This window comes from Oncorhynchus kisutch, linkage group LG23 (assembly GCF_002021735.2).
Source record: "Oncorhynchus kisutch isolate 150728-3 linkage group LG23, Okis_V2, whole genome shotgun sequence".
Lineage (NCBI taxonomy): Eukaryota > Metazoa > Chordata > Actinopteri > Salmoniformes > Salmonidae > Oncorhynchus > Oncorhynchus kisutch.
In genome coordinates, this window is record NC_034196.2 from 10270816 (window position 1) to 10414994 (window position 144179).

The 144179-nt window shown below is 41.5% G+C and overlaps 4 protein-coding genes across 8 annotated transcripts in view; 2 read left to right on the forward strand and 2 right to left on the reverse strand.

The window, feature by feature from the left end:
• The first annotated feature begins 26028 nt into the window (after window positions 1–26028).
• On the forward strand, window positions 26029–91632 carry LOC109868554 (5-hydroxytryptamine receptor 4-like). Its single transcript, XM_020458190.2, has 7 exons — window positions 26029–26181; window positions 44767–44878; window positions 45142–45288; window positions 46401–46601; window positions 55532–55685; window positions 57136–57719; window positions 91344–91632. Exons 2-7 carry the CDS (start codon window positions 44826–44828, stop codon window positions 91399–91401), a joined length of 1197 nt encoding a protein of 398 aa, XP_020313779.1. The 5' UTR covers window positions 26029–26181; window positions 44767–44825; the 3' UTR covers window positions 91402–91632.
• Window positions 91633–92610: 978 nt separating this feature from the next.
• Window positions 92611–105184, reverse strand: LOC109868453 (protein regulator of cytokinesis 1). 5 transcript variants are annotated; one of them, XM_020458032.2, is made up of 15 exons: window positions 105002–105184; window positions 104260–104392; window positions 104042–104164; window positions 103691–103924; window positions 103343–103513; window positions 103074–103223; window positions 102620–102770; window positions 102401–102537; window positions 97359–97454; window positions 96568–96720; window positions 96006–96107; window positions 95564–95668; window positions 95099–95203; window positions 93342–93410; window positions 92611–92861 (listed from the first exon to the last, which is right to left on the reverse strand). In XM_020458032.2, exons 1-14 carry the CDS (start codon window positions 105016–105018, stop codon window positions 93345–93347), a joined length of 1743 nt encoding a protein of 580 aa, XP_020313621.1. In that variant the 5' UTR covers window positions 105019–105184; the 3' UTR covers window positions 92611–92861; window positions 93342–93344. The 5 variants fall into 5 exon arrangements, with proteins under 5 accessions (XP_020313621.1, XP_020313623.1, XP_020313619.1 ...); XM_020458034.2 differs by having other exon boundaries at window positions 92611–93410; window positions 95564–95653; XM_020458030.2 differs by having other exon boundaries at window positions 92611–93410.
• A 2340-nt stretch (window positions 105185–107524) lies between these two features.
• Window positions 107525–112998, reverse strand: LOC109868434 (sulfate transporter). Its single transcript, XM_020458000.2, has 3 exons — window positions 112735–112998; window positions 110570–111217; window positions 107525–110351 (listed from the first exon to the last, which is right to left on the reverse strand). Exons 2-3 carry the CDS (start codon window positions 111161–111163, stop codon window positions 108828–108830), a joined length of 2118 nt encoding a protein of 705 aa, XP_020313589.1. The 5' UTR covers window positions 111164–111217; window positions 112735–112998; the 3' UTR covers window positions 107525–108827.
• Window positions 112999–134479: 21481 nt separating this feature from the next.
• The window catches only part of LOC109868187 (rod cGMP-specific 3',5'-cyclic phosphodiesterase subunit beta-like), a 15191-nt gene continuing 5491 nt past the window's right edge, over window positions 134480–144179 (forward strand). Inside the window, exons 1-14 of the mRNA XM_031803330.1 lie at window positions 134480–135181; window positions 135919–136071; window positions 136458–136547; window positions 136723–136863; window positions 141192–141266; window positions 141391–141455; window positions 141980–142046; window positions 142187–142234; window positions 142347–142496; window positions 142941–143084; window positions 143182–143247; window positions 143609–143755; window positions 143909–144016; window positions 144144–144179. The exon at window positions 144144–144179 is cut by the window's right edge and continues 74 nt beyond it. Of these exons, the coding sequence (XP_031659190.1) occupies window positions 134711–135181; window positions 135919–136071; window positions 136458–136547; window positions 136723–136863; window positions 141192–141266; window positions 141391–141455; window positions 141980–142046; window positions 142187–142234; window positions 142347–142496; window positions 142941–143084; window positions 143182–143247; window positions 143609–143755; window positions 143909–144016; window positions 144144–144179 (1761 nt within the window). The 5' untranslated portion in view covers window positions 134480–134710. The remainder of the gene's footprint in view (window positions 135182–135918; window positions 136072–136457; window positions 136548–136722; window positions 136864–141191; window positions 141267–141390; window positions 141456–141979; window positions 142047–142186; window positions 142235–142346; window positions 142497–142940; window positions 143085–143181; window positions 143248–143608; window positions 143756–143908; window positions 144017–144143) is intronic.

Consider the following 144179-nt stretch of genomic DNA (forward strand, 5'->3'; position numbering starts at 1 on the left):
TGTCTCAGTCCCTGGAGCAAAAACGTTGTGCTATCCAGGCGCATGAGTACAGGACATCAATAAGTTGCTCCCAAGCATTTTAAACCAGCATCGAGGATTTGAGTCTATCATAGTTCATGTGGGATTCAATGACATTATGAAATGCAGCTCAGAACAGCTGAAGATGGATTTTAAAGAACATATTGGGTCACTACTTGACACCAACAAACGCCCCATAATATCTGGCCCTCTGCCCTCCCTAAATCGTGGCATTGAACGGTTCAGCAGACTTTTATTCCTCCATAACTGGCTAGGAGACTTTGGCAGCTCTGTGGGTGTAACATTTATTGACCATTTTGATACCATCTGGAAACAAAGCTCGTATTTTAAGAAGGATGGGATCCACCCAAACCATTTGGGTTCCTGAATCCTTTCACAGCATTATAAAGCTGCGTTGAGACAATGACTTATCAATGACCCAAGCCCAGCTCATTTAATCCGTACCATTGTGTCGCTGAGTTGTCATAATGCTTCAGCAAATGTACATTATCCCAGAGGCATTGGAAGACACAATGTAAGTAACCTAATTTATATTTATTTTACTGCCCTGAATGCCTCTGCTGATCCCACAGCTGTTGTATGCAGTAATCATGTGCCTATGAACCAGAGTGATACTGTTAGCACTGAGGCGGTGTGTCCTAGTAGGAAGTCCACTGTGTGCAGCTCACCCTGCACTAACATAAATAACATGAGCATGTCTACCTCTGCTAATTTCCCCAGTAAAGCAATAAAAACAATCAATCATCACAGAAAAGTGCTAAAAATAGCGCATATTAACATATGTAGTTTAAGAAACAAGGTTCATAAAATCAATAATTTGCTCGTAACAGATGACATTCATATTCTGACAATCACTGAAACTCACTTAGATAGTACCTTTGATGATACAGTGGTAGCAATACATGGTTATAAGATCCACAGAAAATACAGAAATACAAAAGATGGTGTTGTTGCCGTTTATATTCAGAACCACATTCCGGTCAAGTTTAGAGAGGATCTCATGTTAAATACTGTTGAAGTAATATGGCTACAGGTTCAACTGCCTCCCCTAAAACTGCTATAGACCACCAAGTGCTAACAGTCAGTGTCTGAATAACGTGTGAAACGCTTGATAGTGTATGTGATATCTACAGAGAGTTATATTTTCTGGGCGATTTAAATATTGACTGGCTTTCATCAGGCTGCCCACTCAAGAGAAAGCTTCAAACTGTAACTAGTTCCTGCAACCTGGCTCAGGTTATCAGCCAACTTACCAGGGTAGTTACAAACAGCACTGGAATGAAATCATCGTCATGAATTGATCACACTAACGCTGTAGAAATTTGCTTTAAAGCATTATCCAAATCCATTGGGTTGTTGTTGATGTAAAGAATATGTGTTGGTCCGTGGTGTGTAACGAGAAGCAACCAGACGCTGCACTTGACACATATATGGAATTGCTTATCCCAGTTACTAATAAACATGCACCGATTAACACAATTACCGTAAAAACTGTTAAATCCCACTGGATTGATGAGGAATTTAAAAAATGTATGGTTGAGAGAGATGGACAACAATAATGTCTTCACTGACATTTTCAACCTTTCCCTGACCAAGTCTGTAATACCTACATGTTTCAAGCAGACCACCACAGTCCCTGTGCCCAAGAAAGCGAAGGTAACACTCATGTTGGTAGCCATGAAGTGCTTTGAAAGGCTGGTCATGGCTCACATCAACACCATCATCCCGTAAACTCTGCACCCACTCCAATTCACATTCCGCCCCAACAGATCCACAGATGACGCAATCTCAATCACACTCCACACTGCCCTTTCCCACCTGTACAAAAGGAACACCTATGTGAGAATGCTGTTCATTGACTACAGCTCAGCATTCAACACCATAGTGCCCACAAAGCTCATCACTAAGCTAAGGACCCTGGGACTAAACACCTCCCTCTGCAAATGGATCCTGGGCTTCCTGACGGGACGCCCCCAGGTGGTAAGGGTAGGCAACAACACATCTCCCACGCTGATCCTCAACATTGGGCCCCTCAGGGGGCCCCTCCAAACACACCAAGACAGTCGCGAAGAGAGCACGACAACACCTTTGCCCCCTCAGGAGACTGAAAAGATTTGGCATGGGTCCCCAGACTCTCCAAAATGTCTACAGCTGCACCATCGAGAGCATCCTGACCGGTTGCATCACCGCCTGGTATGGCAACTGCTCGGCATCCGACCATAAGGTCCTACAGATGGTAGTGCGTACGGCCCAGTACATCACTGGGGCCAAGATTCCTGCCATCCAGGACTTATATACTAGGCGGTGTCAGAGGAAGGCCCAAAAATGTGTCTAAGATTTCAGTCACCCAAGTCATAGACTGTTCTCTCTGCTACCGCATGGCAAGCAGTACTGGAGAGCCAAGTCTAAGTTCAAAAGGCTCATTAACAGTTTCTACCCCCAAGCCATAAGACTGCTGAACAATAATAAAATGGCCAACCAGACTATTTACAATGACCCCCCCCCCCCCCCCCCCTTTGTTTTTCACTGCTGCTCCTCACTGTTTATTATCTATGCATAGTCACTTTATGCATAGATACCCCTGCATATTGATTCGGTACCGGTACCCCATGTATATAGCCTCATTATTGTTATATTTATTGTGTTACTTTTCATAAAATGTTTTACGTTGATTGGCTGAGATAAATTGATTGACAATGTCAAAAGCCACTCTGAAGTCAAACAAAACAGCCCCCACAATCTTTTTATCATCATAGTCTGCTGCTGGAAAAACGTATGTGTTATGGCTTTACACCCCCTGTTATATTGTGGATAAAGAGCACCTGTCTAACAGAACGCAGAGGGATACGCACCTTTTTTTTCAATTTTCACCTAAAATGACATTTAGCTGCCTGTAGCTCAGGCCCTGAAGCAAGGATATGCATATTCTTGGTACCATTTGAAAGGAAACACTTTAAACTTTGTGGAAATGTGAAAGGAATGTAGCAGAATAGATCTGGTAAAAGGTAATACAAAGAAAAATCCAACTGTTCTTTTGTATTTTTTTTGTCCTGGTAAATTTTCTTGTTACTTACAACCTCAGGCTAATCACATTAGCCTATGTTAGCTCAACCGTCCCATGGAAGGGACAACGATCCCAAAGAAGTTTTAATGGAAGCCTCTCCAACATAATCATGAATTCCCCAGGGCAGATGTCTAGGTCCCTACCTTATGGAACAGCTGGGACTGTGAAGCAACACAAACATAGGCACATGCATCCAACATACACACTATACACATACGTACACATGGACTTTGTGTTGTAGATATGTGGTAGTAGAGTAGGGCCTGAGGGCACACACTTAATGTGTTGTGAAATCTGTTGTGAATGTATTGTGATGTTTTAAAAATGGTTTAACTGCCTTAATTTTGCTGGACCCCAGGCAGCAGCTAATGGGGATCCATAATAAATACTAACACAAACACAGATACACTACATTACCAAAAGTATGATAAGTATGTGGACACATCTCATTCCAAAATGATGGTGCCCCCCCCGGAAATGGTATTGTTACTTACAACGTCATGCTAATCACATTAGCACACGTTAGCTCAACAGTTGATGTGGCCTCCTTCAATAACGGCTATAAGAGATGTGTCCAAATGTCTTCGGGCTGCTATCTGTCTATGGTACAGGGTTTCAGTTACACCAAGGCTGTCTGCTGGAGACAAATAAAGTTCATTGCCCTGCCCCACACAGCTGCACACAACATCTGTTGCACAGCTGCATGGAAACCATAGCAACAGCAGCCCAAAGGAGCGTCCGGCTCATCTGAGAGGAAATAGAAGAGTAGCAGATACAGGTACACTCCATTACCCCAGGTCAACTTCCTGCCTAGATGGAGAAATGGAATCGTTGGGGCTCTGATAATGGTGGATGTCTGGCAAACCAACAAAGAGTCAAAAAGTAAAAGTGAAATGAACACATAAATAGATTGTTTAATAGCTTGCCTCTATTCTGGGAGTGATGATAGAGAGAGCAGTACTAAGCAGTTTATTGTTGATAACCCCATCTCTCCATCACTGTCCTCCCTAAAACGTCACATTCCAGTCTACCAGTCCTGAAGGTGGTGCAGTGCTACAGTGAGAAGTGGAAATGAATGGCTGAATTACTTCCTATTTTTTCTTTGCTGCATGAAAAGCAGACAGCACAACAGACTGTACATCTGTACAAAAACCAACAACATAAACCCTATTAGCTGGTTTATTTTCTGTGCAGCATATGGACTCTCTCCCATTAAACTCAACCTGATTGAAAACCAGCCTGTGTAGTTCTGAACTCATCCACATTACACATAAACATAGTCCTTCCCTCTTGTTTTTGCAATGCTTTAAAAAATAGTAATAGATAATGGACAGTCCATTTATGAAAAATGTATATCATTTCCCCCCTATTGTATATAATTTCCCCCCTATTGTATATAATTTCCCCCCTATTGTATATAATTTCCCTCCTATTGTTTATGAAAATGGGTTCTAATGCACCCCCCCGGAATGTTGTTTTTTTAGCACTTTGGCACAAAAATCTAAACCGATGTTTCAAAACTCTAAGCACATTTTCAATTGACTGAGTAAAACAAACAAATTCACAAGTCACTTGTTCACTGCACCAAATCACACTTTCAATTTGGATACATATTCAATCTATGGATCTGTTTTTCAAAATTCTATTCTAATTTGTTAACAATACAATGAACTTAATCAAACTGCTCAAAACAGATAACTATGTGCCTAGTTAATGTATTTTGTTTGATAACTGCTGAACACTGTACATTTCTATATTTTTACCTCATAAATGCATCAATTTGACATAAATTTATGGTTGAAGGTAAAACCAAATATGGATGTGGCTGTAAAGAATACGTCAATCATTCTCCATCAGCCAGTGTGCATCAATAGGACAAAGTTGTAAGAGTCTATATATATTCTACCATTTGGAATTTATACATGTAGTGTAGTGTACAATGCACTGCTGAAATACCTGGTTTGAATGTGACAATATATGCCAATCATTATCTCAATTGTATTAATAGACTAAGTTGATACATTTCAAGCAGAGGGACAGGTGATAATGTATCAGTTGACAAGTCACGTAAAGAAAAGGTGGTCTTGTACAATGTTACATGGGGCAGAAATGGCATAAAACACAGTACTACGTTTTTACAGCAGTCAACTGCTTTACATTACCCCAATTTCTTGTACGCACGTACTGTATAAGGATAATAAAACAGTAGGACCGACATATTTCTTAACATGCTCACAACCTATCATTGGATACAAATTCTACAAAAATTGTTCATGTCAAGTTATAGTCAACACTGTATGAAAAAAGGATGCCGTTGTTTTTTTTTGACTGTTTGGTGCAATTTCCACAAGTATGTCGTACATTTTCACAATTCTTAGTACAAAATTCAAAACAGATAATCCAAAAGGCAGTTTGTTTGAAAACGCTAAGCACAATTTCAATAGACTAAGAACACACAAAATCGTACAGTTTCACCAAAGTTAGTGTTTCACCTAGAAATCCATGTTTCACATTACAATACACGTTCATGTCAAATAATTGCCTTTCACAATGCAATTCTCACATTACATTTGGTCCCGCTTTAAATTAAGTGCAGCTTATAAAGCCTTCATAAACACTACATTAACGTGTTACAAATCATCTAGAACCGTATGTCATGCTTTATAAAGGGTTCATAAATGTGGCATAACTGTGTGAAATAACCACCAATGTCAAATATGACATAAACCTGTGCTTTATAAAGGGTGGCATAAGCACTGCTTAATAAAGGCCTAATAAATCATATTCAATTAAGGCTTCACAAAGCATTTATAACCCTGTTTCAAGTATTCAGACCCTTCACCATTTGCTACATCTCTGTAATATATGTTCAGGCATTACACGCAAGACAAACATCAAATAAATGTACTTTTTGACCAAAATGAAAAACAGGTTTGCATCAAATCTAACGAAACAAAATAGAGTGACGCCTTCTGTATATTCAAGTTTTGTGGTGGCATCAAGTTATGGGTATGCTTGTTACTGGCAGGGACTGGGGAGTTTCTCCGATTCAAAATAAAATAGGAATGGAGCAAAGCCCAGGTAAAAAGAGGAAAAGATGTCTCAGTATTCTGCGAAACAAACCCTGGGATTTAAAAAAAAAAAATCAGCGGGACCATTACGCAAATTTCAATGCCAAAGACACACCAGAATGGCTTTCCAAGAGGTGTTGAGTGTTCCTGAGAGGGTTAGTCTCAGTCCTGACTTAAATCTGCTTGAAAATCAGAGAGGTTTGAATATGGCTGTCCGTCAATGATTGCCTGCAGAATTTACTGAGCTTGAGCAATTTGGATATACGTTGCCCTAAGATTTGTGAAAAGTTGGTAGAATATTATTCAAAAGGATTTATAGCTGTAATGGATGCCAAAGGTGCATCCACCGAGTATTAACTCTGGGTTGTGAAGACAAACACAATCAACACATCTTTGGTTTTGTATTATTATTAATTAGGAAATTGTTCCATTATTTTTCTTTCCCTTTGACATTGTGGAGTAGGTTGTGTAGATTGGTAAGGAAAAATATATATAATGTCATTCTTTTTTACATGTAACATTAAGGCAGAAAAATGTGAAGACTGTGCAAGGAGTGTGTAGACTTTCACAAGCGTCTGTATATCTAGGGGATTAATCTCGATCTCTATTCTATCATGAGAACAACTGAGTATCAGAGATAATGTTGATAAGGCTGTCAATGCTTGGAGCCCAAGGATCTGGTAAGAGACAACATTCAGTCATACAGTCATGATAGAGTTACAGTGAAATTCTGTGGTAACACTGTGATAATGTCTGATAAGTGCCTGATAATGTGTGAAATTCATACCATGAAATTATACAGCAGCAACACGGTAGGTGCTCTGATGATGATGATGAGGGGGGTCGGTGAGAGAGAGAGAATAATAGAAGGACAGAAAGGTGGAGAGAGTGAATCAAACTGGTCTCATTGTCAGTCGGAAGCCCACGGATGCTTCCCACTGCTGCAGGGTTTGATGCATGATGAGACCTGGCCTGGCTGCCCTGTATGAGGTCACAGTGAGTGGCAGTTCACTTCCTGTTCCCATATCACCAGCTGTGACGGCCTCTGCTGGGGGCAGGGAATTGGACCACTGAGAGGGGATGACAGGTTGGGGGGGGGGGGGGGGGGGTAGCAGAGCTCAGTGAGAGGAGAGAGGCCTGGGGACGGCACGGAGTTGGGGTTGGGATGGGGGTGGGCAGTGGTGGACCCTCCAGGGAAAATTAAGCCTCCATCTGCCGGTGTGGAAAGTGGACAGGAAGAGAGAGTTTTTACACGCTGTTCTGTTGATTAGCCATGGGCATCATGCTCTATAACTGCAGCAGTGTAGAAATGACTAGAGAGACTCACTCACTGCACCCAGGCATTTGAATCTACAATTGACTCATGGCTAATCAACAGATTACCACGGTTGACTCATATTTCCCCTCCCCTGTAGTACTTCTAATTCATCTAAGGAAAATGAAGGACAGCGTTCTGCTATTATTTAAGTCAACATGAGATAATTAGATAAATATGTGGAGGAAAAATATTGGAGAGAATATTGAATGGATAGGATTAGGGATGGCATGATTTTCCTCTTGACAGAACCCATATTTTCTATGTATGAGACTTGTGCAATTGTTAAGGACATACAGTATAAACAGTGCACAATAGGTTGTTGGCACCTTAATTCGGGAGGACGGGCTCATAGTAATGGCTGGAGTGGAACGGGATCAAATACACCAAACACATGGTATCCACACTAAGTGTGGATTCCATTTTGCTCTGTTCCAGACATTATGAGCCGTCCTCCCCTCAGCAGCCTCCACTGATACAGAGGGGTCCAAAATTATTGACACCCTTGATTAAGATTAGCAATAATGAATTTATAAAATGAATAACACTTAGTGTGTCTGCTACCTTGAATACGGATAATCCTGAATCAATCGTGAATACAATTCTGAGGGTCAAAGATCATAACCCCAAGACATACTAAGTTAGCATGTCTTGGAGGTATGATCTTTGACCCTCTGTAACTTTCTCAGTGATCATTATTTATGATTAATTCAGGATTATCCGTAATCATTGTAGAATTAACATGAATGTAGAAGTGTTAAAAAAAAATCTATTCTATTCTCCAAAATGACACTACATTATTTACCATACATTTGTATTGGGCACAAAATGATGTCAAAAACAACAAAAACGAACTGCAAATGTATCCAAGATTGTGGAGTCAAGCTTGATGAAGTCATTGCGTGCTAGGAATATCAAATCAAATGTTATTGGTCGCATACACATACTTAGCAGATGTTATTGCGGGTGTAGAGAAATGCTTGTGTTCCTAGCTCCAACAGTGGAGTATAATATCTAACAATTCACAACTGTCACACTGATATTAAGTATTTGGAATACAGGAATACACAATAGGGGTTTTTAATACACCCAACACAAACACGTATACAAAAACACTGGGCTGTACACAAACAAAAGAGCGAGGGTAAACCTAGTTGAATGACACGATACCCATAATACACAATATATAAAGCACGCAGCATAACAGCTGCACCAATGCATCGGTACTCACACCACCAAAGGACATGGGAACAATAATCGACCCAGCAATGGAAACCAAAGGGAATGTATATTCAAATACTAATCAGTGTTTCTCACATCCCTTGACTTCTTTGGTGGGTGTGTTGTTACCTACCCTTACCACCTGGGGGCGGCCAGTCAGGAAGTCCAGGATCCAGTTGCAGAGGGAAGTGTTTAGTCCCAGGGTCCTTAGCTTATTGATGAGCTATGGAGGGCAGTATGGTGTTGAATGCTGAGCTGTAGTCAATGAACAGCATTCTCACATAGGTGTTCCTTTTGTCCAGGTGGGAAAGGGCAGTTTGGAATGCAGTAGAGCTTGCATCATCTGTGGATCTGTTGGGGCGGTATGCAAATTGGAGTGGGATAGTGGTGTTGATGTGAGTCATGACCAGACTTTCAAAGCACTTCATGGCTACAGACGTGAGTGCTACGGGTCGGTAGTCATTTAGGCAGATGCCTGGCAAAGAAGGGCACCTTGGTAAAAAATATTGAATTTCCATTTGAGCATGGTGAAGGTATTCATAACACTTCAGATGGCGTGTCAATACACCACGTCACTACAGATATACAGGTGTCCTTCCTAACTCAGTTTCCGGAGAGGAAGGAAACCACTCAGGGATTTTACCATGAGGCCAATGGTGACATTTAACAGTTAGAGTTTAATGGCTGTGACAGGAAAAAACTGAAGATCAAACAACATTGTAGTTACTCCACAATATTAAGTGTCAGGAGAGTCGTCTGAAGTCAAGTACCGTCGATGTGCCAACTTCTAATTGTAGCGCCGGAACCATTTGGGGATACAAACTAATGTGACCCCAATATGGGAAGGGGAGATTCTCACAAACAGGATGGGGTTCTTCGTTTTGCTCTAGGACTCACATAAGTGACTCGTCTAAACCCATACAAATGAATGGAAGTATACAGGTAATTTTGTGCCAACAAAAATAAGGGGTTTAATATGTGGAAATATATATATATTTTCTGAGCTGTCTTATGTCGCCAAGATATAGGACAGACACTTCAAAACCTTATTCTTTTTTTGACATTTATGAATGTGTTATTAAGTATTAGTAAAAGGCCAAATTCAATATTCTATCAAATAGCGTTTAAATATATATATTTTGTATCTAAAGGGGTCCTAAAATTCTAAATAAAATAGCAAAATGATCCATGGTATGACCTCAAAACAATTCCATATGTCAGCTTAGAACCAACTGAGCTAAAGAGGACCACCGAAGTTAAATCCTTCAGAAGAGGACAAGATAAGCTCACAATATAGAAGTTCCTCCTGTAAAACTATAATGCCAGATGGCAGCTCGATTGACCCAGGAAAAGTATGTGATCATCAGCATAATGGAAACTTTCATTTCGATCCAATCATGGCAAAAGCATCAAATCCTTACATTACAAGGGCTATATTCTGAAGCTATTAGAGAAGACAGAGAGAGGGAGAGAGAGAAAGGCTATATTCTAAAAGAGAGCGAGAGAGAGAATAATGATTAGCTCCAGCTGCAGTCTGGCTAGCGGCACGGACAGAGGTACACAGACAAGGACAAAAGACACTCAGGCCCAGAGCGTGCCTCCACTGAGAGCTCATTCCCTTTTGATTTGCTACACTGTTTTGATGCACTGTTTTGATGCACTGTTTGAGAGGAAAAGTGAATAATGCTACTGTAAAAGCAATAAGAGAAGAGTTTCTGTGTAAAGTCCTCACCTTCCACCCCAACTCTCTGGCAGGAAGTCCTCTGCAACACTTCCAGGTCACTTTGATGGCGTGGCTGAAGTACATGGCAGCGTAACCCATGGGAATGGGGAAGCCTCCCAGAGTAGTGTCCTTTGGAGGGAATCAAACAGTAAGAGACTGGCATTGCATTGTGAGGTCAATCATTTGACTATAACTCAACATCAGTGGTTGCTTTTCCTAGAAATCCTAGAGACATGAACATGGCAGGAACAAACTGAGGTATTTAATTATAGCAACATACATTTGGTATGCAATCAGTAATCACTCTTAATGACTAGTGTTCGACTGGCACAATACCGAGAGAGAATCCTGAGGAAGAATTCCTTCTTCCTCTCCTCTGTCCCTCTTGCATTAACTCAATTAGAGGCAGTGGGGGGTTTGTTAAGGCATTAAGTCCATCACAGAGAGGCACTGATGTGTCATTATAGAGAATCTGCTTCCTGTTTACCAGTGGGAGATAGAGAGCCTCCTCTCTGAGCAGAGCAGAGAGCCGGTCTACAGGTCACACACGCACTCACTCAAGCATGGACACACACACACACACACACACACACACACACACACGCACTCACTCAAGCATGGACACTCACACACACACACACATAAACACAGGCTTTGAAAAACATTGCTTAATGTGTCACCACTCTGCAGAGTGCTAGACAAAACACTTTTCTGAATACTGATCCTTGTTCTCTGAAATAAATGCTGATCATGGTACAGGGACAGAGAATCTGGGTTAATACGATTCTAATACAACTATTTGAAGACTGGGAAGATACATTTTATTCCAATGAACTATCAAAAACCGAGTGGAAAAAAAATCTCCTCAATAGTTCTATGGTTTAGTGGAAGTCTAAAATGACCTCACATATTTAGGATGTCTGTATTCGTGGTCCCTGGCATTTAAAGATGGCTGATTGAAGCCGAGGAGCTACAGTCTTATATCACAGGTCTACAACCCCTCACCAGGCCTAGTACTTATTCCCAGTGACATCACATCCTGCTACCAGGCAGTGAGGCAGGCAGCAGGCCAGATGTGGATGTTTTATGTATAACCACATTAGCATATGGGCCCACCTGGCCGGGGCTCTGGGCACAAAGTTCTGAGGGAAATAAATAAACACAACATGGGGCAAAGATGGGTCTGGATCTCAACAGTTGCTGTCTCGACTCCATCTCTGATCATAGGCTGGCACAAAGGTGATGCATCAACTGTCCTGGAATATAAAGTCTTCTATGAGTTCCAGAATGAAGTGTGAGAGTCCAAGAGTCCAGGGCTAAGTGAATGAGTGCAGTAGGAAAGAAAGAGTCCAGCAATAGTCTGACAGTGTTAGTGGAAACTAGCTCAGCCACATCATCCCCAGTCAGGTCATTGTAGAGAACAGTAAGACTCACTGACCTCAGAGTTAATATTCCACCAGCAAGCGACAACAGGACAGGCTTAAAATGCCGCTACACACTCCCTCGTTCCATTTGAGAGGATTACTCACGTCTTTCCGACAGCTCGGGAATCTTAATCCGCCACCTTAATGATGCCAGGTGAGGCCTTGCGGCTATGATGCCTGGCTGGCTGCCTGGGTCTTGGTTAAAGTACTCTATCTTTCTCTCACTCTCTCTCTCTCGCTAACCCACTTTTGTCTTCTCTCTGTCTCTCCCTCCCCCTCTCTCTCTCCCACTCTCTCTTTCCTTCTCTCTCACTCTCCTGGTATTGTTATTGTTGTGGCGGAGCTGCTTTTCCTCAGGTGAGGGGAGGGCATGACGAACCTCCCTCCACCCATGACGAACACCCCCCCCCCCCCCCTTTCCTCCACCCAACTCCAGCCCTGCATCATCAGTGTTTATGCCTCAATCAATTACCAATCATAACCTGGGCGTGTAAGTATATGCATTATTCATCCACCTGTCGAGAGGGGGAGGTCTACTGGGAGCTGGGTTCCTCTCCTCTCTCTTCCTCCTCCTCCCCTCTTCTCCCTCTCCCTCTCTCTCTCCAACCTTTCCCTCTCGCCATCCTCTCCCTCTAGATCCTCTCCCTCTTCCATCTCACTCTCTATCCTCCTCTCCCTCTCCCAATTCCCTCTCTCTATCCTCCCACACTCTATCCTACCTCTCCCTCTTCCATCTCTCTATTCCTCTCTCTCCCTCTCCCTTTCCATCCTCCCCTCCGTCTCCCGACTCCCTCTCTCTATTCACCATCACCCTCTCCATCCTCCCCTCCCGACTCCCTTCCTCTATCCTACTCTCCCTCGCAATCCTCCCTCTCTCCATCCTCCCCTCCCCACCCTGACAGTTCACTCTGTACGACAGATTGATATTCATGAGCTATTAGTATTAAATATGCATCTATTATCACCTGTTTGTGTCTGATTAATCTCAACACTTGTAATTGTTTTTTCTTGCTCTTTGTTGTGTCGGCGCCTCACTGGCTGGTTGAAGTCCCAAGCCGCTTCTTATTAACGACATCTCCAGATCAGGACTCACACAGGGAGAGATCTTTACATCAGTCCAATTGACTAAGGGTTTTTCCTAATAAAAAATACAACTTTAATTGAGAAAGATTGTACTAACTATACACACTCACTCAGTGTTAAAAAATATGAAAAAGACACTACACAACATCCTAGCACACAATTTAAGCCATTGCAAATGCAAGCTATTACTTTTTCCACTCACACAGAAAACACAAGAGGGTCAATCAATTTAAGCCCAATCAATTCCCCTCATGGGCTGTAGTTGATGCGTAAAGAGGCATGAGGTCACACTATTCCAAGATGGACGTCATCAACTGGACCATAATGAATTGGTGATGGGAGTAAGACAATAATCTATTGGCTGACAGCCCTATTACTAAAAACATCCATAATACGATATTCAATAACTTATTTTTAGTCACACAATCCATACATTTCAGCAACTGCATCATAAACACTGACTGAGATGTAGGAGGCCTGCTTTGATTAATACCCTTCCTAATATCAGAGATAATATACATTGGGATGGGAAGGAAAATACAAATAGAGTTGATATCTGTATACTCATGCTTGATTTCAGAAAGTGGGGAATATGGGAAAATACTGACGTATCATTGTAAACAACTTAGAAAGAAAGAAAGTAATTGTCACTACGTGCCACAGGGAGATCCCAATTGGCTATAATAAGTCTAGAAAAAGACATGATGTTCCCTTTACATTCAGGCTTCTATAGAGACGTGGGCATGCTACTCCCCCTAGAGCTCAGATCATGAATGGAGAGAGAGAGATGAGATAACAAGCAATGTAGTGGACTCACCTGATTGGCTATTCAGAGAGAGGGGGAGAGAGAGAGAGAGAGAGAGAGAGAGAGAGAGAAAGAGTGGGGAGAGAGACAGGGGAGGAGAGAGAGAGAGAGAGAGAGAGAGAGAGAGAGAGAGAGAGAGAGAGAGAGAGAGAGAGAAAGTGATAGAGCTTTGAGAGCCAGTGACAATGAAAGTGAGGAGAGAAGACCCACTAAATGTGATCAAAAGGTATGTGTCTATGACAACATGTTTATGGACTCACCCCTGTCTCTCACACTCCAGCTTGTTTTTAATGATGTCCATGAGCTTGTCTTTAGCCTCCAGTGTTGTGCAGAAGCCAGAGATGAGATGATCCCTGTAAGGGAAGGACAGCGGGTTGAAAGGTCTACGGTCACATTTTGATCAAATAATATACTGTATGTGCAAAGGGGGCAGGAAGTTCTTTGAAAGAAAGTGAGACTAAAATATGTGTTAAATTGAGGCCCAGTGTGAGCAGCATGTCTAAGAGGGGTAAATCTACAGTATGGGTGGCAGAGGCTGATCTCACCGTGCCATTGTAGGGGACAGGTAGCCTAGCGGTTGGGCCAGTAACCAAATACCTGAGCCAACAAGGTGACAAATCTGTCGATGTTCCCTTGAGCAAGGCACTTAACCCTGCTCCACGGGCGCCGTACTACTATGGGTGACCCTGTAAAACACATTTCACTGCACCTATCTGGTGTATCCGACAATAGAACATATATTAATAATCTCACTGTGCCAGTGTAGGGTACCGAGCCTGTAATCTCACTGTGCCAGTGTAGGGTACCGAGCCTGTAATCTCACTGCGCCAGTGTAGGGTACCGAGCCTGTAATCTCACTGTGCCAGTGTAGGGTACCGAGCCTGTAATCTGACTGTGCCCGCGTAGGGTACCGAGCCTGTAATCTCACTGTGCCAGTGTAGGGTACTGAGCCTGTAATCTCACTGTGCCAGTGTAGGGTACCGTGCCTGTAATCTCACTGTGCCCATGTAGGGTACCGAGCCTGTAATCCCACTGTGCCCGTGTAGGGTCCTGAGCCTGTAATCTCACTGTGCCAGTGTAGGGTACTGAGCCTGTAATCTCACTGTGCCAGTGTAGGGTACCGTACCTGTAATCTCACTGTGCCCATGTAGGGTACCGAGCCTGTAATCTCACTGTGCCCATGTAGGGTCCTGAGCCTGTAATCTCACTGTGCCAGTGTAGGGTACCGAGCCTGTAATCTCACTGTGCCCGTGTAGGGTACCGAGCCTGTAATCTCACTGTGCCAGTGTAGGGTACCGAGCCTGTAATCTCACTGTGCCCGTGTAGGGTACCGAGCCTGGAATCTCACTGTGCCAATGTAGGGTACCGAGCCTGTAATCTCACTGTGCCCGTGTAGGGTCCTGAGCCTGTAATCTCACTGTGCCAGTGTAGGGTACCGAGCCTGTAATCTGACTGTGCCCGCGTAGGGTACCGAGCCTGTAATCTCACTGTGCCAGTGTAGGGTACCGAGCCTGTAATCTCACTGCGCCAGTGTAGGGTACCGAGCCTGTAATCTCACTGTGCCCGTGTAGGGTACCGAGCCTGTAATCTCACTCTGGGTTCACGTTCAGGAACAGCCCTAACACCAGCTCTGTCCCCAGCTGTTTAAACAAGGGGTACACTCCACAAGAAGTGGTAGTCAGAGAAGTGAACAAAACATACATTTCTGGTATGGTCCTGCCGGTGTATTTTGAGTAAGACTGCATGAAGGCATGTGACTGGGGGTTTTAAAGGGTTCTTACGTTGCAGAAAGACCCTATAATCACTTTTCACAAACACTGTGCCGGAAAGAAACACTGCGAAACAAGCACTGTTAGCATAAAGGTATGCCTATTTGTAATTACATTTTCACCCTGTCTTACCCAAGTCTTTACCTGCTGATGAGGTCAGACCCTGAGTCGAGACAATTTCCTGTGAAGAGGTTGGTGATAGACAGAAGCAGCAAGCAGGCCTCCTCGCATGAATTAAAAAACACAGAATACAATGGACAACATTATGGAGCTCCTCATAGTATATGAGAAATAAAGAAACACAGTACAATGACTCCATCTATTGGTCTAAATAAGGAATAGTGTGGCGGCCTGAAGCAGCTTTACCCTATGTGTTGTGATAATCAAATTGTTTTCTCTATAACCTGTTCATTTATATGCCTTGTGACCGTGATGTATGCAGCGGGTTCAGAAAATATTCAGACCCCTTGACTTTTTCCACATTTTGTTACGTTACAGCCTTATTCTAAAATGGATACAATTATTTTTGTCCCTCACACAACACATCATAATGACAAAGCGAAAACAGGTTTTAAGAAATTTGTGCAAATGTATTAAAAATAAAAAAACATAAGTATTCAGACCCTTTGCTATGAGACTAGACATTGAGCTCAGGTGCATCCTGTTTCCATTGATCATCCTTGAGACGTTGCTACAACTTGATTGGAGTCCATCTGTGGTAAATTCAATTGATTGGACATGATTCGGAAAGGCACACACCTGTCTATATAAGGTCCCACAGTTGACAGTGCATGTCAGAGCAAAAACCAAGCCATGAGGTTGAAGGAATTGTCCGTAGAGTTCTGAGACAGGATTGTGTCGAGGCACAGATCTGGGGAAGGTTACCAAAACATTTATGCAGCATTGAAGGTCCCCAATAACACAGTGGCCTCCATCATTCTTAAATGAAAGAAGTTTGGAACCACCAAGACTCTCCCTAGAGCTGGCCGCCTGGCCAAACTGAGCAATCGGGGGAGAAGTGTCTTGGTCAGGGAGGTGACCAAGAACCAGATGGTCACTCTGAAAGATCTGATGATGGGAGAAACTTCCAGAAGGACAAGCATCTCTGCAGCACTCCACCAATCATGCCTTTATGGTAGAGTCACCAGACGGAAGCCACTCCTCCGTAAAAGGCACATGACAGCCCGCTTGGAGTTTGCCAAAAGACACCTAAAGGACTCTCAGACAACGAGAAACCAGATTCTCTGGTCTGATGAAACCAAGATTGAACTCATTGGCCTGAATGCCAAGCGTCATGTCTGGAGGAAACCTGGCACCATCCCTTCAGTGAAGCATGGTGGTGGCAGCATCATCCTGTGGGGATGTTTTTCAGTGGCAAGGACTGGGAGACTAGTCAGGATCGGGAGAAAGATGGACGGAGCCAAGTACAGAGAGATCCTTGATGAAATCTCGCTCCAGAGTGCACAGGATCTCAGAATGGGGCAAAGGAGGTTCACCTTCCAACAGGACAACGACCCTAAGGACACAGCCAAGACAACGCAGGAGTGGCTTCAGGACAAGTTTCTGAATGTCCTTGAATGGCCCAGCCAGAGCTCGGACTAAACCCAATCGAACATCTCTGGAAAGACATGAAAATAGCTGTGCAGCGACGCTCCCCAGCCAACCTGACAGAGCTTGAGAGGATCTGCAAGGAAGAATGGGAGAAACTCCCCAAATACAGGTATGCCAAGCTTGTAGCATCATACTCAAGAACACTCAAGGCTGTAATCGCTGCCAAGGGTGCTTCAACAAAGTACTGAGTAAAGGGTCTGAATACTTATGTAAATGTGATATTTCATTACATTTCATGCATTTGCAAAAACAGTTTTTGCTTTGTCATTATGAGGTATTGTGTGTATATTGACGCCAAAAAACACCTATTTAATACATTTTAGAATAAGGCTGTAACGTAACAAAATGTGGAAAAAGTCTCAAGGGGTCTGAATACTTTCCGAATGCAGTGTAGGCCTAAAGGCCAAGACAAAAATAAGACACAGTGGCAGAATAAATTCAACCACACCCTTGTTTTATCCCAGCCTCTGTCTGGTGAAGTCCACAAAGCATATTGCATGTACAGTAACCTGCCCTACAGCATGGTCAAGCAAGTTAATGTTTCCTACATTTTCGAACCACAAAACAACTATTGATTTTAGAACCACAGAGTTACTGCAAGTCGCAAAGAAAACAGGAGCTGCCTCCACTATTCCAGCACCATTAAAACTTCAACATTTCAACATCATCAAATCATGATGTGGCTGTCCATGGTTCTGAGTTCATGTTGACTCACCCTACTTGTAGAGAAACACCAATGCCATCCTCCTCTCTTTCATGTCACGAAACAGTCTATAACTCAGTCATACAGTACACGCTTTTATTTGTTGTTGTCCTAGGCTACCTGGCTAAAATGTTTGCTCGCTAGCCTAACCTGCATTCATGGGCACCGTTAGCTAGTTAACATTAGCCTTCTACATCTAACGTTAGCTACATTTTGATATTCCATCCTCTCAGGCCAGGGGCACAACAATGTATGAATTAATGGTTGGATCAGAATCACCATTATAATCATTGGCCAGTACGGAGAATTAAGTAAAACTACAAGTCAAAATCCCTAGCTACATTCATTTCTAATTTAGGAAAAGGACAATTTTAGCTAGGAGGACAACAACACAATGACATACAACAATTCAAGTTTTTCTGTCAATTACATATGCTTTCAATGGGATTTGATAGGAGTGATGCCAAAATCCAAGCTGGCTTCCCTTCACAGTTGAGCTCGCTGTCACGATCATGTTTCATTTTTATTTAACTAAGCAAGTCAGTTAAGAACAAATTATTATTTTCAATGACGGCCTAGGAACAGTGGGTTCAGGGGCAGAATGACAGATTTGTACCTTGTCAGCTCGGGGATTTGAACTTGCAACCTTTCGGTTAGTCTAACGCTCTAACCACTAGGCTAACCACCCTGTCACCCCGTTTAGAGATGGATTAGACCAAGGTGCAGCGTGGTAGGCGTACATTTTACTTTTATTTAAATGACACCGAAAAGAAAAAGAATTATACAAAAACGAGCGTAAAGCTACATGCAGTGCAGAAAGCAACTACACACAAACAAGATCCCACAAACTAAAAGGTGGAAAAAAGGCTGCCTAAGTATGATCCCCAATCAGACAGCTGCCTCTGATTGGGAACCATACCCAGCCAACAAAGAAATAGAAAAACTAGAACGCCCACCCAAATCACTCTCCGACCTAACCAAATAGAGAAACAAAACGGCTCTAAGGTTAGGGCGTGACACTCGCTCAGTTTAACTCAACGCTTCAATGCTACGGGCAGCATACTTGTTTGGACCAGACAGCAGCAGATAGATGGCCTACAAATAGAGAGCCCGAAGGATGCTGTTTTGCTCGAATGCCTTTTGCTCGAATGCCTTCTCCTGTGAGACACATTCAACCACTTGGGAATTGAAGGAAAATTATGAAACACAGAGAGACGAAAGATAAATAATTGTATGTTTTTTCTTTTTTTTTCTCTGTCAAATTTTTGGGACTTCCCATCAGTTCACCTATCCAAATTGCACCAAAGCATGCAGGTTTAGGGGATCAACTCAGCATTAGCAGTCACTATGTTGTCTCCATACATTTCGCCATTATGGCCTATTTATTGCCTTACCTCCCTTATCCTACCTCATTTGCACACACTGTATATAGATTTTTTTCTATTGTATTATTGACTGTATGTTTGTTTATTCCATGTGTAACTCTGTGTTGTTGTCTGTTCACACTGCTATGCTTTATCTTGGCCAGGTCGCAGTTGTAAATGAGAACTTGTTCTCAACTGGCCTACCTGGTTAAATAAAGGTGAAATAAAAATATAATAAAACATGCTGTGAATTACATCAGCAGAGTCTTTCAGGAACACCGATAATTTCTCTGAAAAACAGTAATATCATGACCACATTTGCCCATCAGTTGTAATTTCCTCTTTCAATGGGGAAGCAAAGGGGTATAGCTGTCATCTTCTAATTTTAATTTTTAAATTTCACCTTTATTTAACCAGGTAGGCTAGTTGAGAACAAGTTCTCATTTACAACTGCGACCTGGCCAAGATAAAGCATAGCAGTGTGAACAGACAACAACACAGAGTTACACATGGAGTAATCAATTAACAAGTCAATAACACAGTAGAAAAAAAAAGAAAAGAGTCTATATACAGTGGGGCAAAAAATATTTAGTCAGCCACCAATTGTGCAAGTTCTCCCACTTAAAAAGATGGCCTGTAATTTTCATCATAGGTACACTTCAACTATGACAGACAAAATTAGAAAAAAAATCCAGAAAATCACATTGTAGGATTTTTAATTTAAAAAATTGCAAATTATTTTTACTTTTTTTTGCTAAACAGGTGTGGCTCAAAACAGCCCCACCTGCCCTGAATGACAGGTCCCCTCTGATCTTGGCACATGTTTGTTATAAGCAGTGTGTATATAACAGTGTGTATATAATCCTCTGTCGCTATGTCTTGAATTAATAGGAGCTTTTGCAACTACACATTTTCTTTGTGTCCCAGGGATAGATTTACACACACACACACACACACACACACACACACACACACACACACACACACACACACACACACACACACACACACACACACACACACACACACACACACACACACACACAAATAACATTTCATTTTTGTCAGCTTTCAAAGCATTTAAGTTTAAGGGACAGATTGGGCGTTCAAACGTTCTTCTTTTTTGGTTTGGTGAGGGTTGTGTTTTTTTTATTGGGCACAGGGGAGGGTAGTGCATTTCTCTCCCTGGTTTACATTAGCTAGTTTCTGGTTTTACTATATAATTTCTTCCAACCTAGACAAATGTCCTTATCTGCTTGCATGCTCTTCCCCTATATCAAGGTGTTTTGGTACTTCCCTTATGCACTATGCTTCTCTGTGTGGTAACTTTTACTATACTACAGATCAGTATAGTCTACCAGTCTAATGGTCCATCCTGCCCTTTATCCACCATTCATAGTGACAATAGTGCTAGGTGGATCATTCATCCAGATGTGCAATAGGCTAATTAGCAATCATACCACACATGAAAGCATTCAAAGCTGCATAAATGTTAAAAAGTATGAATCCACAAGAACAAAAAGAGATAGCTGATTGCCAGTAGAGAGCCCACTGCACATGAAAGAACAGTTAAGCTCCCCTATTGATCTTGTTTAGGGACAATACAATTATCCTACCTAGACTAGCCTTCAACACCACAATGCAATTAATAATTCGCTATTGTTTTCAAGCCAGTACAAAATTCTACTCTAGGCTGCAGTGAAAATGTAATTTGAATAACGGCGCAAAAGCCCTGTGATTTGAATGTTCCATTCAAAAGTTTCTGTCTCTCTGGGGCTAAGCTTCTTTTCCAATTTATAGGCTATATATATTTGTTTTAAATATTAATGTCATGCAGTGGACAACTAAGCCTATAGGCCTAAGCATGCAATGCCCTGATGCAATTAGTGCTCAAATCTCTGACAGCTGAACCTTGAGGTGGACAATTCATATTTTTTTTGCATATGCTACACATCGATTTGTTACAGGCTGTTTTTAAGTAAATGTGGCTCATTTGGCCAATATCCCTCGTTTATTGATGATGCTGGCTGCGCCAGGTCGAATCTTAAGGCATATGGATGTCGGTAAATTCCTCAAATGTCCAGTAAATTAAAATCTTCAAGCTCAGTTGTCTGGCACCAAATTTTCCCAAAGAAACTCTGAAATTATTGTATTGTTTTATGCAGATTTTAGAATACTTTCATGAAAACCTGTCGTCAATTGGATGGAAACCTAGCTATAGACATCCTAAAGACTCTGGCAAGTGCGATAGTCCAGAGTCACTTTGATTTTGATCATGCTTCACAAGCAGCCCAAAACATCTAAAGAATAAGCTACAGACCAGCCAAACAGGCTTGTAAGATTTGTATTCCCCCCTCATATGTATCTGTGAGGGAGCCCGACTGCAATTGATTTGGGCCGAGCTTGATCACCCTGTGTTAAAAGAAAATGACAGCGAGTGCCTCTGTGACTGGTACACATTCTCTCTCTCTTCAGCGACCAGGGACCACAGCAAAGCAACAAATCAAATCAAATTGTATTTGGCACATGTGACAAATACAACAGGTGTAGACCTTACAGTGAAATGCTGAATTACAACCCCTTAACCAACAATGCAGTTTTAAGAAAAATACCCCCAAAAATATATAAATAAAGTAACAAATACTTAAAGAGCAGCAGTAAAATAACAATAGCAAGGCTATTTACAGGGGGTACCGGTACAGAATCAATGTGCGGGGGGCACCGGTTCGTCGAGGTAATATGTACATGTAGGGAGCAGAGAGAACAGTCTATGACTGCTGGAGTCGTTAAATAGTTTTTTAGGGCCTTCCTCTGACACCGCCTGGTATAGAGGGTCTGGATGGCAGGAAGTTTGGCCCCAGTGATGTACTGGGCCGTACACACTACCCTCTGTAGTGCCTTGCGGATGGAGGCCGAGCAGTTGCCATACCAGGCAGTAATGCAACCCGTCAGGATGCTCTCGATGGTGCAGCTGTAAAACCTTTTGAGGATCTGAGGACCCATACCAAATCTTTTCAGTCTCCTGAGGGGGAATAGGTTTTGTCGTGCCCTCTTCACAACTGTCTTGGTGTGCTTGGACTATGATAGTTTGTTGGTGATGTGGACGCCAAGGAACTTGAAGCTCTCAACCTGCTCCACTACAGCCCCGTCGATGAGAATGGGGGCATGTTCGGTCCTCCTTTTCCTGTAGTCCACAATCATCTTCTTTGACTTGATCACATTGAGGGAGAGGGTGTTGTCTTTGCACCACACGGTCAGGTCTCTGACCTCCTCCCTATAGGCTGTCTCGTTGTTGGTGATCAGGCCAACCAATGTTGTGTCTTCAGCAAACTTAATGATGGTGTTGGAGTCGTGCCTAGCCATGCAGTCATGAGTGAACAGGGAGTACAGGACGGGACTGAGCACACACCCCTGAGGGGCCCCTGTGTTGAGGATCAGCGTGTTTTTACCTACCCTTACCACCTGGGAGTGGCCCGTCAGGAGGTCCAGGATCCAGTTGCAGAGGGAGGTGTTTAGTCCCAGGGTCCTTAGCTTAGTGATGAGCATTGAGGGCACTATAGTGTTGAACGCTGAGCTGTAGTCAATGAATAGCATTCTCACATAGGTGTTCTTTTTGTCCAGGTGGGAAATGTCAGTGTGGAGTGCAATAGAGGTTGCATCATCTGTGGATCTGTTGGGGCGGTATGCAAATTGGAGTGGGTCTAGGGTTTCTTGGATAATGGTGTTCTTGGGCACAGGGACTATGGTGGTCTAATTGAAACAAGTTGCTATTACAGACTCGGCCAGGGACATGTTGAAAATGTCAGGGAAGACACTTACCAGTTGGTCAGCGCATGCTCGGAGTACACGCCCTGGTAATCCATCTGACCCTGCGGCCTTGTGAGTGTTGACCTGTTTAAAGGTCTTACATTGGCTATGGCGAGCGTGATCACACATTCGTCCGGAACAGCTTATGCATGTTTCAGTGTTACTTGCCTCGAAGCAAGCATAGAAGTAATTTAGCTCATCTGGTAGGCTTGTGTCACTGGGCAGCTCTCGGCTGTGCTTCCCTTTGTAGTCTGTAATAGTTTGCAAGCCCTGTCACATCCAACGAGCGTTGGAGCCGGTGTAGTACGATTCAATCTTATTCTTGTATTGACACTTTGCCTGTCTGATGGTTCATCTGAGGGCATAGCGCAATTTATTTTTAGCATCGGGGTTAGAGTCCCGCTCATTGAAAGCGGCAGGTGTACCCTTTAGCTCAGTGTGGATGTTCCCTGTATCCATGCCTTCTGGTTGGGGTATGTATTTACGGTCACTGTGGGGACAACGTCATCGATGATGATGAAGCTGGTGGCTGATGTGGTATGCTCCTCAATGCCATCGGATGAGTCCCGGAACATATGTGTGTGTGCTAGCAAAGCAGGCCTGTAGCTTAGCCTCTGTGTCGTCTGACCACTTCCGTATTGAGCGAGTCACTGGTACTTCTTGCTTGAATTTTTGCTTGTAAGCAGCATTTAGGAGGATAGAATTATGGTCAGATTTGCCAAATGGAGGGCGAGGGAGAGCTTTGACGCTTCTCTGTGTGTGAAGTAAAGATGGTCTAGAGTTTTCTTTCCATCTTGTTGCACATATAACATGCTGGTAAAAATGAGGTAAAACAGATTTAAGTTTCCCTGCATTAAAGTCCCCAGGCCACTAAGAGCAGCGCCTCTGGATGAGCATTTTCTTGTTTATAGAGCTCGTTGAGTGCGGTCTTAGTGCCATCGGTTTGTGGTGGTAAATAGACAGCTACATAAAATATAAATGAAAACTCTCTTGGTAAATAGTGTGGTCTACAGCTTATCATGAGATACTCTACCTCAGGCGAGCAAAACCTTGAGACTTCCTTATTATTTGATTTCGTGCACCAACTGTTATTGACAAACAGAAACAGACCGCCACCCCTTGTCTTACCGGAGACAGCGTTTCTGTCAAGCCGATGCTTGGAAACACCAGCCAACTGTATATTATCCATGTCATCGTTCAGCCAGAACTCGGTGAAACATAAGATATTACAGTTTTGAATGTCCCGTTGGTAGGATAGGCTTGAATGTAGCTCATCCAGTTTATTCTCCAATGATTGCACATTGGCCAATAGGAAAGACGGTAGAGGAGGGTTACTCACTCGCCAAAGAATTCTCACAAGGCACCCCGACCTGGTCAGGTATCTGGAGTAAATCCTTAGCTTCGAGGTGAGTAATCACTGTTATGATATCCAGAAGCTCTTTTCAGTCATAAGAGAAACATTATGTACAAAATAAATTACACGATGCAAAAAAAACACAAAAGAGCACAATTGGTTAGAAGTCAGTAAAACAGTAGCCATCTCCTCTGGCGCCAATCTTTACTCATGATAAGTAAAGAGTCATGATGATCTGGATGAGACTGCCAAATCGAGGCAAAGGTAAGAATCTCTGGATTAACTATATAATGTTAGCTAAATGCAGTAATGAATAAATTGGCGACATTTCTTTAAATTGACAACTCTGTGAACTGTCTTGGGCAAGTTTTAAATGGACACAATACCTGTTAGTAAAGGTGTCAGCTAGAGATGATGTGCAGGAAGATTTGTAGTCTGCTTTGATGCTAATTAGCATTTTCCAAGTAGAGCCGAAGATATTGATAAAAGTCACCTTGTCCGAAATAAATTTACATGGTTATCAAATTGTTAGCTTTTCCCCACAGGGTTAGCTTACACAAAATAGACCTTATTTTAAGTATTTCTAAAATCCCATGTGGGAAAAACGATTGGAACCATTTCCTTGTCTGACCACTAGGTTTTATGGGTGTTATGACACATTCACTGTGGGGCTCTATTGTCCTCTATTTGAAAGAATACATCTCATTATGTTGTGGTTGGGATTTATAAAATGATAGCTGATCATATTAACCAAGTAAACCACATGGCCTGGCAGTTAAATCATTATATATTTGCAAATTGTCATAACCAACACTGTCATTACCACCACAAAATGTGTCAGAAATTAGGATTTCAAGGTTACTATCAGAAAAGAACAACTTCTGTATAAAATGGGTATACCCCTGCTCATATACCCCATGCTCAATACAGCTTATCAAAATATATTTTACTGTCTTTATAGCAATCAATGATATTGCAGATATCCATTCCCACCCACTTATTTCTTAACAACTAACACAATTTATTTTTTTAACAACTAACGCAATTTCCCATTACTCTGTTATTTCTTAATGTGGTAGTACCAATCCCTATAGACAGATAAACCCAATAACCCCAAAACCCGTTGTGTTTGTCGTTCAGTTTTAAACTAAAATTAAATGTTTTATGATGAGATGATAATGTCATCTGTGTTTTGTGAAAAATCCATGTATTGTCGAATAAAATGGTCACAGCCAATACCGGTATATGGTTCCTTATAAAATATCTCTGTTGATAAAAGTGTATTTCATTAAACATATTTGTTTAAAATAAGAAATGCCAAAAGTGTCCATAGTTGCAAAATCACTCTAATACTGTTTGAACATGACTTTGTTTTATTTGAAGCTGCAGACCTACGCACATTCTGAGCCAAATAATGTCAGTGCATGGAGGGAAAGAGTTAATCAAAGTCTCCAGCATTTGACACAATTATGTGGCTCACAGGGGGAAAGTTGTGGTCTCCTAGTGTCTCCTTATTGGAACCACATGGGGACGGTCTAGTCAACCTTTTCTCTCATCCGAGAGAAACAGGCGTTAAAAGCGGGTTTCCCATCTACCGCCCAGCTGTAGAAATGAAATGAAATGTAGTTCATTTGCAAACTGTGACCCACTCATCTGTTCTCCTGCACATCGGCTCGCGCACCATGGCATGTAACTTTCCCGCTCCTATGGCACTCAGTGGTCATTGCCTGGTGTGTTTAATTATTCCGTGACACCTATGGAATATGAGAGTCCATAGCAACCCAGGGAGCTGTTCAAACCCGAAAACCGAGCGCCCGACCCCTAAAAGGTGAGGAAAACTTTGACATCAAATTTGGAAAACCTCAGTAGCATTGGGGGTTTATGTAGCTATTTAGACACTGAAAATGAATTGGTTACATCGAAAATAATATAACCTAATTGAAGAGTTTGTAGTAGTACAGCCTGAGGATATTCTGCTTGGGCAATGTCGTTGTACATAACACAATTACGCACGAGACTTTCAGCAAATGTACTCTTATACCCGACTATGATTGAAGTAGGCATTATTATGGTTGTTAACGTACACAAACCGCATACGAACCCTGAATTGTATATGTTGTTTATTCTCATTATCAACTAATTAATGCATGTTATAATCGAGATAATTGTCTAGCCATTATTATTATGTGTCCGTGATTAGGCATAGGCTACCTTTAGTTTGTTATTTGTGACCTGGGTAGCTAATTTGACAGTGAACAGAGCAGTAACATATTTCACTTGCTCTTTTTGTGCATAGCATTGTCATTTAAAGTGCACTCTTTTTCTTAACCCAGTTTTCATACAAACTGGCATAGAACAGTTTAGCCTATTGTCCATAACTTAACATTGCATTTTATTGCTTGTTGGCAATTAAAGGGCAAATCCAAGTGTTTTATTGTTTAGGGGGTAGATCAGCTTTAATATTGAATATAGATTTGTGGCTTTTATCAATGTAATTGTCTGCATCATTTCCAATCCCCCATATATATTTTTTGTATGTATATATATATAGATGTTTAAATATATTTTAATGTTTTATTTTCCCCTAACCCTACCACCCCTCCCCTAATTGGACTAAACTAATGTACATACTATATACATTTTACGGACACAGTATATTTTACAATAGTTATCTTTTGTTTGTTTTTAGTTCCATCCAGCTACCCTCAACCCCTCCCATCTATCTCTAAATTACCATCCAGTTTTGATTTCTATTTGCCATATATTTTTCAACTGTACTATTTCACAAAACTTCTGAACCTACGGTATATGCCATGATCATATGCCATTAATATGCCATGATCATCAGATATTAAAATGAGGCTCACGGTCCCTGTTCCTGCCTCTCAGGACTGTTCATGTCTCCACTTGCTCATAGACTGCAAGCTCATTTCATCAACGCGTTAAATGTAATTTTTTCTTTGATCCTTGTTACTTTATCACCCTTTAGTAAACAGTAGCCTACCACTTACTGGGTTGGTATATATATAACACCTTGTTGGGTTTTATACTGTTACACCTTGTGGATTTCAATAGAGCAGAGATCAGGCTAGCTGGTCCGCAGCTAAACCAACACCCCGGATCTAAATGGAGGTTAAAAGAGACTAGAAAGTACTGAACCGTTAATGGCAAACATTCACATCCATTTCACAGCACAGAGTAAACACACTTTCTCTCTCTCTTCCTTTTGCTTTCTCTCTCTCTCACTCTCTCTCTCACACACACACACACGCTCGCTCGCACACACACACACACACACACACACACACACACACACACACACACACACACACACACACACACACACACACACACACACACACACACACACACACACACACACACACACACACACACACACACACACACACACACACACGTTAGTTGCTACCAGGTCTGCAGTGTTTAGGAGAGCTCCAGTGATGATGTAACGTTAACCCCAAGAAGGAATGCTTATGCTGTGACCAATCCTGTTTCATTTCATTCATATCCAAAGCATCATGTATAGCCTTGCTGAAATACTCTCAAGAGGATGTTTGCATGTATAGGTATAGTAGGATTAGAAACTTTGTCTTTTAAGGCACCAGCAGACATGATTGGGAAGATAGTATCTAGGCTTTGTCTCTACTAGTCTTTGACTCTACTAGTGCTTCAGTGTACCATGCCCATAGGATTCTGCTACTACTTTCCCTTAGTTTCTTTCTGTTTCAGGTTGTTTCCACTTCCAAGCTCCACTTCGGTTCCATTTTAAAAGTATCCACATCCTGATAAGTAGGATGTCGTGTCTATTAGAGGCTATTAGCAGAAGTGTGATCCAACAACGTATCATACTCTCAATAGCTTCAGTTACAGTGCCTAGCCCAAGCATCTAGTTATCATTGATCTTGACAGTGCTGCCATGTGGTGCCATGAGAGAATGGAGATTTAGTCCGTTTCCACCGAATAGAGGGAAAACCACATCCACAGCTGCCTGATGGTAGCGAATAGCTGTTTTATTCCAGGGTGCCTGGTGTGTCTGTATTCATTCTCCGTTAACCCCCCATCACAGGCGTCACAACGACTCCTGAGTGGCCCTGCATAGTCACTTACTCCTTCACAAATCATTACAGTCATCTAAGTAGCTCAATTCATAAAACATGTTTCTTTGCACAGAATGAGAGTTTGGGTTTGCATCCTGTCCCTGTCGTTGGTTTGAATAGCGTGTGAAATTGTCTCCCTAAGCACATGGAAAAGTCTTCTTTATGGTGTTATTTATGGAGAAAATGAGAGGCTTTGAAATGCTTGTCATGTGAATTAGAATAGATGATACGATTGGATTACGGTGGAGAAGCCCAATTTGTCAGCCATTAGAGTAAATGTCAGAGAACACACATAGAACACACTGTCCAAACTACTGGTACAGATGTAAGATCTTCATTTGATCACCCTGTTGCAGGAGAACTTTCCTGCAATACAGGAAATGTTTTAATTGTAGTGTATTAGAGATTTTTAAAAAGCTTCTGAAGTTTGTAATTTCCACTTAAAAATGTCAGACTTGATTTTCCCTTATGAAAAATGTGTCAACCCCTACAAAAACGTCCATAAATTATAGTCAAGTTTGTGGTCATACGCACAACCTTAAAAACATAGGTGCTGGGATAAATTAGAGTACTAGCATAGACAAAGAAGGCCCGCACACTATTAAAGCTCTCAATTCACCGCTTTATTGACAATGTTTCAATCGAAAGGTTGTCAATAAAGTGGTGAATTGGAAGCTTTAACATGAATTATAATCCACATAATAATTTACATATCCTGTTGCTGCACGATTATTTTCCTGCTGTACCAAACATGGCTCAAATGAAGATCCTTTAATATGCACAGTTACTGTCAACCTACTGTTACAGTTACTTACTCTTACTGTATTAAACTACTGTGGCTGAGATTATAGCATGGTTAGATTATATATTCCGTACTCTAAAATTCACTAAATTAAACAAATTGTGGCAAGTGGTCAGTGGAGGTGTATAGAATATTAACCTGTTTGCCTGTTCAACAGCCACACAGTAAAGACAGCCAGTGTGGGAAGGTGTCAGATCGTTGTCGTAACTTTTTTCTTATTCCTCCACTAATGTTATGTATTGTAACACAATGAATCTGTTTTGGTCTTTCTCAACAACTCCGGATTGTGATGGTGGCAGGGGTTTAAACATATCAGGATCTCTGATTTACTTATTTTTATTCTCTCACTTTGTAACAAATGAATGTGGGACAGAAGTTTGACAAGGAGCCCATGTATATTGGTTCTTAAACAAACTTTACAAGTATGCTATTTCTCAAATTCCCTTCAATTTCCCTTCCCGCAAGTCTGTTTGGGTTAAACTCGGCTCCTTGCCTGAATGTGTTGGGACAGAAGTATGCCTGAACACACTGGAAAGTGAAATGCCCAGATTTTACATCATGGGACTATGGATGAAAATGAATGAAGGCGACAAGTGTTATTTTCCTCGATTTTAGGATTTTATTTATCCAGTTCTAGTTTAACTATATGACTATTTTAGAATGCAAAGACATGCAGTTCTAAGATTTTCAATAAAATGTCTATCAGTGTATTCTGAAATCCATAGGTTGTGGATATGATAGCAGGACCATCACTCTTTGAGCAATGAGAGCACTACAGGGGTATCATATTTTAACATGGAGACGTCCAAGCGTTCAGTGGCCAGATTTGACACTCCTCCTCCTCACATGTAAATCCACAGCATGCCAGACCTCTTAAAGCATGATGTGTGAAGTTGTTTTGGAATATTTACTTGTAAATTATTTATATGGAGGCACTGGTAAATGGTTTGGGATTCATTCAAGGCTTTTACAGTAAGTTTAATTTGCGTTCATGGCATGATCATCTGTAACGCTTGTCGTCTGGGGAAGGAGAGGAGGACCAAGGTGCAGCGTGGTAAGTGTTCATATTTTAAATATTTGAATGAACACTGAAAACAAAACAATAAACAACCAACGAACAGTCCTGTAAGGTGCAACACAACACTAAACAGAAAATAACCAGCCACAAAACACAATGGAAAACAGGCTACGTAAATATGGTTCTCAATCAGGGACAACGATTGACAGCTGCCTCTGATTGAGAACCATACCAGGCCAAACACAGGAATAGAAAATCATAGACAAATTAACATAGACAACCCACCCAACTCACGCCCTGACCATACTAAAACAAAGACATAACAAAGGAACTAAGGTCAGAACGTGACATCATCTGCAAGATCAATTCAATTCAGACTTTTTAGGAAATACTAAAGCTATCTTGAGTCTTGTAATTGATAATGACAATGCTCATCTTCATTTGTCTTGGGAATTTGAAACACATGGTAGACATTTGTATGCTTTTTCTTTTCAATTGGATTAGTAATTTCTATTAGAATGTCCAGGGGACAGTTTTACAGATTCAGGGGAGAGAAAATGAGCACCACTTATTCTGTCCCCAGATTCTTGTCACTTTGGCTCCTTCTATGGAGTCTAGAGGTCGACCGATTATGATTTTTCAACACCGATACTGATACCGAATATTGGAGAGCCAAAAAAAAGCAGATGCCGATTAATCGGCCGATATTTATATATACACTGCTCCAAAAAATAAAGGGAACACTAAAATAACACATCCTAGATCTGAATGAATGAAATCTTTTTATTAAATACTTTTTTCTTTACATAGTTGAATGTGCTGACAAAATCACTCAAAAATGATCAATGGAAATCAAATTTATCAACCCATGGAGGTCTGGATTTGGAGTCACACTCAAAATTAAAGTGGAAAACCACACTACAGGCTGATCCAACTTTGATGTAATGTCCTTAAAACAAGTCAAAATGAGGCTCAGTAGTATGTGTGGACTCCACGTGCCTGTATGACCTCCCTACAATGCCTGGGCATGCTCCTGATGAGGTGGCGGATGGTCTCCTTAGGGATCTCCTCCCAGACCTGGACTAAAGCATCCGCCAACTCCTGGACAGTCTGTGCTGCAATGTGGCGTTGGTGGATGGAGTGAGACATGATGTCCCAGATGTGCTCCATTGGATTCAGGTCTGGGGAACGGTCCATAGCATCAATGCCTTCCTCTTGCAGGAACTGCTGACACACTCAAGCAACATGAGGTCTAGCATTGTCTTGGGAGGAACCCAGGGCCAACCGCACCAGCATATGGTTTCACAAGGGTCTGAGGATCTCATCTCGGTACCTAATGGCAGTCAGGCTACCTCTGGCGAGCACATGGAGGGTTGTGCGGCCCCCCAAAGAAATGCCACCCCACACCATGACTGACCCACCTCCAAACCGGTCATGCTGGAGGATGTTGCCAGCAGCAGAACGTTCTCCACGGTGTCTCCAGACTGTCACATGTGCTCAGTGTGAACCTGCTTTCATCTGTGAAGAGCACAGGGCGCCAGTGGCGAATTTGCCAATCTTGGTGTTCTCTGGCAAATGCCAAACGTCCTGCACGGTATTGGGCTGTAAGCACAACCCCCACCTGTGGACGTCGGGCCCTCATACCACCCTCATGGAGTCTGTTTCTGACCGTTTGAGCAGATTTGTGGCCTGCTGGAGGTCATTTTGCAGGGCTCTGGCAGTGCTCCTCCTGCTCCTCCTTGCACAAAGGCGGAGGTAGCGGTCCTGCTGCTGGGTTGTTGCCCTCCACGTCTCCTGATGTACTGGCCTGTCTCCTGGTAGCACCTCCATGCTCTGGACACTACACTGACAGACACAGCAAACCTTCTTGCCACAGCTCGCATTGATGTGTCATCCTGGATGAGCTGCACTACCTGAGCCACTTGTGTGTTGTAGACTCCGTCTCATGCTACCACTAGAGTGAAAGCACCGCCAGCATTCAAAAGTGACCAAAACATCAGCCAGGAAGCATAGGAACTGAGAAGTGGTCTGTAGTCACCACCTGCAGAACCACTCCTTTATTGGGGGTGTCTTGCTAAATTGCCTATAATTTCCACCTGTTGTCTATTTATTTGCACAGCATGTGAAATGTATTGTCAATCAGTGTTGCTTCCTAAGTGGACAGTTTGAGCAGTGTATATATTTGTAATAATGACAATTACAACAATACTGAATGAACAATGAACTCTTATTTTAACTTAAAATAATACATAAATACAATTTATTTCGGCTCAAATAAATAATGAAACATGCTCAATTTGGTTTAAATAATTCAAAAACACAGTGTTGGAGAAGAAAGTAAAAGTGCAATATGTACCATTTAATTTTTTTTTTTTAAGTTCCTTGCTCAGAACATACGAAAGCTGGTTGTTCAATATTCCCAGTTAAGAAATTTTAGGTTGTAGTTATTATAGGAATTATGACGTGTCGACTATTTCTCTCTATACCATTTGTATTTCATTTACCTTTGACTATTGGATGTTCTAATAGGCACTTTAGCATTGCCAGCCTAATCTCAGGAGTTGATAGGCTTGAAGAAGTCATAAACAGCGCTGTGAATCAAGCATTGCTAAGAGCTGCTGGCAAACGCAATAAAGTTTGAATGAATGCTTACGAGCCTGCTGCTGCCTACCACCGCTCAGTCAGACTGCTCTATCAAATATCAAATCATAGACTTAATTATAATTTTATAAACACAGAAATACGAGCCTTTGGTCATTAATATGGTCAAACCTGGAAACTATAATTTCAAAAACAAAACATTTATTCTTTCAGTGACACACGGAACCGTTCCATATTTTATCGAACGGGTGGCAACCCTAAGCCTAAATATTGCTGTTACATTGCACAACCTTCAATGTTATGTCATAATAATGTAAAAATCTGGCAAATTAGTTCGCAACAAGCCAGGCGGCCCAAACTGTTGCATATACCCTGACTCTGCCTGCAATAAACGCACGAGAAGTGACAAAATTTCCCTAGTTAATATTGCCTGTTAACATGAATTTCTTTGAACTAAATATGCAGGTTTCAAGAGGTTTCAGGTTTTTTTAAGAAAGGCATTGATGTTTATGGTTAGGTATATTCATGCAACGATTGTGCTTTTTTCCCCAATGCGCTTTTGTTAAAACATCACCTGTTTGGCGAAGTAGGCTGTGATTCGATGATAAATTAACAGGCACCGCATTGATTAGATGCAACGCAGGACAAGCTAGTTAACCTAGTAATATCATCAACCAAGTGTAGTTAACTAGTGATTAGGTGAATATTGATTGTTTTTTACAAGGTAAGTTTAATGCTAGCTAGCAACTTACCTTGGCTCCTTGCTGCACTCGCGTAACAGGTGGTCAGCCTGCCACGCAGTTTCCCCGAAGGAATGCAATGTAAATCGGCCATATTCGGCGTCCAAAAACGGCAATTACCGATTGTTAGTCTGTAGGCTGGAAGCAACAAAATGGAGTCGTGGGCCGCCTTTCCCTGAAAGGAGGGCGGGGGAGGGCCTTATATGCGTCGCGGAAGTTAGAATAACAATGATCCAGGGTTTTACCAGCCCTGGTTGCGCAATCGATATGCTGATAGAATTTAAGGAGTCTTGTTTTCAGATTAGCCTTGTTAAAATCCCCAGCTAAAATGAATGCAGCCTCAGGATATGTGGTTTCCAGTTTACATAGAGTCAAATAAAGTTTGTTCAGGGCCATCGATGTGTCTGCTTGGGGGGGAATATATGCCGCTGTGATTATAATTGAAGAGAATTCCCTTGGTAGATAATGTTGTCGACATTTGATTGTGAGGAAGTCAGGTGAACAGAAGGACTTGAGTTCCTGTATGTTGTTATGATCACACCACATCTCATTAATCATAAGGCATACCCCCCCGCCCCTCTTCTTACCAGAAAGATGCTTGTTTCTGTCAGCGCGATGCGTGTGTAACGGATGTGAAACGGCTAGCTTAGTTAGCTTTGCGCGCTAAATAGTGTTTCAATCGGTGACGTCACTTGCTCTGAGACCTTGAAGTAGTTGTTCCCCTTGTTCTGCAAGGTGCGATTTGTGGCTTTTGTGGAGTGATGGGTAATGATGCTTTGTGGGTTACTGTTGTTGTTGTGTGCAGAGGGTCCCTGGTTCGCGCCTGGGTATGGGCGAGGGGACGGTCTAAAGTTATACTGTTACATTGATGCTGTTGACCCGGATCACTGGTTGCTGCGGAAAAAGGAGGAGGTCAAAAGGGGGTGAGTGTAACGGATGTGAAACGGCTAGCTTAGTTAGCGGTGCGCGCTAAATAGCGTTTCAATCGGTGACGTCACTTGCTCTGAGACCTTGAAGTAGTTGTTCCCCTTGCTCTGCAAGGGCCGTGGCTTTTGTGGAGCAATGGGTAACGATGCTTCGTGGGTTACTGTTGTTGTTGTGTGCAGAGGGTCCCGGGTATGGGCGAGGGGACGGTCTAAAGTTATACTGTTACACGTGAAGAAACCAGCTGGCTGCACCGACTCCGATAAAGTCTCTCGAGTGAGCCATGTTTCCGTGAGGCAAAGAACGTTACAGTCTCTGATGTCTCTCTGGAATGCTACCCTTGCTCGGATTTCATCAACCTTGTTGTCAAGAGACTGGACATTGGCGAGTAGTATGCTAGGGAGTGGTGCGCGATGTGCCCGTCTCCGGAGCCTGACCAGAAGACCGCTTCGTTTGCCCCTTTTACGAGGTCGTTGTTTTGGGTCGCCGGCTGGGATCCGATCCATTGTCCTGGGTGCAAGGCAGAACACAGGATCCGCTTCGGGAAAGTCATATTCCTGGTCGTAATGATGGTGAGTTGATGTTGCTCTTATATTCAGTAGTTCCTCCCGACTTTATGTATTGAAACTTAAGATTACCTGGGGTACCAATGTAAGAAATAACACGTAAAACAAAATACTGCATAGTTTCCTAGGAACGCGAAGCGAGGCGGCCATCTCTGTCAGCGCCGGAAGACACTTACAGTGCATTGCTGAGGCCTCTTGACTCTCCAGCAAGCTATTCATGGGAAATTAACTATTCTTCTCTGAGGCATTTGAACACAAAATAGAAGCCATACATGAAAGATATTCCCAGAGAGTGTTTTGAGGACCCCGGGTAAGCATTGTGAAATAGGCTGTGATGGCATCCCCATGTATGTTTGTGTTCCTGGAATGCATCTCCTCTTTGTAAGAGGTGTCCTGTATGTTCTAGTGTAGGGCCTAGGATAAATGGATCTCAAACTGTGATTTGTGAAGACAGTGTCAAACAATTACACATTTCTTTACCATTTGCCTTGCTTTTTACACAAAACCAAACCAAAGTTGTATTTCATGGAATACAATAGAATGACAGTCATTCCACTTTGATTACATGCTTATAAATGTAACTTGTGAGCATATAATTGCTCTGGAATAGTCCGTCATTCCACCAGAAGCTGTTCATGGAGTACTGAAGCCTGGCAGATTATGGAGAAATATTGTACAATATGGGAGGCGTGCTTTTCTTTTGAAGAGCAGTGCTTAGGGTGTGATCTATATTAGAATGAGGAGTCTTCTAGAATGGTGAACACCGTAGTCTTCTCATGTGTTTACCCACTTGGATCTCGGCATACTCCCACATCACTCTCACTGTCCCCATGTATTTACCCAGCAGGGGCTCCAGGCAGTCATGTGTGAGTTGGACCCACTGCCCCCCCCCCCCCCCCCCCCCCCCCCTAGGAGGCTGAGATGTAATTTGGCCACAGAGGACTCCCTGTTAATAACAATGTGCCAAAACTTGCCTCCCTTCCTCGTGTTGTGTAGGGGAACCTTCCTGTTTAACTAAACTCCCAGTCTGAAAGATGACACATTTATGTTCGGAAATGTAGACACCTCTAGAGTAATAGTTTGTCAAAGAAGATGGTGGCGTGGTCTAAAAGCTTTCTCTGCTCCCTTTTATGTGATTAAATACAGATAGAGCAGATATTTTGTTATTCCATTGGCTGCGTGGGTTGTGTTTGTTCTGTAAGGTGTGTGTGGGTGCACAGTATGCACGTGTGCTTATGTGTCTCTGTTTGTTGTCGAGCCACTGAGCTTTGTGCGGCAGGGGAGATTTGTGTGCAGACACTGCCCTCTGTTTGCTTTTTCACAATTGCTTCGTCAATGTCGGAGGGATTCAGACCATACTTGTTGATCTCCATCCGGAAATCCCTTCTCAGCATGTAGTTGTAATCTACTGTAGCTGTCTTATATCAAGGCCAAATGTGGACCATTCTCAAATATGTTGACACAGAATCATCATACTGTGACATGAGGGGAACCTCACACACACTAGATATAGCGGGTTATGACATTAACTTTATAACTGTTGCCAATATAACAACACCATTTTCCTAGACTTTGATGGACTTTCCTGGACTTCTGAGTTAAAAATATTCACGACTGATATAGAATTCCTCTATAAAGTCATTGTTCAATCATGAGTACCAGACAGTGGGTAAATAGTGGCTTTGTAACATTGTACAGTATTACAGCTGTAACATCGTACAGTATTACAGCTGTAACATCGTACTGTATTACATCAGTAACATCGTACTGTATTACATCTGTAACATCGTACAGTATTACAGCTGTAACATCGTACAGTGTTACAGCTGTAACATCGTACATTATTACAGCTGTAACATCGTACTGTATTACAGCTGTAACATCGTACATTATTACAGCTGTAACATCGTACTGTATTACAGCTGTAACATCGTACTGTATTACAGCTGTAACATCGTACTGTATTACAGCTGTAACATCGTACAGTATTACATCTGTAACATCGTACTGTATTACAGCTGTAACATCGTACTGTATTACAGCTGTAACATCATACAGTATTACAGCTGTAACATCGTAACATCGTACAGCTGTAACATCATACAGTATTACAGCTGTAACATCATACAGTATTACATCTGTAACATCGTAACATCGTACAGCTGTAACATCATACAGTATTACAGCTGTAACATCATACTGTATTACAGCTGTAACATCATACAGCATTACAGCTGTAACATCATACAGTATTACATCTGTAACATCGTACAGTATTACAGCTGTAACATCATACAGTATTACATCTGTAACATCATACAGTATTACATCTGTAACATCGTACAGTATTACATCTGTAACATCGTACAGTATTACAGCTGTAACATCGTAACATCGTACAGTATTACAGCTGTAACATCATACAGTATTACAGCTGTAACATCGTACAGTATTACATCTGTAACATCGTACAGTATTACATCTGTAACATCATACAGTATTACAGCTGTAACATCATACAGTATTACATCTGTAACATCGTACAGTATTACAGCTGTAACATCATACAGTATTACAGCTGTAACCAGGGACGGACTGGGAATGAAAAATGGCCCTGTAACATCATACAGTATTACAGCTGTAACATCATACAGTATTACAGCTGTAACATCATACAGTATTACAGCTGTAACATCATACTGTATTACAGCTGTAACATCATACTGTATTACAGCTGTAACATCATGCAGTATTACAGCTGTAACATCATACAGTATTACATCTGTAACCAGGGACGGACTGGGAATGAAAAATGGCCCTGTAACATCATACAGTATTACAGCTGTAACATCGTAACATCGTACAGTATTACATCTGTAACATCATACAGTATTACATCTATAACCAGGGACGGACTGGGAATGAAAAATGGCCCTGTAACATCATACAGTATTACAGCTGTAACATCGTAACATCGTACAGTATTACATCTGTAACATCATACAGTATTACATCTATAACCAGGGACGGACTGGGAATGAAAAATGGCCCTGTAACATCATACAGTATTACAGCTGTAACATCGTACAGTGTTACAGCTGTAACATCATACAGTATTACATCTGTAACATCATACAGTATTACAGCTGTAACATCATACAATATTACATCTGTAACATCGTACAGTATTACAGCTGTAACATCATACAGTATTACAGCTGTAACATCGTAACATCGTACAGCTGTAACATCATACAGTATTACAGCTGTAACATCATACTGTATTACAGCTGTAACATCGTACTGTATTACAGCTGTAACATCATACTGTATTACAGCTGTAACATCATACAGTATTACAGCTGTAACATCATACAATATTACATCTGTAACATCGTACAGTATTACAGCTGTAACATCATACAGTATTACATCTGTAACATCGTACAGTATTACAGCTGTAACATCATACAGTATTACAGCTGTAACCAGGGACGGACTGGGAATGAAAAATGGCCCTGGACTTTTTGACTCAGACCGGCCCACCAAAACCCCCCCCAGCGATACACCACCACCCACACAACCGACGCCACACTTTATGTAAACAAGATTCATGAACAATATTTAAAGCAATAAGTTTAGTAAAATAGATGTAAAAAAGAACAAGGGGAACGTGTTGCTCTTAGGAGGAGGCTGGCTAGAAGGAGCAGATACTGGCACAATGGCACTGGCAGCAATCTGACCAGTGAAATAAATATTACAAGAATAAATTTGTTGGTGAAAAGACTGGTGTCGTAGAATAAAATTTAAATAAACATTTCCTACCTCCTTAAATTAAACCTTTTCTGCAGCAGCTCACTTCTCTCAGCAATGTCATCTATAACCAGGTCACTGTCCAGGGCCATTAAAATATCTCGCTCAGTAACCATGAGCATAAAAGCCTCCAGGTGCTGTTGAGCTAGAGTGCTGAGCCTACTGTTGATGAATTTCAGAGTAGAGAAGCTCCGCTCGCAAGCTACCTGGGTTACTGACAGTGTAAGTCGGAACTTGTAAGCAAGGCCCATGATGTGGTATACGTCAGTCAATAGGTTGTACTGACTAAGAATACGGTAGCAACACGCTGGACAGTCCTTGCAAGATGAACAGCTCTTGTTCACCATCTCCACCTCGTTTTCATTTCCTTCAGGTCCATGACCCTCCATTGTCCTGGTGGTGTATTCTTCAAATCCCGATTGTTTTAACCTAGTCCACTGTTCTGCCAGACTCATGAGCTCACTCTTTAAATTGGCCACCGTTGCTCTGCTGTCAGATTTGATCAAACATTTGCTTAGTTCTTGAAGGGCTGTCTGTGGAAGGCCACTGGCACTGGATGTTAGCTGACTAAAGTGTTTAGGGTCCAGAAGAGCCATGTCGGCATACAAAGTGTCATTACTCAGAAATCGCCGATGGATGCTATCTATGACTGTATCCAGAATTTTATTATGGACACCAATCCTGTATGCACTCTCTGCCCCAGTAAAAGTCTCATCTTGTGCAGTCTCTCCAGGCATGGTTTTCTTCTTTCAAGCCCTTTTCGTTGGCAGAGTGGCCTCTAACTCCAGCTCTGTTTCCCCATCCCGTTCCTGCAACTTCCTGTTGGCCCACTGAACAAATGTGTCTGCGGCTGCCTTGACTTTTTCAACATCTCTTGCCATTCCTTTCAGCTGCTCCTCTGTAGACACAACCATACGATGCGCAGACAGAATGTCCATTCCACTTGTTTGAAGATATTTTGAGACTGGTGAGGTGGCCTGAAATATTCTGAGGAATATCTGAGCTTTAGGTATTGTTTCATACTTCAGCAACCCCTCAATGTATCCTTGTGCCTTGACCTGTGCAGTAGTGTTGATGTTTTTCTGATCTTGTATGGTTGACAGAGTGAGAAGGACATCAACATACAGACCCTCATCTGGATTTCCAAAAGCTCCAAAGACCTTCTTTAAGGCACTGTCTTTAGCCCACCAGCGTGTCTCTCCAATTGGAGCAAGATGTCTGTGTCTTGTGTCCTTGTTCTCCTTCTCCCAAATGTTCACCCTCTGGTAGGATTCACGGAAGAACACAGCTGTGTTGTTAACGAGAGAAAAAAGTGACCCACTTGCCAAGACACTCTCTGTTGTGTCTGCCAAAACAAGGTTCAAAATGTGTGCATAGCACCACACATGCACTTGATTGGTTGACTTTGCAGAGAGCAGGGCAGGGAAGCCTGAATACTGGCCTTGCGTACTGGAGGCTCCATCAGTGGAATTGCCAATGCACTTGTTGATGTCAAGCTTCATGTTTTCCAGTACTTCACTCAGGATGCCTCGCATTTCATAAGTCACAAACCTCTCATGGATGACGTTCGTCACATATCTGACTATGACAGAGCATTGAACTTGTGTTGTAATGTCCTGCATAGTGTCAATCTGGACTGAAAACATACCAGCTTCCTGGATTTCACTTGCTATGGTGGCCTGCATTGTGGGTTGGATGGTGGTAATGACGTTATCGATGGTAGTCTTTGATAACAGAGTGATTAGAATGCCTCTGCCCCCTCTTGACCCAGACTCAAGCAGTTTTTTGCTTTTCTCTATGCAGGCAGTGAGATGCTCTTTCACACACAGGTCGTACTTTCCCAGCAGAATGATCATCTCTAAAAAGTTGCCATGGTCAATGCTGCTGTCATCTAGCGTATAAGCTGCTTCAGACTGCGTTCCGCTGTAGCTCAGACCCCTCTTGCCTATGACTATAATAACATCTATATTGCTCTCTAGCACTTGCCTTCTTCTGTTCACTTGCTCTCTATGAGCAGACGTCTGACTGCTGATGAACAGGCTCTCAATGTTACCTTTGGAGGACCTTAGAAAGTAGGCCTCAGCATGACCTCTATGCATAAGCTCTTCTCATGCTCTCCCACTCCCTGATGGATATGCTTCCAGTCTGCCATTCCATTCATGAATGTTCTCGGTGGGCTTTGCAAATGCCATACAAATGAAACAGAATCAAGCATGGTTTTCTTCACTGTATGACAGCCACTTCCTGTTGGTCTCATCTTTATAAAAGAAAAACCTCTGCACCACAGACTTTTCACACTTTTGTTGGGGGTGGAAGCTAAAAAACATATCTAGGTCCCCTGACTTCGGCCTCTTAAAATAATCACAAATTTGGGTGGCAGTGGAATCCTGGCTTTGGCTCAATCTACATCTGTCCACCGCAGATGCATTATCCCTGACCTGGATGAGTAATTAGTATAAATTAGTATATTAGTATAATATTATAACATAATAGTATAATGTTAGTATAATATTAATATATGAATTATATAATGTTCATATATATTCATATCATTTCATATAATAGTATACTGTATACCACTAGTATAATATTAATTCCAATTGGACAATACAGCAGTTTATGAACTACACATCCAACATTTATAATTTTGTAGGTTTTGTTCCGTCATTAAATCCTTGTGCAAGAAAAATGGTCTACATTGGTGGTTACTCTCTAATTTGATAATGCCAAGTACTAACTTGTCAATAATCATAACCATTCATGCATAACAATGAGTTCAACATTTCAAAAGTTTCCTGTAGCACTGTAACGGCGTTCTTCGTTTGTCGAAAGAGAGTCGGACCGAAATGCAGCGTGGTGGTTACTCATGACTTTAATGAAAAAAGTGACACATGAAATAACTAATAAATACAAAAACAACAAACGGAACGTGAAACTTATTACAGCCTATCTGGTGAACACTACACAGAGACAGGAACAATCACCCACGAAAGACAAAGCGAAACTCAGGCTACCTAAATACGGTTCCCAATCAGAGGCAACGAGAATCACCTGACAGCTGATTGAGAACCGCCTCAGGCAGCCAAGCCTATACAACACCCCTAATCAGCCGCGATCCCAAATACTACAAACCCCAATACGAAATACAATAACATAAACCCATGTCACACCCTGGCCTGACCAAATATAAAACGAAAACACAAAATACAATGACCAAGGCGTGACAAGCACGTCAACCTTTTTTTAATGTCCCGCCCCATCCAGGCTGTGATTGGTCGGTTCACGAAAAGTGACATTGACGAGTGCTTGTTTCAACAAAAGGCAACTGATATAGCTAAATAGCCAGCTAGCTAAACCAAAACATTGCTTATCTTATCCCTATTGTCTTACCACTTCACCTGCAAAACATTGACGAACAGTTGAACTGGTATCGCTGGGCTCAATGGGCTGCCCTCTCTGCTCTCTCTCCCCTCTGCTGCCAGTGCCTTCAGGCCCACAAGGCTGAGATGATTGACTGGTAACGGCGCCAAATGAATAATTTGTTATTTTAAAACATTTGGCTGCATCAGCCTCAAGGGACTTCAACCTCTTCTCTCTCTGCTTTTAAGCACCAGCTTTACGTTTTTCTCTTTTTGGTTGTCCATCTTGCTCCGCTTCACTATTTATCCAAATGTCACCACTTAACAGAGATAGGAAAGGGGCAGGGCTCAGGTAAAGTTAGAATGGACTGGACCAAAAGTAATTGGCTGGGAGAGAGAGGCTGACAGATGTAATACCCAACAGCAGTGGCAGTGGGCCGGCAGCCCGCTTGCCTAGGCCAGTCAGACACATAGCACTTGGTTATTTTTATTTAAGCGGACTGGGGTTATTTATATTTTGCGTTGCAACGACCCCAATTGTCAAGCGGCCCACCGGGAAAATTCCCGGTGCTCCAGACGGGTAGTCTGTCATTGGCTGTAACATCGTACTGTATTACATCTGTAACATCGTACAGTATTACATTTGTAACATCGTACAGTATTACAGCTGTAACATCGTACTGTATTACAGCTGTAACATCGTACAGTTTTACACCTGTAACATCATACAGTATTACATCTGTAACATCGTACAGTATTACAGCTGTAACATCGTACTGTATTACATCTGTAACATCATACAGTATTACAGCAGTAACATCGTACAGTATTACAGCTGTAGCATCGTACTGTATTACATCTGTAACATCGTACTGTATTACAGCTGTAACATCGTACAGTTTTACACCTGTAACATCATACAGTATTGCATCTGTAATATCGTACTGTATTACAGCTGTAACATCGTACTGTATTACATCTGTAACATCATACTGTATTACAGCTGTAACGTCGTACTGTATTACAGCTGTAACATCGTACTGTATTACAGCTGTAACGTCGTACTGTATTACAGCTGTAACGTCGTACTGTATTACAGCTGTAACATCGTACTGTATTACATCTGTAACGGCGTACTGTATTACAGCTGTAACGTCGTACTGTATTACAGCTGTAACGTCGTACTGTATTACAGCTGTAACATCGTACTGTATTACAGCTGTAACATCGTACTGTATTACATCTGCAACGTCGTACTGTATTACAGCTGTAACGTCGTACTGTATTACAGCTGTAACGTCGTACTGTATTACAGCTGTAACATCGTACTGTATTACAGCTGTAACATCGTACTGTATTACATCTGTAACGTCGTACTGTATTACAGCTGTAACGTCGTACTGTATTACAGCTGAAACGTTGTACTGTATTACAGCTGTAACATTGTACAGTATTACATCTGTAACATCCTACAGTATTACATCTGTAACATCGTACAGTATTACTTCTGTAACATCGTACAGTATTACAGCTGTAACATCGTACAGTGTTACAGCTGTAACATCGTACTGTATTACAGCTGTAACATCGTACAGTATTACAGCTGTAACATCGTACAGTAATACAGCTGTAGCATCGTACAGTATTACAGCTGTAACATCGTACAGTATTACAGCTGTAACATCGTACAGTATTACAGCTGTAACATCGTACAGTATTACAGCTGTAGCATCGTACAGTATTACAGCTGTAACATCGTACAGTATTACAGCTGTAACATCGTACAGTATTACAGCTGTAACATCGTACAGTAATACAGCTGTAGCATCGTAACAGTATTACATCTGTAACATCGTACTGTATTACAGCTGTAACATCGTACAGCCTTAAAGCTGTAACATCGTACAGTGTTACAGCTGTAACATCGTACAGTATTACAGCTGTAACATCGTACAGTGTGACAGCTGTAACATCGTACAGTATTACAGCTGTAACATCGTACAGTATTACAGCTGTAACATCGTACAGTAATACAGTTGTAGCATCGTAACAGTATTACATCTGTAACATCGTACTGTATTACAGCTGTAGCATCGTAACAGTATTACATCTGTAACATCGTACAGTATTACAGCTGTAACACCGTACAGTGTGACAGCTGTAACATCGTACAGTATTACAGCTGTAACATCGTACAGTAATACAGCTGTAGCATCGTAACAGTATTACATCTGTAACATCGTACTGTATTACAGCTGTAGCATCGTAACAGTATTACATCTGTAACATCGTACAGTATTACAGCTGTAGCATCGTAACAGTATTACATCTGGAACATCGTACTGTATTACAGCTGTAGCATCGTACAGTATTACAGCTGTAACATTGTACAGCCTTAAAGCTGTAGATGTGAACAATGCACAGTGTTAGTATTAGAGCTGTGATGAACTGCCTAGTTGTGTTTGTCCTCAGGGCCACAGCGACTGGTGTGGAGGACTCTCCTTTAGCACCCTCTATGCAGATGAACAGCGATGGCCACAGAATCCCACCCACCTGAACAGTACGAACAAACAGTGGAACACGAGTAATTCATTTAAATTCAAATCACTTTTATTTCCTGAGAGGGAACATAATTCATTGTTGGGATATGATGGTCTATATGAAACATATAAACTAAATACCATTTAGAGGCGACACAGCCCACACATCAAATGCTCTCTGTTATTGAAAATATATATTTTTTTATGTTATGAAAGGTCTTCATTCATACATGTCTTATGATTATCAGTCATATTCCAATGATGTTATGATGATGACCTTAATAACAGTAATTGTTTGATTGTGTAGTTCAGTCGATGACGTGGTAAACATGGAGCATGTACTGAACTCACTGGAGAGGGTCATTCTCACCATCTTCCTCTCCATCATCATCATCATGACTGTTCTGGGAAACCTGCTGGTGATGGTGGCGCTCTGCAAGGACAGACATCTTCGGTAAGCCCACTTCCTGTTACATGTAGGTCACGTCCTGTCAAATCGAAGGCTTTTTCTAATTTGGGCAAATGTCCATGCTCCACCCTCTTTCCTCTCTCCTCCGTGACCCAGAATCTGATAAGTGGTCGAGTTGCGAAAGAAAAAGTGTCCTCCCTTCCTCGATAGCCACCTTTCATTGAGGAAAGTCATGTGTCCTTCACGGAAGAGTTTTGAAATCTGCCACACCACCTTTGAATCAGCTTTTGTTTTGTCGAAGGAGAAAACCATGCACACGTTCTAAAACAATGTTCTACTTATTGTTTTATTTATAAAATGTCTTGCACAACTAACTGAATTTGTTTTCATCACTTCACACATTTATTTTGGGATCCATCCCTGTAAACGTAGTTTTCCTGATGATGTGCGTACAACACTCCTCGCCGCCTCTCCTCGATTCCCTTTGACCCTTTTCAAAAGGAGGTGAGAGTACGGAGGAGAGAGGACTCAGGAGCAAATCCAATTGAGAAATTGCCTAAGTGCTCAAAGGAGGAAATGTGACCCCTTTAATGCACAACAAAAAATGTGTGCTGTTGGAAGTACTCAAGGGCTGGAGTTGAGAACCACTGCTTTAGAGTGTGCTTTTTAGCACAGAGATGGATAGTATAATAGTGTTTACATCCTGTGTCCCAACATCTCTAGAGAACATTATCTTGTTGCTGTGTGTCAACAAGTCTGTATATTTGCCTCTAGGGGATTTTCATATGGGCCTTTTGTTACGCGCACTGTTTTCTATAAAATTACATATGATGTCATGTACAAAAAAAAATATTGAACAGAATTTAATTGAAGTAGGAGATGTGTGATTGACAGACTGATGAATATGCCACCTTCTGGCTTATTGGGTGACAACAAAGCAGCTGTTCTCACATTAGACACGGGCATTGTTTCTGTCATGTTCTATGTTTATGCGGTATGGTTTTATAGAGTTATGAGAAAAAAAAGGTTGTTCTGTCTAGTGCAGATAAGTCGATCATTTTAAAAGCTAGATTAAAAAAATATAATTATCTTTGCATTCAACTCATGCGCCTTTCTGGAAATGAATGAAAATGCTTTTGTTCCCCTTCTCCCTCAAGGAAAAAGAAGACCAACTACTTCATAGTGTCGTTGGCATTTGCAGACCTCCTGGTTGCTGTGGTTGTCATGCCATTTGCAGCCATTGAGCTGACCACAGGTCAGTGGAGGTATGGGGAGATCTTCTGTCTGGTCAGGACCTCGTTGGATGTGTTTCTGACCACTGCATCTATCCTACACCTGTGCTGCATAGCACTAGACAGGTGAGCAATGAACATAGTGAAAAACATCCCTTCACTTTGGTAATTATTGCAAAACTATTGCAAACTGTTGCCACGCCGCCCCAGCCCAGTCACCTTGATGCATCCATTCAGCCTAATAGCCGTACACCTTTGTTAGCACCCAGCTGTGTGTTAGCATTAGCACATGTCTTGGAGGGCCCTTCTCTAGCACCTCTCTGTCCTTCTCTGTCCTTAAGCATATGGCAGCCTGTCATGGCTGATACATGAGCAGATATGTTGTCCTGTCCTGCACCTGCCCCATACAGTCAAAAGTCACTGGAGTAAGTCACCTGCTAGCTCACCCCCTCGCTCCAAACAAATCTAATGTATGCTTCTCTACAGGACCAGGGCCGGATTACCGAACAGGTATGCAGGGCACGAGCCCCGGGCCCCCGACCTCCAGTGGGCCTTCAACAAATTATTATTATTTTTAATTTGGGGAAGTTTGTGGGCCCCCTGTAGGTCAGTGTGACAGGGTCTAGGTCTACTGGTGACTGACCAATAAAAACACGATTGGCACACAATAATATGATTATTGTGACTAGTCAGAATAATATAATAGCTTGATTTAAACGTTTACATGTTATGTGGAAGAAGAACCATTTCCTAATAATCTTGTTTAAATGACACATCTGAAGTCAGTCTACCTGATGAAATGTTGATAAATGCACAAGATCGACAATCAAAAGAAACGTTTTACCACAGCGACCATGTTATTTTGGGGAAACCTATTTGATTCAGAGTTTGGACATACACTCAGTGTATTAGGTACACCACCCGTTCAAAAAATGCTTTGCTCGTGCAGACAGTTAGTCACGTGGCCATGGCTTGCTATATAAAGCAGGCAGACAGGCATTGAAGCAATCAGTTGCTGTTCAATTGAACGTTGGAATGGGCAAAACGAGTGACCTAGGTGACTTTGAGCATGGCATGACCGTCTCAGTACCTCAGTATCTAGGAACGCATAACTCGCCAGTCCTTCTCACGGATGGGCTATTGCAGCAGACAACCACGACCCCAACGGGATCCACGCTTATCAGTTAAAAACAAGAAGAAGCGGCTCCAGCGGGCACGTGATCACTGAATGTGCCCCGAAGAATTCAGGCCATAAGACTGCTGAACAAGACTGCTAATTAGCTAGTCAACTGACTACACACAGTCACACAGACACTTTCACACTCCTGTTGTGAAAGTTTTAAAAATCCTGTTGCCGAGTCACTTTACCCCTACTACTGTACATAGTTACCTTAATTATCTCGTACCCCTGCACATCACCTCGGTACTGGTACTCTTGACATATGATGACCCAGTGAGTGGGTTAATTTTCCCGGCAAATCCAGAAGAATAAACTTATCCGGCAAGCTCGTGAATGAGGAACTGTTGCAGAGTGGAATTACTTTTTGACGGACCAATGGGCAAGGCGTTGTGGCTGACTGAAAGCTGTGAGTAAAAAGATAACGTTACTGATCATCCATTCAGGTTACAGTTTTTCTCGATTGCTAAGACACTTTTAATGAAACTGGAGTCCACTTGATCTCCAAGTCATTTCATATTGCTTTCGCACACAATGCAAATGCTAAGCACATTATTGAAGAACAGTAAACACAACTCTCTACAAAAGGTGCAAGTTGAGTAAATCATGAAAAACAAAAAACAAAATGTAACATTTGGTGACAGCTGATACGAATTATTCCCATGAATGCGAACCTCTTCTGCACGTGTGCAAAACTTATATGCACAATGTTTCAATCAGCAATCAGTCCTTATGCATAAAAGAGGTCAAATCTGAGTTGCTGTTTGCAAGAATGGACCAAGTAAGAGGCCAAGGAAAAGGACAAAGGAGAGGTACTGTAGAGGGACCCATAGAAGAAGATAGTTCAGCTCTCAGTTAAAATGGAAAAGGGTAAATAAAGCCTTTTGTTTCTGGATATTCATGCTCTTGAATTACATTCGAGGAAAAAATAATACAGCCCATGCTGTGATAATATAATTTACTTGCCTTTTATGGTGCATACTATAATTATAGTATCAACAAATGGCACAGCCATTTTAGGGTATAACCTGGTTAACCAGGTTAGGGTATATTGATAGTTGTAGTTAGTGCAGTGCCTTCAGAAAGTATTCACACCCCTTGGCTTTTCTCACGTTTTGTTGTGTTAAAGCCTGTATTTAAAATGGATCAATACAAAATTCACTGGCCTACATACAATACCCCATAATGTCAAGGTGGAATTATGTTTTCTTTTAAATGTAAAACAAATTAAAAGCTGAAATGTCCTGAGTCGATAAGTATTCAACCCCTTTGGCAAGCCTAAATAAGTTCAGGAGTATAATAGAGTTTAACATGATTTTTGAATGACTACCTCATCTCTGTACCACACACATACAATTATCTTTAAAGTCCCTCAGTCGAGCAGTGAATTTCAAACAGAGATTCAACCACAAAGACCAGGGATGTTTTCCAAGGCCTCGCAAAGAAGGGCACCAATTAGTAGATGGGTAAAAATAAAAAAGCACACATTGAATATCCCCTTGAGCATGGTGAAGTTACATATATTAATTACACTTTGGATGGTGTGTCAATAAAACCCAGTCACTAAAAAGATACGGGCTTCCTTACTAACTCAGGTGCCGGAGAGGAAGGAAACTGACTTTAAAACAGTTAGAGTTTAATGGCTGTGATAGGAGAACAAAGAGGATGGATCAACAACATTGTAGGTAGTCCACAATACTAACCTAATTGACAGAGTGAAAATAAGGAAGCCTGAACACAATACAAATATTCCACAACATGCATCCTGTTTTAAACAAGGCACTAAAGTAATACTACAACAAATATGGCAAAGCAATCCACTTCTTGTCCTGAATACAAAGTTTTATCTTTGGGGCAAATCTAATACAACCATTTCTGAGTAACACTCTCTATATTTTCAAGAATAGTGGTGGCTGCATCAAGTTATGCTTGTAATCATTAAGGACTGGGGAGATTTTCAGGAAGAAAAAGAAACAGAATGGAGCTAAGCACAGGCAAATCCTAGAGGAAAACCTAGTTCAGTCTGCTTTCCACCAGACACTGAGAAATAAATTCACCATTCAGCAGGACAATAACCTAAAATACGAGGATAAATCTACACTGGAGTTTTTTACCAATAAGAAAGTTAATGTTCCTGAGTGGCCTAGTTACCGTTTTCACTTAAATATGCTTGAAAATCTATGGCAAGACCTGAAAATGGTTGTCTTAGCAATGATCAACAATTTGACAGAGCTAGAAGAATTCTGAAAAGAGTAATGGGCAAATGTTGCACAAACCAGCTCTTAGAAACTTATCCAGAAAGACTCACAGCTGTAATCGCTGCCAACGGTGATTCTAAAGCCCAAATCAAACGAAAAGCATTTAGTTTGTTTACGGCGTGAATGAGCGCGTACACGCTGGAATTAGAATGCACGGTAGTGAATGGGAGAAAACAGACAGCTTCAATGTCGTCAACGGTATCATGCACTTCAAATTAGAAAGCAAGTAAATTTTTCTTACGTGTACGCGAAGCAATGCTGGTAAAGTGAATTGTTATGTGAATTTGTGAATTCTTATGTCTGGACTTTTAAAAAGTGTCTATTTTGTGTTTATAAGTTTAGCTGCCGGTGCCAATAGTACATATTTAAAAACAATAATGTTTTGCCTACCTTTGTTGATTTTGAGCACAGGCATATGGCCTATGCAGGCTACGGCTGGGAAACTCACAGAACTCTGTTCGAGAGAATACTGTTATGTAGAAATAATGAGACTAGCTAAATTCTTTATCAACTGCTAGGGTGTATTAGCTACAACTCTCCTCATGTTTGTGAGCCGACCTAACAGGAGGCAGGTACAGGGCTCGGTGAGGCAAGGTGAGTCAAAAGGAACACACAACAATAATTCACAAAGCGAACATAACATATTACAACAGTCTATTATGGATTCTCATGACCATTAAGTTGGCATACACTAGGCAGTGCAATGTGAATTGACTCTCTCTACTCTCGCACGCCGTTGACGACGTCTGTCTGTGTGGTTTCGGCTTAACATATTTTCATTCAGGGGGTTGAATACTTATATACTCATATATATTAGTGTTTTATTTTTCATGAATTTCTAAAAATGTTTTTGAATATTTCTTTCACTTTTACAGAATATTGTGTGTAGATCGTTGACAAAAAAATTACAATGAAATCCATTTTAATCCCACTTTGTAGCACCACAAAATGTGAAAAAAGTCAAGGGGTGTGAATACCTTCTGAAGGCCCTGTATTTAATGGGCTATTGTGTGACATATTTGTATGTTTTGATAGAAGTAGTTGATTTTGTGTATTTAATGTTTTGATGGTCTTAATGGAAAATTCCACCCCAAAATGATCTTTTGGTATTTGTTTCATTAGTCGATTGTTGACATAGTCCCAAAATGTTTTGCTTGTCAGCACTCAAGTTTTCAAGATATGTAACTTTCAAAATACAGAAATCATCCCCTGTATAATGCCATTTTGCATCATATGATGCTGCGTTTTGCATCATATGATGCAAGCTATTTTCATGTGCTGTGTGTGAAAGCAGAAATGTACGTTTTTTGTTGAAGATAGCTATATTAGTGCCTGAATAAAACCTTTCTTCTATAGGCCTACTGTGTGCGGCATTGTTTCCTCTCAGGTATCTAGCTAATTTATCTTAGCTAGCTATCTATCTAGCCAAACGTTAGATTTGACTTAGCTAGGAGTATTCCCTCTCTCTGAGTTAATGTAGCCCTGTCCTGTAGTCAAATTACCAAATCACCCTCTAGTGGCCTCATGGGTGCAATATTATTAATATTTTTCATAATTTCATAATTAATAAACATTTGGTTTTCTTAACTGCCAAAAATCGGGTGTTTCTATGTCAAATTGTTATGTTAAATTTCAGTCTTATATGATGTAGATCAAGTATAGTATTGGGATGCAAACTTAAAATTAAATACATTTCAATTCTATATCTGACATGTTGCAGGTCTCATGTGTGTGAGGTGTATACTTTTGTTCAAAGTAGATTTGTACCAAGAAACATTCTGTGTGTGCCCATTGCAGTAAAATTAACATGATTGGTAGCTACAGTAGTTGTCAAGCTTATAATTCATGCTTTTATGGTGGTTCAGTTACTGTATGGTTTTTAGCCTAATTATTTCCATGAGTTAGCTAGCTAGCTAGTCTCAGTCTGGATGCAGGCACAGTTACTTTAACGATAGGTGGATATAGCTAGCTAGCTACATATTGAAATGAAAGGAGTGTCTCAATTGTTCAGCCAAGTTTAAACTATCCAATTAGACTCTCCACTTAAATGTTGTCATGTCTTTGTCCCCCAGATACTAAAGGCGGCATGGCCCTGAGAGTACTTATCCCACCACCAGTGCACAGAGTGCAGGCAGCTACATATGGAAATTAAAGTAGTATCTCAAATGTTTATCCACGTTTGTCCATTTTGACTGCCCCCTAAAATCTTGTTACGTCTGTATTCCCCAGATACAGATACTAAAGACGTGTGTGACAAGTTGGAAAGAAGACTGCCTGCCCAAGCATTGATGATTCCCGAAAGTCATACTGTAAGTATACAGTGGGGCAAAAAAGTATCTAGTCAGCCACCAATTGTGCAAGTTCTCCCACTTAAAAAGATGAGAGAGGCCTGTAATTTTCATCATAGGTATACTTCAACTATGACAGACAAAATGAGAGAAAGAACATCCAGAAAATCACATTGTTGGATTTTTTATGAATTTATTTGCAAATTATGGTGGAAAATAACTATTTGGTCACCTACAAACAAGAAAGATTTCTGGCTCTCACAGACCTGTAACTTCTTCTTTAAGAAGCTCCTCTGTCCTCCACTCGTTACCTGTATTAATGGCACCTGTTTGAACTTGTTATCAGTATAAAAGACACCTGTCCACAACCTCAAACAGTCACACTCCAAACTCCACTATGGCCAAGACCAAAGAGCTGTCAAAGGACACCAGAAACAAAATTGTAGACCTGCACCAGGCTGGGAAGACTGAATCTGCAATAGGTAAGCAGCTTGGTTTGAAGAAATCAAGTGCGGGAGCAATTATTAGGAAATGGAAGACATACAAGACCACTGATAATCTCCCTCGATCTGGGGCTCCACGCAAGATCTCACCCCATGGGGTCAAAATGATCACAAGAACGGTGAGCAAAAATCCCAGAACCACACGGGGTGACCTAGTGAATGACCTGCAGAGAGCTGGTACCAAAGTAACAAAGCCTACCATCAGTAACACACTACGCCGCCAGGGACTCAAATCCTGCAGTGCCAGACTTGTCCCCCTGCTTAAGCAAGTACATGTCCAGGCCCGTCTGAAGTTTGCTAGAGAGCATTTGGATGATCCAGAAGAAGATTGGGAGAATGTCATATGATCAGATGAAACCAAAATAAAAAAAAATGGTAAACACTCAACTCGTCGTGTTTGGAGGACAAAGAATGCTGAGTTGCATCCAAAGAACACCATACCTACTGTGAAGCATGGGGGTGGAAACATCATGTTTTGGGGCTGTTTTCTGCAAAGGGACAAGGACGACTGATCCGTGTAAAGGAAAGAATGAATGGGGCCATGTATCGTGAGATTGAGTGAAAACCTCCTTCCATCAGTAAGGGCATTGAAGATGAAATGTGGCTGGGTCTTTCAGCATGACAATGATCCCAAACACACTGCCCGGGCAACGAAGGAGTGGCTTCGTAAGAAGCATTTCAAGGTCCTGGAGTGGCCTAGCCAGTCTCCAAATCTCAACCCCATAGAAAATCTTTGGAGGGAGTTGAATGTCCGTGTTGCCCAGCAACAGCCTCAAAACATCACTGCTCTAGAGGAGATCTGCATGGAGGAATGGGCCAAAATACCAGCAACAGTGTGTGAACCTTGTGAAGACTTACAGAAAACGTTTGACCTCTGTCATTGCCAACAAAGGGTATATAACAAAGTATTGAGATAAACATTTGTTATTGACCAAATACTTATTTTCCACCATAATTTGCAAATCAATTCATTAAAAATCCTACAATGTGATTCTCTGGATTTTTTTTTCTCATTTTGTTTGTCATAGTTGAAGTGTACCTATGATGAAAATTACAAGCCTCTCTCATCTTTTTAAGTGGGAGAACTTGCACAAATGGTGGCTGACTAAATACTTTTTTGACCCACTGTACATGTGGAATATTGAATTATATTTAATATGTAACACTGTAAACCATGCACAAAGGAGCTGGACTCAACTCAATGCAGATTAACGTCCTGCACACAGCAATTGTTTTGCACCCCAGTATCTCTACCTGCACATTCATCTTCTGCCGATCTACCATTCCAGTGTTTATTTGCTATTTTGTAATTGCTTCGCCACCATGGCCTATTTATTTCCTTACCTTACCTCATTTGCACTCACTGTATATAGACTTTTTGTTTTCTTTTGTTCTACTGTATTATTGACTGTATGTTTTGTTTATTCCATGTGTAACTCTGTGTTGTTGTGTGTGTCGAATTTGCTACGCTTTATCTTGGCCAGGTCGAAGTTGCAAATGAGAACTTGTTCTCAACTAGTCTACCTGGTTAAATAAAGGTGAAATAAAAAAATTAAAAAAATAATAGACTGTATAGGAGTAGAGCATATTCTGAGAAATAGGAAAGGCCACAATTTGTGTGTGTGTGTGTGTGCATGCGTGCACGGGCTTGTGCAAAAGTGTCGTGATCATTTTTCAACATTTATAATATTCTCTAATCCCCAGGTTGTTACAAATATGGCTGAATAACTCTGCCATGCGACCAAAAGAACAAGAGACCCAAACCCTTCATTGTGACTCTCGGGGACAAATCACCTCTACTCCCTGGCATTCACCATCATGAATGGGCAGGCTCTGGAGCAGAAGACATTATGTTTCCTTGTTGTTGTTGTTTGACATAAAATCATGTTAAAAATGTATACCTGGTAGGAGCTGTGGAGTGGTGACTTTTCTTCAGCCCCAATCCTCAGCTTTAATTGGTAGGGCTGCTGAGATATTCAAATGATGGATTGTGCTTCTAAAATGTTGGTTGATTTGTGTGTTCCTTATTATTTTTTTTTAATCTTTTGCATGACTTGATTTTGTAGTTGAAATTAAGAGCTGAAAAATAAACATTTGTGTAGTAACGTTGTAACTTTGAATGTTAACAGTATTTGTACTTTAAGAAAATTAGCAGATTCTGTAATAGAGAGAAGGTAGAAAAAGAGAACCCAGCAAGAAACTAAGAAATGAACACTGCTGGGTAAATAAACATACAAATAATGATAACCCAGCCATAAAGTAATAAATAACCCACTGCTGGGTCAAAATAACCTAGTGCCAGGTATCCATCAATCAAATGTATTTATAAAGCCCTTTTTACATCAGCAGATGTCACACAGTGCTGTACAGAAACCCAGCCTAAAACCCCAAACGGCAAGCAATGTAGATGTAGGAGCACGGTAGGTACTATATTGACCCTGTGCAGGGTTACAGAAATGACCCAAATTTTTTTTGTGTAACAATTTATTATAAAACTGCAATCGATCATTAGAAGGATATTTCTTTTTTAAAAGTAGTCTTTGAAGTGATGAGTCACTGCTTGTCTTTCTTATCCACCTATATAGGACTAAAGCATTTAATAGAGGGTGTCCGTTTAGTTTATTATTTGGTATTGCAAGTAATGAGATTATCTTAATAAGGAATGAGTCATCATTGGCAATATTTTGGTGTGTACATAGCAGGTAGATATTTGTGGCCTGTAGATATAAATGTTATTCAGAAAAGCACTATCAATAGATTACAGGTTTTGTCCTCTGTTGAATCTATGATGTTGATGTTATAATGTTGTTATATTATTTTGATACTGTAGGTACTATGCGATCTGCTGCCAGCCGCTGGTGTACAGGACTAAGATGACTCCCGTCAGAGTGGCCCTAATGCTGGGGGGATGCTGGGTCATCGCCTCCTTCATCTCCTTCCTTCCCATCATGCAAAGCTGGCATGCCATCGGCATAGAGGACATTGTAAGTCTGTAAGCAGCTTGTGGCCTGCCTGTCTATCCGATGGTTCTACTACAGACAGAGTCTTGCTCTGTCGTCTAAATCGTTTGATCCAAATCAATTTACATGCTAGATGTTTTGAGCTACCATGAATTGCTTTGTTGATCCTTGAAAATGTGGACAAATATTGTTAAGTGAAGGACACATGGTTAAAACATCAAGAATTACATTTTTTTATTTGAATAACATTTAAATCTCGTAGAATGGTGTTGTAGTAGTCATAAAACAATTGCACTATTCACAGCCCTTTTCAGCAACAAGCACAACAGATCAAACTGGAGACCTACAGTATGTTTGAATAGTTAAAAAAAATGTTTTGACAGTGCCGATTTTGAGCTGCTGAGATCATGAACTGTTCATGCATCAAGCTCTTTGGGGAGAGCAAACACACAAGCCCTCTTTTAGTTCTAAAAATAGTACAATGACTCATTGTTTCACCTTTGACATCTGAAAAAACGTATCTCTGTCAAATGATGATACTGATTATTGTTTACAAAATTCAAATGATCCATATACACTGACTGTACAAAACATTACTTCCTAATATTGAGTTGCACACCATTGTCCCCTCAAAACAGCCTCAATTTGTCGGGGCATGGACTATAAGGTGTCAAAAGCGTCCCACAGTGAAGCTGGCCCATGTTGACGCCAATGCTTCACACAGTTATGTCAAGTTGTCTGGATGTCCTTTGGGTTGTGGACCATTCTTGATACACACGGAAACTGTTGAGTGTGAAAATACCCAGCATTGTTGCAGTTCTTGTCACTCAAACCGGTGTGCCTGGCACCTACTACCATACCCTGTTCAAAGGCACTTAAATATTTTGTCTTGCCCATTCACCCTCTGAATGGCACTCATAAACAATCCATGTCTCAGTTGTCGCAAGGTTTAAACACCCTTCTTCAACCCGTCTCCTCCCCTTCATCTACACTGATTGAAGTGGATTTAACAGGTGACATCAATAAAAGATCATAGCTTTCACTTGGATTCACCTGGTCAGTCGATGTCATGGAAAGAGCAGGTATTCCTAATGTTTTGTTCTCTCAGTGTAAGTGCCGTCCAAGTGCACTCAACCATCCTAGGCTAAAGCTACCATTACCATTTACATAGACATAAACACCCAAGAAAATTCCAAGCGCACTGAGATCTAAACACTGGAGTCAGTGCTGAGCACAATTCACAGCTACCAGTTTATGAACACAAATAATACTATATGTCAACGTCTACCCGTTCATAGTTTGTTTTAAGAGAGTCAGTAAATGGACATTAGGCAATCGTTACACTCTCGGGTTGAAGGGGATACAAGCGTGTCACTATTCCATATGTGGATACAACAGAACGCACATGCCTCTTCCTGTATGTGGATCTGCTTGTTCATTGCTTGTTCTCTCTCTGCATGCTGTCTGTCTCCAGATTGAGGAGAGGAAGTTCAGCAGCAGCAGCAGCAGCAACAAGACCAACTGTGTATTCGTGGTGAACCGTCCGCATGCTCTCATCTGCTCCGCCGTGGCCTTCTACGTTCCCCTGGGCCTCATGGTGCTGGCCTACCAGCGCATCTACATCACCGCCATGGGCCACGCGCGGCAGATCGGCACGCTGCAGCGGGCAGGCTCCGCCCACTACTCGGCGCCCCCCCATCACTACCTCAGCTCCGAGCAGCAGGGCTCCAGTCGCATGCGCATAGAGACCAAAGCTGCCAAGACCCTGGCTGTCATCATGGGCTGCTTCTGTCTCTGCTGGGCCCCATTCTTCATTACCAACGTGGTGGACCCCTTCATCCACTACAGTGTGCCCTGGCAGATGTGGACCGCCTGGCTGTGGCTTGGCTATATTAACTCTGGCCTTAACCCCTTTCTCTACGCCTTCCTGAACAGGGCCTTCAGACGGGCCTTCCTCATGGTACTGTGTTGTGGTGGTGAGAGATACGTACGCCAGGGGAGCTACGGCCCCACCAGACGCTACTCTGGATCTGTCAATGGGAACTCCGTCGCACTCAGGTAAGGAACTGATACTGGACCACCCACACGTGTCCTACCTTTTATCATTTAGCCTTGAATTAAGATCATTCTCTCTCAGCTACAGACACATAATGTTCTCTCAGGTAGGTGGGTTAAGCTGAGTCTCTGGTGCCCTATCTTACTTCTAATACTTTTTGATTCATCTGAGATGAGATATTGCCCAAGACGTTTGTGTCACATCCTGATCCGTTTCACCTGTCTTTGTGCTTGTCCCGTCGAGTCCTACCAGCGTTTTCCTGTGTTTCCTGTGCTCTCGTTTTTGTTACTGCAATGCCTTATGAAGGCAGGCAAAAGAAGTCAAGGCAGGCAAAGGGTCGTAATCCAAATCAGAGTCATGCAGGTAGAGCACGACGGGCAGGAACAGGCAGAGGACAGGCAGAGGTCAGAACTGGGAAGACTAACAAAAACAAAAACTATAGCACAGGAAACACGGAAAACAGGTAGGATTTGACATCTAAGGCACTGCATCTTAGTGCTAGAGGCGTCACTACAGACCCTGGTTCGATTCCAGGCTGTATCACAATCGGCCGTGATTGGGATTCCCATAGGGTGGCGCACAATTGGCCCAGCGTCTTCCGGTTAGGGTTTGGCCGGGGTAGGCCGTAAATAAGGATGTGTTCTTAACTGACTTTCCTAATTAAATAAATGTTAAATAAAAACATTAAAAAATTAATGGGACAAACACAAAGACAGGTGAAACAGATCAGGGTGTGACAGTTTGAGGTCTGAAGAGAAAACCTGGTTATTCTCCAATCAGGGTCATCAAATAATTAATATTTAAATTGTTGAACAACATAGTGAGAGTTTAACTCAAACTCAGATGCTTGAGTTTGTTTAACTGTTGAATGTCTGTGTGTTATTAAAAAAATTATCATGTTTAATTAGACAACCAGGAAGCCAGAATAGGTTATCGTCAAGTGAAGACAAGTAAAGGATGGGGCATCATTAGGGAGATTTAGATTTGCTCTTATACCCTGTTTTTTTCCATACCCAATTTGGTTGGGCACGTTGAGCAGTGCTGTACTCTTCTACCAGACTCAGAGGCCCATGTGTGAGAAAGGCACTTAGGCCACTCAGCCCACGCCTATATGACCTCATCAACACTACTGGATACACAGAGGGGGGAAAACAAAATGCTTGTGACTATATCCTGGATTGTCAATTGGCCCAGAAGTAGTATGTATGTGCTTTTTAAACCACATTGGCATTTTGAAATGGGATAGTGTTTGTTTATTCATGTTTTTATGATTATGTTTTCCTTTTGAAATCGGATGAGGTGCCGGATGTTGTGATCTTTTTGTGTCATCATTTATCTTTCTCAAAGGCTGTTTAGAGAAAGAGAGAGAGAGAGAGAAGTAGCTGGTTTTACATACTTCTCTCCAGGGTGACTTAGCCTTTTTTTATTGTTCAGTGTTTTGTTTGTGAGTTTTTCACATAATGATTGACTTTGTTTCCATACAAAATGTTACAAGTCTACCGTCCATGTGTTTCTATTTTATTACGTTTTGGAAAATAACATTTCATTCTTAACTGGTAACTCTGCGGCCATATTCACAGTTGTAGTGGTTACTCCTTGGATTCATTTTTGTGTAATATAGTAGGCAGAAAAACAAACGGTATTAGAGACACCCTAATGTCTCTCTATTAAAAAATCTCTGAGACACAAAGCAGATGTCTCTTTTTTCCGCTCAGAATCAAATTACTGCAACTAGACTAGAAGCTGTTGGAAAATCATTACGGATTTTGCGTAAGATACTTTTTCTTCTAGCATTAAAGTGGTCAGTAGTCAGTCACATAGTGAAAATGTCAACCAATTGATTGGTCGAAAAAACAGACTACTTTCAGTCTACCAAGATTTGATTTAGTTGGGGACCGCCTTACTTCCCCTAACCTTTTAACCTAACTCCTAAACCCTAACCCTAACCCCTAGCCTAGGCAACGTTAGCCACCTAGCTACCTAGCTAGAATTCGTAACTTATCATACATTTTGCAAATTTGTAACATATAACATGAATTGTAATTCGTAACATATCATACGAAATGGGTGATGGACATCCACAAATGAATACATACCATACAAAACATAACATATCATACTAAATGGAGTTTCTCGGATTTACGTACAGAATAATACGAAATACTAAGAGAACATGTTGATGGAAAAGCTTGTTGTGTTGTGTCCATAGGAATAATCCATAGAAGGGTTTTGGAATCTCTAACCCTCGCAATTTGACTGTTAAACTCCTGGGTACACTATGAATAGCTGACAGTTTTGTCTTAAGTGGAAACTTACATCTATGGATAAATATGTCTATGGTTGGTTGTGGGTGTCAGTTTGCCTTTTGAAAATGTCCAAAACAGTCTTGTGAAAAACGTATAGTTTGGGAAGCAAATGCTGTCATTATTACACGTGTAATATGGTAGTTATTTTAACGTGACTATTTTTTACAAACAAAAAAATATTTGATTCATAAAATATTTAAGCAGTCATCTTCCTCAAATGAAGGGGATGATGACAGAATATTTGCGAGAGGTAAGGGTTTTTTGGAGATTTTTATAAGGATTCCAAAAAACAGAGGCAGTTGGAGAACTTATTCATGGAAGTAAATACATTTAGAAAAAAAATATATATAATATACATGTATATATTATTATTAGCTAGCATACAGGTGGACCACTGTATATGATGAGATGCTAGCTAGCTAACTTTACTGTATAGCTAAGTAAATCAAATATCATCAGCTAGCTAACGTCTTATTAGCTATCTATCTTGATGTTTATCATTGCGAATTAAAACACAAGCTCCAAATGCATTTGTAGATAACAGTCATGGAAGAGGGTGAAAGGACTTTTGCTCCAGCTGTCAAAAAAGGGTGGAAGTAGACTGGATAGGGTAGGTCATTTTTTGGGAGGACATTATGAAAAGATTCTCTCGTTCTAGTTCCTAGTAAGGAAAAATGTTAGGACAGAGAGATATTAGCAACATGCTAAAACATGAGGTGGGTAAATGGCACGACAATGGGCCTCAGGATCTCGCCACGGCATCTCGGTGCATTCAAATTGCCGTCTATCGTCACGCCCTGATCTGTTTCACCTGTCCTTGTGCTTGTCTCCACCCCCCTCCAGGTGTCACCCATCTTCCCCATTATCCCCTGCATATATATACCTGTGTTTTCTGTCTGTTGCCAGTTCGTCTTGTTTGTTCAAGCCTACCAGTGTTTTGTTTCAGCTCCTGTTTTTCCCTAGTCTCTTTTTCTCATCCTTCTGGTTTTTGACCTTTGCCTGTCCTGACCCTGTACCCACCTGCCTGACCACTGCCTTTCTCTGACCCTGAGCCTGCCTGCCTGCTGTCCTATACCTTTGCTCCACCTCTGGATTACCGACCTCTGCCTGACCTGAGCCTGCCTGACGTCTTGTACCTTGGCCTCGTTTGCCTGCTCATGTGGTTATAATAAATATTGTTATTTCACATAGTCTGCACTTGGGCCTTACCTTGATTCCTGATATCGTTAAAATGCTATTTTTTTCGTTGTCTGTAGCTTATGCCTGCCCATACCATTACCCCACCGGCACCATGTGGCACTCTGTTCACAATGTTGAGATTAGCAAACCGCTCACCCACACGGCGTCATGCACGTGAGGCCGGTTGGACGTACTGCCAAATTCTCTAAAACGACGCTGGAGGCAGCTTATGCTAGAGAAATTAACATTAAATTATCTGGCAACAGCTCTGGTGGACACTCCGTAGTCAGCATGCCAATATCACATGACCTCAAAACTAGAGACACCTATGGCATTGTGCTGTGACAAAAACAGTGACCTTTTATTGTCCCCAGCAGAAGGTGCACCTGTGCAATGATACGGCTGTTTAATCAGCTTCTTGAATTTCCACACCTGTCAGGTGGATGGATTATCTTGACAAAGGAGAAATTCTAACTAACAGGGATGTTAATAAATTTATGCAAAAAAATTAGAGAAATAAGCTTTTTGTGCATATGAAAAATTTCGGGGATCTTTTATTTCAGCTTATGAAACATGGGACCAACACTTTACATGTTGTGTTTATATTTTGTTCAGTGATTGCCTAGTCACTTTTACCCCTATAATCACATGTACATACTGTATTACCATAATTATGTCAACTACCTTATACCCCTGCACATTGACTCGTTACTGGTACTCCTTGTATAATGCCTCATTATTGTTTTTATTGTGCTACTATTTCCTTTTTTATTTAGCAAATGTTTGTCTTACTTTTTAACTCTGCATTGTTGGGAATGGGCTCGTAAGTAAGCATTTCACTGTAAAGTTTACACCTTTGTATTTGGCGCATGTGAGCAATATAATTTGATTTGATTGTGCTAGGGGAGGCGGAGGCCTGGGGAGGAGAAATGAAGAAGTTCCTAATTTGTATTCCGTAGACCTCGCTAACTCCTCAAACCTGATTCATAGTATAGAGCACTGGTCGTCTTTCCATGAGGTTTCAGGGTGTTGAATAACACTTTATTAGTTATGTTATAATGCCTACATAGGATGGTCAAAATCCATTCTGTGTTGAATTGTGCATCCATTGTTTTCAGTATTTGTTATGGATTTCCTTTTGCTTAGTAGCTTTAGCTGCTCTAGTTTGTATTTGTTTATTCTGAAGCTGCTTTCAGCAGCAGAACAAAGTGTCGATAGAGAGTGTGTGTTTAGTCATCTGCAGGAAAAAGGCATAAGGACATTACACATCAAAAACCAAGCCTTGTGTAGCAAGGTCATAATATACACAGAGAATTAAGTTCTTGTGGCTGAAAAGCAGGTTTAGCCTTGGTTCACACACAGACTACCATCCACTTTGATGCACTTCGCTGAGCACTCTGGTTTTATTCACATAGCAAATAGGGAAGGATTCAAAATGAATATATAGTGGAAACACTGTTAAAACTTTCACTATGTTGTTCAACAATTTACAAGCCCTATACTGTAGCTACCTGGGCTTTTACAACCTGAAATAACTACACTTCACATCATCGCATAATAAAGCAATATCACCATCTTCAAGACTGCCTAAAGCTAACCGCTAACACAATGTTCTAGCATCTTGAAAGCATTCCACCATCTTGCCAGAAGTAGCCTTCTCTTGTCATCACTGTTGCATCCAAGATGCGGCAGGGTAGCCTAGTGGTTAGAGTGTTGGGGTTGCAAGTTCATATCCCCGAGCTGACAAGGTACAAATCTGTCGTTCTGTCCCTGAACAAGGCAGTTAACCCACTAGGGTTCCTAGGCCGTCATTGAAAATAAGAATTTGTTCTTAACTGACTTGCCTACTTAAATAAATAAAGGTTAATAAAAAGATAAAAGCATGGATGGATTATGTTTCATCTAAAATGTCTATATCTAAGTGATGTTGCTACAGAATCAATTTTGCACCAGGACATACGCTTTCCTGTGTATAAGCTCTCTTGGTGGCAAGGTGACGAGTCAACACAACCAAATGGAACCTAGCTTGACTGGGAATTCCACAAGGTTAGGATAAAAATGTGTACTCTATAGGTGCCATTGAATCTTTATTGCCCACAAGGGTTGAGAGCAGTGGAGGCTGCTGAGGGGAGGATGGCTCATAATAATGGCTAGAACAAAGCAAATGGAATGTCACCAAACCATGTGTTTGATGTATTTGATACCGTTCCACCGATTCCACTCCAGCCATTACCACGAGCCCGTCCTCCCCAATTAAGATGCAACCAACCTCCTGTGGTATGAGAGAAATACATTTGTAAAGTAATCAAAGGGGCTTACAAGAAAATGACTAATTCAGGCAGAAAGGAGTTTCAGCACTTTAATCCATTGTTCAGGATGAGTAAATCACCTGTACTTACCCTGAACAATGGATTAAAGTGAGCAAATAAAAAATGGATCTCTGCCTTTTTTGTTGAGTGCTCCTTTCTGCCTGCAATTAGTCCTTTTGGAAATGTTTCTTGGTAATCCACTTTGATGGATTTTTGTCATTGTTGTCAAGCACCCCTACTTTCTTTGTTTGCTGTTGCTCATTTGTAAAGTAAATACATTCACTCTCAGTGTGTTGGTTCACCACAGAGACATAAGTGCCTCCTACCCCAGCTAGCATATACCGTTCTGAGAACCATATGTTTCTTAGAGCTTCGTGAGAGTATGGTTATGTTGCCTGCAACCTTCCCAAAATGTTATTGGAATGGTGTAGGATAGTTGCTTGGCTTTGGAACATCCTCAATACATTTAAGGAACATGACAAAACAACGTTATTACTTTAACGGAATGTTCCTAAAAGTTCAAACATGGTTACATTTAATTACATTTTTTGGTATTGTTCTAGGAATGTTCTCCAATTGGTTTGGCATTGGGAATGTTCTCAAAGTTCAAAGAACGTTAAGAAACAACGTTCTTCTGTGGGAATATTAGTACTTCAGCATAACGTTTCCTACAGGTTTCCTTATGGTTCTATTTTAAATGATGTTCTCAGAACGTTCAGAGAATGTTAAAGTGGAACTGACAGCATTAACTACTTTGCAGATATGAAACAAACAGACAATCATAATATCAGTGAAAAATATCAAATTCCTACTTTATGCTACAAAACCAACTTTATAAGAGGTTTGAAATAGGTTCTACTTTACTAAACAATCCATTATGTACAGTAAGGCATTTTTGGGAGAATAGATGGATGCAGTTCAATACATGATTCATTATAATTCACCAATACATTTATTCACTTTTTTCCCAAAAATGTATAGCTGTAAATCACAGCTTGCGCCCCGCACCGTACATTGTTTGCTGCCTCCACCCATTCGGGCAGGATGCACTGTTTCAGGGCAATGATCACAAGTCGGTCATAACGTAGTCATAGCGTGGCTAATAGGCTAGCGTACATGCTAAACATAAGGCCCGTGGGCCGAACAGGACACATAAGCGAGTCAACAATTGAGTCATCTATTTTATCAAATTATAGCCTAATGTCCTGGCATCGGTGAAATCAACTTCAATCGCTCTTCTTTTGTTTGTCCCATTTACAGCGCACAGCGGAGGGAAAGTGTACAGACACAGTCCTAGCTAGGCTACTAAAAACGAAGCCTGCAACAAAACAAGATGCAGATGAGCACTACGTAGGCCTATTACAGGGTGAGGAGTGAGTTTCACACATCCCCATGTGCTACATTCACCCCTCAAACTTACTTAACAGTGACCCCAGCACTGAACTGAGTGCAACTGTAGATCAGAGTCACTAGGAACCACTGTAAAGGACGTCACCCTGTTTGCTTAGGAAGTACTACCTCCTCCCGATTCGGCCCATACCTGGCGCGAACTCGGGACCTCTGCCTTAAAAACACACGGGACCTCCCTCCTCAAGGGTAGCCGATCGCACCACCTCAAAAGCTAGCTAATGAGGCAAAGCAAGTGGGATACTTAAGGCTGAGGAGCAAGTTTCACACATCCCTATGTGCTACACTAGATTCTCAGAAACATATATCTTCGTTCCCAGAACCAATGGGAAACCAAAAATGTACGCTACCATTACTTCCAAGAAACCAAATGTGCTAGCTGGGACTGCTCTCAATATGGCCACCAACACTACTTCCTGTAGCAAATCTACATCCCTGTCAACAGCTCTGCACCATTGGGACACGTTTCTGCATTTGACATTCCTAGATTACAATTTTAGGGTGTAGGTGAAAGTTACTGCAGATGCAGTATCTGTTAATCTAATGAACACTAAGTTATTCTACCTCAGAGCTTGAGCAAAAACTGTGGACAGTCTCCGCCGCCACGGCAATAAATATACAGTGCCTTCAGAAAGTATTCATACCCCTTGACTTATTCCACAGCCTAAATTCAAAATGTATTAAATATATTTTGTCTCATCCATCTGCACACAATAACTCCTAATGACAAAGTGAATATGTTGTTTTAGAAATGTTTTAAAATGTATTGAAAACGAAATACAGAAATATTAAAATTACATAAGTATTCACACCCCTGAGTCAATACATGTTAGAATCCCCTTTGGCAGCGATAACAGCTGTATGTTTTTCAGCTGTGAGTCTCTAAGCGCTTTTCACACCTGGATTGTACAATATTTGCTATATTTTTCTTTTAAAAATGATTCTAAATTTGTCAAGTTGGTTGTTGATCATTGCTAGACAGCCATTTTCAAGTCTTGCCATAGATTTTCAAACCGATTTAATTCAAAACTGTAACTAGGCCACTCAGGAACATTCAACGTCATCTTGGTAAGCAACTCTAATGTATATTTGGCCTTGTGTTTTAGGTTATTGTCCTGCTGAAAGGTGAATTTGTCTCCCAACATCTGTTGGAAAGCAGACTGAACCAGGTTTTCTTCTAGGATTTTGCCTGTGCTTAGCTCTATTCCATTTACTTATATCCAAAACAATTCCCTAGTCCTTGCCAATGACAAGTATAACCATAACATGATACAGCCACCACCATGCTTGAAAATATGAAGAGTGGTACTCAGTGATGTGTTGTGTTGGATTTGCCCCAAACATAACACTTTGTATTCAGGCCAAAAAGTAAAATTTCTTTGACAAGTTTTTTTTGTTGCAGTTTTACTTTAGTGCCTTATTGCAAACAGGATGCATGTTTTGGAATATTTGTATTCTGCACAGGCTTCCTTCTTTTAACTCTGTAATTTAGGTTAGTATTGTGGAGTAACTACAATGTTGTTGATCCATCCTCAGTTTTCTCCTATCACAGCCAAACTGTAACTGCTTTATACTCACCATTGGCCTCATGGGGAAATCCCTGACAGGTTTCCTTCCTCTCTGGCAATTTAGGAAGGAAGCCTGTATCTTTGTAGTAACTGCGTGTATTGATACACCATCCAAAGTGTAATTAATAACTTCACCATGGTCAAAGGGATATTCAATGTCTGCTTTGTTTAAAAAAAAAAATTCTACAAATAGGTGCCCTTCTTTGCGAGGCATTGGAAAACCTCCCTGGTCTTTGTGGTTGAATCTGTGTTTGAAATTCACTGCTCGACTGAGGGACCTTACAGATAAATGTATGTGTGGGCTACAGATAGTACATAGGTAAGCATTCAAAAATCATGTTAAACACTATTATTTCACACAGAGTGAGTCCATGTAACTTATTATGTGATTTGTTTAGCACATTTTTACTCCTGAACTTATTTAGGCTTGACATAAACAAAGGGTTAAATACTCATTGACTCAGGACATTTCAGCTTTTTGTTTTTAATTCACTTGTAAACATTTAGAAATTCTTCATTCCACTTTGAAATTATGGGGCTTTGCGTGTAGGCCTGTGACCAAAATCTAATTGTAATCCATTTTAAATTCAGGCTGTAACAACAACAAAATGTGGACAAAGTTGTGGTGTGAATACTATTTGAAGGCACTGTAAATGCAGGGATGGGTAAGTTACTTTCTAAATGTAATCTGGTACCGTTACTAGTTACCTGTCCAAAATTGTAATCGGTAACTTTTGGATTACCCAAACTCAGTAACGTAATCTAATTACATTCAGTTACTTTTAGATTACGCTCCCCTTAATAGAAGAAGACAAAAATGTATGTTACCAATTGAACTTTAAAATGTTAAAATGTACATACAGTTGCTGGCCATATATATATATATATATATATATATATATATATATATATATATATATATATATATATATATATATATATATATATATATATATTTGTTATATATATATATATATATATATATATTTATATATATATTTATATTTATATATATATATATTTATATTTATATATATTTATATTTATATATATTTATATATATATTTATATATTTATATATTTATATATATATATATATTTATATATATATTTATATATATATATATTTATATATATATATATCAATTTATATATATATCAATTTATATATATATATATTTATATATATATATATATATATATCAATTTATATATATATATATTTATATATATGACCGGAGAGGAAGGAAACCAGGAAACAAGTCCAAAAATGTATATAGCAACAGATTGCCCCTTAAAGTCTATCAAAAATGTGCGAGTTTGAGGAGGTGTCAATTTTTTTATCAGCACTGCCCTGTACTGCATTATCACCACCGCATCTCAATGTTAGAGCCGACACCCTGGTTCGATTCCAGGCTGTATCTCAACCGGCCGTGATTGAGAGTCCCATAGGGCTGAGCTTAATTGGGTTTTGATGGTGTAGGCCGTCATTGTGAATAAGAATTTGTTCTTAACTGATTTGCCTAGTTAAATAAAGGTTACATTTTTTTAAATAAATAAATGAATTAGACTGAGCAATAAAATCCCCACTTTTATTCCATAGGCTGGGATCTGAACTATGCAGCTGTTACAAGAGCACATTTTTCACTTGCTGCCCCCTGGTATCAAAAACAATGATTGATAGGCAGCTTAAACTTCTTGAATTCAACCATTATTGGGTTCAAATACACATTTAGATTTGTGAACAGCCATCCACAACAACCACAATCCGTAAGACACAAATAGCTAAATGAGAGAGCAGCAGTGTGATTCACATCAATGCGCTATGTAGATATCAATAATAAGTTATATCCGTATCGCCGTACACTACACCACTGCTGACCTCCAAGCGTTTATTTCAGTTGGATAATCTTTGGATGCTGACAGCAGTTGCACCATTGGAAGCGATAGCTTGGACTGTAGCCTACAAAAAAAACATTCCTGCTCTTTTCCCGCAATCCACCAAATACATTTTAAATATAGTGTGTCATCATAGTGGTCTCTGACTTGTGGTCAGATTCGCTCAGGTGGAATAAACTTAAACTTGCGCCTTTTTTCAATGCTGATTTGAATGTCAATGAGAAAACAGAGAAGTGTCAATGATTTTTTTCCCACACATCCTTTCTGAATTTAAATTGAATCCTCGAAGTAATCGTCTAGTTTTTTGAAAGTATCTATAATCTGATTACAATATTTTTGCTGGTAACGTAACGATTTACAGATACCGTTTTTTTTGTAATCCGTTACTCCCCAACCATTTGTATATTTGGTATTTTTGGTATTTTATTAGGATCCCCATTAGCTGTTCCAAAAGCAGCAGCTACTCTTCCTGGGGTCGACACAAAACATGAAACATAATACAGAATATCAATAGAAAAGAACAGCTCAAGGACAGAACTACATACATTAAAAAAAGGCATACATAGCTTACATATCAATGCATACACACAAACTATCTAGGTCAAATAGGGTAGAGGCATTGTGCTGTGAGGTGTTGCTTTATCTGTTTTTTGAAACCAGGTTTCTGAGCAGTATGAGATGGAACAGAGTTCCATGCAACAATGGCTCTATATAATATTGTACCCTTTCTTGAATTTCTTTTCGGATTTGGGGACTGTGTAAAGACCCCTGGTGGCATGTCTTGTGGAGGTAAGTGTGTGTCAGAGCTGTGTGTAGTAAACAATGAGACTATGCAAACAATGAGAATTTCAACACATTCATGTTTCTTATAAAAATAAGAAGAATCCAGTCAGTCTCTCCTCAACTCTTAGCCAAGAGAGTCTGGCATGCATAGTATTTATAACAGCCCTCTGATTACAATCACGAGCAAAACGTGCCGCTCTGTTCTGGGCCAGCTGCAGCTTAACTACGTCTTTCCTTGTAGCACTGGACCACATGACTGGACAATAATCAAGATTAGATACAACTAGACAGAACTCTGCCCTTCTTTACAACCATTGAATCTGTATGTTTTGACCATGACAGTTTACAATCTCAGGTAACGCCAAGTAATTTAGTCTCCTCAACTTGTTCAACAGCCACACCATTCATTACCTGATTCAGCTGAGGTCTAGAATTTAGGGAATGATTTGTACCAAATACAATGCTCTTAGTTTTGTAGATGTTCAGGACCAGTTTATTAATGGCCACCCATTCCATAACAAACTGCAACTCTTTGTTAAGAGTTTCAGTGACTTCATTAGCTGTGTTGCTGATGAGTATATGTTTGAATCATCAGCATACATGGACACACATGCTTTGTTTAATGCCAGTGGCAGGTCATTGGTAAAAATAGAAAAGAGTGGAGGGCCTAGAGAGCTGCCCTGCGGTACACCACACTTGACATGTTTGACATTAGAGAAGCTTTCATTAAAGAAAACCCTTTGAGTTCTATTAGATAGATAGCTCTGAATCCACACTAAAAAAGCCATAACACATCATGTATGTTTTTTCAACAACAGGTTAGGGTCAACAACAGGTCATGGTCAATAGTATCAAAGGCCGCTTTACCACTCTTGGGTAGCGAAATTACTTTGGCTTCCCTCCAGGCCTGAGGACAAAGACTTTCCTCTACGCTCAGATTAAAGATTTGACAGATAGGAGTGGCTATAGAGTCAGATACCATCCACAGTAGCTTTCCATCTAAGTTGTCAATCCCATGAGGTTTGTCATTATTGATCGATAACAATTATTTATCCACCTCTCCCACACTAACTTTACAGAATTCAAACCTGCAATGCATTTCTTTCATTATTAGTTTTTTTATGCATGAATATGATGGCTCACTGTTCGTTGTTGGCATTTTCTGCCTAAGTTTGCCCACTTTGCCAATTAAGTAATCATTAAAATAATTGGCAACATCAAATGGTTTTGTGATGAATTAGCCATCTGATTCGATGAAAGATGGAGTTGAATTTGTCTTCCTGCCCATAAATTAATGTAAAGTACTCCAAAGTTTTTTTTCCATCATTCTTTATATCATTGATTTTGGCTTCATAATAAAGTTGATTATTGTTGTTGTTGAGATTGGTCAGATAATTTCTCAATTTGCAGTAATTCAGCCAGTCAGATGTGTAGACTCCTTTTGCCCCATCTTTTTCAAACATACAGTTTTTCAATTCCTCATCAATTCATGGAGCCTTAACAGTTATAACAGTTAGTTTCTTTTTAGGTGCATGTTTATCAATAATAAGTGCAGCATCTGGATGCTCCTTATTAATCACATCAGACCAACAAATATTTTGAACATCATCCACATAAGAGTCACAGCAAAATCTTTTGTATGATCACTTATACACTATTATAGGCCCAGCTGTTGGAACTTTGGCTTTCCTGGATATAGCCACTATATCACTGCATCCAATGGGTACAGCTTTAGAACAAAGTTCTACAGCATTAGTAAAAATGTGATCGATACATGTGGATGATCTTGTTCCGGTATGTTTATAAACACCCTGGTAGGTTTATTAATAGCCTGAACCAGATTACAGGCACCGGTTACAGTAAGAAGCCTTCTCTTGAAAGGACAGCTTGATGAAAACCAGTCAATATTCAGGTCCCCAAGAAAGTAGACCTCTCGGTTTACATCACATACTCTATCAAGGATTTCACACATATTGTTTAGATACTGACTGTTAGCACTTGGTGGTCTATAGCAACACCCCAAAAGAAAAGGCTTTAGATGTGCCAAGTGAACCTGCAACCACAACACTTCAATAACACTTGACATAAGATCTTCTCTAAGAATTACAGGGCTCTGAATATATACCACAACACCTCCCCCAGGTATTTCTGTCTCTTCTATAGATGTTATATCCGTGTATTGCTACTGCTGTATCATCAAAATGAGTCTCAGAAATGGCTGAAATATGAATGTTATCTGATGTTATCAAGTTGTTGATTTCATTAACCTTATTTCTAAGGATACATATATTAATATGTTCAGCCCTTTCCTGGGTAGCTTATCAGAGATAGACATAATACTGAAAAGAGCATAGAAAGCAAGATACAAAAATATACATTCAGCAGTACATTAATCAACGTGTGTGTGTGTGTTGTGTGGGTGTGTGCGTGCGTGCGTGCTGCGGGGTTGAAACTACGAACCCATAGGCTTGGCTCTCTCATCCCCTCCAGGCTTCTGGGAGGGAGGGTGAGCCTGTCATAGCGGATGTAAGCAATGTCCCCACGCGCTCTGGCAGCTTTCATGGCTGGGATCAGTTCATTCCTCTTCTGGCGCACAGCTTCAGGATAGTTGAGGAAGATATACATTCCTCTCAAGTTCTTGGCTCTTTCAGGAACAGCTACCTTGTCCTTGAACCTCAGGAATTTTACCACTATTGGCCTGGGCCTGTCACCTGGGCCGGGGGTGGGTTTTCCAATCTTGTGTGTGCACTCCAATCTTCCTGTGGTCCATCTTCAGTTTTTCAGAGATCATTTCCCTCACTTTGTCCTCAGACTCCGTCCAAGTCTCATGTGGAGATTCTGCAATTCCCTCCACAACCATGTTGTTCCATCTGATTTATCCATCATTTTTATCATGGATTCACATACATAACTGATGTCCTCTCTCAATGACTTACAGATTGCTGTCATTTTGCTGTTCTCCTGTTTCAACTCATTGAGCTGACCCTGGGAGAACTGCAAACTGTTCTTCAGGTCCTGGATCTCTCTGGTCAGGTTGTCCATTTTTTTATTAGTTGAATCTACCAGTATTTGGACAAAACACTTTAAGCTATTTCCTTGTTGTTGTAACAACTGCTTGTAGAACTATTTTTGTTTGTTAAAAGATCCTTCACGTTTGATAGAGAGACACCACTGTCCTCAACGGTACACGTGCCGGCTTTGGTCTTTGTCATGGTAGCTAGCAACGTAGGTTACTCTGTTACTCCTCACAGTTTGAGACAGGGCAAGTCACAGGGAAGATTGAGAACAACAAACATCAAGGATCTAGACAGCCACAAACCCGGGACAATCCGCAGTCCCAGACATAATGGCTAACCGCGTCGCTGGCTGTGTTCAAGCCCTCAAGAAAACCCTGCTAGCTTGATATGCAGCTAGCTAGCAGCTAGGTTAGCTGCAAGCCCAAATAGCTCCTCAGACCCGTCCTTGGTTGGCAGGATCACTGGACAGAAGCTACCAGTCTCAGCAACTGATGCCAACTGTGTCGCGGGATCCAAATTAAAAAGTTAGCTAGCTACTTTTTTTCATTGATTTTGTTGTAAGGTTTGAGTCACTCTGATAGCATAAGAATGGCATAAGCCATGGGAAATTAGCTTTAAAATGTGTAGAATTGCAGGAAATTAGCTCTAAAACTGTTTTATTTTCTCTCAGCCCATGATAATATGTGTAGTATTGCAGAAAACCAACTTTAAAACTGTACATATTTTTCTCCGGCCCATGAACAAATTTAAGGAAATTAGCTTTAAAACAGAAACATTTTGTCTCTGCAGCCAAGACTGTGCAATTGGCCACACCCACTATCACTACAGTACCACTACCAATCCTTGGGGAAACACTGGGTTTAATGTTCTTCACCTCAAACAGACCTGGACTCTTTTTGATTCTCTCACTGACACAGCCGTACTGTAGCCTACATCGGGTCATGATGCTTCTTTTGTCACAATTAGCTATTCTCATGAACATTGCAGTCTGATGAACTGAGACAAAGATGATGATCACCGTCCTTTGTGTTGTGCGTCTTCATTGTGGTAAAGGGTAGGCCTAACAGAATAGAAGATATGTTCAATGTAATCACTACACCATTTGGCACACTACTATTAACCTTCCTTCCAGGTAGACAGACAGAAGGGTTGAGGCATTTCAAGAAGCTCACTAAAGAAGCAGGCTAAGTGCTACATAGATTTGACCTTTGGTACATTACAGGTGTTTAGCTGTGTGCACTGTGTGTGTTTGTGCATGTGTGTATGTATATCTGCAGATGTTAACTGTATGGATCTGGAACCCAGTCGTTGTAGCACCCTAAAACAGGCAGCCTCCGTGGTTTAGAGAGAGTGATGTTTTAAAAAGACACGTGCCTATAAGAATTCAACAAGTCTATACATTGCAATTTATATGCGTGGGGAAAGCCTGCAAATGTCTACAATGTTTAATGATATGTACATGTACATGATAGCGCTGTGAAAGTCTGGTTCGGTGGCTACCCTTTGGGCTTCTGTTGTCTAGTGTAGAAGGTGTTCTGTAGAGACTGGTGTGTTGCAGTCTATTGTATATTGTACCCTCATGCTGCCAATGTTAATCACCAACAGCTGTACTTTGCTGACCTGAACGCCTAAATACAATTCTTTGTATGGAAGTGAAATTAGGTTGCTTGAAGAGGGTAAGTTACCTTCTGGAATCACATTGCCATGTTCTATTATTCCTACTCTGACTTGACTACATGACTGTACATGGGAAACTCTTGTCTCCACTTGTTTCTATGTATGAGGAGAATCAGGAGATGAAAGGTATTATTTATGTTCTGGCTTGATTAGGGATATTGGGTGTTAGAACCTGTGAGTGTGAGATCAAAAGTAAATATACAACCCCCCCCCCCCCCCCCCCCCCCCCCCCATAGTATTACGGCCCTTGCAGTCAACTGCACTGTTAGTAGTGAGATCAATATTTTTGATATACCACTAGAATGAATCAAATCCTATTTTTTCTAAAATCACAGAGCATTTTGTTATGCTGATTACAATAGTGGATTGAGTGAGGCTGTCTTGAACAATTTGTCTCCCAATTATCAGCCTTCCTATCAGTGTTTATCACCATGGTGACTTACCAAGAAAATACCCATTTGTGTGCCGATATCACCTGCTACAGTGATCGATTTCCTAGAAGGATATCTCCATATTTGGTCAAACTTGGGTAAAGTTTTGTCTATGAAGCACCAAATCAACTCATCTCAGGTTGATGGCCAGCCCTGTCAGTCTGTTGACTACGGCTGTCAGGCAGTCACATTGATTAGTCCTAGAAAACATCCATTGTTTTTCAGGTTTGCCTCTCGTGTCTGCCCAATACAGCATACTGAAATATCTAGCTAATTCTGGAAATGTAGTTGGTTTCATCTCCAGAAGAGCAGCTTTGTGGTAGACTTGTATTTTGACAATCTCAGTAATCATCATTGTAACACGTGTAGAAAAGGTTCCAGTCTCTTCTCCAGCTTGCAGGACTAATTTGATTACAATACATGTCTGCTCAGTGACATGGTCCCCCATGTATTTTCAGAATGATACTCACAACCAAAGAAGTTGTTTTCCATTATGTTTGTTTGTATAGTAACAGCAAAACAACTGGTACATCATCTCATGTGTATCGTCTGATGTCAGTGTTCAAATCTAACCACGGTGGTGATACTGCCAGATCTGTCCAAAATGATCATGTTGATTAGTCTTTCCCATCCCAGTTCAAGACAGGCGTTTGGCAGGATCTGCGTTTGGAGGATTTTGCTTACAAGCAAATTGCCAGTATAAATATGCACTGTTCCATTAACACTGAGTAATACTGACGAACAGTACGGAGTGGCAATGTGAGTGGATTATTGAGGTATGTGAACAGTTGATTTGGTCAGTCCGCAGTAATGTCTGGAGAGTCGGTGATCTTCAGTACAGACCTTTTGATTGTTCAGATACTGTATCACCTCTTGGTTTTGATTAAGTTGGAATGAAGTTTATTGAAGGTTTATTTACGTTTAATTAGCCTTGATATGAGCATTCCATATCAGCGTGTTTGATTTGACAGATGTTGATAGAGCATTGATAATTGATTTAAGTCGAGCTCTCCTCCGCATTGTGCAGCAACACAATTAACTCTGGACAAACATTCCATATAACAAAGATCAAATGCATTCCATAAATGATACACCTTCACATCAACATTCATAATTAATTCTTAATGAAATTGTAAACAAAGTTTGCAAAGTGTCCTACTTTGTACTCAGATAATAACAGCTGCGACTAGGAACTTGTTTTTACAAGCAACATTTATTCATGATGTAACATGACCGGTTTTCTTTTCACAGCCTGAGTGGGCCCCTGTACCATTTGACAAATCAAAATCAAAATGTATTGGTTGTGTACAACTTTTAGCAGATGTTATAGCCGGTGCAGCTAAATGCTTATGTTACTAGCTCCTAACAATTGAGTTAAAATGTCAAACAAGTACACAAATAATACAAAAAATTATTGAGAAATGTCAAAAATGAATCCAATGAACAATCCAAACAGCAGTGTAACAGTAATCCATATGTATATATATGTATATACAACAGATGAATTTACACCAGTTATACTAAGAATGATATGTATAGCAGTAGATATATTAGAGTAAGCTATGTCAAGAATCCAGTATATAAATAAATATGCATGGTGTGTATAAACAGTGTACCTAAAATGCATTGTACAGTAGTAGAAATATTAGAATGAGCTACAGTACCAGTCAAAAGTTTGGACACACCTACACATTAAAGGGTTTTTCTAGATTTGTACTATTTTCTACATTGTAGAATAATAGTGAAGACTATAGATGAAAACTATGAAATAGCACATATGGAATCATGCAGTAACCAAAAAATTGTTAAACAATATTTTATATTTGAGATTCTTCAAAGTAGCCACCCTTTTCCTTGATGACAGCTTTGCACACTCTTGGCATTCTCTCAACCAGCTTCATCACCTGGAATGCATTTCAATTAACAGGTGTGCCATGTTGAAAGTTAATTTGTGGAAGATAGCCCTTTTGGTAAAAGACCAAGTCCATATTATGGCAAGAACAGCTGAAATAACAAAAATAAATGACAGTCCATCATTACTATAAGACATGAAGGTCAGTCAATACGGAACATTTCAAGAAAAAAACATCAAGCTCTATGATGAAACTGGCTCTCATGAGGACCGCCAAAGGAAAGGAAGACCCAGAGTTACCTCTGCTGCAGAGGATAAGTTCATTAGACTTTCCAGCCTCAGAAATTGCAGACCAAATTGCAGACCACATCTCAACATCAAATGTTCAGAGGAGACTGCTGCTGTCACACCCTGATCTGTTTCACCTGTCCTTGTGCTTGTCTCCACCCCCTCCAGGTGTCGCTTGTTTTCCCCTGTGTATTTATCCCTGTGTTTCCTTGTTTGTCAAGTCAACCAGCAATTTTGTTTCTCAGCTCCTGCTTTCCCAGTCTCTTTTCTCTGCCTCCTAGTTTTGACCCTTGCCTGTCCTGACTCTGAGCCTGCCTGCCTGACCACTCTGCCTGCCCCTGACCTCGAGCCTGCCTATCACCTGGTACTGTTTGGACTCGGACCTAGTTACAGAACCCCTACCTGTCCTGACCTCAAGCCTGCCTATCTCCTGGTACTGTTTGGACTCTGACCTGGTTTATGAACTCTCGCCTGTACACCGACCTGCCTTTTGCCTACCCCTTTTGTCATAATACATTTCAGAGCTCAATCATCTGCCTCCTGTGTCTGCATTTGGGTCTCGCCTTGTGCCCTTATAACTGCGTGAATCAGGCCTTCATGGTCGAATTGTTGCAAAGAAACCACTGCTAAAGGACACCAATAAGAATAAGAGACTTGCTTGGGCCAAGAAACACGAGTAATGGACATTAGACCGGTGGAAATCTGTCCTTTGGTCTGATGAGTCCAAATATTTGATTTTTGGTTCCAACCTCTGTGTCTTTGTGACACGCAGAGTAGGTGAACGGATGATCTCCGCATGTGTGGTTCCCACCATGAAGCATGGAGGAGGAGTTGTGATGGTGTGGGGGTGATTTGCTGGTGACACTGTCAGTGATTTATTTAGAATTCAAGGAATAAAGAATTCAGCGATATGCCATCATTCTGCAGCGATATGCCATCCCATCTGGTTGGGACTATCATTTGTTTTTCAACAGGACAATGACCCAAAACACACCTCCATATGTGGGAACTCCTTCAAGACTGTTGGAAAAGCATTCCAGGTGAAGATGGTTGCGAGAATGCCTTTGAGTGTGCAAGCTGTCATCAAGGCAAAGGGTGGCTACTTTGAAGAATCTAAAATATAACATATATTTTGATTTGTTTACACTTATTTGGTTACTACATGATTCCATATGTGCTACTTCATAGTGTTCATAGTAAAAATAAAGAAAAACCTTTGAATGAGAAGGTGTGTCAAAACTTTTGACTGGTACTGTATGTTGAGAATACAGCATTTAAATACACAGTACAAAACCCCCATGGCAAAATGGATGAAATTGCAAGAAATTACCTTCCAGACCAGAGTACAAAATATACATATACATTGCCTTCAGAAAATATTCACATCCCTTTACTTTTCCCACATATTGTTGTATAACAGCTTGAATTTAAATGTTGTGATGTTGTGTCACTAATCTACACACAATGCCCTATAATGTCAAAGTGGAATTTTGTTTGTAGAAAATGTTTGAGTCAATAAGAATTAAACCTCTTTGATTTGACAAGCCTAAATAAATTCAGGAGTAAAAATGTGCTTAACAAATCACATACGTTGAATGGACTCATTCTGTGTTCAATAATAGTGGTGAATATGATTTATGAATGACTATCTCATTATCTGTAAGGTCCTTCAATTGAGTAGTGAATTGCACGCATAGATTCAACCACAAAGACCGGGGGGGGGGGGGGGGGGGGGGGGGGTCTTTGTGGTTATTAATTAGGCTTTGGATGGTGAATCAATACTCCCAGTCACTACAAAGATACAGACATCCTTCCTAACTCAGTTGCCAGAGGGGAAGTAAACCATTCATGGATTTCACCATGACGCCAATGGTGACTTGAAAACATTTACAGAGTGTAATGACTGTGATAGGAGAACACTGAGGATGGATCAACAACATTGTAGTTACTCCACAATACTAAATGAATTGACAGAGTGAAGATCCTGAATTCAAAGTGTTATGTTTGGGGCAAATCCAATACAACACATTACTTAGTACCACTCTACATATTTTCCAGCATAGTGGTGGCTGGGTAAAAAATAAATAGAATGGAGCTACTGTAAGCACAGGCAAAATCTGGGTGATGAATGTACCTTTTCGCAGGACAATAACTTAAAACACAAGGCCAAATCTACACTGGAGTTGCTTACCAAGAAGACAGTGAATGTTCCTGAGTGGCCGAATTACAGTTTTGACTTAAATCTGCTTGAAAATCTATGTCAAGACATCAAAATGGTTGTCTCACAATGATCAACAACCAATTTGACAGAGCTTGAAGCAAATATTGTACAATCCAGATGTGCAAAGCTCTTAGAGACTTACCGTGAAAGACTCACAGCTGTAATCACAGGTGATTCTAACATGTAACAACTCAGGGGTGTAAATACATATGTAAATTTAATATTTTACATTTTTGTCATTTAGCAGATGCACTCATGCAGAGCGACTTACAAGAGCAATTATGTGCCTTGCTCAAAGGCACATCGACAGATTTATGTAATAGATTCAATAATAGATCCAGATTAGGTTTAGTGAGTGATTTGTCCCAAAAATTGTGCTTTTCATTTTTCAAATATTTAGCATCAGCCAATTGCTTGTTACAGATTCTAAAACTGATTGGAGCAATATGTCGAGGGCGTCAGCTATTTATTTTACCGTTGCCACCGACATGTATACTGTTGAGTTGTTGAGCGTACATGGACACACATGCTTTATTCAAGGTCAGTGGAAGGTCATTAGTAAACACAGACAACAATAATGGTCCAAGCTGCTCTGTGGTACACCACACTCAACAAATTTGCATTAGAAAGGCTTCCCTTAAAGAAAACCCTATTGGATAGATAACTGTCCATCCATGAAGTTTAACAAAACAGCTCTCAAAATCTTATTATTATCCATTTCTTTCAGCCAATCATCAGTCATTTGTGTCAGTGCTGCACATGTTGAGTGCCATTCCTTATAAGCATGCTGGAAGTATGTTGTTAATTTGTTTTCTGTATATAATTGTCAATACATTTTCAAAAATGCAAAGTGTAGTGTTCATGTGTAATTTATCTGCATGTTTTGAAACTTGAACAGTAATTTTTTATTAACATTTTTCACATATAACATATATTTTATGTTACTTCATTTTACCAGACCTGGTTGATGCTTGATGCTTCCTAGATCCCTTCAGTGAGCTAAGCTGTGGTGATTTGTCTACCTGCTGAGATACAGTGCCTTCAGAAAGTATTCATACCGCTTTACTTATTCCACATTTAGTTGTGTTACAGCTTGAATTCAAAATGTATTAAATATATATATTTTTTTACATTTTTGCAAATGTATTGAACATGAAGTACATAAATATCACCCCTGAGTGAATAGTTTGTAGTAGCACCTTTGGCAGTGAGTACAGCTGTGAGCATTCCACACCTAGATTGTGCAACATTTGCCCTTTATTCTTTTCAAAATTCTTCAAGCTCTGTAAAATTGATTGTTGATCATTGCTAGACAACCATTTTCAGGTTTTGCTATAGATTTTCAAACAGATTTAACTCGACCACTCAGGAACATTCACCGTCTTCTTGGTAAGTAACTCCAGTGTAGATTTGGCCTTGTGTTTTAGGTTATTTGTCCTGCTGAAAGGTGAATTCTTCTCCCAGTGTCTGGTGGAAAACAGACTGAACCAGGTTTTCCTCTAGCATTTTGCCTGTGCTTAGGTCCATTCTGTTTCTTTTTTATCCTGAAAATATGGAGAGTGGTACTCAGTATTGTGTTGTATTGGATTTGCCCCAAAAAGTGAATTGCATTGTCACATTTCCTGCACTATTACCTTAGTGCCTTGTTGCAAACAGGATGCATGTTTTGGAATATTTTTATTCTGTACAGGCTTCCTTCTTTTCACTCTGTCAATTAGGTTAGTATTGTAGAGTAACTACAATGTTGTTGATCCATCCTCAGTTTTCTCCTATCACAGCCAAACTGTAACTGCTTTATACTCACCATTGGCCTCATGGGGAAATCCCTGAGCGGATTCCTTCCTCTCTGGAAACTGAGTTAGGAAGGACGCCTGTATCTTTGTAGTAACTGCGTGTATTGATTCACCATCCAAAGCGTACTGATTCACCATCCCTCAACTGAGGGACCTTACAGATAATTGTATGTGGGGTACAGAGATGAGGTAGTCATTAAAAAATCATGTTAAACACTATTATTTCACTCAGAGGGAGTTCATGCAACTTATTATGTGACTTGTTCAGCAACTTTTTACTCCTGAACTTATTTAGGCTTGCCGTAACAAAGGGGTTGAACACTTGTTGACTCAAGATGTTTAAATTTCATATTTAATTAATTTGTACATATTTTGAAAAACATGATTCCACTTTTACATTATGGGGGTATTGTGTGTAGGCCAGTGACAAAACATCTATATTTAATCCATTTTAAAATCAGGCTGTAAATGTGGAAAAAGTCAAGCGGTGTGAATACTCTCTGAAGGGACTGTAGCAAGGCTCCTCCAATAGCAGGGTCCATTTCCTCAGACAGACCACCCTCTCTCTCACACAGTCCCTCTCACTCCTGTCCTGCTCTGACCATACGGATGGTCATCTGGTTATGATCAAGGTTTTGAGTTTAGAACCACATTTTTGGAAAATGTAACAGTGTGTCTCAGCCTCAATCCAATAAACCCAATACAAATTGAAACAAGTAACATCCACACACCAGGGATCAGAGGAGGCTGATGGTAATTTCAGTTGTCAGTGTTTTCATCTATCAGCATCGTATATTGTAGAACTAAATAAAATAAAATAAAGTTTTATTAGTCACATGTGCCGACTACAACAGGTGTAGACCTTACAGTGAAATGCTTACTTAAGAGCCCCTAACCAACAGTGCAGTTTCAAAAATTACGGATAAGAATAAGAGATAAAAATAACAAGTAATTAAAGAGCAGCAGTAAAAAATAACAACATTCACAGGGGGGGTGCCGAGTTAGTTGAGGTAGTATGTACATGTAGTTAGAGTTATTAAAGTGACTATGCATAGATGAGGAGAGGGGAGGGGGGGGGGGGGCAATGCAAATAGTCTGGGTAGCCATTTGACTAGATGTTCAGGGGTCTTATGGCTTGGGGGCTTGGGGGTAGAAGCTGTTTAGAATCCTCTTGGACCTAGACTTGGCGCTCTGGTACTGCTTTCCATGCGGTAGCAGAGAGAACAGTCTATGACTAGGGTGGCTGGAGTATTTGACCATTTTTAGGGCCTTCCTCTGACACCGCCTGGTATAGAGGTTCTGGATGGCAGCAAGCTTAGCCCCAGGGATCTTACTGGGCTGTTCACACTACCCTCTAGTGCCTTGCGGTCGGAGGCTGAGCAGTTGCCATACCAGGCAGTGATGCAACCAGTCAGGATGCTCTCGATGGTGCAGCTGTAGAACTTTTTGAGGATCTGAGGACCCATGCCAAATCTTGTCAGTCTCCTGAGGGGGAATAGGTTTCGTCGTGCCCGCTTCACAACTGTCTTGGTGTGGTTGGATCATGTTAGTTTGTTGGTGATGTGAACACCAAGCAACTTGAAGCTTTCAACCTGCTCCACTGCAGCCCCGTCGATGAGAATGGGGGCGTGCTCGGTCCTCTTTTTCCTGTAGTCCACAATCATCTCCTTTGTCTTGATCACATTGAGGGGAGAGGGTGTTGTTCTGGCACCACACGGCCAGGTCTCTGACCTCCACCCTATAGGCTGTCTCACCGTTGTTGGTGATCAGGCCTACCACTATTGTGTCATCGGCAAATGTAATGATGGTGTTGGAGTCGTGCCTGGCCATGCAGTCATGAGTGAACAGGGAGTACAGGAGGGGGCTGAGCATGGACCCCTGAGGGGCGTGGCGGATGTGTTGTTACCTGCCCTTACCACCTGGGGGTGGCCAGTCAGGAAGTCCAGGATCCAGTTGCAGAGGGAGGTGTTTAGTCCTAAGGTCCTTAGCTTAGTGATGAGCTTTGAGGGCACTATGGTGTTGAACGCTGAGCTGTAGTCAATGAATAGCATTCTCACATAGGTGTTCCTTTTGTCCAGGTGGGAAACGGCAGTGTGGAGTGCAATAGAGATTGCATCATCTGTGGATCTGTTGGGGCGGTATGCAAACTGGAGTGGGTCTAGTGTTTCTGGGATGATGGTGTTGATGTGAGCCATGACCAGCCTTTCAAAGCACTTCATGGCTACAGACGTGAGTGCTACGGGTCGGTAGTCATTTAGGCAGGTTACCTTAGTGTTCTTGGGCACAGGCCCTATGGTGGTCTGCTTGAAACATGTTGGTATTACAGACTCAGACAGGCAGAGGTTGAAATGTCAGTGAAGACACTTGCTAGTTGGTCAGCGCATGCTCGCAGTGCACGTCCTGGTAATCCGTCTGGCCCTGCGGCCTTGTGAATGTTGACCTGTCTAAAGGTCTTACTCACATCTGCTGCGGAGAGCGTGATTACACAGTCTTCCGGTACAGCTGGTGCTCTCATGCATGTCTCAATGTTCATCTGGTAGGCTCATATCACTGGGCAGCTCTCGGCTGTGCTTCCCTTTGTAGTCTGTAATGGTTTGCAAGCCCTGCCACATCCGACGAGCGTCAGAGCCGGTGTAGTACGAATCAATCTTCGTCCTGTATTGATACTTTGCCTGATTGATGGTTCGTCAAAGGGCATAGCGAGATTTCTTATAAGCTTCCGGGTTAGAGTCCCGCTCCTTGAAAGTGGCAGTTCTAGCCTTTAGCTCAGTGCGGATGCTGCCTGTAATCCATGGCTTCTGGTTGGGGTATATACGTATGGTCACTGTGGGGACGACGTCATCGATGCACTTATTGATAAAGCCGATGACAGATGTGGTCTACTCCTCAATGCCATTGGAGGAATCCCGGAACATATTCCAGTCTGTGTTATCAAAACAGCCCTGTAGCTTCATCTGACAACTTTTTTTTATTTATCTAGTCACTGGTGCTTCCTGCTTTAATTTTAGCTTGTAAGCAGGAATCAGGAGAATAGAATTATGGTCAGATTTGCCAAATGGAGGCTGAGGGAGAGCTTTGTATGCATCTCTGTGTGTGGAGTATAGGTGGTCCAGAGTTCTTTTCCCTCTGGTTGCACATTTAACAAGCTGATAGAAATTTGTTCAAACTGATTTAAGTTTCCCTGCATTAATGTTGCCGGCTACTAGGAGCGACGCCTCTGGGTGAGCGTTTTCTTGTTTGCTTATGGTGGAATACAGCTCATTCAATGCTATCTTAGTGCCAACCTCTGACTGATGTGGTATGTAAACAGCTATGAAGAATACAGATGAGAATTCTCTCAGTAGGTAGGGTGGTCTACAGCTTATCATGAGATACTCAACCTCAGGCGAGCAATAGCTCGAGACTTCCTTAGATATCGTGCACCAGCTGTTATTTACAAAAATACATAATCTGTCGCCCCTTGTCTTACAAGACGCCACTGTTCTATCCTGCCGGTACATCGTATAACCAGCCAGTTCAGCTGTATGTTGATATTGTCATCATTCAGCCACGACTCCGTGAAGTATAAGATGTTACAGTTTTTAATGTCCTGTTGGGAGTTTAATCTTCCCCGTAACTAATCTATTTTATTGTTCAAAGATTGCACGTTTGCTAGCAGAATTGAGGGAAGTGGGGGGTTTATTCGATTGCCTTCGAATTCTCAGAAGGCGGCCCGCTCTCTGGCCTCTCTTTCTCCGTCTCATCTTCACTCAGATCACGGTTGTCGTGGCCTGTTCCCGAGGAAGCCGTATATCCTCCGCCTCGGGCTCATCAGAGTCGTGAAAGAAGAATAAGGATTCTGCTAGTCTGTGGTGAGTAATCGCAGTCCTGATATCTCAAAGTTATTTTCGGTCATAAGAGACGGTAGCAGCAACATTATGCACAAAATGAGTTAAATATTTAAAAACAACGCAGATAAACAAAAAAATATATACAATCGGTTGGGGGCACATAAACATACCTACTGTACCGGTGGCATAATACCCGGAAAAATGGTCTGGTGATTGGAAAGTTGGTATTTTAATTTCCTTTGGGGTACCTGGGCTTTTGTACAAATATTGCCTGCTGCTATTCCCTGACAAGTTGCACCAGAGATGGGCTTTGGTTGTACTACATTTGAAACTATCTGGGACTTTGGGATTTGATAGAGTTTAAAAAATGCAATTTTATTTGTTTTTAGAGGCAGAACAAATCCTTCGTAGCATGTTTTGGCAGTAAGACATTCAGCATACTCAAGTACCCCATGGACTCATGCCAGGTTCTGTTTTCTGACCCCTGTGAAATAAGGTAGAAGTGGTTTGTATCATATACTGTAGCTCAATGTCAACATTCTTTGATGTCATGTCAGTAGAAAAACATATTATTATTACTAAGCCAATCAACATGTGATCTCCATGGCTCCTCATGTCTGCCTAGTAGGTGTCTCAGGTCCAGTGTTTGGGTTTGATTTCCACCCAGAGTCCTCCCTCCAGGTTTCAGAGTTTATACTTTAAGACTGATCACATTATATGTTGGCAAGAACAACCATGTGGACCAGCGCCTGAGGAATCAAGATGAAATTAAACAGCAAACTAGTCAATAAAATCTTCCCATGGACATGTTCAAATGGTCGCCCTTCGTTGACGTAGACCTCATGTGTATCAGATTTAAGCTTCAGGTTTAATCCACGTCACAGACATGTTGAAGTTCCCACGGAGGATAGTGGATAATAAACATCTGGGCCCAGATTCACAAAACACTTCTGACTCAAAAACGTAAGAAGCTTCTTAAGAAGAAAAAGGAAGAAGTTCATAACAAAGTTTGTATGTGCAATTCCTCAACAATATCTTAAGATTGAATCATTTTCTTACAAACTTCTCAAATATGTTCTTACGAATCTTCTTAGGATGTTTGTTGCTAGTCAACCGATTTATCTAGCTTTCTAGCTAGCAATCATGTTAGCATATTTCCTACAGAGATTACCGTTCTAAAACATGTTCTTGGGTTTAAAGAAATCAACACTGAAACTTTCAGATTAACTTTGTGAGTGAATTAAACATGTTCAATTGCTTTCATGAGCTTATTCTCTCACTGCCCTTCGTTTACAAAAAGGGTTAAGCTATCTTGGAATTAAGAACAAATTCCAAAACTTTATTTTTAAGAATCATATTTATTTTTTAATTGTTTGCTTAAGGAGAAACACAAGACATAGCACAAGTACATTTCCAAGAACGTTTTGGAAGAATACCAACTTTGCTTAACTTTCTTCATAAGTCTATAGGTAGGGGGAAAATTGTAGTTAAGAAGACATTTCTTCTTAAGAAGGTTTTATGAATCTGGGCCCTGGACTGTACCTGAAATACTGTTCCCACAATCTTCTCTAATGTTGCTGTAATCACAACAGAGTTCTACAGTATGTGGAGGACATGTGTGAAGTTTGATCATGCTATGATGGATATTATGGATATTTCTCCATCTCCATGATATGTTTGATAGTGAAGGTTGAATCATAGTCAGAGCAACATTCTGTTGCTTAGCAGTGGAATGGGTGGGGTAGTGTCATTGACAGTTGGCCCCTTAACTGATAAAATCAATATGTCTTACAATAAATAAATACACATTATTTTGAAAGAATATATGTGAAATAATTTGCATAAAGAAATCAACACTGAAACTTTCAGATTAACTTTGTGAGTGAATTAAACATGTTCAATGTCCAGGAAATCTGGTCACAATGCAGACACAATGGATGGAATACATTTTTTTGTTTGTTTGCTTTTTGTTGAATTTTACCCCTTTTTCTCCCCAATTTCGTGGTATCCAATTGTTAGTAGCTACTATCTTGTCTCATCGCTACAACTTCCGTACGGGCTCGGGAGAGACGAAGGTTGAAAGTCATGCGTCCTCCGGATACATAAGCCAACCAGGCCGCACTGCTTCTTAACACAGCACGCATCCAACCCGGAAGGCAGCCGCACCAATGTGTCGGAGGAAACACAGTGCACCTGGCAACCTTGACCCAGCCCGCCACAGGAGTCGCTGGTGCGCGATGAGACAAGGATATCCCTACCGGCCAAACCCTCCCTAACCCGGACGACGATAGGCCAAATGCGTCGCCCCACGGACCTCCCGGTCACGGCCGGTTACGACAGAGCCTGGGCGCGAACCCAGAGTCTCTGGTGGCACAGCTGGCACTGCAGTACAGCGCCCTTAACCACTGCGCCACCCGGGAGGCCCTCAGACACATTTTAATATTATATGTAGACACATTTCCAGAAATGTGTCTTTCTGGAAATGTGGATACAATCAGAATGTAGACAAGATCAGGACAAAGGACCCATGTTAGCACCAGGTATAAACAGGCTTAAGTTACATTCAAAGACAAGGAAGTCACAGTGAATTTAGCCACACATATTGCACACTGAGTATACCAAACATTAGGAACATCTTCCTAACATTGAGTTGCACGGGTGTGCAACTCAATGTTAGGAAGATGTTCCAGCCTCAATTCGTTGGGGCATGGACTCTACGAGGTGTCAAAAGAGTTCCTCATTGGAAAGAGCTTACTCATTGGAAAGGGGGAGTTCAGTTGTTCAACTGAATGCCTTAAACTGAAATGTGTCTTCTGCATTTAACCCAACCCTCTGAATCAGAGAGGTGCGGGAGGCTGCCTTAACCGACATCTTCAGCGCCCAGGGAACAGTGGGTTAACTGCCTTGCTCAGAGGCAGGGCGACATATTGTTACCTTCTCAGCTCGGGATTTCATCAGGGAACGCCAAGCTACCTGCCGCCCCAATTTCACTACACATTCTCTTTCGAGGACTTGTATACCGTTTAGGTCAAATTGGACATGTATTGCATGGTATTTAGTTATGGTGCTTCTTTTGACATGTTATGTTGAGTCCATGACCAAGTGTGGGTTTATTTTGGCACATGTTCTTTCAAAACTGTACATGCTGGAGGTCAAAAATGTGGACACCCCCTTTTGTTCTCAAGAGTTTGCACTACAATCAAAGATATCAGTCTGATCTACTGCTTAGTGTGATAGAAACACCAATGTGTTTCAATTATATGAAATACAATTCAGAGGTTACGAGGGGGACCATAGAACCCATTTTGGTCAAATGTGAGAATGTCCATTATGGAGAGCGATTTTAGTTTATTAAGCATAAACATCTCAAGCTACAGTGCCTTGCGAAAGTATTCGGCCACCTTGAACTTTGCGACCTTTTGCCACATTTCAGGCTTCAAACATAAAGATATAAAACTGTATTTTTTTGTGAAGAATCAACAAGTGGGACACAATCATGAAGTGGAACGACATTTATTGGATATTTCTAACTTTTTTAACAAATCAAAAACTGAAAAATTGGGCGTGCAAAATTATTCAGCCCCCTTAAGTTAATACTTTGTAGCGCCACCTTTTGCTGCGATTACAGCTGTAAGTCGCTTGGTGTATGTCTCTATCAGTTTTGCACATCGAGAGACTGAAAAGTTTTCCCATTCCTCCTTGCAAAACAGCTCGAGCTCAGTGAGGTTGGATGGAGAGCATTTGTGAACAGCAGTTTTCAGTTCTTTCCACAGATTCTCGATTGGATTCAGGTCTGGACTTTGACTTGGCCATTCTAACACCTGGATATGTTTATTTTTTAACCATTCCATTGTAGATTTTGCTTTATGTTTTGGATCATTGTCTTGTTGGAAGACAAATCTCCGTCCCAGTCTCAGGTCTTTTGAAGACTCCATCAGGTTTTCTTCCAGAATGGTCCTGTATTTGGCTCCATCCATCTTCCCATCAATTTTAACCATCTTCCCTGTCCCTGCTGAAGAAAAGCAGGCCCAAACCATGATGCTGCCACCACCATGTTTGACAGTGGGGATGGTGTGTTCAGGGTGATGAGCTGTGTTGCTTTTACGCCAAACATAATGTTTTGCATTGTTGTCAAAAAGTTCAATTTTGGTTTCATCTGACCAGAGCACCTTCTTCCACATGTTTGGTGTGTCTTCCAGGTGGCTTGTGGCAAACTTTAAACAACACTTTTTATGGATATCTTTAAGAAATGGCTTTCTTCTTGCCACTCTTCCATAAAGGCTTGCACAGTGCTCCTTGGGATGTTTAAAGCTTGGGAAATCTTTTTGTATCCAAATCCGGCTTTAAACTTCTTCACAACAGTATCTCGGACCTGCCTGGTGTGTTCCTTGTTCTTCATGATGCTCTCTGTGCTTTTAACGGACCTCTGAGACTATCGCAGTGCAGGTGCATTTATACGGAGACTTGATTACACACAGGTGGATTGTATTTATCATCATTAGTCATTTAGGTCAACATTGGATCATTCAGAGATCCTCACTGAACTTCTGGAGAGAGTTTGCTGCACTGAAAGTAAAGGGGCTGAATAATTTTGCACGCCCAATTTTTCAGTTTTTGATTTGTTAAAAAAGTTTGAAATATCCAAAACTGATAGAGACATACCCCAAGCGACTTACAGCTGTAATCGCAGCAAAAGGTGGCGCTACAAAGTATTAACTTAAGGGGGCTGAATAATTTTGCACGCCCAATTTTTCAGTTTTTGATTTGTTAAAAAAGTTTGAAATATCCAATAAATGTCGTTCCACTTCATGATTGTGTCCCACTTGTTGTTGATTCTTCACAAAAAAATACAGTTTTATATCTTTATGTTTGAAGCCTGAAATGTGGCAAAAGGTCGCAAAGTTCAAGGGGGCCGAATACTTTCGCAAGGCACTGTAAATCATAACTGTCTGTTGGTGAATGGAACCATACAAGTGTGCTGCTCTAGAAATGTATAATTGGCATTCAAATTGTCTCAATATATGCCTTTAAGCAGACACTTTTATCCAAAGCGACCTACATGTGCAGGATCTTAATTTGATTACTCTGTTGCGGGATAACATTCCAGCAATGTGAATTGTATTTGGGGTTTAAAAAGGCTTCTGAAGTTTGTAATTTCCACTTTGAAATTTTAGACTTGATTTCCACTTACCATTTTTTAAATCAAACCCTACAAAAATGTTAATTACCTTCCAAATGTCCTATTACTGCAGGATTATTTTCCTGCTATAGCAAACAGGCTGAAATGAAGATCCTACATATATATGTATAACATTTTGTGTGTATAGGTGGCCCCAGGAATCAAACCCACTATCCTGGCATGGCAAGAGCCATGCCCTACCAACTAAGCTACAGATGACCACTCAGTTTTTAGTCAGTCTCACATAACTGTCTGATTCCATGCATGCAGCTCTCAGGTTTGAGCTGGCTCCAGAAGGCATAACATAAATAATCTAGAAATAACATTGAACATGTCTTGTATGGTTTGTGTGTTCCTGTGTGGCTCAGTTGGTAGAGCATGGTGCTTGCAATGCCAGGGTTTTGTTCAATTACCAAAAATTAAAAGCATGAAAGCGTATGCACTCACTACTGTAAGTCTCTCTGAAACATAATTGCAGTGACATAGGTACAGAATCATTCTGCTACTGTGTCTTATTGTGATTGCCACAGTGTTATTGTGATTGCCTTCATTCCATTTAAGTGTATATAATCGTCATTTTTATACTGACAAAATATACCACCATAGAGAAGGCACAGTAGCATTATATGTTGCTATGTAAATTTAAAAAATACTCTCGAACTTTGGCAACTAATAAGTACTTTTTTAACCTCAATTAGCCACAAAATCCCTAGTTTGAAAGCCATTGTTTTGTTTTTTGGAAGCTGTGTGACGGCATTTTTTCCCCCATATGGGCCAGCCCCCTAGAAATTAAAGTTTCAGCCAATGAGCTTCAGCCCGTCGCGAGAGAGAGCAATGACGTGGTGCACAAATCTGCATATTCGTGGCATAGTACGCCTTTTGGCTCGTGAGTGCGACTTTCAGAACTACAACAAATGAGTAATTACAGTGGCATTATTACAGCTTTAATGGCAGATCAGCAGTGTAAATATGACAAACAATTACAATATTGTTTATGGACAATTCATAAGCCATTTGTCATTCTTGCTTGTAACATACATCAGTGTAGGAGTGATAACACATTCCCAAGTTTGATGGATGTTCACGTGACAAACTTGATTGGTGACATTTTCATGTTGTCAAGTTGATCATGACATGACAATTACCTCCCATACTGTACGGGCTAAGCCAGGTGGCATCTGACATTGTTTGCCTGAGTATGATAAGTACTTACAGAGCTCTACTTGGACAGTAAAGGGTCTCCTGAGAGAACAGAGTGCATTTGGAGGTGGAGGAACATTGCTGTTTGTTTTGTTCCCCCTCAGGTTTCTCATCGAGGGCTTTGGTGGTCTGATAATGAGGACAACCGACATTTGGCCTCCTGAGACTGGCTTCAGTAGACTCCCTGGAACTCAGGCAGGGCAGCAGTAATACCTAGCAGCACTAGTCCTACTTATTTTTCACTTCTTATGAGCCTTATTGCTGCCTGAGGGGCTCAGTCATAACTCAGCTAACCCTACATGTGATTAAACCACCTAAGACATGATCTATCCAATATTCCAAATATGACGTGTTTTCTCACTGGCTAAGAGGGGTATTTTTGTTTAGTAATTAGGAATCCATGTCTTGAGGCATGAAATATGTGTCAATTATTCTTTTGTTAGTATACCTGGTTGCGTAACACTATCTGGTATCTGCCCTGCCTGCTAGAAGCCAGTGCACTTTTCTATACAAACAGAACAGTATTATAACTCATGAGAAACAGCACTTGTATACAAATTGCCTACACCTACATTAGTCGTGTTTTTCCCGATTCACCTTTCCACAGGATATCGTTAGTATTTCACTTTGACCCTCATCAGCTTATAAACGGTAACTAACAGCATTCTTTTCATTTCCTCCTTCTAGATTATCCTTCCTTCCCAACCGAAGCCACAGTGAACAGCAGAAAGATTTTATCCAATGAGGTAGGATCTCAAGACTCCATGGGTGGACTATAGCCCAGAGAAATAATGGTGTTAACCTGCTTGTCTCACACAAGGCGAACAAGTGAAATACAGTAGGTATTAATGGGGACGTATGGTCACGACATTGAGATTCTGAGCTGAAGGACTTGAGGACTGCAGTCTGATTATCGAATTAGCAGATCAAGGTTTATGGAATTTGATGCAAAAAAAGCACTGTCCAGTCAACCCCCCCCCCCCCCCCCCAAGTGAAGACTCAGACAATGAAGATACAGGAAGAGATCAAAAGCTAGTGTGCCTGTGGAATGACTCCGCATTGTGCCAAGATTGTTTGTGATTGATGTTCTAAGAGTCCCTATGAAGTTCAGCTATTGTACATGTAATCAGTTGGCCAAGCAGTTTTGTGGACTGGGGTCTCTCCCATTCCCGCTAGTGACCTGTGTTTTAAGGACAACTACATTTAAATATGTTAATCAACTTAGCATTACATTATCTTTTGACAAATATTTCATGTATATATATATGTATGTTTTGCATAGTTGGGATGTACCAAATGTAACTATCATGTAATTTGGCAACTAAAAATGTGCTTCTGAATGTCTAAAATTCTTTCCCACTGGATCAGGGTATTATTCAAACTCGTTGCAGTCAGTTTAATCTAGCCTTAGATTTGTAATCATGCAGCCTAGACAACGTGACAGGCTTCAATAGAGACAGTTGAATAGCAAACCGCTTTAATTGTGTAATACTGTGTTGCCTTGAAAACATTTAAACGTTCTTGACCATCATGCCATTGTTTGAGTGAGGCAATTATACAGCCAAAAATCCTCTTCTCCATGTTCATAAATGACTAACTTGATTATCCATGACAATTACATGGTTTCTACAATCCCACTCATCGGTCAACGGTAAAGGAGTGTTTTGGCTCAAGGTCAATGAAACAATCCAGGATTGATGGAGCAGAAGAGGAATATCATTCATTCTCTATAACCATTCATACTTACAGGGTCTGAATCAATCTTAGGACTTTGGCTCTAAACCAACATTCCCTATCATGAATAAAGCCAAACTCTCCCATGCCATCATTTCATGTGTAGATAAAAGTTCAAAACACTGCCATGTAGCTCGTTTGATAGAGCATGGTGCTTGCAATGCCAAGGTTGTGGAGTTCAAATCCAGTGCGGGACCAGTATGAAAAATGCATGCACTACTGTAATTAAAAGACAGGTGACATATTTATTAATAGGTATACAAGAAACAGTAAAATTCACATGTTGACACAAGGACAAAACACATTGCCAAGACAGTGTGTGTGCAGAAGAAACAAATGAGAAGTAGCATTACAAGAAAGCAATATTTACAAACAGAAATATTTATAAAAATGTAAATAAAATAAAAAAAGAGTAGCATGTAGATCTGCTGGAAGGTCTGTATCAAAACAGGATGCTTCCTCTGGTGTTACCTGGTCATTTATTATAAAGTAAAACATTTCAAATGAATATTAAAGTACTGCATGTCTAACATCTAAGGGGCTCTACCTTTAAAAAAGTATCAAACTCGTGAAATACCTGCCCTGGACAGCAGAATATTAATCACTGGAAAACATGGCTTTATGAGTTTCATCCACACCTTTACTATTACAATACGTTGCAAATTACACTAAGAGTCCCTTTTGACCTATCCACTTCCATGCAGGTTGTAGTATTACTATACATACATAAAATTGGTTAGATTTCAAAGTAAAAGCAACACCAATTAGCTCAAATTAGTTGCATCAAGACACGTGTAGCCACGGCAAGTCTTTGATGTAACTAATTTGAGCTAATTGGTGTTGCAGTTACTTTGAAATCTAACCAATTTTATTAAAACACTGGCCGTGTAGCCAGGAGAAGAGTGCCAAGTGGACAGAACACAACCTCTGAGGAGTGAACTGTGCACGCACCTCTTAAAACGCGGGGTCCTTTGCTGTGGAATTGAAAACTGCATCACTCGACTTTTTGGACAACGCACTCTGGAGGGAATGAAAGACATATTTCAGTAACTGATACCATAAACCCCCCCCCAAAAAAAAACACCGTTGGAGTAGAAAGTGAGGAAAAACGTAGGTCAACATTTAACTTACAGTGGAGTCGGAAAATATTTAGACCCCTTGACTTTTCCACATTTTGTTACGTTACAGCCTTATTCTAAAATCTATTTTTAAAAAAGGGTTATCTACACACAATACCCCATAATGACAAAGAACACAGGTTTCAATATTTTTTCAGCTAGTCAGCTCGGGGATTCGAAACAGCAACTTCTCGGTTACTGGCCCAGCCTAGACTTCGAGACTTGTCCCAATGCCACTCCTGTGTTGTCTTGGCTGTGTTCTTACGGTCGTTGTCCTGTTGGAAGGTGAACCTTCTCTCCAGTCTGAGGTCTTGAGCACTCTGTAGCAGGTTTTCATCAAGGATCTCTCTGCACTTTGCTCTGTTCATTTTTCCCTCGACCCTGACTAGTCTCCCAGTCACTGCCACTGAAAAACTAGCCCACCGCATGATGCTCCCACCACTATGCTTTACCGTAGGGATGGTGCCAGGTTTCCTCCAGACGTGAAGCTTGGCATTCAGGCCAAAGAGTTCAATCTTGGTTTCATTAGACCAGAGAATCTTGTTTCTCATTGACAGTCTTTAGGTGGCTTTTGGAAACTTCAAGTGGGCTGTGATGTCTTCTACTGAGGAGTGGCTTCCACCTGGCCACTCTATCATAAAGGCCTGATTGGTGGAGTGCTGCATAGATGGTTGTCCTTCTGGAAGGTTCTCCCATCTCCATAGAGGAACTCTGGAGCTCTGTAAGAGTGACCGTCAGGTTCTTTGTCACCTCCCTGATCAAGGCCCTTCTCCCCTGATTGCTCAGTTTGGCCAGGCTGACAGCTCTGGGAGGAGTCTTGGTGGTTCCAAACTTCTTCCATTTAAGAATGATGGTAGCCACTGTGTTCTTGGGGACCTTCAATGCTGCAGAAATGTTTTGGTCCCCTTCCCCAGATCTGCACTTCAATCAGTTCTCGGAGCTTTACGGATAATTCCTTTGACCTCATGGCATGGTGTTTGCTCTGACATGCACTGTCAACTGTGGGACCTTATACAGACCGGTGTGTTTTTCCAAATCAATTGCATTCACCACAGTTTAGAATAAGGCTGTAACGTATCAAAATGTGGGAAAAAAAGTTGAGGGGTCTGAATACTTTCCGAATGCACTGTAAACTCATGTGTCCAGATTATTGAAGTACACAGTGACACAGTCTTAAGGATGGTCTCACAGTGAAGTCCGAATATAGTTTAAAAGACTAGTTTAACAATATATAAATTGCAGGAAATTTGTGTTAAAACTAATATTTTCTCTCCACCCCATGACAAAATGTGTAGAATTGCAGGAAATGTGATTTTGAGAGCAAAATGTTTCTGCAGACAAGACGGTTGTAGAGTTTAGATTAAAGGGTTAGTCTTACAGTGAAGTCAGAGTAGTTTAAAATGCGCAACTAACAAATATATGATGAGCTATGAGAATGTATGAATTGCTTTTGTTTTGTAAAGTGCCATGTTTATTTAATTGGTTGACTATAGAGCCGAGAGAAAAATCCTATTCAAATATTTGTAAAAAATCAATAATAATTAACAGCTGGTCTTAAAGTCAGAGTATAGTTTAAAAGGCTGGTCTCACAGTGAAGTCAAGGTAGCTGATGTCAACAGGTTGTTTCCTCTCTGTACTGTTGCACTCCAGCAGGGGCGTTCTCTGAATGCTGCTGCTCTCCAGGGGCCTAATTTTCTGCACAGCCAATGAGTGGACACAAACAAACACGGCACATCAGAGTCAACTACTGAACATGCAGCACACTTCCTTCTCTGCTTACCTATCGAATCCACCTGAAGTATTATATTTCTACATCTCTTTAATAGAATTATTAACTTGGAAAGAGATTAGATTCTAAAGAAGAGTTTGGATTTTGCTGTCAATACTTTGTCTTTCACAGGCTAGGTAGACTTTGGAAAGTGGTTTACGGGAAAAACTCTATAACAGCAATCACCTAGTGGTTCTCTTAATAGTCATCGCGCTATATAAATGGAAGCTGTTCACCAAGCACAAGTACCAATGGTCCACAGTTTGGAGTGAGTGCTGGGTGTGTACCTGCATCTGAACCTGGGAGAGAGGAGGCTTGCTGCTGGGCACACTTATGAAGGTGTTGGCTGACCGCACCCTGGTAACCTGGCTAGGAGTCTTCTGAAAGAAGGGCTATGTGGGTCAAGGTCATGTAAGACTAGTGACACATTTCTTACATTTTCCACCTACGTAAGGTACTTAATGAGATTCTTACATTACGCAATTATATCAAAAGAAGTGTTACCACAATAATAAAGTGCTCGAGTTGGTTTCGGAGGCCAGTGAACTCGTCTCATAAGGACCACTGTAAGTGCTAGTTACTGTACCTTCTACAGCTACATATCTGGAGATCATTTTTTGACAAAAAAATCTAAATATTATGTTTGGGCTAGTCAGCCATCCCTGTACCAAAACGTAATATTTTTCCTTCATAGCTTGTTCGGACCCTGGCAATTCCCAGCCCTAGTACCTTTCTGATCTTGTTGGGGGTAGGGCCATTTATCCCTCCATGGGCCCTCTTAGTGGGAGTTTTGAATGGAGTCGTCATCTCCCCCTTCTTTGATGTCTGCAACTTAAACACAGAGACAAACAAAGCCTCAGTCACAGACCAGTCGGTAACAAACGATCAGTGCCCCAGAATGGTCAAATCCACATTTCTAAGCATTGCCATTTGGCAGTTACACATGTTGACCACGCTACTCTGTACAAGTCTATTTTAATCTACGTTCAGCACAGTAAGTTTTAGAATCGGCCTTTTGCACAATGGAACAGAGAGATATGGCTTTACGATAGTTTGTGATGAAAAACAGTCACCTTGTAACAGAGATTTACACAGGTATCAAAACGTTATGCCAGAGTAAGCCTAGACGAAACACAGCCCCTCATTTAAGTGTTTCTAAAATCCCCTATGGGAAAAATGCATGGTGGGAAAACAATTGGAACCAATTCCCTGTTTGACTGCTAGGGTTTATGGGGATTATGACTCATACTGTGGTAATCTATGGGTGAGAATTAGGAGGGGCTGGACTTACGGCGGCACGTTCACTTTTCTCCTTGTCCCTCTGCTGCTTGTACTCCTCCCATTGGCTGGAGATGTAGGTCATGACTCTCCGGCCCTGAACCAGGAAGGCAGAACCCTGGTCCTTCTCCCAGGCTTCAACCCCCTTCTTCAGTTCTTCCTCCAACTGGTCACATCACATAACAGGGAGAAACAACACTTTTCCTTTGTAAAAAGCCTTTTGGTGGGGTGCTGCAGAGATGGTTGTCCTTCTGGAAGATTCTCCCACCTCCACAGAGGAACTCAGGAGCTGTGTCAGCGTGAGAATCGGGTTCTTGGACATCTCCCTGACCAAGGCCCTTCTCCACCGATTGCTCAGTTTGGCCGGGCGGCCAGCTCTAGAAGTCTTGGTGGTTCCAAACTTCTTCCATTTAAGAATGATGGAATTTCTAAATGCACTGTATACATCATTGGCATTTTACATCAGAGTACAACTTCAATGACACCGCCATATAAACAGCATATGAGAATGACCTTGAACCGATCATTGGATGCTCCAGTGAGTGGTTGTGAATAGAACGCTGGACTCCAACTAATTTAGCAGGAGTTTGTTTGATTACCATCAACCATGTCTGTCACTTTTCTTAAACATATTTTATATGTAAAAATGTAAAGACTATAATTTCTACAACTTACAACAGATTTTAAGCAGGTGAAAATAATTGTCAGAGTTGAATGAATGGTATATAACATTCCTTCAGACTGTGAAGCCAACCGCCATACAAATGTATAGAAGGACATGACTTAAATCAAATTAAGTCTTACCTTTGGCAGCATCTTTTGAACTTTGACCTTCTCTTTGGCCTCTTTAAGAAGGGCTCCTCCTCTGTTGGAGAAACGGTTTGGATCATTGGCCTTTTTCTGCAAAGAGAAGTTTCAGTAATAGATTATACATTTTCTTGTCAAATTATATAGAATAACAAAATTAGCAACACACTGAACATGTATCAGAAAATGAGCAGATTGTTGTCTAGTATCTAGAGTGCAAATTTATTTTCGTTTTCAGCAAATCTAAAACAGATCACATTAGGGCTGACCCCATTTAGTCAACTGGTTGATAGGCTATTGGTTGACCATCAACCAGTCAACTACATGGGGTCAGCCCTAATGTAATCTGTTTAGGATTAGCTGGAAACAAAAATAAAATATCCAATGTATTCGGGAAAGTATTCAGACCCCTTTTTCTACAGTTTCTTAATCTAAATTTGATTAAATAATTTCTCTTCAATCTACACAAGATATCAAAGCAGAAAATGTTTGTTTTTTTTTTTTAATATGTTTGCAAATTTATAAAAATGCAAAACTGAAATATTAAATTTATTCAGACCCTTCACTCAGTACTTTGTTGAAGCACCTTTGGCAGCAATTACAGCCTTAAGTCTTCTTTATGACGCTACAAGCTTGGGACACCTGTATTTGGGGAGTTTCTCCTCTGCAGATCCTCTCCAACTATCAGGTTGGATTGGGAGCGTTGCAGCAGTTATTTTCAGGTCTCCTGAGATGTTCGATCGGGTTCAAGTCAGGGCTCTGGCTGGGCCACTCAAGGACATTCAGAGACTTGTCCCGAAGCCACACCTGCATTGTCTTGGTTGTGTGCTTAGGGTCGTTGTCCTGTTAGAAGGTGAACCTTTACCTCACTGAGGTCCTGAGCGCTCTATAGTAGGCTTTTAGTCAAGGATGTCTCTGCACTTTTCTTGGTTAATATTTTCCTCAATCCTGACTAGTCTCCCAGTCCCTGCCGCTGAAAAACATCCCTAAAGCATGATGCTGCCACCACCATGCTTCACCGTAGGGATGGTGCCAGGTTTCCTACAGACATGACTCTTGGCATTCAGGCCAAATAGTTCAACCTTGATTTCATCAGACCAGAGAATCTCATTTCTCAGGGTCAGAGTCCTTTAGGTGCCTTTTGGCAAACTTCAAGCAGGCTGCCATATGCCTTTTACTGAGGAGTGGCTTCTGTCTGGCCACTCCACCATAAAGGCATGAATGACAGAGCTGTTGCACTCCACCAGAGTGACAATCGGCTTCTTGGTCACCTCCCTGACCAAGGCCCTTCTTTCACGATTGCGCAGTTTGGCCGGGCAGCCAGCCCTAGGAAGTGTCTTGGTGGTTCCAAACTTCTTCCATTTAAGAATGACGGAGGCCACTGTGTTCTTTGGCACCTTCAATGCTGCCGCAAAGTTGCCACCCTTCCCCAGATCTGTACATCCACACAATCCTGTCCCAGAGCTCTACGGACAATTCCGTCGACCTCATGGCGTGTTTTTTTCCCTGTCAACTGTGGGACCTAATATAGACAGGTGTTTGTCGACTGTCATAACAAAGCGTCTGAATACTTATGTAAATAAGGCATCTTTTTAAAAATGTGTAATAAATTTGCCGAAAATTCTAACAACCTGCTTTCACTTTGTCATTTTGGGGTATTGTGTGTAGATTGATGAGGAAAATTTTGTATTTAATCAATTTTAGAATAAGGCTGCAATGTAAAACAAATGTGGAAAAGGAGAAGGGGGCTGAATACTTTCTGAATGCACTGTGTGTGTGTGTATACATACAACCGTTCAAAAGTTTGGGGTCACTTAGAAATGTCCTTGTTTTCCATGAAAACATACATGTAATGAGTTGCAAAATGAATAAGAAATATCGTCAAGACATTGACAAGGGTATAAATAATTTTTTCTTGAAATAATAATCGTCTCCTTCAAACTTTGCTTTCATCAAAGAATCCTCCGTTTGCAGCAATTACAGCCTTGCAGACATTTGGCATTTTAGTTGTCAATTTGTTAAGGGAATCTGAAGATATTTCACCCCATGCTTCCTGAAGCACCTCCTACAAATTGGATTGGCTTGATGGGCACTTCTTATGTACCGTACCATAAGGTCAAGCTGCTTCCACAACAACTCAATAGGGTTGAGATCCGGTGACAATGCTGGCCACTCCATTATAGACAGAATACCAGCTGACTGCTTCTTACCTAAATAGTTATTGTAAAGTTTGGAGCTGTGCTTTGAGTCATTGTCCTGTTGTAGGAGGAAATTGGCTCCAATTAAGCGCTGTCCACCGAGTATGGCATGGCATTGCAAAATGGAGTCACAGCCTTCCTTCAAGATCCCTTCAACCTTGTACAAATCTCCCACTTTACCACCACCAAAGCACCCCCAGACCATCACATTGCCTCCACAATGTTCTTCTTTGTGAGCCAAACAGCTAAAACTTAGATTAATTATTCCATAACACTTTTTACCCCCAATATTCCTCTGTCCTGTGTGTGTTCTTTTGCCCATCTTATTGGCCAGTCTGAGATATGGCTTTTTCTTTGCAACTCTGCCTAGAAGGCCAGCATCCCAGAGTCGCCTCTTCACTGTTGATGTTGAGACTGGTGTTTTGCAGGAACTATTTAATGAAGCTGCCAGTGAGGCATCCGTTTTCAAACTAGACACTCTAATGTACTTGTCCTATTGCTCAGTTGTGCACCGGGGCCTCCCACTCCTCTTTCTATTCTGGTTAGAGCCAGTTTACGCTGTGCTGTGAAAGGAGTAGTACACAGCGCTGTACGAGATCTTCAGTTTCTTGGCAATTTCTCACATGGAATAGCCTTCATTTCCCAGAACAAGAACAGACTGACGAGTTTCAGAAGAAGGCACTTTGTTTCTGGCTATTTTGAGCCTGTAATCGAACCCACAAATACTGATGCTATAGATACTCAACTAGTCTAAATCAGCACAACAGTTTTCAGCTGTGCTAACAAATGCTAAATGGTTTTCTAATGATCAATTAGCCTTTTAAAATGATCAACTTAATTAGCTAACACAATGTGCCATTGGAACACAGGAGTGATGATTGCTGATAATGGGCCTCCATTATCTACGTACACCTACGTAGATATTCCATTAAAAAAAAAACATTTAAAAAAAATGCCATTTCCAAGTACAATAGTCATTTACATCATTAACCATGTCTACACTGTATTTCGGATGAATTCGATATTATTTTAATGGACATATTTTTACATTTTCTTCAAAAACAAGAACATTTCTAGGTGAACACAAACTTTTAAACGGTAGTGTATACATCATTTTTGTAAAAAATAAAATAAAAAAATACATATGGTAAACGAGACACCGCCTGACTCACGCCTGTCTCAGTGGACTAATCCATTGCGGTAGTATTACCAGTACTACATTTACCGTTCTAATCTACAACATTGGTTTAATTTCTGTTAATGCATTCAATATTATTATTATTATTACCGTCTTTTACCCTTCTCATTGTCCGGAGTGGACACGTTGTTTAAGGACCACACAACCTAGGTTACGCTTATGAGGAACAAGTTTTGGTTAATTTCATACCATTTCCGAGTTGTCAATTCATGAATTGTCTTTTGTTTCTAGCTCTATCAACGTTAACTGAGAACACACACTGGATTATGCAGAGAAATAGGCCTAGGCTGCCTGGCCTGCGTGCAAATGTAGGCCTATAAACGTGCCAATTTGGGGATCTGATAGTATTTCTGATTGTCTTACCTCACCATCACTGTGGAACTTGTTATTGTTTGTTAGTTTGGCAGTGCCACTGTCAGCCAGAGAAATATGCTGAGAAGGATTATCACCACAGCAAGAAAGGTACTTGGAGTCAAACAGACAGGCCTAGATGAGATCTTTAAGGTCAGGGCCCTCCGCAAGGCTCACAAAATCATTTTAGACCCAAGCCACCCCATGTACCCGGACTTTGACGTACTCCACTCTGGGCGCAGGTAAAGGGCACCCCTCAGCAGGAAAAACAGAACCAGACAGTCATTTGTGCCAGGTGTGATATCCCTCCTAAATAGCTCGGGCTAATGTTCCTACAGACTCAGTAAGGCCGGCAGGCTAGTCTTTTTAAAAAATGTTTATGTATTGGTATGTAACTTATGAAAGTTGTATTGTCAATTTTGTTTTGTATTTAAAAGCATATTAAAATGTGTAAATGACACTGCAACAACATTTCCCCATGGGGACAATAAAGTCAGTAAGAACTTCCTTCTTTCTTCAACTCAAACAGCAAGTAAATAAAGTCTGTTTTTACATCCATTGAGAAAGACAATAGTTCCTCAACGTAGCCTATTTGAAAAATATTTCCAGCTCTTTCGATAACCACTTGTGCTGTGATCAGGTGGAAACCTTGTAAAATAGGCCTACCTGATTACTTCTCATCCCTTGCAAACTGTCTACAACTGTGTATCTACAGCCTTGTCGGTCTGCAGCTAATTTGCGGGAAACTAAGGGCCCAGAATATTTTTATACAATATTGCAAGTTTGCTAGCGCGAGCTTCAGGCCGGACCAAGGTGATACAATGTTCCTTGCAGACAAACCATGCATAGCCAATGTGATTTATAGGATATTTATTTTTAGTCAAGATATTTTCTACCTGCAGGATTCAAAATTTTATTTGTTAACTTTATGTAGGCTATTTTGTGTCTACAGGCTATTACCAGCAACTTCATGAGCTTAACTGCAGAAAGCCAACAGCAAGGGGAGGAGGAGGGTAGGCTATCTCTGGCTTCTTCTTGAGTCATTTGTGTCTTAATTATTTAATCACTGTGCTTAAAACATAAGACAAGCTCATTAGCCTACATATAGGCTAGCTGATTTCTATATAGGGAAAAATACACTGTTTGAAATTTAAACCAATCGATTGGTCGAAAGAAGTCAACTCTTGGTCGATTTTTTGTTGTTACGGACAGTCCTAGATGACATGCACCAAGTAGTGCACAATTTTACAAAACGTTGCAATTTCATGCCTGACCGCAAATACCAGCAGTACCTCAAAATCCTGGAAGAGGGCCCAGTACTTCTCCCATCTCTGCAGGGCCTCCAGTAAGGGCTTTACCTGGTCGTAATAATTCTTCACCTTCAATAGCGCAGCATCATGCAGTGCCAACAACTCCTCTGTGAAGTTATCTAGGGAAAAACAAATGGGTTCGATCAGCTGCATGTGTATTTTGTCTGTGAGAGTGAGATTTCATAGTGTTGTTCTACTCACTGTCACATAAGTGGGCATTGAAGGGTTCCCTCTGCTCACGGCCCAGGTTGCACTTGTCCCAGAAGGTCACTAGTTCCTGTCTGACCTTTTCAATCACATCCCCCAGCCTGGTCTTCTGCAGGTCTGTCAGACGGTCCACCTCCCGTTGCCACTGGACCGGACAACATGGTCAGGTTCAGTATGAAGAAAAAGGAAAACAACGCTCAGAAACAGTGATACGAGGAGGTACTATAATAAACACGTTTTTTCCTCAGTGGTCCCCAATGAACATTACCCGGGTAAGGACTGTCTCAAACACTGTGGGGTACTAGCACCATCTCTGTTCGTTTCCTTGTTAGCTAAGTCCGGGGCAACATTATAGTCATAGTGTAAGGTTTACTGTTTTGAACAGTGGTGTGTGGTATGCATGTGAAGCTTTGTCCAACACAGTGGTGAAGGAAGAGAGAGTTCCAACCTGTGTGATTTGGTCAGAGAGGGTACCCTGCACACTCTCTTGGAACACACTGCAGTTTTGCTCCAGCGCATCCAGACGATTCCACAGGCACATGGATCGTTCTTTCAGCTCAGCTAGAGTATTTGTCAGTGATTCCTTCTTGACCTCCATCTACACAAAATGATACAAATACTATTGGCCCAGACCTAGAAGTCCCATCAGATACAATAAAAGACTACAATATAATATCTAAGTAATCATTAGTAGCGCGGCGAGATTATTTTCAGTACCTGGGAGAGCAGCAGTTTGAGGGCTTTGATATTTTCATGAGTGAGCAGGAATATATCCTCGTCGTGGCCCACAGACTCTTTCTCCAGGCTAGTCTCTGGTTCATGACCCATCTCCTCCATCAGCTTCCTGATGTCCTCACGCAGACCTGAGAACACCTTTGCACGACTCTTCTACAGGATTGAGTGATAAGAGTTTAGATTTTTTTTCTCTCCAAAATACCAGTAATGGGCAGTTATGACAAATGTAAAGTTTGAATAATAATGTTGCTTTTTAAAGACAATAGGAAGTTCAAAATGACATTCATACTAAACCCAAATCTTCAACCTGGCCTGCAGCCATTACAGTACCTTTTCCTCACTGAGGGTCTGGATGTGCTCCCGGAGTTCCTGTAGCTGCGTGCGAGATGGCATGCTGCCAGTGGGGATGTAATAGGGGGTGACGCACAGCTCCACACACAGTTCCTTATCCTGCTGCTGCAGTCTGTGTAGCTCCTTCAAACGCTCCCCCTTCTCCTTGGTCAGAACCTCCACACGCAGACGCAAGTTCTTCTCAATCTGGAGGACTGTCAGGCCCTCCTCCATCTGACAGGTGGGCAAGACGGAGACAAGAGGTTTGTACAAAGGAAGGAATGGAGTCAAGGAAAGGAATCAGCAAACAATGTTGAGGTTGATTATAAAAAGCCTTAAAGTACCACTTACTTTGTATGGATCCATTGACATTTCCAGGCACAAGGTATCCAGCTGTTTTTGAAAAGTGATGATATTGGCCCGGATGCGGTGCCTCAAGGCTTCCTCCTCGGTGATCATGTCATTCAAAAGGCCCTTGGGAAAATAGTGTCAGAGTTGGTTAATTGACTACTTGACGAGGATTCAGTAACATGCAGTTCATCTGAATATACTGTTTTCTAAAGCCTCACCTCAATGTGTTTCTTCACTGTCTCCATTCGCTCCACCCTCTGCTCCTCCATGATGCCCATGCTGTCCCAGATGTCCACCAGCCTGGCCATGGCATGGTTTATACCAGTCACTAGCGAGAAAGCCAGGGCTTCACTGCAGAGATGAGTGACAAGACAATCAAATTTGGTAACTTAAGCTGGCTAAGTAGCTAGCAAACATATAACTAGGAATTTTGAACACTTTGTTTACTGCCAGACTAGCTCTGGTCCAAGCGCATGCGTTAGATCTGCACTACAACGGATGGACCACACAACTATTTTCGCGGTTCAGGCAAAGAAAGGTTCGTCAGCAACCGTTATTCTAGCAACATCTTTATTTTGGCGAGTAGCAGAAATATGTTAAAGCCTGTCACTATTAAGGTGGAAATCCATCTAGGGGCGAATGTAAAAATAACACACTGGACCAGCGCCAACACACAGCTGGCTAGTTTGTAAGGGTATCAAAGATTAGCGTTAGTCCTCTGTTAGCTAGCTACCAACGGTTTGAACGTTTCCCCCTAATCTCGGCAATGCTGCAATGTCATTAGCTATTTCTATTGCGGAAGCAACTTCTAATGGTAATCAACCAAACATTGATGCAGCTAACTAGCTAAGAGACAGTACCAGTTAACTTAACTAGCTAACTGGTACTACCAAAGATTTCGTATAACTGTGGTGCTACCGTCTGTACTAAGGTTAACATACTTTAGCAAGCCGAACTTACCTCCTCCGACTTGACATAGTTTCCCCGGAAAACAATCAAGGAAAAATAAGTAGCTGTTGAGGAATATCAATTATTTATACAAAAAGACGTAGATGGCTGGCTAGTTTCATTTGTCACTACAGCGGTGCGGAAACAGTGCCCTTTCAGCTGCTTGTGCAAAAAAATTCAAAAAAGACGTCCTTGTTCAAGAAGCGCTGTAATAGGCTATTCACTCACCAATGGCACTCCCATTTTCTCACTTTTGTCAGGAGGCTCTCTGCCGCCATCAAGTGGACAGTAGGCTACATTGCATGTTCACTTCAGTACTATACCAAGTCAAAATACTTTTATAGAATTACGCCACACGCCATATCAATGTTATTTGTTGGTAGATGTTGCTGATTAGATGGATACACATACGTCTATTCATTCAATCATGTTGAATGAAGAGTCAGGAAAGCTCACATTGTACTCAATGTCTGTAGTGCTCTGGAGTGACGTTTGAACCTGCAATATGAAAAGTCAGCATAATTCATGCCAATGCCCAAAGTAAACGATTATTTCTATCAAACTGACACAGCAAATTGTGAAATGACTAAACAGTAGTAAGCCTGTAATGGCTGAGCACAGAGGAATTGTTCCAATGCTTCATAATGTTATTTTGCCAGTTAATCATTGACACACCCGCTGTCAAGTGAATTGGCAACTGAAAAGGACTAGCATTCAATATAACTTCATAGTCTCAAAATCATTAGTCATTTAAATTACACATAGCTAGTATTGTAGTAGTTTATTAAACCATGAATTTACTTATACTTTATACAAAAGCGTTGTTTCTATTGATAACTAAGATGCACAGTATATAAAAACATTCAACTGTCAACAACTCTACAAAGTAATGTAAAATACGATTTTAAGAATAATTTGATAAGATTTCAAACTTTAAAAGTTCATCTGAAACATCAACTTCTATTGTAAATCATTAGATACCAGCACCTTGTTGGAATGGAAACTGGAGTTTGTGTGTTACAAAATAACTGGTGAAGTCACCATCAATATATTACAGTGCCACCGATGTGCCAACTTCTATCTGTAGCGTCTGAATGGTTGACCCCACCATCGAAAGCTGAGTCTCTCATGAACGCGTACATGTTGGTTGTTTAAAATCAAAGTATACCTACAGAAACCTGAGTCCTTCCTCCCTTCGACCGGTAGAAGCTTCCAAAGCTGTTTTTTTTTCTTCTCTCGAGCGCATGGGGGAGAAGAGAGTGCTCATCACGGAGGCAGACACCAGCGAGGGCACAGGCACATGGCCGACACTTTCATTGCCAGCAGCATACCACCTTGCGTACCACTGCTGGCTTGCTTCTGAAGCTAAGCAGGGTTGGTCCCTGGGGTCCTGGCTAAATTCCCAATGGTCCTGGTCAGTACCTGGATGGGAGACCAGATGCTGCTGGATGTGGTGTTGGAGGGCCAGTAGGAGGCTCTCTTTCTTCTGGTCTAAAAAAATATCCCAATGCCCCAGGGCAGTGATAGGGTGCTGTCTTTCAAATGAGATGTTAAACGGGTGTCCTGACTCTCTGAGGTCATCAAAGATCCCATGGCACTTATCGTAAGAGTAGGGGTGTTAACCCTGGGGTCCTGGCTAAATTCCCAATCTGGCTCTCAAACCATCACAGTCACCTAATAATCCCCAGTTTTCAATTGGCTCATTCATCCCCTGTAACTATTCCCCAGGTCATTGCTGCAAATGAGAATGTGTTCTCAGTCAACTTACCTGGTAAAATAAAAAATTACAGGAATCATGAGGATAATACACTTTACTGTTTGACCAAATCATAGGTTTAGCCGCCAAAAAAATAGGATATTTTGAGTGAGGTGACAATGTACAACTTGCTCTTGCTATGTTTATAAACACCTTTCCGTTTTTTACAATCCATGATCTTGGCTGTATAACTTATGACAGAGTCGGGGAAGGTCTCTTTGCTGATGCCACGTTTGACCTTGAAGGTGAGTTTGCGTGACCTCAGCTCAGCCGATAAGAAAACCGGGCCGGCCCTTGCCCACAGAACAACCAAAGGCAAATTTGTTAGAAATGTGAGTTATAGATTTGTCATTATTCTTGAAAGCAAGTCTAAGAAGCAGTAGATCTGTTCTATGAGCGCCATTTCTATGCTTCCCAGTCTTAAATTTAGTTTTTGTGTCTTTTACTTTTGGTTTTATACACCAGCTTCAAACAGCTGAAAATACTATATTTTTGCTTATGGAAAATATGTTTCACAGATTGTACAATGATTCTATACACTAGACTTGCTTATTTTGTCACAAACTGAAATTAGGTGAACTACATTATTAGAATTTTAGCAACCAGGAAATGTCGGAGAGATTTCTGCTTGGTACATCTTTAACCCTTTACACCTATATGGATAGTTTCTAACTGAAAAAGTATATGCATGACCATGGTATAAATTGAAAGAAATGATCAGACCAAAGGTGAGAACACAACAGTTCACCTGACACAAGACCAAACAAATCCAAACGTTACGCTGTTGATTTCATCTGCGTTTAACATTTACTGTACTTTTCGCTGCATTTGTTGATAACGAATACACTCATAAGATAAGAATATTCACTGCAATTTTGGGGTAGGTGCAAACATTATTACAAGGGCTTGAGTGAAAGGTCTTACTGGTGTCTTCAAGTTTACACACACATCTCCAAACTGTGCACAGTACCTAAGTCATTTCAATGCACTTCTATGACACAAGGAAAGAGCCTTCAACTTAAAGGTGTTTTTGTTTTAGATCTCCTAGCTTTGCCGTTGAGGAACTGAAGCAAGCACACTTACAGTCTTTTGTTTGGAACACAGCCCTGCGTCCCCACCATCACACAATTACATTTAAAAAAAACTTTCCATTATAAATCACAATCTGGGTCAGGTGGACATCATTTGAAAGCTTATTCTATTGCCAACATGACTAGTTATAAAATAGGATCTTACAGTGTTAGGCTTTCACAAGGCACTTCAGACAAACATATTGTAATTTTGGTGCGCATAGAATGGAGTCCTTCAAGTGTGTGTTCCGCAGCAAATTTTCTTCACAATATGACAAACATTCTGTTCAGGACAACCCATGGTATGACGCTTGTCATTCGTGTAACTGTACATCAAATATAGGTATCATGTTTGTTGATACGGTAAATTACATCAGTTTTCAAATATGGAAATGTGAAGTGCACATTTGGACTTATGGTTGTGTGGTTTGCTTGTATGACATCAAAGCAGTGTTTATTATAATCCTCCAAGTGTCATCTGTCAGAACACATTGACTCCTCTCAATTTACAGTGTCCCCTCACTCAGACCACAAAAATGTTGCTTAACTACTAGCCCAATTAGCAGGAGGGATTGGGGGCATTTTTTTAAATGTGCGTGGTACACATGTTTAGAATGACTGTCAGTTGAATCGCACACAGGGCTGTAAAGTGAGCTGTAAAGTAAAGAGCTTGTTCTGACACCATATATAGTACATTACTGTACAGCCACTGCATTCAGATTTAGATGCTTATGAGTGACCAAATCTGCCATTTTCAACCCGTATAGGGGATGACAGGGGCTGTGAGTGTGAAGGGCTACCAGGCCCATGGACCGCCGGCGATGTCACCTTTTTAATTGTTTTATTTTGATATGAAAAAAAGGTTTGTGTGTGTGTCAATTTTGACCAAGCCACCCAACAGAAAAATTGTCCAGCCTATCTGGCATTTTCCAGAATTGCCAGAAGGCCAGTCCATCCCTGACCAGAGCCATTTATTTACATATCCATTTATTTGGAAATATACGGCTCTGGTCTACACCAATGTGTCACCAATAAATGCAGATGTTGCCCTGTCATTGGCAAATTGAACTGCAGTGTGTACAGTATAGAATGACAAGCGTTCCATGTCTTTGTCAGCCTTCCCAAAGAAAGAACCTTGTCTGAGAGAATCTATGACCGTTGTATTACAGCTTGCTAGCAGCACTGTGACACCCACCTCCTTATAGTCTTTAATGATCCCTTTGAAGGTTTGCATCCCTGTGGAGTCTACGAAGGGCATGGCAGAGCAGTCTAAGATGATAGTGTGGAAGTCAAGTTCTCTGGATACCAGCCCTATATTCACCTCTCCATTAGTCTTGTCGTCTCTCCCGACTTCCTTCGCTGCCATTTTTTCAGATTTTTTCTCTGCTTCCATCCTCCTGGTCATCTCCAGGAAGGGTTCCACGCCCACTGCCTTGTACAGCGACTTCAGGAAGAATTCCTTGTTTGCATAGTAGAGCGGGGCCTGGAAGCGGAAGATCTTCACTTTAGGGAGGGACATGAGGTTTTCATACTCCTCCAAATCCTCGTAGTAGACAGTGTCATGGACCTGTCCTAGCAGAGAAACCTTGGGCTTCTGGGTCTGGACGATGATACAGAGGATAGAGAAAACCACCCCAACCACAAGCCCCATCTCCACACTGATCAGTGCTGAGGCACTCATAGTCACCATCCAGACGACAGCGTCCATCTTACTGACGCGCCACTTACTGGGCACGTCTCTGAACTTACGGAGAGCTCCCCTCAGGCTGACGATGATGATACAGGCCAGGACGCACTTCTGGAGGGAATAAAAGAAGGGGGCGAAGAAGAGCAGGACCAAGAGAACGACAAAGGCACTTACAATGCTGGAGACCTGAGTCTGGCAGCCCGTGGAGTCTTTCACCATAGTTTTAGCCAGGGCAGCACTGGTGGTGAAACAGTGGAAGAAGGAAGGGATAATGTTACAGAAACCAATGGCCAACATCTCCTGGTTGGGCCGGACGGTGTAGCCGTTCTTCTTGGCAAACATCTCAGAGAGGGAAACCGTGAAGGCAAAGCTGATCACAGCCAGTGGGATGGCATCGAAGGCCACCCGGGGCATCAGACCAAAACTGGGCACCTTAGGGGGGATGAAGCCTGTGGGGATAGCACCAGAGACACTGGAGTCGTACCGTCCATGGAAGTCTACAAAGTGGGACACCAGTGTAGCGCCCGCCACCACTACCAGCTCTGTGGGCAGAGGGATCTTCAGACGATCCTTGTAGCGATCTTGGAGCTCCTTCCCCAACACCAGGACAGAGATGCAGATGACGCTGGTGATGAGGTCACAGTAGTTGGTATTCTGGATGTTACTGAAGATATTGATCCAGGTGACCACCACAGTGCCGTAGCCCTGGTGGCGAGGGATCTTGAGCCCCAGTAGGTACTTGGCTTGGACGGTGAGGATGGTGAACGATGCTCCTGTGGCGAAGCCGTCCAGCATGGGAGCAGAGAGGTAGACGGAGACAAAGCCCAGTCTGAACACAGCCATCAATACCTGAAAGGAGGTAACCATGTTTATCAGATAGCTAATCTAATCTAAAGGTCAATATTCAGCACAGTCATCTTTGATGTGAGGTAATTTATGATGTTTAGGACATGAGTAATCAAGTCTAACTGATTTACATCTGTTCCACTACATGTTGAAATCTGTTCCACTACATGTTGAAAGCAGTTATGAGAGTGCTGAATCAATCAGAGTAGTTGAAACTGTACCTGGTAAATCCCAGCCAAAAACGTCAAGGCTGCTGCGATGCTGATGGCATAACATTCTTTCCCACACTCCATGCCGAAGGCCCCTATTGTCAGGTTGACGGCTGAGCTGTCTGAGTCTTCTGTTACGTTTAAGAATCCATCTACGGTGGCTGCTTTGGTGTCATCCAGCTCGAACCCTGCCATATACACCTCTCTGTCCACAACCTGGCCCACCATGAGGCTCATAAGACTGAAGATGCCCACAGACACGTGCCTGGAGGTCCCCATGAAGAAGTAGATTATGTTGGCGAAAAAGGAGGTGTAGAGGCCATAGATAGGGTCCACTCCGGCCAGCAGGCAGTAGGCGATGGCCTGGGGCACCAGGATGATGCCTATGATGAGGCCTGACATGAGATCACCCCAGATATACTCTTTCACTTTGTACTTGGGAAGCCAGAGCACCACAGGGAAGAACCCAGTCAAGGTGTTCTTGACCCTGGGCACAGAGCAGGACAGGCTACGGCTCAGCTTGGTCTTCAGAACGGTCATGGGCTCTTTCCGCTGCCGGACCCTCCGCTCCAGGTGGGGAACTTCAGTAACCTTGGCTTCCTCCATGGCCTCTGAAAGGGGTGGGTTGTGGGGGTGGGGGTGGGGTGCTTAGCTGTGCTCCTGGAATGAATCAGACAGAGAATCTTCACTCATCATGACACTCATTGATCATTAGATAGTGTGTCCTCCCCGAAGGAAACAATGATTAAACCCCTTCCCAACTAGCATTTGCATTCAAGGGGTGTTGCATTACTCATAGTTCTCTCGTTAAACTTTGATGCATAGTTTATTGTATCATTGAAACTGTAACAGAGGTTCAGTCAAGGAGTGATTTAGTGAAAATGAAAACATTGAAAAGCAATAAACATGTCGGGATCTGTGAGAGATTAGTTAGGCTATCGTCAAAGAAACTTCCTGCTTGCTGTTAATGTGCTCCCACATCAAGTTCAATGTTACACAGAGACATTCAGCATTGTTGTCACACCCTGATCTGTTTCACCTGTCTTTGTGATTGTGTCCACCCCCCTCCAGGTGTCGCCCATCTTCCCCATTATCTCCTGTGTATTTATACCTGTGTTCTCTGTTTGTCTGTTGCCAGCTCGTTTTGTTTCGTCAAGCCTACCAGTGGTTTTCCCTCTGCTCCTGTCTCTCTATTTGGCCTGTTTCCTAGTTTTCCCTGTGTTGACCATTTTGCCTGCCCTGAGCCTGAGCTTGCCTGCCGTCCTGTACCGTTCACCACCAATCTAGATTACCGACCTCTGCCCGCCCTTGACCTGCTTTTTGCCTGCCCCTGTTCGATTAATAAACTGTTGTTACTTCGACGTTGTCTGCATCTGGGTCTTACCTGAATGGTGAAAAGGTGAATGGTGATAACCACTTACTCAAGGACCACAGGGAAAATATACAGGTGTCTTAGGTAACCCATCTCAGATTGCCCCTTAATTCAAAGACAAACGCAGACAATGTATTGACAAACCATCTAAAACTCCAATATATCTTAAATGCGACCTAATCGGAAATATCAAGCATCAAAGCATGCCTCTAATGATAGAAAGCATGCCTCTAATCAGTAGAAAGAAAGAAATTCCTACATTTCCCACTGTGGACAGTCTGAACATCTCTAGATTGAGATGAATGAGTGATCCAGACATTCAGCATAGAGCTCATCATGTCTTATCATGTCTTCAGAAGCCCTAAACTATGCAGTAGATAACTGTCCCACTGGGCACACACTGAGTGAATCAATGTTGTTTACACGTCATTTCAATGAACTTAGGTTGCACCAACATGCAACAGACGTTGTGCCCGGTGGGATGATAACCCTTAACGGTAGCCGTAAACAGAAGATTAAATCTTATCGTTGTGTCCCATCATAACCTCATTACAGCTGTCTGATGGGCTTTGATTCCTGCTTCTTCTTCCTGTACCAAAGTCAACACCCTCCCCTCATGTATTAATAACGGTACTCAAATAGTAATAGCAATTTTAGGTCAAAATCATTTTTAGACCCTCCTCTAGAGGCTCTACGTTTACCTGTCTTAAAACGCATGAAATGCATGAAATGGCACACATAGGTTACAAACGCAGGCTACTTGTTATTCTACCAATGTTCAGGCTGAGGCAAAACAATAACTCACCCACACTTCGTTCTGCCAACCCAAAGAGGAATGCAAATTTTGTGTCAAAGTTTTGTAGTCAGGAACATGTAACCTACAGGTACACCTACAAATAGTCACCGCTATCAGTGTTCTCCCTCACAGCCAACATGTGAGTGTCACAGGCTCTCTCTCTACTTTCTCTTATCCTGTCTCTCCTGTCTCTCTGGTAGTGTCATACACACGCCTCTCTTGCTACCCCGGAGTAGAATGACAAAAAGGGTGTTGTCTCAAATCTATGTTGGATGAGTATAGCGATAAGGGCAACCCTTGTCCTGACACTGATCATTGCCATAGGCTGGACAGCGTGGGGAGGTGGGGCCACTGTCTCCTTTTGGGTTGTCCATAAAGTGGAAGCAAGGCCTCCCTTGGCAATCTAATTTTGTTCAGGGCAATAGGGTAACAAAAGTCAATCGTTTACTGGCTGGTGTGGCTTATCTATCTGTTAATATTCAGACCTAACCTGGGATCTGGTTAGTTTTCAAACTGAAACTGAAGAAGAATGGTCACAAACGGAAACAGAAATAGAAGGGTCACAAACGGAAACTAAAGCAGAAGGGTCACAAACTGTTAACATGCAGTAGTTCTAGTTGACACAGTGACCTGGTTTGGTGATTGTCTTACAACACAGCAATAAGATAGGGGTTCATTCACTATTGACTTGACACCAGATTACTGATCCCTGTTCTCAGTTTATTATGTATTGCATACATTAATATATCTGTCATCATGTGTCAAATATGGAAATGTATATGTTTTTTTAGAACTAGATTTTTTTTTGCATTTGACTGAATGTCCTGTTTCCAGAGGCCTCGGGTTTAGTAAGGTTTGCCTTTTAAGGGAAATACGTGTTCACACATTATTTTTTACTTCTGCATTGCATATTAGTCCTCATTAATGAACTACTAGATGATGAGTTGTGTTCCTGGTTTGTCATTGACTAATTGACTAAGACTTAGCCAATTAAGCCATGGAGCACATCACTCCAAATCTGCTATATGAAGTCCCATTGTGCTCAGTGTTATGGTACAGAAATCGATCTGTGACTAGCTAATAGTTCCTGTCTCGTGACCTGCAGTGATGTCATATCTGTGGACCCAATATTAATGAATGCCCTAGCTTGAAATCCCATGTGAAATCCCATTATGATATGGCATGACTCTAGTGTGGGATCACAAGACTATGTGTCGTCTGGTCTTTCCACTATTGTGCCATGAGGGAAAAGTTGTACAATGGCCCTTGACATTATATCCAGATGAATTAAGTCAAACGTTGACCAGTGAGGTCTTGTGAGATGTGTGTGAATTGATTTGTGCCAGGTCTTGGCATACACCATAACTTATCACTCTGTTTGACCATACCCTCCAAAAGGTCTGGATCATCAATATGAAGTAGAAGCTGTGTAAACATAATAAACTACATGTATGAAATAATATTTGTGTATAGAATGATATTATATAGCCTTTTATAATGGAATAGCTTACATGCAAACTAATGAGGTATTTTTCACTAATCAGTTATTCACTTCATCTAGGTTTTTGCCTTGCTTGGCTGTATTTCATAGTGAATGGCACCATTGTTGGTGGGCTGAAGACGTTGCATTCAACAGACCCCTGTCCAACCGTGTAACAGGCTTCAGTAGAGTATTAGTACTAAATTACTGAAATGTGTATATTGTTATTTCATCCATTTTAGAAATAGTTTCCCCCCCCTCGTCAATCAGTAATGACAAAGCAAAGGGAGGTTTTTAGAAGTGTTTGAAAATGTATCATAAAAAACTGAAATATCACATATACATAAGTATTCAGACCTTTTACTCAGTACTTTGTTTAAGCACCTTTGGCAGCGATTACAGCCTTGAGTCCTCTTGGGTATGACGCTACAAGTTTGGCACACCTGTATTTGGGGAGTTTCTTCCATTCTTCTTTTCACATCCTCTCAATCTCTGTCAGGTTGGATGTAGAGCGTTGCTGCTAAGCTATTTTCAGATCTCTCCAGAGATGGGGTTCAAAATCAAGGCCACTCAAGGACATTCAGAGACTTGTCCTGGAGCCACTCGTGCATTGTCTTGGCTGTGTGCGTAGGGTCGTTGTCCTGTTGAAAGGTGAACCTTCACCCCAGTCTGAGGCCCTGAGAGCTCTGGAGAAGGTTTTCATCAAGGATCTCGCTGCACTTTGCTCCGTTCATCTTTCCCTTGATCCTGACTAGTTTCCCATTCCCTGCCACTGAAAAACATCCCCACAGCATGATACTGCCACCCCATGCTTCCCTGTAGGGATGGAGCCATGTTTGCTTATGCTTGGCATTCAGGCCAAAGTTTGGCCCTACCGGCCAAACCCTCCCTAACCTGGACGACGCTAGGCCAATTATGCGTCGCCCCATGGACCTCCCAGTCGCGGCCGGCTGCGACAGAGCCTGGGCAAGAACCCAGGGTCTCTGGTGACACAGCTAGCGCTGCGATGCAGTGCCCTAGAACACTGCGCCACCCGGGAGGCCCCAAACTTCTTCCATTTAAGAATGATGGAGTCCACTGTGTTCTTGGGGACCATCAATGTGGCAGAAATGTTTTGGTACCCCAGATCTGTGCCTCGACACCATCCGGTCTCAGAGCTTTATGGACAATTCCTTTGACCTCATGGCATGATTTTTGCTCTGACATGCTCTGTCAACCGTGAGACCCAATAGACAGGTGTGTGCCTTTCTAAATCAAGTACAACCCCCACTTCCCTCCATTCTGCTAGCAAATGTGCAATCCTTGGAGAATAAAATTCACGAGGTACGCGGAAGATTAAACTACCAACGGGACATAAAAAATGGTAACATCTTATGCTTAATGTAGTCGTGACTGAATGACGACAATATCAACATACAGTGGGCAGGCTATGTGATGTACCGGCAAGATAGAACAGCTGGCGCCTGGTAAGACAAGGGGCGGCGGATTATGTATTTTTCTAAATAACAGCTGGTGCACGATATCTAAGGAAGTCTCGAGCTATTGCTCGCCTGAGGTTGAGTATCTCATGATAAGCTGTAGACCACACTATCTACCAAGACAGTTTTCCTCTTTCCTTCTTCGTAGAGGTTTACATACCACCACAGTCAGAGGCTGGCACTAAGACTGCATTGAATGAGCTATATTCCGCCATAAGCAAACAAGAAAAAGCTCCCCCGGGTGGCGCTCCTAGTAGCCGGGGACTTTAATGCAGGGAAACTTAAATCCGTTTTAGGAAAAAGACCTCTGGACCACCTATACTCCACACACAGAGATGCATACAAAGCTCTCCCTCGCCCTCAATTGGTCAAATCTGACTATAATTTCATCCTCCTGATTCCTGCTTACAAGCAAAAATTTAAGCAGGAAGCACCAGTGGTCAGATGAAGCAGATGCTAAGCTACAGGACTGTTTTGCTAGCACAGACTGGAATATGTTCCGAGATTCCTCCGATGGCATTGAGGAGTACACCACATCAGTCATTGGCTTCATCAATAAGTGTGTCGTTGATGTCGTCCCCACAGTAACAGTACATACACGCCCCAACCAGCAGCCATGGATTACAGGCAACATCCGCCCTGAGCTAAAGGCTAGAGCTGCCGCTTTCAAGGAGTGGGACTCTAACCCGGAAGCTTATTCGAAATCTCGCAATACCCTTTGACGAACCATCAAACAGGCAAAGCGTCAATACAGGACTAAGATCGAATCGTACTGGCTCTGACTCTCATCGGATGTGGCATGTTTTGCAAACCATTACAGATGACAAAAGGGAAGCACAACAGAGAGCTAAACTACTTCTATGCTTGCTACGAGGGAAATAACACTGAAACATGCATGAGAGCTCTAGCTGTTCCGGAAGACTGTGTGATTACGCTCTCCGCAGCCGATGTGAGTAAGACCTTTAAAAAGGTCAACATTCACAAGGCCACAGGGCCAGACGGATTACCAGGATGTGTACTGCGAGCATGCACTGACCAACTAGTAAGTGTCTTCACTGACATTTTCAACCTCTCCCCCTCCAAGTCTGTAATACCAACATGTTTTAAGCAGACCACCATTGTGCCTGTGCTGAAGGCCACTAAGGTAACCTGCCTAAATGACTACTGACCCGCAGTACTCACGTCTGTAGCCATGAAGTGCTTTGAAAGGCTGGTCATGGCTCACATCAACACCATCATCCCAGAAACCCTAGACCCACTCCAATTTGCATACCGCCCCAACAAATCCACAGATGATGCAATCTCTTTTGCACTCCACACTGCCGTTTCCCACCTGGACAAAAGGAACACCTATGTGAGAATGCTATTCATTGACTACAGCTCAGCGTTCAAAACCATAGTGCCCTCATAGCTCATCACTAAGCTAAGGACCCTGGGACTAAACACCTCCCTCTGCAACTGGATCCTGGACTTCCTGACGGGCCGCCCCCAGGTGGTAAGGGTAGGTAACAACACATCTGCCACTCTGATCCTCAACACGGGGGCCCCTCAGGGGTGTGTGCTCAGTCCCCTCCTGTACTCCCTGTTCATTCATGACTGCACGGCCAGGCACGACTCCAACACCATCATTACATTTGCCAATGACACAATATTGGTAGGCCTGATCACCGACAACGACAAGACAGCCTATAGGGAGGAGGTCAGAGACCTGACAGTGTGGTGCCAGGACAACAACCTCTCCCTCAATGTGATCAAGACAAAGGAGATGATTGTAGACTACAGGAAAAAGAGGACCGAGCACGCCCCCATTCTCATCGATGGGGCTGCAGTGGAGCAGGTTGAGAGCTTCAAGATCCTTGGTGCTCACATCAACAACAAACTAACATGGTCCAAGCATACCAAGACAGTCGTGAAAAGGGCATGACAAAACCTATTCCCCCTCAGGAGACTGAAAAGATTTGGCATTAGTCCTTAGATCCTCAAAAGGTTCTACAGCTGCACCATCACTGCCTGGTATGGCAACTGCTCGGCCTCCGACTACAAGGCACTACAGAGGGTAGTGCGAACGAACCAGTACATCACTGGGGCCAAGCTTGCTGCCATCCAGGACCTCTATACCAGGCGGTGTCAGAGGAAGGCCCTAAAAATTGTCGAAGACTCCAGCCACCCTAGTCCTAGACTGTTCTCTCTGCTACCACACGGCAAGCGGTACAGGAGCGCCAAGTCTAGGTCCAAGAGGCTTCTAAACAGCTTCTACCCCCAAGCCATAAGACTCCTGAACATCTAGTCAAATGGCTACCCAGGCTATTTACATTGCTCTACATTGCTCCCCCCCTCCCCTCTTTACACCACTGCTGTTGTCATCTATGCATAGTCACTTTAATACCTACATCCTACCCCAACTAACCGGTGCCTCCCCGCACATTGACTCTGTAACGGTACCCACCTGTATATGGTCTCGCTATTGTTATTTTACTGCTGCTCTTTAATTACTTGTTACTTTTATCTCTCATCCTCATCTGTATTTTTTAAAAACTGGATTGATTAGGGGCTCGTAAGTAAGCATTTCACTGTAAGGTCTACCTGTTGTATTCGGCACATGTGACTAATACAATTTGATTTGATTTTATCAATTGAATTTACCACAGGGGTTCTCCAATCAAGTTCAAGAAACATCTCAAGGATGATTCATGGAAACATTAAAACATTAATCATGTTTGAGTACAAATTTGAGTCTCATATCAAAGGGTCTAAATACTTTTGTAAATAATGTATTTCAGATATATGTATACATTTGCAAAAAAACAATTTTGATGTTGTGTTTTGTGTAGATTGATAAAGATTTTTATTTATTTAATCAATTTTAGAATAAGGCTCTAACTTAACGAAATGTGTAAAAAGTCAAGGAGTCTGAATACTTTCCAAATGCACTGTATTATGTGAAAGACATGAAGAGAGGAATACAACATGCTGATGAAAAAATATATTTTTCAATTGAACATTGAAATATATTATACAATTCATTAATAAGGCAATACTTTGTTTTATAAATGTCTAACTATATAGGACGCATACTATAAATTATAGATATGAGAGGATGACTACTCTGTCTCTTTAAATACACCAGAGTCAGGGTGTTGTCTGATGTACTATAACATTCTCAGTCTAGAAATGTATCCGTTTTATCTGCAAAAGCCCCTCTCCAGGGGTCCATCTGTGGCTGCATAGAACCAGTCAACACAGTGTACAAGGAGAGGGGACTCACTCTGATATAAGGGGTGTGGAGGCTGGTGAGAGGATACAGTAGCCATGCCTTCTCTTCTAAGATCTTCACTGTGCTCACACCCAGGCCTGATTCAGTACAGCCGGATGGAGCATGGGATGATGGGAATAGGAGCCTCATTCTCATCCAGGGCCCGCTCATCTAATCCTCCAATCAGAGAAAGAGAGACGAGGGGATGGGGGATGGGTTTGTGGGCTGGTTCATAACCATGGAAACTGGTGGGCTGGTTCATAACCATCCATTCACTGATGAGACTGAGAATCAGTGTGAGGGGGTTGAGTGATTGAACGCTTTCTCCAAGGCACAGAATGCTCATAAACTTTGTTGAATGTGCTATGTAAGTTGTTAAAGATATATCGCTTTTTCTAGGACATATCACTAGCACTGTTACTTTGTCAAACGTGTCACTGCCAAGTGCCCTATTATCTCCCCAGGAAGGCTACCTCAGCAATGACATCCAGGTGTTCTATTCTACTCTATTGTTGGGTCCTGTTTGCAGTGCTGGCTGGACAGAGGACCTTTTTTTTTATGCCAGTTCACTCTTGCGTTCATAGTACATGTGGTGTGAGAGTAATTAAACGTCCTTTACACATTAACTTCCTTTTAAGAGAGTTTTTTTTTTTCATCAGCATGTAAATGTTTGAATTGGATTAGTCAGAGAGAGTGGGAAAGTAACCTATTGGCAACCCTCTCATCCATCTGAACATGTGCATCCAAGTTCACAGCAGGTAAACTCTTGGCCTTGGAATCCACACTAACTGAGTGAACCAGAGCTTGGCTTAAGCAGCAACGTTGAACGTTCTCCCCTTTGATCCAAACAAGATTGATGATATCAAATTAATGAGACATTTATGATCCTCTAAAACTGATAGATTTCTGCTGTGCACATGACATAGGTGTCAACTCCCATGAACTATAATGGAATTATATGGCCAAACAGTGGTTAAACCTTATCAAGAGGACATGAAACATGTTATAAATTATTCACACACTGTCACCAGTATTTTGACATCTGCCCACTGACGATAGGAACTTCTTATCCAGATCCTTTGGCTTACTTAGGGGTTTTGTCTTAGCAACATGTTCTGATCTTTACATATTTTTGTCCCATTAATTAGAATCATACATTCAAATCAAATCAAATTTATTTATATAGCCCTTCGTACATCAGCTGATATCCCAAAGTGCTGTACAGAAACCCAGCCTAAAACCCCAAACAGCAAGCAATGCAGGTGTAGAAGCACGGTGGCTAGGAAAAACTCCCTAGAAAGGCCAATGCCTAGGAAGAAACCTAGAGAGGAACCAGGCTATGTGGGGTGGCCAGTCCTCTTCTGGCTGTGCCAGGTGGAGATTATAACAGAACATGGTCAAGATGTTCAATGTTCATAAATGACCAGCATGGTCGAATAATAATAAGGCAGAACAGTTGAAACTACATTGTACATTGACGTACTTAAGAAGAGAGATACTTAGGTGCAAAAAATACTTTGGCTTGCAAGACAATTACATTATCTAACAGCCAAGATCATTTCAATTTGTTTAATGGGAAAGTAGGCTTTTGTCCCAGCTCAAATGTCCAGGGTCATTGTCATTGTAAAGTCCCTTTGTCTGGGTTATATTGTAACCATATAATAATTTGTTGCTACATCGAATACCTTAGGTCTACGTAGAATGCTGATTCACACAAAATCGGTCACTCATTTCGTTATGGTTATGGAGTTGTGTTTTTAAGACTGTGAGCAGTTGTTTGGGGAAAAAATAATGCATACCATACAGGTTTGATGCTATTCATTAAAACAAATATTTTCCATATTGCACATCATGAATTCTTCGCCACGAGTGTGGTAGTTCCACTGGGTGGCGAAATGAGAATACCATGTGCCACTAGAGGGAGCAGTATCCTATCTTGAGTGCTCGTCACCACCACTACTGTTGAATAGTACAGGGTGTTGGAAAAGGCAGTGGAAACCGTATGGCAATGCAATAGGTTTTTGTGAATGTTTACTTTATCTATATATTCTTAGGATATAACTATTTCTCAGTGGGTGATCACTGATCATGGTTTGAATATAACTTTTTGTCTAAGTCCAAATGGAGATAAGGACACAGTGTATTTGTAAAGAAACTCTCAGGCCAGATAGGTTCCCAGATAGGCCTCTAAGCCTTTAGTGGACCTGGAACCGACAGTATTTTAGCAACATGAAATCTTATTCAAATCTGTTCATATACACCCCCATGACGAATATGACTATTTTTTATTACATTTTATTACATATTACATTTTTTATTACACTCGACTTCGTCTTGGGCCTATCAACACCTGAGCCAATATATCATCAAAACACCGGCTTCTCTGGTATTATCACTTAAATAGACACTGCAGTAAATAAAACAAAATTAAAACATCAGTCTTCCAGGACCAGAGTGTATGCAGACCGGTGCGCCATATTCAATCAGAGCTACACTAGGCCTTTATGCAAACAAGCCATTTGCCACAAGGGCCTGCCATCATTCACTGTGAACTGAACTGTGTGTTTACAGGCAGTTGCAACAATGCAACTTTAAACCATTAGAAAGCATTTGGCAAAAGCCAGAAAATACACCTGAATAGATTTATGCAAATACCATTGGAGTCCTCTTAAATTTTAGTCGTATTGATCAAACAAACATAAAAAGGTCGGCTATCTTTCCCTATATCCACATCAACAAGATTAAGGCTAGCCAGAGCAAGATGAGCTCAAATATAACAAAGGAACATTAGATAAACCCTCTCAAACTTTTTCAGATAGTTGACCATCAAAATTTAATTGATAAACGATGGGAAATAGTAAGTAGCTTGCTCGTCCTGCAGCTTACCTGCCAATGCATGCTTGTCCCATCAAGCACCAAGCTAACTGGCTAAAGTTGGCTAGCTTGCTAGCTAGCTACTTCCTGACACAAATGAGAGAACACCTCACTCTGACCATTTTACTAGACCTAGCAGAGCTGGTTAGGCTGTTTACATGTTGTCTAGAGTTTTCTTGACTAACTACAATTTTTTTCTCCTATGTTTACTGACACTGGTCATATTCAGCAGGTGTTGCGCGTTCACAGATTAATCAGTTATTCTGCGTGCGAGAGTGCTCTGAAATCGGAGTAGATAGCCAGAGTGTTACATCTGCGCCTGCCACGTCCTCTACTACTCCGTCCCGTCTCCCTAACCTGCCGCCACTCCCCCAGTGCTCTCTCCCTCTTCTCTCTCTCTCTCTCTCTGTGTGTGTGTGTGAGAGAACCTTCTTTGTTTGGTTTTCCTCCTCTGACTGCCTCCCTTCCCAAGTCACTCTCCAGAACTGTGAGTACCATGCTTCCTCTGTGTCTTTCCTGGGTTATATTATTGCATGCCCCGTATGGATCCCTCCAAGGTCAAGGCAGTCAGAGTGGCCTGCGCCTTCAAACCTGAAGCAGCTACAGCATTTCCTGGGTTTTCACGTTTCATCCGCAACTACAGCCATCTGGCAGCACCTCTCACCGCTCCCACCTCCACCTCCACCTCGTTCCACTCCCCCAGTGCTCACTCCCTCTTTCTCTGTTTTTTATGTGTGATTGTGTGGGCGGAGACAGGTGTGCTGTAGGCAGAGCAGATCCCTACCAGCTGCAACCAGTTCCATAATCAAGACCTCTACAAATACTCAGCCCTGCCACTTCCACGCTGCCAGATCGTAACCTCTGCTCAGTCAGTCTGCGTTTTTAGCCGTTTGTTCCTGCATAGATCCTGTTTTTGCGTTGTGCCTGTTTTCCCATGCCTGATGCTGTTTTCCTCTCTGCTACAGTTCTGTCCGCTTCGACTCTGGTCTTTTTCTCCAGTCCCACGTTTAGTCAATCCTGCCACCCTGTCCTGGACCCCCTACTCTACTGCTTCCTTGGATTCCTCACCAGGACCTGCTTACCCAGCCCTAACTCCCCTCGCTCCAGCCCCAGCCTCAGCACCTGTCTCCCTGTAAACCGCACAATCTTTCCTCTGGCCTGCACCCCATCTTCTCCTGCTTTTCAATAAATACCTTGGTTACCTCATCCCAGTCTCCTCGTCTGAGTCTGCTCCGTGTAACATAGAGTAAATTTACAAACTCAAGGGATATGCAAGGGATATGCTAACAGGATAACAGTCGTTCAGCATATCTAGCTAGCAAAGTGATTAACATTTCTTGCTAGCTAACCAAATGACACCTGCATCTGTGGCTGTGCAGCCACCCAAAAAATGATATGATGGGGAAAAAGTCAGTCACTCACCCACAGTGATGTAGAATACATAAGTAAACATACTTTAAAGTACTACATAAGTAGTTTTTTGGGGGTATCTGTACTTTACTTTACTATTGACAACTTTTACTTCACTACATTCCTAAAGAAAATAATGCACTTTTTACTCCATACATTTTCCCTGACACCCAAAGTTACTTGTTACATTTTGAATGCTTTGCAGAACAGGAAAAAGATCCAATTCACACATCAAGCTCACCCCACGAGAAGCATTGCATGATCAACGCCACCCTCAGCAAGGAGATCTGCTGGAAGTGATGTCTCTCCCATCCTTAGACGTACTATCTCCAGGTAATCAGTCCAGATTATTTTCGTAGGGTGTGACGTATCCAACTCTACTTACTTCTTATTTGGATTTCATTGATAACATTGAAGTTCCAGGCACGAGAGTTGATGCCAGATGTCGGGATAGCAGGTAGCCTTTTGCTTAGCTTGGTTGATGGAAGTTAAGTTTAAATATTGTCCGTTAAATGTTAAAATTGTCAGTTAATCATTCCACTTAAATTGGCTGGTTAGTTGGATAACAAACATACTGTGTAGCTACATCTACAAATTGACCTGGCTAATTGATAGTTTGAGGAGGAGTGACATGATGCTGTGCTGTTACATTTGTAAATTACCTGGTATAACAGCAAAATGAGCTCAAAGGAAACATCTGCTAACTACTTTAATCATTGCATTATTGCAAATTTTCCATTGGGAAAGAAAAATGGCCCTGAATTGACCAGAAAACGAAGCCCCACATAACAAGGGGGGTAAGAAATCATTTAAACATTACATATATCAATTCCCACTGTGCCCATGATAAAATGCAATGTGAATTGTGTTGTACCACTGAATAAAACTGTAAGAAGATGCACTCAGACCAGCTTTTGTGATTTAACTTATGTTAAGTACATTACTTTAGTTGGCTGCTTTGAGCAAATCTTGTATGTAGCTTAACCTATTCTGGGATACGTGTGTGTGTGTGTGTGTGTGTGTTACAAGATATTTACAGAGGTTCACTGTTGCAGTGACAACTTTGGGAGCATGTGGTCCTTGAAAAACCTCTAGTCCAGCAATATGAGTCTGCCAGAGGTCGTCACGCTGGATGGGGATGGAGGCTTTGGTGGTTCACATAACGAAAAAGTAAAAGTCCCTTCCAATGATTTGGAGCTGCCCTTGGACCTGGTGCCAGTAAGGATGGTCTTCCCAGAGGCAGCAAAACCCTCCCTCCTCCTTGTTATAGAAATAGTTTGACTTCACTGCCTCGTCAATGGTAAGTTCCCTTGCACCTTAGGGACACTTGACCTCCACCACTGCTGTGGTGCCCAACAGACCATCCGGTGAGGCACCCAGGATCCTGGACCCCATAACCCAAAGCCGTGACTCCAGCAAATCCATCCCTGTAGCCATTTTGAATACCTTGATGCCCTCCTCTTCATTATCGGTGCCCCACTTTACAGACAACACCCCCATCCAACGACTGTGATCTGAGGATCCTTTTTTACCAGCGACGGAGTAATGAACTTGGTCCTAAACACGGCTCTAAAATTGCTGTCTGTCAACTTCGCTCTCCTCGCGGTATGCCAGATGGGGTTGATGCACTGTTCAACAGTTGCCTGCAGTATAGCCTCCTGATGCTCGACTGATAGCACCATGCCAGCCAGGATCCCTGCATGCCCCAGATGCCCTTGTTTTTTAACAATGTCCGGTGATGACAGGAAGGTAGTGGTCAAGGAGTCATGTCATTCCACTGAACCTGCCCCGGAGACGGTTCCTTAGCCACTGAAGATCCTCTTCTGTGGGCTCTCGGGTCAGAGGGTGGTAGTCTTCGACCGGGTACAGGTCCTCCACTGACTGCACCTGGTCGGGCACAGCTGGCTTCCTCCACTCGCATTACACATCTGTACAGCCAATATCGTGAATCGCAAAAACAGCCAATGCAGCTGCATGGCTACACTGCACTCTACAGGGGGATTCACATGTGGTAAAGAGAATCACCTATTACCTATGGAGACCTAGCAAGAGGACGGATGTTAAGTGCCACGTGCCTTTCTATGCATGACTTTGAACACCTTGAAATATGTGTGTTGTAAGAAATTAGCTATATAAATCAAGTCGTTGATTTGATTGATGGCGTTACAGCTGTAGAATATTTAATTAGGACAAGTGCAGTTTTTCCATAAACTTTTAATTGATATTTTGGGATTTTATCACTTGACATATCAATCATATAGTGGGAAGGATCCCACAAATCAAGACTGTGTGAAGGCATGTTCCACCCCAAGTAAATAAACACTGTGCCTTTAAAGATTTGTCTCTGGTCATGAAACTACAATAAAGGCTGGATGTTTAAACAAACTCAATTCTGAATGCCAATAGATGTTTAGATGTATTCTCCTCAAGGACAACATTCTAGAACTGAGTTATCACTTGTCTAAGTCTGGTATCTGGGGTAATCTGGTGAATTACTTTATAATTGATTAAGTGGCTCTTTCTTTGTAGAATGTCGATAGTAGTAAAGAACACATTATATTGCTAAGATGCTCAAACTTAACTTAATAGCTACACTCACCGACACAATATAAATTCCATCCCTCATGCTGGCCCTGACCAAATTGGTAAGTTGCCCCTAGGTTTAGATGCACTTCTCCACATGGCCAGACTTACAGAGGTCTTCTCCCCTTTAAATGCTCTTATGTTCATCCTTGATTTATTTTTATTTTTTTAATCTACTGCTCTGCTAACTATATAACTAAAGTGTAGTCAGTGGCTAGCTAAGACAGAGAAAGGGGACGGAAGAAGTTCATGGATAGGACACGGGTCTCTGTTTGCGCTGGTGAATGGAAGTTGACAGTGTCGGCTAGAGATGACGTGCAGGAGCTCCCTGCAGGAATTTGTAGTCTTACTGAGATCTTCTGTTGCTAATTAGAATTTCACATTTTTGAGAGTAAATTGTGGCGAATATATTGATTAAACTGACCTTGTCCGAGAGTGAATTACACAGGCTATCAAATGTCATGCCAGGGTAAGCCTACACCAAACACAGACCTTATGAAGTAGTTCTAAAATCACAAACGCAAAAATGAAAGGGGAAAAACTATTGAAACCATTACTGGGTATTACCGCTAGGTTTTATGGGTATTATGACGCATCCACTGTGCCGGACTATGGAGACTAATATATTGATAAATGTCACCTTGTCCGAGGGAGATTTACATTGTTATTACAACGTCTCACCAGGGTAAGCCTACACGAAACACAGCCCTTATTTTAAGTGTTTTGGGAAAACTGAATGGTAGAAATACGATTGAAACCATTTCCCTGTTTGACCGCTAGGTATAATGGGTATTTTGACACCTCCACTGTGGGGCTCTATATTTTTGGGATTACCAAGAAATGTATTGGTGAATTATATAAATCATGCATTGAACTGCACCCATCTATTCTGCCAACAATGCCGTACATCATGTACGTCAATGTTGAGTCAAATAGAACATATTTTTAAAACCATCAATCAATCATCAGTTGATGTCACAAAGTGCTGTACAGAAACCCAGCCTAGAACTCCAAACAGCAAGCAATGCAGGTGTAGAAGCACCGTGGCTAGGAAAAACTCCCTAGAAAGGCCAGAACCTAGGAAGAAACCTAGAGAGGAACCAGGCTATGAGGGGTGGCCGAGGGTAGATTATATCAGAACATGGCCAAGATGTTCAAATGTTCATAGATGACCAGCAGGGTCAAATAATAATAATCACAGTGGTTGTAGAGGGTGCAACAGGTCAGCACCTCAGGAGTAAATGTCAGTTGGCTTTTCAAAGCCGATCAATCAGAGTATCTCTACTGCTCCTGCTGTCTCTAGAGAGTTGAAAACAGCAGGTCAGGGACAGGTAGCACGTCAGGTGAACAGGTCAGGGTTCCATAGCCGCAGGCAGAACATTTGAAACTGGAGCAGCAGCACGACCAGGTGGACTGGGGACAGCAAGGAGACATCGGGCCAGGTAGTACTGAAGCATGGTCCTCCGAGAAAGAAAGAAAGAAAGAAAGAAAGATAGAAAAGAAAGAAAAGAAAGGAAAAGAAGGAAAAGAAAGAAAGAAAGAGAAGAAAGAAAGAGAAGAAAGAAAGAAAGAAAGAAAGAAAGAAAAGAAAGAAAAGAAGAAAGAAAGAAAGAAAAGAAAGAAAAGAAAGAAAAGAAAGAAAGAAGAAAGAAAGAAAGAAAGAGAAGAAAGAAAGAAAAGAAAGAAAAGAAAGAAAGAAGAGAGAAAGAAAAGAAAGGAAAAGAAAGAAAGAAAGAAAGAAAGAAAGAAAGAAAGAAAGAAAGAAAGAAAGAAAGAAAGAAAGAAAGAAAGAAGAAAGAAAGAAAGAAAGAAAGAAAGAAAGAGAAGAAAGAAGAAAGAAAGAAAGAAAAGAAAGAAAGAAAGAAAGAAAGAAAAGAAAGAAAGAAAGAAAGAAAGAAAGAAAGAAAGAAAGAAAGAAAGAAAGAAAGAAAGAAAGAAAGAAAGAAAGAAAGAAAGAAAGAAAGAAAGAAAGAAAGAAAGAAAGAAAGAAAGAAAGAAAGAAAGAAAGAAAGAAAGAAAGAAAGAAAGAAAGAAAGAAAGAAAGAAAGAAAGAAAGAAAGAAAGAAAGAAAGAAAGAAAGAAAGAAAGAAAGGGGTTAGAGTTCATGAGAGAGGGGACTGTACTGGTAAATTAAAGATTTTACATTCTCAGGATTACATTCTCTGTAGAGAAAATATAGCTAGCAAAAAATTCCTGAATAACTAGCTTGATTAGCCTAATGCAAAACTACAACTCAGCTATTCTGTTAATAGTCAAGGTCACATTGTCTGTTGACCATATTCTCATTAAACCTGGGGACTTTCCGGATAAAGGCTTAGGGATCTCACATAGAATTACATACTGTATTAGAACACTAACATTATCATTTAGTAGGATCTCTGTGGTTGCATGGTTCAGGAGTTGAGGCTTGAGGCTTGAGGCGTTGAGGAGTTAAGCTGGTGTGGGTGAGAGACTTCCCAAACTCACCTAGTCTGGACCTAGCTGGACCCTGACCAGTGGATTCTCTGCCATTATTCACAGTTCACAGCCAAGACTAGTGGATAAGAACTGAGCAGCTTAATCCACTTATATTATTAACCATGGCTCTTACAAAGAGGTTCTGTGAGGAGAAGCCTTCATCAGCAATCTGGCATCTGTGGGACTGGTGAGTGGGACCATCTGGACCATTTGAATACAAAACAACAACACAACAGCTTCAAAATAAACTAGATACACTAACAACAAAGCCACACTCATTCAAATGAAAATCTGAAATATCACATTTACACAAGTATTCAGACACTTCCCTCAGTACTTTGTTGAAGCACCTTTGGCAGCGATTACAGCTTGGAGTCTTTTGGGTATGACGCTACTAGCTTGGCACATCTGTATTTGGGGAGTTTCTCCAATTCTTCTCTGCAGATCCTCTCAAGCTCTGTCACGTTGGATGGGGAGCATCACTGCACAGCTATGTTCAGGTCGCTCCAGAGATGATCGATCTCTGGCTGGGCCACTCAAGGACATTCAGAGACTTGTCCTGAAGCCAAGCCTGCGTTGTCTTGGCTGTGTGCTTAGGGTCATTGTCCTGCTGGTAGGTGAACCTTCACCCCAGTCTAAGGTTCTGAGCGCTCTGGAGCAGGTTTTCGTGCAAGGATCCCTCTGTACTTTACTCTATTCATCATTCCCTCGATCCTGACTGGTCTTCCAGTCCTGCTGCATCCACCATGCTTCAACGTAGGGAGGTTGACAGGTTTCCTCCAGACGTGAGGCTTGGCATTCAGGCCAAGTAGTTTCATCTCTTGTTTCTCATGGAGAGTCCTTTAGGGGTCCTTTGGTCACTCTAACATAAAGACCTGATAGGTGGAATGCTGCAGAGATGGTTGTCCTTCTGGAGGATTCTCCCATCTCCTCAGAGGAACTCTGGTGCTCTGACAGAGGAGCACCAGAGTTAGAGGACCAAGGCCCTTCTACCCCGATTGCTCAGTTTCTTCTTCAATTTAATGATAGAATGATGGAGGCCACTGTGTTTTTGGGGACCTTCAATGCTGCAGAAATGTTTTGTACCCTTCCCCAGATTTTTGCCTTGACACAATCCTGTCTCGGAGCTCTACTGACACTTCCTTTGACCTCATGGCTTGGTTTTTGCTGTGACATGCACTGTGGACTGTGGGACCTTATATAGACAGGTGTGTGCCTTTCCAAATCATGTCCAATCAATTGAATTTACAACAGGTGGACTCCAATCAAGTTGTAGATACATCTCAAGGATGATCAATGGAAACAGGATCCACTTGAGCTCAATTTTTTGTGTGTAGATTGCAAAGTTTTTTTTTTTCCATTAATTTTAGAATAAGCCTGTAACGTAACAAGATGTGAAAAACGTGAAAGGGTCTGAATACTTTCTGAAGGCACTGTATACATGAAACTATTTATTTAATCAATTTTTAGCTCTTGATCAAACATGGATGCAACTCAGAGATTTGTTTAACAAATATATTTATTTTCACACACACACACACACACACACACACACACACACACACACACACACACACACTTTACCCGATTGAGCAACCCTTCCCTTGAGACAATGGGTGGCAGACCTTTCTCTCCCACCTTGCAACATGGTCTATTCATTTCTACAGCGCTGCTATCGACCTATCCATCGGCCCTGGATGCCTCATCTCATGCCAGAATGCTTAAGGAATTCGGTTCAGGCTGAGCTTACAATTTAGCAAGCTCCTATAGAGGAAAGAGAAAAATAACTTATTCATGCCCCCTAACCAGATATATCTGCCTAAGAAACAGTAGGTAGGCTCAGGGTCAGGGTAGGCAGAGGTCAATAATACAGAGGTTGGCAAAGGTACAGGTCGGCAGGCAGGCTCAGGGTCAGGCAGAGGGGTCAGGCAGGCAGAGGGCGAGAAAAATAGAGACTGGGAAAAGCAGGAGCTGAGAACAAAAACGCTGGTTGACTTGACAAACAAGACAAACTGGCAACAGACAAACAGAGAACACAGGTATAAATACACAGAGAATAATGGCGAAGATGGACGACAGCTGGAGGGGGGTGGAGACAATCACAAAGATAGGTGAAACAGATCAGCGTGTGACACATGCACATGTTTTTAAGAACAAAAATAGGTGACAGGTTTGAATCCTGAGCAGAAGGCCTCAGACATACAAAAGCAAAACTCATTCATAGCTTGCTAGTATCTTCCAAAAACAATTCATACTGTATTTAAGAACAATATTTACATTTTCAGTGAGATAATCAAGTCCTATAATAGCATGAAATATATTCATGGGTCCTCTCCATCAAGACGCTGGACCTTACCTGTCTTATTGAGGATGAGCAGTGTGTAGAATTCAGTGTTTTGTGGTTGTCCGTTAAGGTTTTGGAATCTCTTGTGTTTGGGTCCCTTTATGCACAGTGAACACAGACAAGGGTACTGATTATTTTTCACTTCTTGTAAGTAAATAAGGTGCTTAAATCACGGGTTAATCCGGTTGGTGATGTTCTGACTATAATCTGGCTTCGCTTCTGAATCCGCCCATGCCTCCCATAAAAACAATTAGGGCTTTATGTAACTGTGAAGACACACACACACACTTACGATGGGAAAATATATTGTCCAAACACTAAAGATCATTAGGATTAGAGAAATCATACCCCAGCACATGCTGGAACACAACAACTAATGAGCATTAGTTATTGTGTTCCAGCACGTAAATCCTTACTGCTGATGATAGAATACTACCACCAGCACTGCTTTGTAGACCTTGAGACTAGTTTGGAGATCCTGGAGTATGATTAAACAGCAAGCAGGCTAAAATAGTATTTTGGAAATGAAATGTAGGGTTATGTGAAGCGCCACTTGAGAGGCATCCCTAACCATCAATATTGTAGTGTCATCTACCAGCCGGATCGCTCTCTGTCAAAACTATTGCTTTCAAATGTTTTGAACCTTGGTGCTCTATGTGTTGTTCTAATCAGTCCTGATAATTGACTTGCTAAAGGCCTGAAGCTGTATTGTGTGAGCTAGTGTTACACTAGGCTTTGTTTGGCTCTGATGTACATGACTGCGTGGTGAAACAGCTTTAAGGTTATTTACTGTATGTGTTGTGCTCCATGAAGTCCGTGTACAAACTCAGCGGGAACAAACGTGATGCAGTAAACACTAGTGCTTCTGTTGTGTCACACACACACACACACACACACACACACACACACACACACACACACACACACACACACACACACACACACACACACACACACACACACACACACACACACACACACACACACACACACACACACACACACACACACGTAAGCAGTGCCATGTGAGTCACCATGATCGTAGTTATTTAAGAACCTGTTTTTACATAACATGTCTATTTTTACCACCAGCATTTACTGTCTGAATGGAGTTTCTGCTGAGGCTATTCTTATCCCCCTGTTAGCAGTAAAATACAATGTGCACTCTAAGGTGAAATCCCACTACTGGGTGCTTCTTGCCAGCTGTCTGGAACTTTCTGTAGTTCTCTAGAGACACCTGGCTCTGAGGAGTGGCTACGTGTGGCTGTAGACACAGGGGATGATGGCAAGAGGCTGAACATGAGGTATGGGCCTGAATGATTGGCTAACGGGCCCAGCAGAGAAGTACCACCACTACTCAGCCCCTCTTCATTCACTCTCCATTCATTTAATTAAAGGCACTTCTGGGTAGTTAGAGCATTGTGTACTGTACTCCTGGCACTACTCTGAGGCATTACACACAATATTATGGTCTACTTCCTGAGTAGCTCTTTAGGTATTAGTAGTTGTTGAGAGCTCTTTAGTTGTTTTGTACTTCTTTAGTTGTTCTGTACTTCTTTAGTTGTTCTGTAGTTCTTTAGTTATTCTGTAGTTCTTTAGTTGTTCTGTACTTCTTTAGTTGTTCTGTAGTTCTTTAGTTTTTCTGTAGTTCTTTAGTTTTTCTGTAGTTCTTTAGTTATTCTCTAGCAAACGACAAGCTGATGGCTGTACTATATTTATACTTGGAAACACGTACTTGATCTAAGGCTGGAAGATGTTTGGCACGCCTGTTGATAGCATACGATATTGTACTGCGTCAGACCGTCCACAGCCCTTTCTGTGCTGATGTTCAATGTCTGCACCTTGGTTACCATTTTACAGTGTGTATAGGTGTGTTGTTGCTCTTCATTCATTTGTACCTTAGGTGAAGAGGCTGAGAGGGAGCATACATTTGTACCTTAGGTGAAGAGGCTGAGAGGGAGCATACATTTGTACCTTAGGTGAAGAGGCTGAGAGGGAGCATACATTTGTACCTTAGGTGAAGAGGCTGAGAGGGAGCATACATTTGTACCTTAGGTGAAGAGGCTGAGAGGGAGCATACATTTGTACCTTAGGTGAAGAGGCTGAGAGGGAGCATACATTTGTACCTTAGGTGAAGAGGCTGAGAGGGAGCATACATTTGTACCTTAGGTGAAGAGGCTGAGAGGGAGCATACATTTGTACCTTAGGTGAAGAGGCTGAGAGGGAGCATACATTTGTACCTTAGGTGAAGAGGCTGAGAGGGAGCATACATTTGTACCTTAGGTGAAGAGGCTGAGAGGGAGCATACATTTGTACCTTAGGTGAAGAGGCTGAGAGGGAGCATACATTTGTACCTTAGGTGAAGAGGCTGAGAGGGAGCATACATTTGTACCTTAGGTGAAGAGGCTGAGAGGGAGCATACATTTGCCGACTATTTCTGACATATCAAATTAATTGAACTGACATTAAAAAAATTCCAGGGGCAGTAAAAAATGACAGAAGGTGTATGACAAACAAGTAATGGTTCTACTATTTACTGGTTAAACTAAATCTTTTGAATACAATTTTGACGGCATGAATATCAATGGCATGGTCAGCTTCAGCAGCAGTGATTAACAGTAGAAGTTCAATTAGCTTGGCCCTTCGTATAAGCCGGCTGCCATCTTGTGTTGTGGTGTTGCACTGTATTTCTAGGGTGAAATATGGGCCGCGCACAATGGACGTAATGCACCACAAGGGGTCAACAGTTCATTGGCAACAAACAGGTCACGTAAAGGCTTGCAATGGCTGGATTAATATGATAGTATCATTAAATGTGTTCATTGGTTAAATCCCTCATCTCCATTTGAGGTTTGCGATGAAAGAACTGTTTAATTCATTCGATATTGATTATAAAGTAATAGTAGTTATATCCAACGTAATATTGAATAACAAACATTAGAGACTATACTGTTTTACATACACTCATAAGCAAATGCTTGTAAGCACGCACCCTCGTAAAGGAAGTAAGACGCAGGTTCATAGGAATGAAATGTATGCCTATGCATGTGCACATACGTTGCACAGTACATATCACATGCACACAGACAGACACACCTCCCTCGCCAGCCTTGTCTCTCTCACAGGTAGCAGATCTGATAGTATGAATCTATTCATGTGGAGATTATCCAGCTGACCTTTTGTATAAGATGGTTAAGGAACCTTAATATAGCCGGTGTGGAAAGATTAATGGCATTTTATCATCGGGCTTGTCTTATTGTCTCATAGACCCCCATACGTGTCTGTCTCTCACTTAATCATGTAATATGTAATATTGTAATTGGATGATAAAAACAGATACTGCAGCAAGTAAGGCTACTGTGTTAATTTAAAAAAATAAAATCCAAAAGCTTAAATGAACATAACTAACAAATCTTTTTCTGCTTCTGAAGGCTACAACCGGCAGAGGCCTGTGAAAGATCCCATAGCAGTGGTACTGACTGAGGACAACAGAATTGGGGTGCTGAGATAATCAACTAGTGGCTTGGTTAAATAGGGCTTAGCAACGAGGAGTGCTTTTTAAAAAAATAAGAAAGTTAAGAGCTTGTGTGTGTGGTGCCTGCCTGGGGCAAGAGCAGGCTACAGTTGGAGACAAACCAAACGGGGGGACATCTTAAGGCTAACTGCTTTCAGACATGTGCCTCCTTCGAGGGAGTCCGGATCTCTTTTCCTTCAGGCTTGTTTTCTAAACCTGGCGAGGGGCGAAAGAAGAGGAGGTAATCGGCCAATGAAAGGACTGGGTTGGCCTCCTTCATAGAGATCACCTGATCAGTTTTGCATGAGCAGATCCTGGCTCACCTTCAACACTATTAAGAGAAAAGCTTGCTGATGACAATGGGATTGGACTCAGCCCTCCCTCCCCTGCCATTGCAAGTGTCTCCTCTGTTCACACCAGGACCTAACTAACGTGCCTGCCCTCTTTTGAAGGGAGTTTGGGGATTACATAGTGTGAACTTGCCCTCTTTTTTATTTGCTAGTAATCAATAGATAATTGGTTTTGTCGTCTTTTTAGAGACCGTGGTTTGAAGACTGGGACTGGGGGAGAACCAGTACATCCCTAACCCAAGATGAGTGCGACGAAGGAAGATGTTGAGAAGTTCCTGGATGGGAACCCGGCTTTCGCCCAGGGCTACTTCAACAAGAAGCTCACACCGGGGGCCCTCTCTGTGATGGCAGGCATCTCGGAGTCCAAGGTGGACTTTGGGATGTTACAGGAGCTGGGTCAGATAGAGGAAGGCCAGATCCTGTTCGACCTGATCAAAGAAATGCAGGAGAACGTGAACATGGAGAAAGTGGTGTTTAAGATTCTGAAGAGGATCGTCGCCCTGATCCAAGCTGACCGCTGCAGCCTGTTCATGTACCGGGAGAGGAACGGCATCGCGGAGCTGGCCACTCGTCTCTTCAACATCACTACAGAGTCAGAGCTGGACGACTGTGTGGTGCACCCTGACCATGAGATCGTCTTCCCCCTGGACCTTGGGGTGGTGGGAAATGTGGCCCAGACCAAGAAACACGTCAATTTGAAAGACGTCAATGAGGTAAGAGTCAGATGGGGAAAAGAAGCATAAATGTTGTGGTAGTGATGAGAACAGACAGACAGTCCCAGAGGCTAGGAGCCAGTGAGATTGTGTTATTAGTCTTTTACAATGGCCTTGTCATATGCTCCTACATGATATCATCTTCTAGCTGTACCAAAATAAATAGATGTATCACGTTTATGTTCAGCCAGAGAGAAAAGTGAATAGTTATTTAATCCGTGCCTATCAGAACGTACGCATATTGTTAAAATTGTGTTTTTTGCTAAAACGCAGTGACACACGAAGTGGTATCGCAACTATACAGTACTGTGGGGATCTTCTAAATGTATATCTGGAGACAATATAAATCCTCTTGACAGATGTAATCCAGTTATTGTATATCCCTTGACCCCCTGTTGTAACTGGGATTAGGGCACCTGTTCTGGGGCATTTACACTAGGGTCAGCAGGAAGCTAACACGGTTCAAATTCATTTATATTTCACATTGCCCAGATTTACATTCACCCTTGATATTGGAGTGTACTTCTTACCTGAGCAGTTATAATTCTTTAATAAATTGTGTTTTGTCTTTGAATATGCCAGAGGAAAACATGTATTAATCTGTGGTCTATAATGACATGCCAACTGAAAAAAAGGCTTAAAATCAAGGCCATGTACTGGCTCATAGACAGACCCGTCTTAACACATCCATGTGGGATCTCTGAAGTCGGTGATTTGTTTTGTTTTCTGCCATACAGAGCAGTCACTTCAGCTCATTCGTTGATGACCTGACAGAGTACAAGACCAGGAACATTTTAGCCTCGCCCATCATGAACGGAGAGGATGTGGTGGCTGTGATCATGGCCCTGAACAAGACCACTGGACCACACTTCACCACTGAGGATGAGGATGTGAGTACTGAGGACGAAGGCTCTCTGAGATTAGGACCTACACATGTCCAAGTGTCAGTGTCACAATGGAAATACTAAGAGGAGGTTATTGCATGAATAAGTTGGGGATGAGTAATCAACAGGTTTTCTCCCTTCCCAAAGTGAATTTACTCAAAGCGTACGTGGCATATATACACTGACTGATGTTGTAGAACACAAGCATGTCCATCAAACAAGCACAGGGAACACATACAAACTGTGCCATTGCTGCCTAAATGAAGAGGAAGGTCACATTCACTCACACCTGATGTTTTCAAATACTCCCTCTTGTCTTTCCTCTACCACCTTGATTACACATCAATGCATGTATTTCTCTTTGACAATAATTCACATTTTTGATCTCCCAGCTTTTTTTGAAGTATCTCAGAATAGCCACTTTGAACCTGAAGATTTACCAGCTGAACTACCTGTACAACTGTGAGACTCGAAAAGGACAGGTGAGTCTGCTGTCTGTACTGATATTCAGAGGAATTACTAGTTGTAGATGACAATATGGTGAACACACAAAAAAGGCCTTTTGATTTTATTTTTAGCTTTCACACATTTAATGATATATCAACCAACTGGTTATTAGCTGATCCTTCGTGGTTGTTGTTTTTCTGTCGGGTATAGGTCCTGTTGTGGTCTGCCAACAAGGTGTTTGAGGAGCTGACAGACATTGAGAGACAGTTCCACAAAGCCCTGTATACAGTGCGGGCCTACCTGAACTGTGACAGGTACTCTGTGGGCCTATTGGACATGACCAAGGAGAAGGTGGGTGACACTGTCTGCATGTAGCCGGGCCATTCCTGAATTGCGGTATTGTCTTAAGCCTTCGAAGGTTTTTATTGATCTATAATATATATTCAGTATTTTTGTTTAATTTCAAAATAATAGGTATCCCCAAATCCTCAAAACATGTCACTACAACTCCACTGCTTTGTTCCTATAGGAGTTCACTTCTGGAACAAGACAATTTGCTTGCCCTAAGTACTTTAAACCATGCACAAACAAAGTTTTGCAATATAAAGGACTTGCATTATGTTTCATCACTGATAAACAGTTTACGTGTGATATGTAACTATGTGTGATTTTAATGTGTTTTTCATGGTTGCAAAGGTGAGGGACGTACAGTAAAAGCCACCGCAGTTCAAGAATGATCCAGCCATTTAGTCATCATAAATAATAGTTATTATGGGTCTCCTCTAGTAATACTGTAGCCCACAAAACATAGCTCTAGCAGTATTTGTTCATATTTTGCACATACAGCACTACAGCGCCTTCAGAAAGTACTCAGACCCCTTGACATTTTGCCCATTTTGTTGTGTTACAGCCTGAATTTAAAATAATAAAACAGAGATTATTGTTCACTGGCCTACACACAATACCCAATCATGTCAAAGTGGACTTATGTTTTTAGAATGTTTACTAATTAATTAAAAATGAAAAGCAGAAATGTATTGTGTTAATTAATAAGTATTCAACCCCTTTGTTTTGGCAAACCTAAATAAGTTCAGGAGTAAAGGTTTGCTTAACAAGTGTCATTAATAAGTTGCATGGGCTCACTCTGTGTGTAATAATAGTGTTTAACATGATTTTTGAATGACTACCTCGTCTCTGTAACTCGTAACATACGATTTCAAACACAGATTCAACCAGGGAGGTTTTCCAATGCCTCGCAACTAAGGTCACCTATTGGTAGATGGGTAAAAATAAAATAAAAAGCAGACATTGAAAATCCCTTTGAGAATAGTGAAGTTCAATGGCGGTCAGTGGCATTAAATATGTTAATATGTAAAAAAAAAAAAATATATTTATGAGCATGGCCTTATTTCTATTACAGCATATTGGACGACTGTATTCCATTCACCCAGCTCAATGTAACATTGATAGGTTTAGGCTACTACATGACACTAGAATTGTCCCTATACCTATCATAAGGTTGCTACAACCTAGCCTATGAATGAAAGTTTCAACGTAGGTGCACAGGTCGAGAGAAAAAATAAAGTAATCAAAGTGATAGACAGTGACACATTCAACACTGCCATGCACACTCTTGCCTGCGTCTAGCTGATCGAGGGTGTAATCATTAGTCCAACAGTTGCAAACAATAGTTTCTATTAGACAAATTCAGGTATGTTTATCCCTGTTTCATTCCGTTAAAGAAACGTTTTTCAACAGAATCAGCGGAATTAATAAATCCCTGATCACACGCGAACACAGTTCACTTTCATAGCAGCCACATACAAACAGCATGATCATTTTGCGTGTAGAATTCCTTCTCGCATCTATGTGCTCTGTTCTCACCTTTTCCTTTTGCTTGTGGACTTCAGTGAACAACACATCAGTCGTCTTTGAACAGGCGGGAAAAAAACATAATATCATAACCACTAAACGCTACACACAGCCTTGTTATCACCATATTAGCTAACGTCATAGTTAACTAACATAGCTACTAGAATTAACGTGTTCGTTAACCTGCTACAATCATGCAGTACAGTGTACAGTCAGCAAGCAGTTTAGCAGTTACAGCGGCAGGCCCCGGTGGAGATAAATGAATAAAACCAAACGCTTACCTTGACTTGGAAGAGTTCCAGTGTTGGATAGATATAGCCAACTAGCTAACATAGCATCCCGCTCTGTTTGAGCCGGGTGTTTGAGTAGGATAAACTAGCTAGCAGCATTTGCTAGCTAAGAGAAAGAAAAATACAACAAAATATAGCTCTCTCTATCTCTCGCTTGCTTCTCCTTCATTTTTAAAGAAATGTATTTGATCAAAACTGTTCAAATATGATCTTTCTCTTTAATTGTTTCAACTACTCACCTCACTACATGCACTGCAGTGCTAGATAACTGTAGCTTACGCTTTCAGCTAGGGGTGTGCTGAGTAGTTGGACAAAACGAGTATCATAACAGATATGTATATCTGTATACATTATGATCAGAGAATTTTTTGTATTCATCCATGATCGGGGAAAAGTATTTTTCATATGCCAGCACGCATCTTTCTCATGTCAGTCGGTCATGTGCGAGGTTCTACGTGGTCTAAATAACTCAACTGGCTGTCTGTAAAGAGAAGGGCAGGCTGTACGTTGATCCTGTGGTTTTGATTGGATAGAGGGAAACTATATTTCTCCATCCACTTGCTTCATAATTTCACCCGATCAGTTTTCCTCTTTTTGAGCTGATCATTTAGATTGCTGCTGCCTGGCTGCTACTATGATAAATCACATGGCGAGGACGTTTGCTATCAAGCTGTCAATGTGGATAATATCTCACGGATTCTGACTGAGTGACAAACTTGGACGCCAGCAGCTAATTGAGGCCAGACAGACACACACACACACACCCCTCCGCGCTGCTCTGAATCTGTAGCTTCTTTGCAGGAATTTGGCCAACATCTATTTAGGCATATTAAAACACTTCTGTTTTTTCAGATCGCAAGTATCATCCGATCCGACAATCAACTGTCAAGTTACGGATACGATTACGAATACAAGTATGGCCATGTCGGCACACCTGCTTTCAGTACTAGAATCAATCTCTGATCCATTGATTGGGTGGACAACATGTCAGTTCATGTTACAAGAGCTCTGATAGGTTGAAGGATGTCTTCCGGAAGTTGTCATAAATACTGTGTAAGTCTATGGAAGGGAGTGAGGACCATGAGCCTCCTAGGTTTTGTATTGAAGTCAGTGTACCCAGAGGAGGATGGAAACTAGCTGTCCTCCAGCTACACCATGGTACTACCCTACAGAGTGCTGTTGAGGCTACTGTCGACCTTCATTGCAAAACAGTGTGTTTTAATCAATTATTTGGTGACGTGAATATATTTAGTATAGTTTTATCAAAAAATTATAACTTTTTTAATGTTTCACTATTTACATTTTTATGAAAATCAATTAGGAGGATGGAGAAGCCTAAGGACGGACAAACAACATTGTTGTTACTCCACAATACTAACCTAATCCGCAGAGTGAAAAGAACAACATTTGTATAAAATAAAAATATTCCAAAACATGCATCATGTTGGCAACAAGGCATCCTATTACGGATATGCTTGTAATCGTTAAGGACTGGGGAGTTTTTCCAGGATAAAAAATCAACTGAATAGAGCTAAGCACAGGCAAAATCCTAGAGGAAAACCTGGTACAGTCTGATTTCCACGAGACATTGGGAGATCAATTCACCTTTCAGCAGGATAATAATCTAAAACACAAGGGCAAATCTACACTGGAGTTGCTTACCAAGAAGACAGTGAATGTTCCTGAGTGGTTTTGACTTAAATTGTCTTGAAAATCTATTGCAAGACTTGAAAATGTTTGTCTAGCAAATATTTCACAATCCGGATGTGTAAAGCTCTTAGAGACTTACCCAGAAAGACTCATAGCTGTAAACACTGCCAAAGGTATTCTAACATGTATTGACTCAGGGGTGTGAATGCTTATGTAAATTAGATATTTCTGTATTTCATTTTCAATAAATTTGCAAAAATGTCTAAAAACAGGTATTCACTTTGACATTGTGGGGTATTGTGTGTAATAATTTATTGAATCCATTTTGATTTCAGGCTGTAAAACAACCAAATGTGGAGGCTCTGCAGTGGCGGATTTAGGTATAGGTGACATGGGTAGCCGCCCAGGGCGGCATCTTGCCGGGGGTGGCATGGGGGGACCCGCACAAAATGTTTTGGAATGGTGACATTTGCATGATCGGTTTTCTATCACTCATTTGCACATCACGTCAATGATATGATGTCACCGTGTGGGACTGTGGGTCAATTAACCTTGTCGGAGTGGGCGCCCTGATTCTAGTTTGTGAGCTTGGCAGGCCACTGCCTGGGAAGGTCTCCCACTCAGAAGTACGAGATGGGGAGGGGGGCCGGGGTAGGTTGACCTCAGGTCTCCCCACTGGAAGCCTGAGGTAGGGGGACCGGGGGAATGGGCGGACCTCTAACTTTGTACAGTACTAATGTGTGTGTGTGTGTGTGGGGTGGGGGGTGCCCAGGGAGCCATACAAGCTAGAACCGCCACTGAGGCTCTATAATATTATTAATATGCTGTGTCTGACAATCCATCTGTGTTATTGCTTTGTTCCTATAGGAGTTCTTTGACATCTGGCCAGTGTTGATGGGAGACCAGCCCCCTTACTCTGGACCTCTTACCCCTGATGGCAGAGTAAGTGTTCATAACTATCTACTTATTATCCTATGAACTGGTCTTTACCTTTTTGCCTTTGTTTTTACAATTTTGTATTCCTGGTGTGTGATTTATTTTGTTTTTCTGTTATCTGTGATTCTAGGAAGTCATATTCTACAAAGTCATTGATTATATTTTGCATGGAAAAGAGGACATCAAAGTTATCGCGTACGTTTATTTAACTTTTCTCTGATCATTAATGTATAGTTGAAGTAGTTTCAACTCTGTATTATCAGACCTGGGTTCAAATACATGTGCATTTCAGTAGTTGGCATTATAAATATTTTTTGAGTATTATTTATTTATTTATTTTTGAATATTATTTGAGTATTTTTTATTTTTAAATACACAGCCCAAAACAAGTGCTTTTATTTGAGTATTTGAATGGTTATTTGTAAAGACCAAAAAGTCTACCAAATTGTATTTTAGAGGATTTTCAAATACCTTTGTTAAACGCAAGCGAGGGCATTTTAGTCCATGTATGCACATTTTTCTCATCCTTTCCAAATGTATTTCCAAAGACATAAAAAATGTTCAACTACTTGTCTTTTCAAATAAAATATTTCTGAAAACTTACTTTGAATGTATGTTAAAGTGATTGAGCTATCTGAAATAGTATTTGAACCCAGGTCTGTGTTTGATACTGTATAGCAGAATAATCAGTGTGTGTTGTCTGACTGTGTTGTCAACAGGACTCCCACTCTAGAACACTGGGTTTTGTGTACTGGACTTCCCACATATGTGGCTGAAACTGGTCTTGTAAGTTTTTTAACTGGCATTCAGATACCAAGTTTTTGAAACGCTATCAGAATTTGGAATTGACTTGAAAATAACACAATGTTCAAATTGCCATGATTTGCATGTGTGTTGATGCTGTACTCTTTATTATTAATATCTAGATATGTAACATCATAAATCCCGCCACAGAGGAGATGTTCAAGTTTCAGGTACATTTGCTTCCTCATAAAATCAAGTATCCTTGCATGTGGTTTTAGCAAACAGTTTAGCAACTTGCATAATTCCTGTTGACCATTTACCTTGTGTCTTCCCATAATACAGTCAGAACCCTTGGATGATAGTGGTTGGACCATAAAGAATGTGCTGTCCATGCCAATCGTCAACATGACAGAAGATATTGTGGGCGTGGCTACATTCTACAACAGGAAAGATGGGAAGCCATTCGATCAGCAGGATGAGGAGCTAATGGAGGTACTTTACTGTACTACAGCACGCAACTGTCTTCTCAACAACTCCTCTCTTCACAGAGAAGTCGTCAAGTCAAATGGCTCTATAAAGCCTTGATATCTGCATTTTTTTGTGTAGACCATTAATTTATACAATGCACTGTGGCAGTCAAATGCCTCCCACTCTCTTCACCACATTGACCTGAGTGAACCTACTGTGAATGATAGTGTGATTGTCTGTCTACCCATGCTGGCTTCTGAGTGAACCTACTCTGAATGATAGTGTGATTGTCTGTCTAACCATGCTGGCTTCTGAGTGAACCTACTCTGACTGAGAGTGTGATTGTCTGTCTACCCATGCTGGCTTCTGAGTGAACCTACTCTGAATAATAGTGTGATTGTCTGTCTACCCATGCTGGCTTCTGAGAGAACCTACTCTGAATGACATTGTTTCTGCTGGTCTCCCCAGGCTATGACTAACTTCCTGGGCTGGTCCCACCTCAACACAGACACCTATGACAGGATGAAAATGATAGAGAACCGGAAAGACATAGCTCAGGACATGGTGCTCTACCACGTCAAGTGCCGTGATGACGAAATACAGAATATCCTGGTGAAGCCTTGCTCACAGATATACACAGATCTAACCTCCTTCACAAGAGAAGTGTTGTTTTAATATTTTACACTCATTGTTGTTTTATGTATCTTAGAAAACCAGACAGTATTTCAACAGAGAGCCCTGTGACTGTGAAGAGGAAGAGTTCCTGCAGATTCTGGTATTGCTACCTTATTTTTGTAGAATAACAATTTGGTCATAATCTGGAGGTTGTAGAATTATCTTTGATTTAGTCACTAGAGTATACGTTTAAGTACTGGAACAGTAGGCCTGCATTTGAAAGCTCTAGCTAGATTTATATGGTTGTATAGGTATAGGATCTTCATTTGATCACCCTGAGGTTTAAAAAGGCTTGATTGTCCCGACAAAATGCCCATTAATTATTATCGACATAATAATTAAAATGTCCTGTTGCTGCAGGATCATTTTCCTGCTGTAGCAAACTAGCTAAAATTAAGATACTTCATCTGTATGTTTAGTTTTTGTTAATAATCCCATAATAATCATGCATTATCACACAGAAAAAAGAACTGCCTGGCCCCAAGAAGTTTGAGATCTATGAGTTCGGGTTCTCTGACTTTGACTGCACAGAGCTGGAGCTGGTGATGTGTGCGATCCAGATGTTCTATGAGGTCGGAGTGGTCAAGAAGTTCCAGGTTCCACAGGAGGTATGGTGCAATCATGATCTGTACTGCGACATCTTTCAGTGCCGGGAAAGTATCAATTCTGAATGATCTCCGTGCAGTTTGTCATTAGTTACTTTATTACTCTCCCATACTATCTGTATATGCTCTAACAGGCATCTTGATTTATTTCAACAGGTTCTGGTACGCTTCATGTACTCTATCAGCAAAGGCTACAGGAAAATGCCCTATCACAACTGGCGCCACGGTTTCAATGTCGGACAGACCATGTTCACACTGTTGACGGTAGGAATGCTTACACCTCAGTAATGTACCCTAACATGTTTTCTTACTTGCCAAAAAAGCTTAACTGAAGGCATGATTGAAAGATCTCTAATTCTGAGAGTCAAACGGCTGTATTTTGTTGTGTCAGACAGGGAACATGAAGAGATACTACACAGATCTGGAG

Excerpts from the sequence above, each read along its gene's own strand:
- LOC109868554 (XM_020458190.2), top strand. The coding sequence starts at position 44,826 with ATGGCCACAGAATCCCACCCACCTGAACAGTACGAACAAACAGTGGAA. Across the intron at positions 45,289-46,400 it reads TGCAAGGACAGACATCTTCG|GAAAAAGAAGACCAACTACT; the intron begins GTAAGCCCACTT and ends TTCTCCCTCAAG. Across the intron at positions 55,686-57,135 it reads CCATCGGCATAGAGGACATT|ATTGAGGAGAGGAAGTTCAG; the intron begins GTAAGTCTGTAA and ends GTCTGTCTCCAG.
- LOC109868453 (XM_020458032.2), bottom strand. Across the intron at positions 103,224-103,342 it reads TCAAACTGCTGCTCTCCCAG|ATGGAGGTCAAGAAGGAATC; the intron begins GTACTGAAAATA and ends CATTTTGTGTAG. Across the intron at positions 93,411-95,098 it reads TCAGCTACCTTGACTTCACT|AGTGCGTTGTCCAAAAAGTC; the intron begins GTGAGACCAGCC and ends CATTCCCTCCAG.
- LOC109868434 (XM_020458000.2), bottom strand. The coding sequence starts at position 111,163 with ATGGAGGAAGCCAAGGTTACTGAAGTTCCCCACCTGGAGCGGAGGGTC. Across the intron at positions 110,352-110,569 it reads TTTTGGCTGGGATTTACCAG|GTATTGATGGCTGTGTTCAG; the intron begins GTACAGTTTCAA and ends ACCTCCTTTCAG.